Here is a 122,167-nt window from a genome sequence, read left to right on the forward strand (position 1 = left end):
GTTTCACACTTTTGATTTGACTACTTTAAGGAGAGAGCTTTTCAAAAGGACTACCTCATAGACAATACTATAAAATGCAAGAGAATGTTTAGTGTGCTCCTGCATTTATGTGAAGATTTAAAATATGGCATCACTGATGGGATCTAAACATATATGATATCTAAGCATAACCAGCTGAGTGCCAACTAAAGAAAAATTTGCTTGCACCACCACAGTCCTATTTCTACAGTAAAAGATAACAAGATACTTAAGAAATATTTAACTTTAAATTCAAGGCATTAACGATCATTTATGCCATCACTGTGCAGTGATCCACGTTTTAAAATAGTATTATCTGGAATCCCAAGAGAGCAGGTAAAATAATTTTCCCAAAGTATTACCTGAAAATGGTTCAAAATATTTTTACAGTTTTATAAAGAAAAACGGTAACGTGAAAATACAGCATTTGAAGACTGAAAGTTAGTAACACAGCGGAGGAAGGGCTCTCTGCTTCATGAATCCTAGGGTTCCGGATAGGATGATAACCACTCTGTTGTGTGATACAAAGTGTTCTTTTTTTTTTGGCGGGGGAGTGCCATCCCATATATTGAAGCGGTAAGCTTTATAAGAGCGTGTTCTTTGTGAAAAGTTCGTTGTTTTAATTTCAGGTCGGGGTATTTCCATCTGCTGGCTTGGCATCCTAAGATTCAGACTACAGTGTTCAGGTCCTTCTGACGGCACTCATTGGCACCGTTACTGCCCTGCGGCCACTCGAGCACTGCACATCGTGCAAAAGCGCCTGGAGACCACTGTTTTAAACCTACAGGGGAGATCATCACCTTCTCCTCAGTGGCTTCCAGCTACAACCCCACGCTTTAATCACGCGGGGCTGAGGGCAGGCGACGAGCCGGGCTCTGGCCGCGAACCTGCCGCCACCGTGACCCGCGGGCTGCCCCCCCCCCAGCAACGGCTCAGCCAACGGCCGCAACTGCCGCGCGCGCACGTGACCCTCCATTTCGAACAGCCGCCCGCCCGTGACACCGAGCATGCGCCACACTAGCGTGGCGGCCGGGGGAGGGGCGCATACGCGCTGTCGCAGGGCCAGGGGGACGGTGTCCGCCTGGTGTCTCGGCGCGCGGCTCGCAGGCTTCCCGCAGGCACAAAATGGCGGCGGTGGCTGCCTGAGGCTGGGCGGCGGCGTCGGGAAGCCTGGCAGGGGGATGCTGAGCGGGGTCCGGAGCCCGAAAGGCCGCGAGCAGGCGCTGACAGCCACCCGTAGCAGCCTCGGCCCCGTAGTGAGCGTCGCTCCCCGCGAGGGGAGGCGTCCCGGGGGTAAGTGGCGGCACCGTCCCCTGTGTCTGGCCCGCGAGAGAAGGCGCGGGTTTCCCGCAGGGCGGAGGGCAGGATCGGCCTGAAAACGTGCCGCTCCCCCCCCAGCACCCAAACGAGGCCGTTTGGGGTCACAAAGGACGGTGCTGTCGGGCAGCCCCCGGGGCCTCACGGACACGCACAGCGTTGCGAGGGGCGGGCGGCGCCTTGGGGAGGGCAGTACCGGCGGTTGGGGGGAGTGCGAGCTGCCGTTAACGGCTGGGGGAAGGGAGGAAAGGATGGACCTCCCCGGTGCGGCTGCAGGACTCCTGGCGAGGAAGCCAGAGGGACCGCGCGTGCGGCAGGAGGCTGCGCTGAAGTGGAGCAGTGCCTCAGGAAGGGGGAAACCCGGCTCTGCGCCCGCCTGGTCTCGGGGCTTTTGGCACTGCCAGGAGCCCCGGGCGCGTCCTGCCTTGGAGCAGGAGTTAAAAAGTGGCTGCAGTGCACATGGCATCTTCACGTGGCGTGGCTGAGGTCTCCTCAGTGTGGATGACGGACTAATGACTTCTGCTCCCCGGTTTTAGGTCGTGCATTCCAGATTCCAGTAGGGCAGGTTTTTAAGCCTTACAGTAGGTAAACTGTTCTGTGGAATGCAGATGTTAAAATTCAGATTTGTTGTCATAATGTTACATGAAGTAAGATGTAGTAAATAACTTACTAGGTGGGTTGCAGTAGCTCAACAAAACCTCTCTGTTGTGCTTCTACAGTAAAAAGCTGTTTCTCAAAATACTCCCATCTCGACCTGTTCAGAACACTTGGTACAAAAACTTCTTAAAGGTTGTCCTGTATATGTAGAAAACATCAAATAGAGATGGCTTTGTGTTGCTTCTTTCACAGGTTAGAAATGTCTAGAATTCTCTTGCTGCTGTCTTTGTGTATGTTAGGCACTCTTGTCTGCTCGTATTTTCAGTACTGATCTAGAGAAATGTAAACAGAGGTAGGTGTAAAGAACCTGGAGCCTAGGCCAATTTGGTTAGTGCTTTTTCCTTTTAGTTGAGAATGTGCTTTCTGATAAACATAGTGCTTGTAATGCTTTAGTAGCTAGCGTCAAGAGTGGTAATTTGATCTTCTGTGGGGTCTGGTGGAGTAATTCTAGGTTACAGTCTCGCTAGCCTTTGAGCTGTGGCTGCTGCCAAAGAGATGCAATCTTGCCTTCCTCTGATGTGTTTGTATATACTCTTGTGGGAAGCTATATCACAGAACCAATTTAAAAAAAAAAAAAAATATTTTTAGTTTTTTCATTGGCGTAGATTTAAACAGCCAGTCTGCAGAGAATCATGAGTTACATAGTAGGACACCTGCTTTATGTATGGTGTGGGTTATGCCATTTAAAACCATTTATATAAACCAGTCTTTGTCACTGCCCTTATGAAAGATCCTAATAACTTTGCTTGTGAAATTTGTGTGTCAGACCAAAACTCACTGCTTTGACTTATGACCTTTGTAAGACTGCTGTGCAGATTTACTGTTCTGTTTAAAAATATTTAATTGGCTAAGCAAGATGTTCTGTAATCATGTATTGTCATTTTTGGCTCTGAAATTCAACTATTTGTGGATTTATCTTCTGTCCAGGTCTCAGGCATAAACCTAAGATTTTTATATATATATATATATATATATATATATATATATATATATATATTTAGGAATTTTAATTCTTGCACTTACTTAAGACTTGTGTTGCTATAAAACTACATCTTCTGAAAAAAAATAATGTAGATAAAACTACATTCTCTGAAAAGCTTTCATATTAATGTCAGATGATAAAATCATAGTCAAAATAACTTCTTTCCGTATAAAACTTTAGTAATTGTTTGCCAAGTCTTTCAGATAAAATAACATAGCTGGATTCGTTCTTGTGTTTTGAGCACAGCTGATGAATTGTACTTTACTAAAATGGAAGTTGGAAGTTAAAACTACAAGCATTACTTCTCCAGAGTTGCTTTTGCTTTACATTGCAGAGTTACAACTCTGTAAGTAATGCAAGCAACAGTCATCTGCTTACATTAGTTAATCTAAAACCAGTAACACATCTTAGGTGTCTTTTAGAGGAAAAGTCACCTATTCATTTGCAATAGATTTTTTTTTTTCAACATTCTCATTAATGTCCTAGCAACCCTGTTTTTCATAGCAGAATATGTTCATCTTTAACCAAAGTAAGCTGGCTGGCAGTTGCTTCAGTAGGTCCTTACCAGTACTCATTTTAGGTGCTGTCAAGCAACTTTACTCTTGCAAGACTCTTGGTGTTTACCTTGGGTATCCTGAAGGAAGATGGACTGGGATATGGGATCTTTTAGCCAGATCCTTTTTTATGTGTTCAGTGTTTCTTTTTTTTTTTTTTTTCCCAGCCCTTCAGAGTAAGCAGTGACAAGGAATAGGTCATAGGACTGAAAGGATGTTTTTTTAGACAGCTCAGCTGCTAAACAGTTAACCTGTAGTTGAACTGCATGTTTCTATTGTTGCTTAAATTTAATATCAAGTTTGGCTAATAACCACAACTCCAGTTTTTGTTCAGTATTGTCCAGTGCTGTTTATTGTCTTTAAAAACACTCAGTTTTCAACAGTCATTCCAATTTTGACTGATTTCTGCATGAACTCTGATTCTCGTTACTTGCTCTGAATAATGCAAATCAGAGTTGCTTAGAATTTAATTCCTGTGTAGTTGATTCTCTGCATTTCTGATTGTTTTTATATACAGGTGTGGAAAAATGGCAAAGAGAATTGCAGAAAAGGAACTGACTGACAGAAACTGGGATCAGGAAGATGAAGCTGAGGAGGTAAACGATACATTTTGATTTTTATTTTTTTTTCCCCACAGCAGGTAGCAGGATAGTTATTTACGTGTGCTACTCATCTTGTGGGTGAAATCTACAGTGAAATTGGTTGAAAGCGTATTAAAGATTATTTTATATAACTTAGTTATTTTTAATAAAGCTTCCAGTATATGCAGACCATGTGGCAAAGCAGCTTTTAACAGTTAAAACGACATTAGTGGCTTAAAGGAAAGCAACTTCACATTTTTAAAGGGAAACCCAGTCATGTTAGAATGAACCCTCCAGCTGTGTGATGAACATTTATTCAGTTCACAAGAAAAGTGGTTTCTTGAAATTTCTTGAAATAGTTGATTTTAAGTTTCACTGACATAATCCAGTCTGGATATTTTTCTTCATATCTCTACCAGCTGTTTTATAGGTCAGTAGTAGTTAATTTCAGAAGTATGTTAGTTTGGAGTGCTTAGCAGAATGCCCCTACACAGCCAGGGAGCTTAAGTAAACAGTCAAATGAGATGCTTCATCTGGTTTTAAACAGACTTTCATGTTAGTGTCTCGTATTTATTTAAGACCTGTGTTTCATCTCTAAACAAATGATGCTAGCTTCTATGCTACTAAAATATTGAATGTTTAGGCTTATAGAATGTAAGAAAGAAAACTGATAGTACTCTTCCAGAAATATGAATATAAAGAAACTTAATTTCCTCATTTATTTTGGGGGTAGTAATTAATAATGATCTATCTTCACTAATAACTGAACTTCCAAGATTGTGGAATATTGTTAATATATCTCAATGTGCCTCCTCCAAGCTGAGTGTTGTTTGTAACAGTGCAACACTGACAGATTACCTTCAGCAGAGATACTATTTTCTTGTTTAAAAAAGACACACGAAATTTCTTGAATGATTTGTCTTAGAAAAATTGCAGTCTGTATGAAAGGAAATTAGATGTAGAACAGGGAAGACAGAACCGTGACAGTATCAACAGTACTATAATATTTTTATATTTTACTAATCACAGTACTGTAATTTTTTTCATTCCTCAGTTGTTAGTTTTTGAACACATCTGTAACACTTTTCCCTACCTCAGCATCTCAGCCATTTCTTCAGACTATGATACTTTTATGCATTCTGAGAATTTCACTAATGATTTCATAACTTCTCAAAGGTGGGAACCTTCTCAGTGGCTAGTGAGGAAGTCCTGAAGAACAGAGCTATTAAAAAAGCAAAGCGCCGAAATGTTGGATCAGAGGTAATGTAATCACTGAACATGATTGTCATAGTTTGATTCAATTGCAAAATATGTCATAAGTGTTCAAATTTTTTACTTCGGGCCTGTAACAGTACTACATAAAATTATCATTTAAAGGGTATATGCAACTATTCAACTCCCTGCGCTTCCAGTCTTTGCAGAGGTAAAAGCCTGGAAATCAAAAGATACTAGTTAACCATACAGGAGGGCTGGAGGATGTCCAAGGCAGGCATTAAACAAGTAAAAGCCAAATTGTTACGTTGACGTGAGAGTGAAAGAGATGTTTCTTTTAAAGAATGATAATGTTCTTTCCCACTGAAGAGCTTTAGTGCCTCCTACTCTTTGCAATAACAAATAAACACAGAAAGGAAGTTGGACTTTGTTGTGGGTCCTTTCAAAAATCCTCGACAGATGCTTTGTCATATATATTTCTGTGCTCTTTCAAGAGTGCACGTTCCATGTTAGAAACAGGGCAGAAATTTTACCTATCATCCGACTTGCTTTTCAATAGAATCATTAAGGTTGGAACAGACCTTCAAGATCATCTGGTCCAACCATCACCCTACCGCCAACATCACCCACTAAACCATGTCCATAAGCACCACATCCAACCTTTCCTTTAGATAGAACAGGACTAGGCACAGTTACAGGTTAGGTTACTTTCTCTTGTGCTCTTCGCTTTCCTTCTGTTCTAGCCAATATAAATTGTGTCCCATCCCACTTCTGCCTATGGTAGTTTTAGCCACAGAGGTGGTAGAGGACTCTGATATAAGGAAAAAAACAAACAACAAAAACAAAAACCAGAACTTGAACAGGAGAGATTCAGAGACAATAGCAAATGGAAAAACAATTGGTTGAGAAAGGGGACTACATGATTGCAGAAGAAATAGTCAGAAGGCAGGGAGTTAACTGTTACGGATCAGAGCTGAAAGGTAGGATAGGCTAGACAAAGTCTAAAAAGCAGTAGAGACGGCAGAACAGCTGAGTCTGCATGATAAATCTGTGAAACATTTACAAAAACGAACTTGAAATTTACTGAAGTTCCTAAATGAAGCAAGCAGAATGCTACAGAGACTCCTGTTTAACTGGAATGTCCAGAGAGAGAGGTAGGACTGAACAAAGACAGGATAAAAATAGCTAACTAAAAATGAGGAATTGAGGACTTAATTGGAAAAAGTAAAGCACGAAGGGAAGCAGAGCCCAGACCCATAAGGCCAGATACTGGAAATGAACCTAGAGTTGCGAAGTTCTGCTACTTCTAAGTAGCAAAAGCAGATGAAACTTGGAAACGATTCTCCTTTTCCTCTGACTGCTGTCTAAAGACATTGGAAGTAGAGAATTTCTACTCCAGTAATATATATGTGCTCATTACCTCAAAAGATGTTATATGTAGTAGCTAAAAGTAGCAGTACCTGTTTGGTTGCTAATCGTGCTGTATGACCCTATTCTAAAAACACGTAAGAAACTACACCATAAAATATTATGGTCATAAAGATCATGTTCAGAACTAGGTAATGAAAAAGTTGCAGAAAGCATACGTGTTACTTTATCAAGTACAGTCTGTCTTTGCTTTTCCCATCAGTGACATAGGAATATTTTTTGTAAGTCACTTAAATGTTACACAGGTGACTACAAAATACAGTGTTTTGATGAGTGGTTTGAAGTGTTGGACTCTAACTGTGGTTGTATATGTTAAAAGTTCCTGAAAATAAGCCTGAAAATACAATTATATATTGCTAGGTAATTATTTAAAGAAAACAAAATGCTTTGAATCTCTAAATACGTAGTCAGACACATCCACTGCTCTAAACAGCTTCTAGGTATCCACTTCCTATAACTAGTTTATTTTCATTCCAAACATCTGAGTCTTGTAAAAATAGCAGCAGTATGTGTCATAAGGAAGCTATTAACTCTGTTTACGTAGCTGACTTAGAGTAAGGGACATGAAATAAGGCACGAGATGACACACTGAACAAGGGTAAAATAAATGGAATATCAAGTGAGGATAGAAGTATAGAGGTGCATGTAACTGGTTGTCTTTTTCTCTTTTCTCCCCAGCCTGAAGGTGGAGGAGCATTTAAAGGGTTTAAAGGCTTTATGTTGCCTTCTGGAAAAGGAGGCGGTGGCTTCAGTGGGTTTGGTAATGGTGCAGGAATAAAGCCCTTAGAAGGCCTGTCTAATGGAAGCAGTAGTATCTCTAGTACTCCTCCGTTCAGCAGTTTGAAGACAACCTCTGAAATGCAATCTGTGTTTGGTAAGTTTTAAATAACCATGTGTATTCATCAGAAAATTCAGCCATAAATTCTGTAGGGTAAGGTAATGATGGAATTTGATTTTTCACTAGCCCTGTAGTTCTGCTTTAAGGTTTCAAGACTTGATCTTTGTAAAATTTCCTAGAGATTTTTATACTAGTGGAGAGACAAGGTATCAAATACATGCAGTTTTAAGAGGTGGAAACTGAAGTCATTCTTGATGTAATACTGGAGATAAAACCTTTTTAGAGGTAGAGGTGATGGAACACATTTGCTATCGCACACTTTGAAACTGTGCTATCTAGCATACAGTGTCATGATGCAACACACTACACTGTAATAACTGAACAGAACTAATAGATATAATACAGAAGTAATGGAAATATAAGCTTAGGGTTTCATGAGAAATGCAGTTTGTAGGAAAAAAATACAAACACAACTCTAAACCATGCTTTTCTTTTAATAGGATCAACCATATCAAATGGTCCGGCTACTACTGCATTTACTGAAAAGAAGACTGCAAGCCCAAAAGCTAATGGTGGCAGCCAACCATCATCTTCTGGCTATACTCAAAGTAAAGTCTGCAGCTCTAGTGTTTATCACAAACAGTTAGCAGCTTTAAACTGTTCTGTGCGTGACTGGATAGTTAAGCATGTAAACGCAAACCCCTTGTGTGATCTGACACCCATCTTTAGAGACTATGAGAAGTATTTAGCAACTATTGAACAACAACATGGAAGCAGTAGTGATAGTGGATCTGAAAATGAAAGCAGCAAGACGCCTGGCACTCAGTCTATTTCCACATTTGGGAATTCAAAGCTACAGCAAGGATCAACATTTTTGTTTAACAACAAAACTGAGAATACCTTGGACGAAAAACCTGAAGTTACAGCAGAAAGAAGAGGCCCATCATTAGGAGCTACATCAACTGTCTCATTTAATTTTGGCAAGAGTGTCAACAGTTCTGTTTTGGGTTCCCTTGGCTCAGGAACACTTAGTAGTTTCTCATTCTCTCCTGGGAATTCAGGTTTGTTTGGAAAAGACACAAACCCAACAAAGATTCTAACTGCAGCATCCACCAATGTGTTAGAAGCTCAGACAGAAAGTGTGAATAGTGATGATAAAGGTAAAATCTATTTTCAAAAAACATTTTAATGGTAAACGGTGAATGATTGTGACTGTTATTTCATCTGCAAAGATGAAATAACACTAAGTTGAACTAAGTTACTGACTTTGAAAACTGCAAAATTTTACTAGCAATGTGGAATTCTAAGTATTGCATGCTGCTTAAGTAACACTCAAAGTATATGATTACCAAGACCTGTGCATGTCTGTCAAATTTATACTCTCTGTAATAGAATGTTTTTTTTTAGCTGAATATAAGACTTGAAACAATGAAAACTTAAAACAATTGGTATGTTCAGCTTTGAGCCTGTGGGACACTTCATACCTGGTGCCTTTCCCCAGTAGATTAATTAAAAGATTCCTCATGATTTCATACATCTTATTTACCAGACCACAAGAGACAATAAAATTGCATGCTACTTGAAAGTTTTTAGCTAATTTGGGTATAGTCAGCTATAGAAATGCTATAGCAGCTGTAGGGACTGGAAAGGCATAATCATGTCCCTGTTTCTTGGCTGTCACTCCTGCTCCTGATTACCCTTCCCCCAAATTAAACTTAGTCTATGGAAGTATGTATAATTTGTAAAGGCTACTCTTGGAAATTTTACAACTGTTTTTCCCTATCAAGAGGCTTTAACTTAAATTTTATTCATTAAACTTTGTATTTTAATTTGTTTTTTGATTGTTTAATGGTTGGGTATTTTCATTCAGTTTAAATTGAAGGTGAGCATGAAGTTGTTTGAGGCATGCGGCTGAATGAAAATAAGGACTTTTTCTGTAGATAAAGCTTCTTTAGAGCCCACATTGACTTAAAGGTATTTTGGCAATTACTGACAGGCCCTGCATGCTTATGTAACATACAGCATGCATAAACTAGTTCTAATTAACAAGCCAAAACACCTTCCAGATTATATGCTTATAACATTAACATATGGGATGTATTAAAACTTTTTATTTAAAGATGGAGAAGAGAAGGAAGAAGAGCCACCAAAAGTCATTGTTAATGAAATAAAAGAGGATGATGCTTTCTACTCAAAGAAGTAAGTGACGTTACCTTAGAATAGCAAATTGAAAATATAATTCATATCTATGTTTTGCTATTAACCACTGCAGTGTAAAAATTAATGACCTGTTCTTCACTTCCTAGTTAATAAAGCTTCTTAGGAAGCTATGTAGAACAGGAAGTTCCACTTGTAAAAAGGTACTTACAAAGATAAGTAGGATCTTAGTAATACTGTGTCTTGGACACAGCTGTGATCGCCATTTGTGATCATTTTTTTTAAGTGATCGAAAAAAATTCTGCCTTCATCAGCTTTTGTAAGCTTAAATTGTAGGGCATGTACTACAGAAATAACTTACAGTACTTTCAAAACCAGTTGGATGCTTAGTTATTTGTGTAGCCTAAACTACAACTCTTCAGCTGGAAAATACAAACTGTTGTATGGAGGAGTGAATAAGTTGTACTTCTAATGTTAAAGTGAGATTAACTCCACCTCAAACAGTTTTTCAAATCACGTTTAGTAGTCCAAGTAATTGTATGTCTGCTTAACACTTGGCAGAGAATTTTCATGTACAAAAGCGGTTTAGTGCATCTATGAGAACTTGCAAACCAATTAATTAAGAATGGTGTTAGGTTTGTTGTTTTAAGACAAGCTCCAGTGTTTCCAAATCTTATGTAGAGGTCCTATTACAAGTCCAGATAATATAGTAAGTTTGTAGTGTTTTGCAATCACTGTTTTAAAATAGTGCCTAATAGTAATTACAGCTGCTACTCCTTAATTATTCCTGATAGATCCTGAATACAAGTTGCTGTATGTTGTCTTTTTTTCACCTGAAAGTAACATCTTTCATTTCAGGACTGAAAGACTGACCTTTTTCTCAACTGATAAGTACCATTGTACCACATCTTGGGGCACATTAAACACAGCATAGTCAGCTGATCAAAAGAGATGATTCCCCCACTATATATAGTGTTGGTGTGGCCTCATTTTGAATCTTGTGTGCAGTTCAGGGCTTCACAATATAAAAAGGTTGTTAAGGTCCTTTAAAGTGTCCTGGGGACATCAACAAAGCTGGTAGGAAGGCTGACAGGCACGTCCTGTGAGGAGAGGCTTAGGACACTTGGGTTGCCCAGCCTGGCATAAAGGAGCCAAGAGGTGACCTTCCTGCTCTCTGCAGCTCCCTGAGGAGGGGAAATGGAGCTGGTTGCTGCTGACAGGATGGTAGGCTGTGTTATAAAGCTGCACTAGGGTGGGTTCAGACTGGATATTAGGAAAAATCTTTACTGCAAGTGTGGTCAGACACTGGAAAAGGCTTCCTAGAAAGGTGGTTGATACCCCAGGGCTGTCGGTGCTCCAGACACTGGGATGGATAATGCCCTCAGTAACAGGCTTTAACTTTTGGTTAGCTCTGAAGAGGTCAGGCAGTTGGATTGAATCTTTGAAAGTCCCTTCCAACTGAACTGTTCTAGTGCATCTGTTAGACAATGAAACAGTCAAGATCAGGAAGAATAAATGTTTATGCTACTCACAGCATGTTAACTGATTATTATTAAATGGCTTACTGGGAGTCAGGTACATGCATATATATACCTATGTATATATTTGGAGATGTTTGTATTTTATCTCTGCGTATCTACACAAACTAGGTTTGCTTTTTTTGTGCACAGATGCAAACTGTTCTACAAAAAGGATAATGAGTTTAAAGAAAAAGGTGTAGGAACATTACACTTGAAACCAGCAGGAAATGAAAAAACGCAGCTCCTAGTCCGTGCAGATACCAATTTAGGTAAGTAAATTCAATCTACTAATAAATCCTGATATAAAATTCCCTGCAAAGCATTAGATTTTGTTACACAGTGTAACTGACAAGGTTAATGAAAAACTTTTTTCTTCTGAATAATCTCAAGCAATTGTATGCCTCCAACAAGTAGTCTGAAATAACACACTTTAAGCACTGCAAGGAAGAAATAGGTTATGGTTTCTGTTTGGATACTTTTTTCCCCTTTATGTTTTAGAGGCTGTTCTCTATTCCTGATTTGTTTAAAGGCTTTGAAGCTTGGCTTTAAGATGCCACAATCATGTATAAACGTATCAGAGGTTTGAAGAATGAAGATCAACATATTTCCTGCTGAGATGCAAGCAAACTGTCACATGTTTTGATATTAATTGTTGAGAAACTTTATTACCTCTTAGTACCTCGCTTCAGCAAATGTGAATATGGAGTTCACAAGTGCTTCACAACTTCAGCAAAACAGAATAAATTATGCATATAAAAGATGTGAGAACTTAAGCCATGGTGTATCTGTAGGTCACTGGTAAATCTCATCTCAGTTTCACTTTCTATAGTGTTCTGGTAAGCCTATAAAAACCTTCTGCAGACCCATTAGGTGAAGCTTTCAAATGTCTGGTGAGATTGGGATTCCTGTGTCAGTCACTTCTAAATCATTTACTTGTTTTGATGGAGACGAGGTTCCATCAAGGCAGTTCTTCTTAGCAATAAAACTGAAGGCAGATGAATGGCAGAGCTGTCATTGCTCTCAGCATTTCTTTAGGGGTTTGAATGAGTAGAGCAGGTGAAAACTTGTTTTTTCCAACTTGCATGCCCTATAACAGAAGTCGTTGTTTTTACTTAGGTGATGTTAATCTTCATTATGTTGATTTAATTCCCTCTACTTTCATCTGAGGTGATGTATCAGGAAATCCCTTTTAAGCTCATACACTTTTAAGACATCTTAGTTTGGTGTCTTCAAGCATTGGTTTGTACAAGCTGCTACAGTAATAGTGATGCACACTTTCCTTTTTTACTATCTTCACACAGTGCTGTAATCATTTCCTAAAATCTGTGTTTGAAAAACTGAACAGGAGAGGAAGGCAAAGACTGACTTTTTCCTAAATACTACTACCATGTTCTGAACTACTTACCAGGGTTACAGAATGGGTCCATCTTCTGTTGAAGTAGATTTTGAGCTTGTTTGCAATTGTTTTAATACACCAGTAATACTGAGTATCTCATACTCATGACAGAATTTAAGAAGTTGACATAAAGCTGTTATTAGTAACTTGGTGGTATCAACAGCAGTTGTGGTGTATGATTTGAGGATACAAAGTACTTATTCTACAGTGGTTTGTCCATTTTTTTGTCTGTATGTGTGTTAAAGCTAACTTTTTGCTTCTGCTTATGGTCTATGCTTAAGAATGAATAACTTGAGTAAGCATAAACTAAGTACTGTGACTTAATTCCTTATTTGCTGATTCTCCCTTTTTTCATTTCCTCTTCCTCGAGTGGCCCTACTATCATCTGATATTCTTCAGATTCCTCCCTTTAAAAAGGGTGGATATAGTATAGAGATTCCTCATTCCTACTAAGGAAACAAATCAGGAACAGTGGCTATGCACAGATCTTTAGAAAAGAATAAGACAAGTTTATATGGCACTTGTCAATTGCCTTCCTTCAAAACAAACTTAAATCCCTATTTAGTAAGTATACTAACATCCATATTACAGTAAAACATGGAATTTTTTTTAACTTTAATTTTTTCTTCTTGCCTATGCAGGAAACATACTGTTGAATGTTCTAATTCCACCCAAGATGCCATGTACAAGAACTGGAAAAAACAATGTTCTTATAGTTTGTGTTCCTAATCCACCAGTTGATGAGAACAATCCAGCTGTTCCTGTCACTATGTTAATAAGGGTGAAAACAAGTGAGGATGCAGATGAGTTGCACAAAATCTTACTGGAGAAGAAGGAGGCTTAAGTATATTGCAGTCAGTGATTTCAGAAATTATTGCCAAACTGCTGCTGTTCTTTGTTTTTCTTCCATAACTTCACTTGAACACTTAAATCTTACTCTGATGTTAAGAACTGTTATAGAAACTCTGGAAAAATCTGTGAGGAAAATCTCAACTAGCTAATAAAAGCTTTAATAGAACACAAGTGTTGGACTGTGCTCCCTTCTTTCAACATCCAAATACAGGACCTCTTCTGGATAAACCACATTGATTTAAATTAAAGCATGTTCTTAACACTGGCCAACGTGACTGAATGGATTAAAATCAGAATAGAAAATTATGGTACCAGAGATTCTTCATAGACTGTGGTACAATGCAAAACCCTCCTGTTTTGAGAGAATGTTCAAATGTAACTGTTTAAATGGTTTCTGTACTCTGATTTTTAACTTTAACATATTATGTTGAGACTAATTTTTTAAACTGTCACTGATGACAATGTACCCAAACAATAATGATATATATTGTACTGTTTTAACTCTTACAGACTTGTGTGATTTTTGGGGACTTGGAGACTGCATCTCTAGCCATTTAAAACAAAGTTTGCTTGCATAGTCTTGTTGTCAGTAGTGTTTCTTAGAGAAGAACTGTCTGTTCTGTTCTTACTGTAGCAACAAGCTAACACTGTGCAATATTATAAGCAGACAACTGGAAGACTGTTTATCTTGGACCAGAAGCACAGATGGCATTTATCTGACAAGTCTGAGGCAAAGGCTTCTGTCTCCATTATGGTCACTCAGAGGAATTCTTCCCTAATCTGTTGGGCTAAAACTGAAACACAGCAGAGGCAGAGCTGTAAGTGTACGTGTTGTGCTACTTAATTGAAGATAGCTTTTCACAGACAAAATTCAGGATTTTTATAAAACCTTGTCTTGGGCTGCTACTAAGACCGTGTGCACAATTGTATTTCAGTAATCACCCTTCCCCTGTGCTAAAAATACAGTGTGTTACTGTAGTACCCAACACAGAGCAGTAGTTTGCAGCTCTAGAACAAGCTTTCCCTCACAAATAGGGAGCACTTGATAGGTAACTGTTCAGTAGAGTTAAACCATGTGGCAATAATTCACAGATCAGAAAATTGTTCTGTTTGAGTTTCCATCTGGGCTTTAGCAGACCTTGTTTTTGTTTTTTTTATCCTTTTCTTTTCAAACCTTGTCCTAGTTGGCTGAAAACTCCTTCCCTATTAAATATTTTTTTATCTGCTTCATTTCCAGCTCTAGAAAATATCAAAGAGCTAGAGGCTAATGGTTAACTTAAACTACCCTCGTATTTGTCTCAGTGACCAGATTTGGGGTGGTGAAAGAAACATGCCAACCTGCCTCTGGCTAATAGGGCATGGAAACGCAGGTGAAAGCAGCAGCATGAAGCAATTCTCACAGGGACTCTGCAATGCCTAATGGTAGGGAAAAAGCAGCAGTACTTCTTGATGAGATGCAGCACACCTGCTTTCTGCTGCTCTCCATGGGAGAACAAATGGCAGCCTGGATTCCTAATTTACTGCATGCTTCAGGTTAAGGCCTTCCACCCCTTAACTAAAGTAGAAGACCTATAGCCTGCTAGACCAAAGTTAAAAAACAAAGGCCTTTGCTTCCCTTTTAGCTATGCTGAGGTCACAGGAATTGCATTTTCAATATATGCAAGTGCAAAAGGAATGGAGATACCATTTGAAGTATTGCTTGAAAGTGGTGCCTTTTGCCTTTTTTTTTTCATCCAGCTTAGTGTTTAACCATTGAAAATAATTTTTTGGTCTTCCTGATACCTTGATTGGAGGCACAAAAGCTGACAGCTTGCATGTTAATTGTGTATGAATGAAAAACAGAACATTGCCTGAAAGTTTATTATAGGCTCAGATTTAACGTCCAAGGGCTCAGTTAGTAGTGCATTTGTCTTTTGACTGTAGTGTTCTAAACATGCTTCCATGAAGAGGTGTCTTTAGATTAGGTTGCTGGATGGGGTAAGCGGATTTTTTTTTTATGTATTTCACTTTAAGAACAATTCAGTATGGAGTGTTTCAGGGGCCTTAGTTTTGTGTTTGTTTACTTCCTCAATCTGATGGCTATATAGATTTAATATATTTATTGAGGTGTGGACCAATTAACTGAAACCACTTAGAGACAAGCTGAACTTTCTATGTATCCTTAGTGACTTGCCTCCAAATTGAGGCAGACTTGGTGTTTTGCATGCACATCTTTGGCCTGGTTCTAAAACTGGCAAGTGCATCTTTGTTGTATTCAAGGGTGGCCATTCTGAGCATGAGCACAGAATATTAAAGAAAGATAAATAGAATAATAAATGTGTTGGAAAACAACATCCATGTCAGCAAGTACTATTTTCTATTAGCTGTGCAGAAGACTAATTGAGATGAGAAATCAGGATTCTTTAGCAATTTACATATTTATCAGTAAAGCCTAACGGAAAGTCATAGGAATCCTGTGTTAATAAGAATGTCAGATATATGTATAAACATATGGTTTTAAAACTTTTACAGGGGGAAGTTGCCACTAAGAGTAGGAAAGAGTTTTACTGCAAATAAGAGACTGAATCAAAACCATTCATAGTGACTCTGCAATTACCTGGACTATGAAGCAAGAGAAGGAAGTCAGGCTGCACTTGGTCAGGTATAAAGCATAATCCTTCTCTAGGACTGTTTAAAAAAAAAAAAATCACAAATCTTTGATGCTTCAGTTTCTAGTTAAATATTGAAATACATTGTTATTGCAAAAAGCCAGGGATTATTTCATAGGGGGAAAAAAAAGGCCTAAAAGGAGTTAAAAGCAAGTTATTAAAGCACAGAAATCAATTAATGCCTTCATAACAAAGTGGCCATATGCTATACAAGGAAGGAATTTTGATTGGGATTTCAACTCAATGAAGCATTCCTGGTTGGTGCATATTATATTTAACAGCTGGACATCGGATGCCTGATGTTAAAGATGTAAGGGTCCTCCCTAATTTGAGTTAATGCCTTGACTGCTAAAACTGTACGTAGGTGTTGAAGCATCTAATGGATAATATGCATTCTTCCTTTTGCTGTGATTGTGAAATTTCAGCATCTTAGAGATCTTTTCACTCCCACTTTTCTACTCCCCCAGAAAAGTAAATCAAGATTTCAGTTTCTTTTAATTTTCAGTCATCACTACGGGAAATTACTACAGTTGATGTGAATTTTATTTTAAAATACCACATTGCTATATGTATTTTATTTTATTTTTTTTGTAATATACTTAAATGATCGATTTGGGAACACAACAGTGAGTGTCTTCCAATAATCTCTGGCTGATAGACATGAAAGTTCAAGTGAAATTTAAAGTTCCATATGTTGTGGAACATAAAACAATTAAGAGGTAGGCTTTAGTAACAACTCCTGTTCAGCTCCCTTTGCAGCACTGTAACACTTAAAATGTCCTTAAAATCTTTCTAATGCCTTATTTGTATTTGCTAAAACTTTGTAACTGGTGCCTGTAGGCAAGAAATAACTGACATTAAACAATTTAAAGTGGCATGAGCTAGTATAAATTCAATTAAAATGTTGAATGTGACGATCTGGTAGAGTTTAATAGATTTCAAACTGCTCTGAATTTTTCAGTGGATATTTAATTTTCACATAACTTGTCATGTAATAATGTTTTCAGTAGTTCTAACACATTGAGGAAGTGTACAAAAATCCATGGAAAATGTGAATAAACAAATGAGAGAAATGTCTTGTGTGTATTCCTTTCACTTTGACTTTAAACGCTATATGAATAAAATGAATTTTACATTCAGTTGCTTGCAGGTGAACTCCAGCCTTGGAAATCCTGCACATGGCTGTACTGCTGCTGGCACATCAGTAACAGCCAGTTCAACAAAACGCTTTCCTGTTGCAAGGAGAGTGAGCCTAATCAGCTCAGAGGGGAGAGCTTGGGTGACCTTTTACTAGACAGAGAAAAACTGGTTCTTGAACATTAGGAGAATTACTGTGGGGGCTGACAGCTAAAAATCCCTGCAACTTAAACATTAAAAGACTCCAGATTAAAAACACTTTGCCTGTATTTGCCTGACAAAGTATCCAGAACACGAGGTTTTTAGATCTAGCCTAAAAGCACTACCCAAAAGCTAGGCCATAAGGTGGTTCTTCTCTGGTTTTGTAACAGTATGATAAATAGCAAAAATAAATAAAATCAACAACTGTGTCAAGAAGAGTCAAGAGTGGATGATCAGCTTTCCACTGCACTCTGACCTGCTCAGACCACAAGAAAATGGCTGCTGTCTAACTCATGTTAGCCACTATTGTGCTATGTCCACATCTTGGACGTACCTTACTGCCCTCTGCTTAAAAAAGAAAGACAGCACTGCTTCTCCCTAGATTTGGGCAACCATAAAGAAAGGTAATACTAGTTCTCAAGAGCAAAGATGAGGCTCTTACTAGCTTTTATTGCAAATAACAAAGTATAAGTGACACACCGTTAGAACTAATGCTGGGGCATGATTTTCCTAAACCAGCACAGAATTTCATGCTAATTTTTCCAAGTTATCTGATGGTAGTTTTTTAAAAAATTCATAAAATACAATTTCCTATTTCTTTCCTGATCCTCCCACCCCAGATGTTGCTGAGAACTCAAATCAAGATTATATGACACCAACTATAATCACAAATATTGCAACATGCCACAAAGGGAAAAAACAAAACAAAGCCACAAACTTTTTAGATAATTTAGTGATAAGAAAGCAAAAGTAATATAGTATCTGCTCAAGGTGAAATTATTAGGTTTCTACTACTGTTTCGTTTCCAGTTGAAAGTGTGCAATGTTAGAATAAAGTGGTTGCATGAAAATACAAATAGTACATGTAATATTAACACATAATATTCACAAACGTAAGAAATAGAAGATGAAAGATGACAGTATCCTTGCATTTAAAAAAAAAAAAATTGTGGCTGCAGAAACTCTAATCAAACCAAGGATTTTACCACTTGCAAAACAGAAAAAGCAAATGTAATCTTCCAGAAGACAGCAACTCCTGAATGTCCAGACTACAAATGCAGCACGTCAGGAACAGCGCGTATTAATCAAAATCAGTCGCTTTCCTACTCCAGCAGGAAAATGCTGCTCTTCACAGATTAGTTGCAGTAACTGAGACATATAGAAGTCTGATTCATCCAAAAAGCACATTAAGTATAAGCTAAATGCTATGTACATGACCTAGGCTATAAAAACGAGTGAAGATGAGAAGATAACTTTACCACGATCCTAACAATGCATCACCAGATGACTGGCTCTAAATGATCTAGTGCTAAAGATGGAATTGAAGGCCAAGTGAAGAGCAACAGCCAGCCGAGTAGTTTTGCTTAACATAGCCTTCCAGATGACACAAGGTTTGAAGCTGTGTACATGTATGAGTTCAGACTCAAAGTTTAGTAAACTGCTTGCTTTGGTAAAATGCTTACTTCACAGAACTGTCATAACACAGACAGACAAGTAAAGCTCAGGCACAGAAGAGCAACAAACTTCCTTGAATATTCAGTAGCTGCTGACTGGGTTACAAACCTCTGCACTGCTCCACAAGTTATGATACGGAGCTGCATGAAACACAGGAGTGGCACACAAGAACCCACAGAAAGGATGGTGGTGCAACACAAGATGAGTAAAGAGCTATAAGAAAATTAGACTGCTTGATGTAGTCATTGATACACTTTTCCAGGTTCTGGCAGCCTTCTGTTAGGGTAGCACACGGTCATTCTTTAAAGATATACTCATTTAGAAATTCTTATTTGCACCCAAACATCTTGAATATTATTAGTAAGCATTATAATCCAAGTAAGTAGACATTATCACCAGTTTTGAGAGTATTACTGTTAGGAACGTAACAACCTTTACTGAGAGGTAGCGTAGTAATTTGATCATCTCTGGAAATCTGCATAGGCTTCAAAGACATGATTAGAATTTGTCTGCTCAGGCAGTTACCTCTGTGTAGAAGTTTCTAACTTTGGTTTGTTATCTTCTGTCATAAATGACATAATACAGTACAAATTTCTGTCTCAGTTACGGCGAGTGCTAGCTTTGGAGCCCCACCCTAATTGGTAGGCACTCAATGCCTGCAAACAGTAACTCTGTTGACTCCAGTCCCAGGAAAAACTTACAGGGAGTTTCTCCATTGTGAAAAGTAAGTTCCTAACACTGAAGAGAAAACCATAGGTCATATACCAAATTCAACAATATTGACAGTTTATGAAATCAGTGTTTCCTTACCTTTAAAACAAAGTCAGAAATGATCACTGTGAATTACCACCGATGATGACCGTATCTATGAGGCAGGTTAACTATGGGAGTATTTACCGGAAAGCATGTGATTCAGAATTCCTCTTGCTGGGAATGGGGCTTGCATAATAACTCTTCTTGCTCCTTGACACAGCATCTATCACTCAACCATTTTCAAGCATTATCTAATTTGACACTTGCATGGAAAAGCAGGGATGAAAGAGTGGGCTCTGCCAACCTTTTCCTTCAAGAGCAAAGGAATGCCTCTAGAAGTAGTGCAGGCATAAGGCAGTCAGTCCACTTCTAAGTGGCATAAGGTTTTGATGAACACATTGGTTGCATCTGATTTAAAGTGTGCATATGAGATTTTGAAGAATTTGGAGACCAGTAGAACTGCTTGCACTGGACTTCCCCAGTAATACTGCTCCGGCAGAAGAAGCAGAGCCAGACATAAACATCCTTTTATGCTGTAAGGAGATGGAAGGAGAAGAGAATGGATCAAGCAATTGCATATTGTGAAATACTGTCATGAATCACCAGAACCAACTGAATGTTGGCATAAACTGATGACAGGGAAAACATTAAAGCAGCTGGAATTAACACCTCAAGAAAAAGCTCTTTTAAAAGTAGAAGCTCTACCCTGATTTGCATAGGGTAACCTGGTCTTTTTGAAAATTTTACTCCTTTGCTTTCTACAAACTTTTTATTACAAGTTTCAGAAACATTTCTGACAGGAGTAAGTAAGCATGGTAACCATTTGTTAGCAAAGATTTTTCTTATTTTTCATATTTTTCTTCAGTCTGCCATGTGTGATTTTACTTTGTACTTATCTTTGGGTATTATAGGACATCAGCCCTTGATGATAAACTTGCACGCCAAGCAATATTATGGTATTTCTTGGGAGCATTGCTCCAGATGAGGGCAGACAACAGAAACTACATCAGGATGAAAGGAAGCAAGTTAACTTGCCTCTCCAGAGCAGGGACTCTGCTGAACAAGATATACTGGCACGTTGTTAAAACAATCTTCTTCTTTCAGTATTTAGGGAAGTTATTAATGAAAGTCATGAACACTTTTCAAAGATGCATGCATCAGTCTTCTGTCCCTACAGCATTTTGATTAAAAGGAAACAAACAAACAAGGCACACCTTTTCCTTCCACAAACTGATGTTGAAAGGCCTACTAAAACAAACAGGTGAGCTTTCTTACCATGATTTGTAACCTTCCACTGTCTTAGTCTTTTGTACTATTTCACCTAATGCATTCTCTTAGTCTGGCTGCCTTCAAAAGCTTTCAATGTAGAGCATTCAAGGAAAGTCTTTGTTAGTTTTCAAGATGTATTTTAGCATTTTCTAACCAGTTAAGATTCCACTTGCACGTGCACACACAGAATGACACTGCCAACAGTCTACTCAAATGTCTATAGTGAAAACCCTAAAAGAACCTAAATGCCCTGTTCTCTTTCTCCCTAACCTCTATTTTTAATTTTTGCCTCACCTATTGCTGATTACAAAGCTAGCATGCATATCTTAGAAGAGATGTTACACCACACAGTTTGTGAAACAGTCTTGGTCTCTGTTTCTTTGAAATGGAACCATCACCAGGTCCACTTTATAACTGGTGTGTTTGGTATTTCTTTTTCTATATTTTTATATAGAAAAATCCCCTCAAAAAGCCTACTGTGAAATGTTAGTCACATAAATCAAGTGGAGAGGGAAGATGTAGTGCCTTGCAAGTCTTTAAACCAAAACTGATTCAATGTTGATAAGTACAAGTTATGGTAGTATAAACATGGAAGTGCTAAAAAGTAATCAAAATTTAACAATACTATACAAATCCATATTGAAGTTTTTTTCTGAATTTATCATGAAGAAATAATTACAGCCAACAGTCTCAATATTCCACTCTACACAAACCTAAATACTAATGGTTATATAACTTAATTTGAAAGAAAACACACCTGTTTAGAAGGACTTTTTTTTTTTTTTTTTAATGCCAGCATCTAATGGGAACATCAAAAAGCCTTTTAAAACAAATTCAGAAGTACACTGACTTTTACCTTCTTCCCCTATTATATATACAATGTGAAGTTGCCAGAGGCTGTTCATTGAAAGATTCAGCAAGCAGTCAGAAAGTTAAGTTTTGCCCAAGCGGAAAAAAAAAAAGAAAAGAGTAAACAGACTACTTTTTCTCATGAGTGTCTATTTGGCAATGCTTATTATGAGTACCACAGAGTGTTATTCCACTGTTCGTGCTTGCCACCAGTAAAGAATACATTCAAACTCAAATCCCACCAGGCACAGTAGAGAGTAAAAACTGCTAACAAAATTCATGGTCGTTTAAGAGGTCTGTTTATTGGCTGCAGGGTCCAACGCTTTCTTCACTGCTGCCATATGCAAAATCAACTCCATTTTTGGTGCACAAAGGTTCTCCTTGCTCTTTGTTCAAAGGGTTCAGTACAGTGTCAGCATCATTTCCAACCCATCATCGTTTTATCAACACTAATCATCAATGAGGCAAAAAAAACAAACCATGCAACAAGTGTTAGTTTGATGAAATTAGGTTGAAAGTATTTATATATTTACACATTCAACATTGTAACCTGCTTGCAGTCTTGTATTATTTCGATCAAAGGTCCAAACAGCTACATTCTGGTGTAAAATACTGTTTCATTTAAGGTTTGATGTAAAAGCTACTTATTTAACAATGCCTTTTACTGGATTCTGCTGCACCAATTTTTGACACAGAATTTCTATATACCAACACCACACACTTTCAGTCACACCTCAAAAAACAAGATAAGGCATTGGCAGATAACTGACTGCTGTGACCAGAAGAAATCCAATTTCTAGAGCTTTCAGTCATAACCTTTGGGACCATGAGAACCTAACATGAAGTGTGAGTCTGTAGGAGATGGCCAGTTCTTCCAAGAACTATAACTTGTGATTTCTTGACACTGCTACTCACCACACAGAATTTAAGAGTACTAACTTCCTAAATTAAAAAAAAAAAAAAGTTCTTAAACCCCATTGGATTAACAACAGGACCTAGGCACTTTTGAAGACTGTGTCTTATATCTACCTTTAATATGGGGAATCTTTAGACTGCAAAATACAGGACAAGTAATCATCTGGAAAGTGAAAAAAAAAAAACAAACACATGATTGGCAAGCAGCAGTTCAACAATCTTAAAGTGCAGACTATTTATGTGGTCTCCATGTCCAACCTCTGTGACTAGAATGGGATTCTGTGCATGAGGATCTGCCAGAAAAGTGTGTTTGCAGAGCCAAGGACCTGACTATTTAAATTAAAACATGGTAAGATAACATACTTTGCGCAAACCATTTTACTGTGAAAACTCATCCTTGCAAACAACTCTCTTTTTAGGAAACCAACCACACCGACTGTGATGAGAAATGCAAAACCAAGTGATCCACATCCCTAACATGCTCAAGCCTTATAAACAATGAGGACTGGGAGAACAAAAAGAGAAGGAACATGAACCCACAAAAACTGGGATTTTCAGCTGCCTGCATTAGCCAAGACAGCTGAAAGATTTGTTACATTTTTTAAAAAGGCTTCTTTTAAAAGCAGACTTGGAACCCATCCTGCACTGGCTGGCAATAAGAACATGATTTCACATATGCTGTGGTCTCTAAGGCAAAGCAATAATACGCTAATACAAAATAAGTGATTTAAGAGCTTTCTTTAAAAACTGAAGGCTTTCTACTTGCTAAATTGATAACAAAGAAAAACCTGCGTAGGGTGAAAAAATTTACAGTCTTGCATTTGACATCTGTCAACATATATCATCGGTGAAGAGTTGAAGTGATAAGCCCCAGGTCTCCAGAGGGAGCAAATGGGTAGAGCGAGGGAAGAAGTTAACTCGGAATGAGGTATGGTGGGATTCTGTAAATAAATAAAAAGGTTCTGCAAAGCTTCCCGAATCTGTTAACTGTGCTGCTTTCTCATACAGAGCTGATGTCAAGTATCAACATCAATATGAAATGAAATGAAAACCACTGCACTCCCAACAGCCAGGATGTGGACAGCTGCACTTTCCTGCACTCCAGTTCATTCCTCAGCAACGTAAATGGTCAACAGAGGCTCAAATCTAATGGTTTACTGCTTTGGAGCTACAGAATTAAAACCCCCTAGAGGTTAGAGAGGTTTCTATCTAACATTCCCTTTTCTTTTTTTAGTATAGTGCAATAGCAAGTTAAGGAACCAGCCGTGCATCCTTGACCCAGGCAAAACTTGGATCACCTTCTCTGTTAATCTCTCTGTATGAGGACAATAAATTATAAGGGTTTAAAAGCAAAACAAAATATGCATTTTTTCCCTCCTACCTGATAACAAGCTAAGAAAACATGTGCGACACATAGGAACTGCACATCAGTTGTTTAGAGAGGAAATAGTTGAGAATCTTGTACATCTAACTTGTTTCTAAAAAGCACTATTGACATTCAGTAGACTTTTTCATCTCCATTTTCTATGGATGTCCATTTGGGCATACCTGTAGCCCTTTTCTACTAAAAAAGTTGTCTTCAATACAGATATACCATACCTGCTAGCAGGATAAAATAAACCAATTAGCTTTTTTTTAATAGGAATTTTATATTCATCCCTTCAAAAACCAGACATCAGAACTCATCTGTGTACATATAACAAAGCAGACAATATTTCTCATATAATAGACAAGGGATCTGTGCTGTCTTTTCTGTAACATTGCCTTTCTACTACTGTACTACTTTAGAATCTTTCTTCATTTGTCATTTCCTCTGAAATCTTATGTAAGATCTGTTCCAGTCTTTCAGAATGCATGAAATTAAGCTACCTAAATTTAATATACCAATGTCAGAAAAGCATTAAAAATTACTGTCAACTAGGCAGTACTCAGGCACCCATGACTCAGGTTCCGATCTGGATCCGCTTCGTTTCCATGTCTGCTATTTCTCTGTTTGACTAAAAGGTATCAATTGCCACTAGTACGACAAATATTAGATCTCTCTCCCTTCCATCCCTGATGAATATTTGAAGGAAAACAGCACTGCTTTGCCCACCCCAATATGAAAACATAGAAAAAATAAAAACATCTTCAGAGGCTTCAGAGTAGGACTGGTGTTCTAGTTGAAGAGTGGTTTAACTGTTGCCATGGACATTGGGAAGGAGAATCTTTGTGCTGTCTGGCACTAGGCACACTACCCAGGGACCTCAGGTAAGCACCTGGACTGCCTTTGAAGTTCCTAGAGAGAGCTTTTCAGCTGCTCATTTAGGAGTCAGTCTCTCTCCCTGGGATTAGGTAGGAAACCTAGGCACCTGAGTTGCATGCCTCAGGTTAGACAGCGTGAACACCCTCACACACACACAAGCACACACTCCCATGGAACGAGACTCAAAGTCTGCAACATGAGAAGTGGCTGTGCTGGCAATGACCATGTGAACTTTTTTGTAATGCTGTTGCAAAACATATGAAATAAACTAACTACTGGTCAGCTGTCCCTGTTATGCAGTCATGCTGCCAGTATTAGAAATGCCGTCACTCTGGACTATGGTGACTACTTCCAGGGCTAGCCTCAAAAACAAACAAAAAAGACCTCCTTACTATACTGGATTCATCATGTAGGGCTGAATGATAAAGTTAGTCTACCTTTAACACTGAAGTGGAGCTACTCCCATAGAACATGACCTGAGGAAAAAAGGCAGAGTCCTATTTGAGAGGTTAAGTCATCAGAGGCTACTGAGAAAGTAACAAAGTACTTTAGGAAGGCCTGGGTGTGAGGGAGACAAAGGTCCAGGCTCAGAGCACATGTAAGTGTGGCACCAGCATTAGAGAGTTTAGGTGCTCAGACTCTGAATAGTGACAAAAAAAGACACCTTTACTCTTCATAGATTTCTTTGTGCGTGTATCAGTGTCACTTGCCATAAGTGACAAGCTACCCCACCCTTTGCTATGCCTGTTAGGTGGCTGTAAATAATGTGAAGTATGACTAGCTCTCACATCGAAGCAGTGAATCAAACTGCAGTAGTCTCAGTATTTTATCATTTAGATTTCACGTGTCAAGGAGTGCAAACTTTTTCTGTTTTGAGAAAGTGGCATTTTACCTGTAAACATAAGGCTTTTTTTTCCTGAGACCTCCCAAAACACAAATTTAAAACCTCCTACTAATGCTATTTTTAGTCACTTTTCAGAGCAGAATTACATTTAAAACATTTGTCTCAAAAGAAAACTTCTTGTGCTTCAGCACGTAACAGTACAGCAAAACAACAGGAAAAGATGAATCTGGGAAAGCTGCCAAGACATTAATCAGCTCTTATGCCCTCCTTGGCCTTGAACACTATCAGTAAGGACAACTTTACCTACTTTGGTCCAGTGTGTGCAGGAGCGTGTTGGTTATTGGTAAGGTTTTCAGTTTTTGGAGTCCATTTGTGGCCTCCTATTTTTCCATTTCAGCCTCAAACTAAAACTGAATCAACTAACAGAGATAAGCAGCATTAGTAGTGGATATTAACCTCAGCTTTAGTATAGCAGCACATTTTAGCCTTCTTTTCACTGGCTCAGTTTCTTTGCCAGGTCTTGAGGATGAAAATGTTGCTGTTCTTTGGTAGATACAGAAATTTGTCAGCAGAGTTCTCCTGTCCTAACACTGACACATGAACAAATGGGAACATCTTAAGCCTCTTTTTAAGCTCGGACCTATCCGACTGCACATATCCAAATGGCAATATATCTTTATGGTATCATTTTCCTTTTCCTCCTTCAGCAGGAAATTTTCTCATCCCTTCAATCCCAACACGCACAGACGCACTCACACAAATTAAGTCAATCCAACAAGGAGAGTATGGGCGAGAGTCTATGGAACAACGTTCATTAGCACATCATTATGAAATTCTCAAATTGTTTCTCTCAAAGAATATAAAGTTTAACACATTCTGTCCATATTGTTGGTTTCTTAGTTATAAAGTAAACACAGTAATAAACTGTTCATAAAGCATTGACTCCTTTTAAACGCAGCCCCTTCTTGTTTTATCTTGCTGAAAGTCCACTTCCAATCGGAAACACTCAAGTGATGTACTGCAAATGTGCATACGGCGTATGACAGCAGAGGAAGGAAGAAAGAGGCACTTTTGATCGGCTGGTATTCTTTGACTTCCCTTTTTCCAGTGGAGGTTTATGTTCCTGACACTAGATGGTAGTGTTAGCACAGAAAACCACTGTGGTTAGGCACTTGGCAACAAGGCTCCAAGGCTGTGCCCACTCTGCTATATCATCAGAATTGGTTTCTGACGCACTTCCAGGATATCTGGGGAAGGGAAAGAAACAAAAAAGGAACAGCAAATTTAGGAGGTTCCTGAAAGTAGCCACTGCACAAGGAAGTAAGAACTGAAGATTCATTTCTAGACTGCTGCATAGACCCCTGGTTACAACACTGAAGGAATTTAAATTACAAATAGCAATGAGACTTTGCCTATTAATGAAATCTATTCTAATCCCTCCCAAGGTGCATCCTAGTTGAAGGATGGTAAACTGCAAGTATAACCATCATATAGAAATGAGAGCTGATTTAAGTGTCATTAATAGTGGCATGAAACAACATGAGTCAGGCATGGGGATGGTGGCAATCTTCAGAGAAACAAGTGTAAGAAACATTATGCCAAAGGTTTTTTTCCTTCCTGAAAGGAATCATCCCCAAGTCCCTTACACAGGTTTTTGGCTCAGAAGATGTTGGCACAAACAATTCAACAGTTTCATCTATTTTATAGCCTGAAGCCTACATTTCTGCACTCAAAAGGCTGCAATAAGAACATTCGTTTTGTTAGCTCCTCAGCCCCATATTGCCCAAATGTGACAGAATATGAACCTGCAAGATAGCTATCATAATGGGCATCTTTCCAAATGTGCATAATAAAACTAGCGCACTGGCACAGCAGTCTGCAGAAGTATCTGGAAACTGGGCTGCTAGGTCTTTTTCCAGGCTACACAGAGAATAAAGAATGTCGGAAAAGGGAGCATATGCTTAATTAACCAGCAGGTCACACATAGCTGCACACAAAGGGCATGACCTGAGTAAAAATTGATCCACACCTTCAGAGGGTTCTAGACATGCTTGTAAAGAATGAAACATAGCAGAGTGAATCCAGTGAAGGGCCATAAAGATTATTAAAAAGGATTGGACCATCTGACATGCAAGGAAAGGCTTAGACCTGCGTCATTTAGCATGGAGAAAGACAAAACTCAGAGCAGAGGAAGTCTTCTCAATATGTACAAACTCCAGATATTTTTGAATATTTTGATCACTATCCCTAGCATTTTAATTTTGTAGTACAGACTTGCCTAAACTACTCAAAGGAGATGAATGTCTTTCCCACTGCATCCTGCCCCATGTGTAATGCTCCTTTCTGCTGGAAAGCTGCCACTGGCACAAATGCATTAATTACAAAAAGGCACTGGAAATGGGCTCTATCCGAAGCACCAAGCTAAAGCAGACAATGAAAAAACTGCAGATTAAAATTCTGCCTTACAGCCCAGACATTTTATGTCTCTTTTCATTGTGTCTCAATAAATACACTGACTCCTGCAATTGTATGTTAAACAAATTAAGTCTAAGAAAGTGCATTCAAGCTAAAAGCAAATATTTGAGCATGGAGGCATTTATGCTACCCACTTGAGCAAGTATTAAATGCCAGCAGGAACAATGTATCTTTTGTGAACTCAAAAATGCCTGTGGTGAGCTCTAGCTAACCAGCTATAATGGTATCAACGTAATTGTTGTAAGGAGTAATTGTATATTTTGTTGGAACTTTGTTCAAAATCCACCCTTAATTATAGAGGATCAATTCTGACTGGAATTTGTAATTTCTTCTAAACTGAAATCAATTTCTACATAGAGTGAAAGGCCAAATGGTGTAGAAACATCTCTCTGCTAAGTATGTTTTTGCATCTTATCAGCTACAGTTTTCCTTATCTGTAGGGAAGGAGCCAGCCTACTTTTGCAACACGGTCTGAGATCGCAGCCTGCAAAGGAGGACAAGACAGTAGCTATTACTGTTACACTAGCACAGTACAATAATGACATGAAGAACACACCCATGCTATCTTCCTATCTCTTTTAGCAGTAGATTAATCTGTTTAACAACAGATTTCTCAATTCCTGTCCTGTTAGCTACTTTTTGGGAACAATCTGGAAATAACCACTGAGTTCTCTTTTCAGATCCAGACAAGAAAAAGCTGGCGCTGATCAGAAGTCCACAATCCAGACAAAGCTATTCATAAGTCATCTGATCTGGTAGATGAAAAGAAAAAAGATTAAGTTCTTAGGTAAATTAAAAGGATCTTCAAAGGTTAGAGACAGGACTTTTAAAATTGCTCTGCGATCATAACTTTATTCCATGTGATGACAACTTTATTCCAGTATAGAATTTGGAGCTGAGCAACAGCTTTGCCTGAGATACTATCATGCACTTAGACCAAACTTTCTTTGTACCTGAGACAATATGTATTTTCAGAGGGAATGCATTTCAGGACCTCACTTTCCACAGTAACACTAGTAATGGCTATACGAAAGAAACCGCCACTGTATTTAGACAGAGAAGAGAAACCACTACTTCTTTCTCAATTTTCCTAAGTATCTCAGAGTCCCATGAGCTACCTCATACCATGAACTATACCATTGAAAGGCTAGCATTCCTGCTGACGCAGGCATCTGTTCAAACTAGCCCACCTATATTTGCAGGCAGACAAGGGTTACATGGATGTCATATTTGATACTTCAGTACTTGCCTGCTGTAAGATGTAATTTATTGTGATATTGTAGCCCAGCTGAACAAATGCAGAGTTGGCCATCATCAATGTAGTAACTGGCATACCTAGACAACAACATGGGACTGATTGCTCCTGGTGTGACATAACCACTACTTAGCTTGATTAAAGAAATTGGGCACCTGAGAGATTTATAGCTATCAGTGTGAGCACTTTGATCAATCCAAGCAATTCATGTGGATAATAAATCTAGGACTCAAAATTGGCAAAGGAGATCATTCCAAATCCAAAACTGCATAAAAAAAAAAACACATAACCCTCTTCAGTCACAGGTCTCTGCTACAACTATTGCTGTCAGTGGGCAGGCTCACAATGAGTTGCCCTCCACTCAGGAGATGGATGAACTTTATATTCCAGTATTAAAGCCACTAACACTCTTCCAGAAACAAAACCTACCAGCTTGTTTGAACTCTCACCAACCAAAATTAGCCCAAAGCCAGAGAACAGTTAGACATCATTCCACTTGCTCAAACTGATTTGCTACTACAGTCAGCAAATAAGGTTTGAAGTCATGTTTGCTTTCAGAGAAAGGCTCTATCTTAATAGCAAAATCCCACAACATTGAAGGCTGCCTGGGAACCAAATGACTCTGTTTATGGGTAACGGACATTAAAATCCACCTGTTAAAATTCGATGCAATGGCAAAGTGATGTAAGTTAAGTGTGCATAGAGTAGAAAATTTTCATCTGTTCTGTTCAGCTTCAGCCACGAGCCCACCAGAGACCGTCCTGTTCCAGATAAGGACCGTGACCTCAGATTTGTTGCACTGTGTAGATCTGTAAGGGTAAAAGACAGCATGTTTAAAATGACTGTACTTTCTGCATTTTACTGAAAGATTCAACGAAAGCTTCTGAAAATAATATATATATATATAAAACGGAAAGCCATCTATTAATTTTCTAGAGAAAAATTGCACACAGGTCGCTTATTACTACTATTATTTTTTAAATCAGTCAGATCATGCCCAGTACTGAATTCACCATTTACATTGAAACTGATGAGTTATATCAACAACTGGCAGTCGTAGTAAATCAAATCATCATCTACTATCAACCAGCCAGGAAAGGAAATGAAGCACTTGCACAAGCAAAATCTTAACCCAGCCTTCCCTTATATACAAAATAACATCCCTACAATTAAGTAGTTACTCATGCAGAAATGTATAACAGAAGGAAAAATCTATCCTATGAAGAAGATTAATATCTAACAAGACACAGGAAGAGTCAGTATTAATAAGGAAGTTCACTGCAAATCTCCATGCATTCCTCCAACCAAACCTGGGATTATTCTGCCATGTTATTTATTCTTCATGAAATTAGTTTAGAGATCCAAAATGTATTTTAAAACAAAAGGACACTGAATCTTCTCTAAACTAGAGGAGATATTTATAGCTGCAGACATGAATAAGTATGTTACATCTGTTGAGTGTTTCTAGGCTTTCTCTCCATTCCTCTGTAAAACTCAGTCCAGCCTCACAGTGCTTAAAGCAGATGCTGAAGTGAAGATAATTCTGGACCAGAGCAATCCAAGCTCTGGGAGTCATTTGTTTAAAAGTAAGTCCTGAGGAAAAAAGTGGCAGCTACTCTGGTAACATACATACGATATGGAGGGAAAAAAACAAACAAACAAAAAAAAAACAACACTTGTTTTCCCTCCTTTCCTGTAAGTATGTATGGCCAAACAGTCTATTCCCGGTTTCCACACTTCACCACTATGTCAAGAGCACTGCGGTGATCAGGTCAGAAGGACTTGACTCTGGTCGCTGGAATAAGCATAATTCTCCTGCTGTGTCATGCATGTCCACAGCAAAAGCGAGCAAAGCCTAATAGACTGTTCCTGTCCACAACAGCTCTGTCTGCACTGGGGTCAGGTCTGCAGCAGCACTGGCCAGACCAAGGACACTGCCGACCTTCAGACAAGCCAGTTACTCTCCAACCACAAGGCCAATATACACCAGCATTTCCCTACTTCTACAAAAAGCCCATCTTTTTGTCAGCTGAGAAAAAAAAAAAAAAAAGAATTTCATTACTACAGCTCCTGAGCAAATACTGGTAGGACACTCAGATTTCTCTAATTTGCAGTCATATTGAATTTAGATACTTCCCCTTTTAGAAAGCTCATTCTTGAATAAATTAAACTTCCTAGTGTAAGCTATTAATATATATATATTAAAATAATATTATTTTTTAAATAAGGTCCAGGAACAATAAAGTCAAAACATTTATAACCATAAATAAAACCACACTTCTCAGTATTTTATATGTATATTATATTATATGTATGCTATAAAACATTTGGAAAACCTGGAATTTGTTCACTCACATAAATAAAAGAAAATGGAAAATAAAAGGATGTTCTTAATTATGGCTAAGTATGCTAGGATCTGATATTGCAAAACTACTGAGTAGACACTACCACCACCAATGAGGGCTTCTGGATGAATGCTTAGAACTCCATTCTATCCTGCACAGCCTCCAGTAGAAATACATCAAAGACAGAAGATTCCATCTGGGAAAGCAGTTCTTCTCACTACACTGCATAGTAAATGACCCAAGCTCTAGCCTTTTTGTAACTAAACATGGAGGCACGCTGGTCTCCAGCTTTCAGAGGGATGCTTTGAAAAAATAACCCCAGTTTCAGAGTGGCACCAGAGATGGACTGGGTGAGACACACCATCAGAGAAGTTTCTGTGGAGCTAGATTTTTCACACTGTAAACCTTTTGGAAAATCCAGCACTGGATTTTCCCTTTCCACAAATGTGTTCCCGCTCCACTCTGGAAGTCTGCTTAGCTGGTGTTATTTCTCTCACCTCCACCATCATCATCTCTGAAGAACTCCTCACTGTCATTTGCTGAATGGGATTTTTTCATCTCAGCAATTCGATTTCGGGGCACTTTTCTCTTGAGGGATGGGGAGAAAAAGGATGGGCGATTGTTGCGTTCTGGTGTTGGTGGTGTGCTGAAAGAAGTGACCTGAAAGGAAAAATAAAGGAAATGCTAGGGAAAGTTTTGTCTAAGAAGTTCTGTGCTTCTTGTAGGAAATAAACAGTTTCAGATATGCACCATAAGGTTATCACATGTGAAAATCAGAATCACGACTGGTGCCCCGCTGCAAGTTTTATCAGAGTGGTCTGATAAACTGACTGTGTCAACTGCACAGTCATCTCAAGACATTCATCAAGATGAAAGTATTTTGGTGCATCAGAACCCTCAACTATTATGTAAATAATGAAAAGAACTCTAGAGCTGTCATGTGATCACTTTTCAAAGGGATTTATAGTTACAAAGGAATAAAAATGCAGATTAATAATTTATTTAGGCACCAAGAATGTCAGTATTATTTTTATATGTTGAAATTCAGAAGACTTAATAGGCTAAGAATGTACTGTATTGGACACGAAACCGTGCATCTTCATTTCTTTGGTAAAGATTAGGTGGCTGTTTGCCTTGTTAAACAGATGCCACAAGAGATCACTGTGTCTGTGAAGCAGGGTCACAAGACAATAACTCAAGATGCTGATGCAAAAGACAAGTCAATGAGCAACTCTATGTATATTATTTCTCTATAGGACGGACAAAAGCAAGCTGAAAGGCCAGTGATGATTTGGTTACAGCAAGTGATGACAAATATAGGGATACAATTGTCTATGGTGAAATGCAAGTTAGTCACAGAACTACAGAGACACCATTTCTTCAGAGCAGCAGTTGCTGTTGGGTAAACCACAATTATAGTCAGACATACCTACTTCAGAAACAATTTCAATTTCAGTAATTGCTAGTAATATTTTAACCATTTCCTTTCAAATTAAAAAAAAGGATAACTACTAGGCTAACAGAGGTGATCAACTTTTATCTCATTCTTACTTTTTCACACCGTTAATTTAATGATCCCATAATGCTTCCTGAGATGAGATCACTGCTCATATCTGTCCTTACAAATAAGGAGGGAGGTGATGTGTGAGTGAGGATGACAGCCAAGCCAAGCCGATGTTGCACTGCAGAAACCCGCTATGTCATCCCTCTATCATTAACATAAAAAAACCAGAAGCATTCTACCACCCAACTGATCCTCTCTTGAGTGCACTTGATCTCTAACCTATGCTTGTCTCAATTTATTTTTAATTCTGTAGCCATTTCATATCACACCTGCAGGGAAAACCAGACACAGACAAATCACCATTAAAGCCATTAGCAAAGAGCAATGATAATACATTATCAAACAGAGGCACTGGAAGTCTTGGAGTCAAAATCTCAGGAAGTCCCTCCAGGCCTGGTTTCTTCAGGCTGTACCTCTACAGCACAGAGCTTGCACAGAGTTAATGAGCTCTGTGCTGACAGCTCATTTCACCTTTTAGGAAGCCAGAAAGAGAAATCCCATGACTTCCATGGACACCAATGGAAGCAGACATGCTGGCCTTTAAACTCCACAGGTTACTGATGTTACACAGGAAACCAGGCTGGAATCAGTAATCACTCTGCCTGAGTCAGGACACATCTGTATAGGTATTTTAAAGACACACTGCCTAATTCCCATTAACTAGGTAAAATTCTTTAACTGAAATCCATGCTCAAAACTGAAAAAGGGCCAAATCAGGATCTTTGGACAGACTCTTGGTATTTTACTGCACTTGTATTAACATTAAGCATAAGCATAAATATGGTCGTACATCTTGATCCACAGTCTTTGCTTTAATATTATACAGGCTTTGCACTGCTGGTATTCACTCTTCAAAATCTGTGAAGTTTAGTTAGCAACCTACACCACATACAAATTCCCCATTTCTAGGTAAAACCCATCTTGTACAGAAATGGGATCTATTAATTTTCATAAAAATAGGCAGAACCATAATTTTCGTTGGCATCAACATCACCGTTGTTTCAACAAAACACTCCTCCAGAAGTATGAATCATGCTCTCATCTCTGTACTCATTATTTGATCAATGGAAACTGCGACAAAAATCCATCTGCATATATTGAATAGCTCTGAAATCTATACAAGCAAAACCAAGTTCAGAACCATGATGTGGGTGAATGCCAGCTTCAGTGCATCCACTGGAATTAAACAAAACATCCATGCTTAACCTTAAGTCAGTATTTCTGTCTACTACTTACTCTCTCATGCACTGGGGAATCTGGATTTGAGTCCTCTTCTGTACCATATGGTGAAGTGTCACCAGTAGAAACTCTACTCACTGCCATTTCCGCATGTCCTTTCCCTTGTGGCCCTTTCATTCGGACAAACTCCATGTTGTTATATTTATAGAAGCCAAAAGACATTTTTTGAGCCATCTTTGCTGCAACACTCACCTACAATGCACCAAGACGGGAGAGAAATACATAAAATATCACCTTCAAATATAAAACAATGTTCTCTGAAAGCAGTTATCTAAGTATAAGTCAAAAACATAGCAGATAATAGTCATTATCTTGATTCTTAGGAAACTTTAAGCCAAAGTCTGAAGTGATTTCCAAAGGGGAAGCAATTTTACAGATGCAAAAATAGATGCTCAGAGGAGAATCAACTCCTTCAGCTATCCAAAAAGCAAAGTTATCCAATAACAAGCTGAGATAAAACAAAAGCTTTTTTCAGACCCACACAATGTGGCACGCTGAAGCACAGGAAAGCACACACATAACTCAACACAACCCACACAAGGACAATTGTTTGAGCCCAAAAAGTAACAGACACATACAAAAACCAGCAAGGCACACAGCCCAATTCCAGCATTACTGTGTGGCAAGTACAATTCAGACATTTGTGTCACATTGTTAAACCCAAAGCAAAAAGACAGAGCTCCCATGCACAACTAACCTGTATCACATTGCTCACCACAGAACCCTGACATCTTTTGAACCCTCTCAACAGAGAAAAGGGTTCAATTTCCAGTGAACACAACTGAACTGAGAACTGAACTGAGAACTAGAAAAAGGAACAGACCAATATGAAAACAGTCGAGGTTTTGACAAGTGAAATAAGGAGGACTTACGTATAAGCTTAAGTGGTTTATCACAACTTTCAGCAGTTTATCCCATCAAAGGCCCAGGTTTGTTTATAAGGTAACAATTTATATTGCACTAAGAATTAATACAGACAACTGAAATCAAGTAACCTTCAGAAGTACAGAGAGCTTGCTTCTCTTCTCTTAAGAAGAGTGAAAATACAAGCAGATCAGATTTCAAGTTTTGCCTTTGGCTATAATCAAGTGTTCAAACAAACAATTCTATTCCATCTAACTAAACAATATGAAGCAGAATTTTTATATTCCTGTTCTTTGGTAAAACGACTATAAGAGTATAAACTACTCACATGTGAAAAAATGGAGAAGGTAATTATTCAGGCCCTCTATTGAAGAGGGTAGGAACAAAGGGAAATGAAGGAGTTTACAGTCACAGTAGGTAGCGACTGGCATTCTTTTCTTTTTTTAATCCTTCAGCACTGTCTTCACAGTAAATATTTTGTGAAGTTATTGGCTCATGCATAATCTTGACTAAGTACTGAATTTGAAGCTACAAGTGAACGCATTTCATGTTTCTATAGGAAAGCAATGAAAGCTTCCTTCCAATGCAGTGAAACTACAGCGGCCTTTTGGAAATATCCACAAGTTGAGAACACACTAAACACAAACACATTTTACATTTAACAAGATAGTTATCAGAGTTTAAGATCTCCATGTAAAACATGCTTTCACTGAAGTAACTAGAAAAATCCACGAGTTTTCAGAAAAATGAAAGGGTTCCCGGAATTCTGTTACTCAGATCCATTCTGATGTCATACTCTTGCATCTTCATCAGCTTCACTCCTTTTGGCAAACACAAGAGCAACGAAACCTGATCTGAGCAACCTCAGCTGCAACCTCGGTGCACCCAAAAGCACTAACTTTGGAGCAGCTTTCAAAACCAAAAAGGATAGGTCATGATGCAGATATCTAACACGACAAAAAGCCAACAGCCTCACAGTAGCACAGAAACACTGTAGTCAGTATCATTGTTACAAAAGACATTGTCTTTCAGAAGCACCTTACCCTGTTGTCATAGACCTTCTTGAGTGCTTCATAGCGGATGGACCCCTGAAAAATCACTCCTTGGAAGGTGTTGCTTTTGTCACTGGCAACCAGCTCCACACAGACCATTTCTCCTTCTCCTACAGCCATGTCACTGAAAACCTGCAAAGTGGAAGACAAAACACTTCAGGGAAAACTGCAGCTGGTAAAAATCAAAAATACACTGAGATTCCCGTGATTCTCCTCAGGCCCAATGTAGGTTTTAATGTAAAATGGGGAAAAGTAATAGAGATGTAGGCTCTATCACAGCTTTTCCAAAAACCATAGACTCCAGGCAATGTCCACTGCACGTCGTGTTTGGGTAAGCAGCTCTTACAATCAGCTTCTCTTGCTTCAGCCCATCATAAAAACGCGTGCCAAAATCCAGCTCTAAATCCTGATTTAGAATGAGGAATATCAAATAAATCATCATGGACTTGCCCCATAAAACCCCATGGAATATAACCCTCCAAAAACATTTGTTCAAAAGGTGCCAGAAAACAACCACTCTGGACATAAGACAGGGACAAAACCCTGCTGCAGCAAGGAACTCACCTCTTCAAAACTGTCGATCATGAAAAATATGTTGGGATAGCTGATCTTTGACTCCTCTCCTTTGCTGTCCATTGGGTGTTTGCTAGGAGACGCAAACACTTGCTGAGAAAAATATTGAAAAAGAAAATTATATATATATATATAGGTTTTAGATTTTATCATTCCAACAATATTAAACAGTTAAAGAGGGAGAAGAATTCATACTGAGTAGCTTTCTTTGATTCTACCTCCATTTGCAAAGCTTTGAATTAAAGTAACATGATGAATCTCAACACATTCACCATGGGCTAATTTAATTACGTTAGAAAGTAATGTGACTTGTCAATGTTTCAGGCTTGCCTGAAACAAGGACATCTTCCAGGCATCCTTGTTCTTATGCCATCCAACGTAAATCCAGAAAAAACACCCCAAACTCATCTCCAGTCACATACATGAAAGGAAAATACAGTTTGTAGAGATCTTATTGTTGAGCCAACAGAAAATTGATATAGTCTGAAAAATAATGTAGGGGAAAGTTAGCCTGTTTTTACACTGGTTTCATGCCCTAGGTACTCTCCTGGTATGAGCACAGTAGCTCTGTCACAGCTCTGGAGTAGTATAGCATGTCATAATCCTGCACAGGATTTCTCCCTATTCAATATCTGGTTGTGCACAGATAGGGTAATATATGCTTTCTAAAGCAAGAACAGAGTAATAAAGATCTTAAAATGTTGGCTTTTGTTCATTTAAAATGAATGGCCTCAATGGTGCACGTTTCAATGAAATGCCTTAATGCAAATATGCTTTCCACAGTACCTAGAATTGCCTTTTCCCTCTCTTCATATAACAGCTAGAAATGTTATTTGTATGTACTGATAAATTCTAATGTGGGTTTCTCCTAGAAAAGGGGAGACAAATAAAAATTTGTAAGCAGCTTCACAGCATAAGCCTCTAAAAATGAGGAACAAAAAACCTTCTCCTTATTCTGAATACTGCTCACATGCTTCGCACAGGCCTCTTATCCTCATTTTCCTAGTTTTCAAACGGGTGTGCAATATTTAGAGATTTCTTTTTCTAAAAAGAACTGTGCAGAAGTTCTCTGGGTGAAATTTGGACTTTTACACAGCAGAAACAGCAATGAGAAATAAAAGGATTGTTGTCAGCGATCTAACACGGTATCATAACAGAAATGGCAGAAGGGAATAGTGTGCTCAACATACTAATTACAAATAAAATAATCAGCATTGCTGGTTTTCTTTGTAGGCAAAACAACAACTGAGTTCAGTGTGGTAAAACAATATTAAAGGATTAAAAAATATTGGCTTATTTTAGGCAAAGCCACACAAGCAGCTGAGTGACCTAAAGGAATGGAAATGCCTGAGATAAACAGTTTATGCAACAGAAGCCTTTTGAAGTAGAATTTTTGCCAGCTAGGAAAAGTTGTTGCAAGATCTGCTGGAAACTGAAGAACTCTAGCATTTCTTATTTCTACCTATGCTTAATTATTCAGTCTCCTCCACTATGCTAAAACTTGGATTAACTCTATACTGCACACAAATAAGTAATAAAGCCTTCTGTGTAGTGATGGAAGGAAAAAGCAGTTGAAGGGAGAAAACAAGAATCACATAAAACAATAGAAAAAGCAGTAATCAGTAAGTAGTCTATCATTTAATATTCCTACATTACAGATTAACTCTGAAGGTTTCTTGTAACTCATGTCTAGTACAATTTTGGGTTTACCCTCAGGTTATTTTTAACACTTAGACATACTCCCTCCAGCACACTCTCCCCAAATGCAGTAAGCAATGACACAAATCTTGAGAGCACAGAGAGGTCTTTATGGCTTTCTGCGAGGGGCTATAAAGTGCATTTAGCTGACAGGCAGGCTCGAGGTGCTTGACAAGGGTGAATCTATGACAGAACACAGCATGGGAACTGCTGTCCTGGTAGTGATACAGTTTTTAGGATCACGTAATACTGGATGCTCTTACCCACAGTAAACGTAGGCTAGTCTCACCTGAGATTTCTTTTTGTGAATGTGAATGTCTCCTCCATCGGAGCGTGTGCAAACAGCACACGTCACCACATAATCCAGCTAAAACAGCACACCAGATAGACAAATTAAGATTTGGAGTTAGAAAAAATAAAAACCACACATGTGGACGAAGCAGAACACATTCTGCCTTCATTTTTTTTTTCATCTCTAACTAAAAGTAAACTGTTTTGGTATTGCTATTTCCTTCATTCTCATTACTATCCCCAAACTCCTGCAATTCTGTTGATAGTCCACAATATTTTTGTTTATTTACTATATGAGCGGTACTGAAATCTTTTACAAATATACACGAAGGAGTGCACAAGCTATGGGTAAAGAAACTCCTATCAGCATTGTTTACCATTAAGCTTACTGGTCAGCTGTGGAATACGCATGCCACACAGAAGAACACTTTAAGGTAGGAATGGAAAATATATCCTCCCTTCCAAAGAAAGAAATTGAAGCAATAATAAACACAAGCAATACACTAGAGAGATCAGAAACTATTACCGTAGCCTGCCAAACAACTTGAAAAAACTTAAAAGGTGCATGTGTTACAACTCTGGACTGCAATGCCAGCTGTAACATTATTTTCTGAATTCTGACTGTAGCAAACAGATTCTGTTTTAATTCATTATTAAATAAGTGCAGAAACTGCTCTCTACAGAGAAGTAATGAGAATAATGAGAATTTTGGGAGGAAGGGGACAGAATAAAAACAAGTTATTCTCCAGAATGTGTGCAATGAGCCAGCAGTCTCTCATTTTGGAATCATAATCAACAAAACTTTTCAGAGATCTAGAATGACTATAGTATTGTTCACCTTCCCAAAGCACCAATGTAACGTATGTAATAACTGAAGAACACGTAAGTTAATTAAAAAAAATAAATATAACATGCTAGTTTAATCTTCCCATCAACAAAGAGAAAAGGCTTACTAAAGCTCTGATGTCAAGAACAGCAAACTCCCAGTGCAATACATAACACCTTTACTGCATTTTCACTTCACAGTTTCCTCTCTTAGCTGTACTGGTGTTGTGAACTCTAATGAAAACGTTGCTAGTCTAACAGTCTCATTCACTTTCAAACTATTATACTTGGCAAAGCCTTCCATTTTGTAAAACTTTAAGAGAATAAAATTCAGTTCTGCTTCACTGGGTGTACTTAAAGGTTTTGAAGAAAGCTATCAGGACTCTACTAAAAACTACCTCAGGTTTTGTTCAGTTAGACTCTGAAAGGCAAAATAAAAAAACATGTTTTGTTTCTGTTCTCCAGAGGTGTTCAGATCCCCAAAGCTACAGAGGAAATAGGTCAGATCAAAGCCTTCCACAAAATCTCTCGAGCATAAATAGCTCATAAAAATTAAATAAGCATCACTGTTACCTTCTGTAGAATGAGGTTCAAGTAGACGCTCTCTTCCCAATCAATGTCAGGGTCTCCCAGCCCAGGAAGCTTCTTAGAATCTCTCCGGTAAACTTCAACTTCAACCTGCTAAGAAAATATCACATCTTGAAAAATATTATCTGAAGGTACCTATATGCATACATAATATTGACACCAGAAATCGCACATTGTGTAGCTTCCTGATATATTTTTCTGTCAGGATCAGATTTTGCTGACCATGCAAGGCCAACTCTTGTGGAAGACTTTGCACAAAAGTGAAGTTTCATTTATTCCTTATGATGGCTATGTTTTAGCGTAAGTGAAATAAATAAAATTTCCCTTCCACACACACACATTTCTCTTAACATAATCCCGTGGAATCAAACATGTCACCAAACTAACACCATTGTCAGCTGGTAGCTGTTTGAAGAAAAACACAATGCAGAGGGAAATGGGATCCAAAGCCATCTTATCAGCAATAAGAAACCTTCATCCCAAGGAGCCCATAGATGAAGAATCCCCTTTACCCAAAGCCAGCTGAATGTCACCAGGGATAAGATGAAAATGACACAGATCTGCACATTACTGTGGAGGCAGGAGGAAAGAACTGAGCTTGTTCACAAGTGCAGTGGAAGACTGGGATGATGAAGTTCACAGAAATCATTTAGGTAATCCCTCTTCTACAAGTTACACACTGACAGTACTAACTGGACCCAGTTACGGGCCCAGTATGAAATTTTCATTTGTACTAAAAAAGAAGCAAAAACCAAAAGGCCCAAGTAATCTCAGAAAGCAGGAACAACCCCACAAATGCTAATAAATTGAAGCAACTAAGACAATAACTAACACTTAATGTAGTGTGCAGAGTTAAAGAGCAGTTTTAAGATGCTTTAAAGCAGTTAAAGATGCTTTAAAGCAGCTAAAGACGCTTTACAAAAAAATCTGCAGGACAGCTTACCCTCTGAAATAGTGAGTAAAACAAAATAGGGGAATAGGTAGGTAGTACACTTTTTAGATGCCAAAGCTGTGTACTGTCTTGATAAACTTGGAAAAACATTTGTTTCTCTTTGTCAAAAATCTTTTTGGTTAACATTAACATTTCTTAGATATATGTTAAAATATCTGGAATACTGTGACCAGTTAACATAGCTGCAAACAGGGCAATTCCTGAACCTTTTATTTTGTTTTGAATAGGGCGGAAAAAAAATGGTAGAAATAGTTTATTAGAAAACAGATTGTCACAGAAGCCTGAATACATGAATGAAATCAAACAGAGTAGGATTATGTCCTATAGTAAGCACGTATTTATTTCAAGTCCTATGGGAAGGACAAAATTACCAGGCTGAAGTACAGTGAAGATGAACAAAACACCACAACATTTCAGGCTGATACCATCACTGGATAGCATGAAAGCTGAACACATTGTTTGTTATGATTTTTTTTCCCCACTTACAAATATCTTTTAAAAACATTACAGACACATACAGATGTCATTCCTGTATTTCTAAACCTCCTAACCATGAGTTTTTATACTGGCAGCATGATTGCACAAAGCATTGAGAGTTACTGTAAAAAAACGAGACTAAGGTGGGAGCAGCTGAGGGCAATAATCTCATCTAAACTCATCTCCAAATAAACTTCAGGTGATTTTTGCATTTTCGTGTCTAACAGCACAGAAACACGTAGTCACAGGATTCCAGAAATACCTTGTGAGACAGTCAGGATGTCTAGAAATGAAGGATTGGATGGAGGCAAGCCTAACTGAGCAATTAAAGGGTACAACTCCAGGTTTAGCTAATACCAGGGTAAATGAGATGAAGGACACAACAGGGACTACCTCAGTCCTTTTTCACCTAACACACATCCCATCCCGTTACAGATAACAACAAGGAACAGCCTCTCTCTAATCAACTGACATTTTTCCCTAGGTTAGGGAAGTTTCTCCACTAACTTAGGGTCTGATTCCCAGGCAGAACAACACACAGGTCAGGGCACCATGGCTCATAGCAAATCTCTGCCTCAAGTGCCAAGCACTCAAACTCTACTGTAATTCAAAAGGAGATGGATCGTTCTTTTTTTTTTCACAGAATTTCTAGGTTGGAAGAGACCTCAAGATCATCGAGTCCAACCTCTAACCTAACACTAACAGTCCCCACTAAACCATATCCCTAAGCTCTACATCTAAACGTCTTTTGAAGACTTCCAGGCATGGTGACTCCACCACTTCCCTGGGCAGCCTGTTCCAGTGTCTAACAACCCTTTCGGTAAAGAAGTTCTTCCTAACATCCAGCCTAAAACTCCCCTGGCGCAACTTTAGCCCTTTCCCCCTCGTCCTGTCACCAGGCACGTGGGAGAACAGGCCAACCCCCACCTCGCTACAGCCTCCTTTAAGCTATCTGTAGAGAGCGATAAGGTCGCCCCTGAGCCTCCTCTTCTCCAGGCTGAACAAGCCCAGCTCCCTCAGCCGCTCCTCATAGGACTTGCTCTCCAGACCCCTCACCAGCTTCGTCGCCCTTCTTTGGACCCACTCAAGCACCTCGATGTCCTTCTTGTAGCAAGTGGCCCAAAACTGAACACAGTACTCGACGTGCGGCCTCACCAGAGCCGAGTACAGGGGGACAATCACCTCCCTAGCCCTGCTGGCCACACTGTTTCTTATGCAAGCCAGGATGCTGTTGGCCTTCTTGGCCACCTGAGCACACTGCTGGCTCATATTCAGCCGACTATCAACCATCACTCCCAGGTCCTTCTCTGCCTGGCAGCTCTCCAACCACTCATCTCCCAGCCTGTAGCTCTGCTTGGGATTATTGCACCCCAGGTGCAGGACCCAGCACTTGGCCTTGTTGAACTTCATACAGTTGACCTCAGCCCATCGGTGCAGCCTATCCAGATCCTCCTGCAGAGCCTTCCTACCCTCAAGCAGATCGACACACACGCCTAGCTTGGTGTCATCTGCAAACTTACTGAGGGTGCACTCAATGCCCTCGTCCAGATCATTGATGAAGATATGAAAGAGGACTGGCCCCAGCACCAAGCCCTGGGGGACGCCACTAGTGACTGGCCTCCAACTGGACTTGACTCCATTTACCACGACTCTTTGGGCCTGGCTATCCAGCCCAACGAAGTGTGCGCCAGTCCAAGTCAAGAGCAGCCAGTTTCTTGAGGAGAATGCTGTCGGAGACGGTGTCAAAAGCCTTGCTGAAGTCAAGGTAGACCACATCCACAGCCTTTCCCTCATCCACCCAGCGCGTCACTTTGTCATAGAAGGAGATCAGGTTTGCCAAGCAGGATCTGCCTTTCATAAACCCATGCTGACTGGGCCTGATCGCCTGCTTGCCCTGCAAGTGCCGCATGATGACTCTCAAGAGGATCTGCTCCATGAGCTTCCCTGGCACTGAGGTCAAACTGACAGGCCTGTAGTTCCCCGGGTCTGCCCTCCAGCCCTTCTTGTAGATGGGCGTCACATTTGCTAGCCGCCAGTCAACTGGGACCTCCCCCGATAGCCAGGACTGCTGATAAATGATGGATAGGGGCTTGGCCAGCTCCTCTGCCAGCTCTCTCAGTACCCTCAGGTGGATCCCATCCGGCTCCATCGACTTGTGCACATCCAAGTGCCGTAGCAGGTCACCAACCAGTTCTTCACGGATAGTGAGGGCCACATTCTGCTCCCCATCCCCTTCCACCAGCTCAGGGTACTGGGTATCCAGAGAACAACCGGTATTGCCGCTAAAGACTGAGGCAAAGAAGGCATTAAGCACCTCTGCCTTTTCCTCATCTCTTGTAACTAAGTTTTCCCCCGCATCCAGTAAAGGATGGAGATTCTCCTTAGTCCTTTTGCCAGACTACAAACTGCAGGAGGCACAGACCTTAGTTTGACAGGTCACACCAGCCAGGACATGGACGATCTCTTCCCAGAGAGAAAGCTGGCATCAGAAGGCAGAGGCTACAGAAGCAGTGATAATTCAAACAGAGAAATGCAGAAAATGGACTTCTGAATACTCTCCACAATGTGGGCCTGGCTAGCCATCACCTGCGGTGGCAGCCTGTGGTTTCAGGCACCACTGTAGAAGGGATCTGAGGAGCAAAATGCAATGAGCTCGTCCTCATGACAAACAGCACCACCACTTCCCACTGACCAGCTGACGTGCTACATAGTGAAGACACCCAAATTACAAGTCACTTTTGGAAAATCTTATCTGGTATCCTATAACCACAGTATCTGCAACATCTGTCTCATTCATTTCCAAACAATCACCTTCCAGAAATAGCCAAAAGACATCTTAGGATAGAACATGCTAAATCTGGATCAGCCAACCCAAATGGCAGCTTCCAGGGGCTTAGTTTCCTGTGCAAGTGCCATTGCTCCCAAAATAATTTCATCTCCCTCTTCTGCCATGGAGCCATGTGATGGTGGCCTTTTGATATTATAGGAAATAAATCATAAGGCTTGGTTCAACTTGTAGTAAATGATCCCACTGCCACTGGCACACTGTGTAGTTCCAGGCAGGGCCAAAGATGTAAGGAAGACTGGGGCTGACCCCACATGGAGTCTACAATCATTTGCTTAGTGTTAGCTACTAAAGGAGGCATCTAAATCAATCATTCACAAGAAAATGTTCATTTAAAAAATACACAAGGAACTTTAAACACAATTTCTATTCAAAATATCTGTTTCATACATGCTAATTACTACTGTTTAATATCAGCAATCTAAATTCTTTGGCAGGATGACCTAATTTGTTCACTTTCCTGGCAAGCTCATTCAGTATCTGTATGCTTGTTATCCTGGTACTATATAGAAGCAGCATATATGCCAAGAATGTAAAATCAAAACCTGAAGCCCCTATTCCTTTCTCAGGTTACTTATGTGCAAAAGAATAACAGTTAAGAGATCTCAAATATGGTGCATTTAGCTGTCTTTCAACTGGCATCATGGGATTTTCTTAATTTCATGCAAAAATCTGAAAATCAAGGGTAGGTACTAACCTTCTATATTTAAGTACCTGAAGCACTGCTAGAAGACACTTGGGATTGGCAGTACAGAAAACAGAAGACCAACACATTCCCTGTTCTGACCTGTAAGTGTTCAGACACCAACAAATAGGAGAGCTGCCAAAAATCTCAACAGAAACCATTACATGAATTTAGGTAAGCCAATGCTGACAACGCTGAGCACAGTGTTTCCTGACTGAAGAGAAATACCTGAAGAGAAACACAGAAGTGTTGCCCTATATTTACATACATGTAGAAATCATGCAGTAAATCTTTTGTTGTTGTTGTTGTTTGGTTTAACATTATACCTCTATAGAAATAAATAATACATGATATATATGTCATAAATATAACAAAAAATATATTATATTAAACCACTATATAATATATAAACACGTATTTTGTATGCATACAATTTGATTAGGATCTCATGCTTTTCAGTACACAGTTTTGTGATTTTCTGGGCTTTATTCACATTGTCATGTTTGGCTTTCCAGAGTTAAGAAATGATACAGACTGAAGAACACACTGGATTTCAGGGACAGCTGAGTCCTCCCATGAAAACATGCCTGTCTCAGACTGGGTCTTTTTCCAGGTCGGCTGCTGATTCACTTGGTCATATCTCACCTTGACGCCTGTTTATTTGGCTTTAGATTAGAGGCACCTTCCTGCACATGTGAAAAAAAATATTAATAGAAAGAATTGCATAAATACTAATTAATTATTACCAGCAATATCCAAAAGCTAACCTAGATTTCCCCATTCAAGTAGAGATAATGACCGTTCTACAATTTCAGCAAGCTGAAATCCATTATGACACCTTTATACAGTTTTCACAGAGTTAGCAAGCTAAGGCTAGGAAGGAGAATTAAATCAGCCAGGATGACCTCCTACGCATCACAGACATTTTGCACTGACAGACATTTTCTCCATAAAGCCAAGTTAATCACAATTGACTACATAGTGCCTAGGAAAATACCTTGTTTTGAGAACTTGTTCCAATGATTAATCATCCTCTTGGCTAAAAATGTGCAACTTCATTTAATTCAGCTGCTTTCATTTTTCAGCCTCTGATTCTTGCCACGTGTATTTCCACTATATTAGGAAGCTTTTTAATATTCAATGTGTGTGTGTGTGTATATCTATATCTGTGTGTGTGTGCGCTTTTTTTTTTCCATGAAGGAGCGTGCCTACTTTAAATTTGTTTTTCATTAACCTTTCTGATAGGATCATGCAGAATTCTGTTAGGAGGTCTCTGTGCCTCCCACAGCAGGGCAGCTCTGCAGATTGTGCTTTTTTTCTGACTCTCAGTATTTCCCCAGTACTGCAGTTTCCTGGTATGGGCACAGCACTGGCACACATTCCTACTACTCCCCTGTTTACACACCTCAGGATTGCTTCCTTTCTGCACAGAGGATCAATGATCTCATGCTAAATAACTTGTGCATCTTTTCTAGAGCCTGCATGCACTCCTAACACTGACGTGTTGTAACATTAACAAACAGATCCACACTTCTCAGGGATCAGATCACACAGCCCCATGGTGCTGCCCTCCCTGTAATTCATGTGCCACCAATCTGTGTCACCCACACATCTGAATCTGCTGTAATGTTACCGTCCCTGCCACTCGTCCCTGCAGAGGTCCCTTACAAACACCTCCACCTAGTGTCATTTCCCTGACTGCCTGCTCTGTTCTGCCACTTCAGCTAGCCAGGACACCCTCTTCCATCATCCTGCCATTCCTTACCCCATTCTTTTCCATGACTAGCAAATATTCTGGCTACCTTCTTGCACAGCTCTTGTATACTAGGCAAGCTATGGATTGTCTCAAGGATTTCACGTCCTTCTGCACTGCAATGTCTGTGCCTGCACCAGTGTGACACCAGAGGCACTGAAGGGAGCGTGGCAGGGCCAGCATGAGCTTATTGCAGCAGAGAACATATGTTATTACTGGAGCTGTTGTCAGGAGTGATCACCTGCACAGAAGTAACACCCTAAGTGAGAAGGAACAAAGCATCTATTGCAGACAAACACTGATGAGTTTTATTCACAGAAATATGCCTTTCAGAGGGATGTATTACAGGCTGATTATGCTTGCTGAACAACTCCAGTGATAGAAAATCACAGATTTTATACTGGAAACCAATATACTACATTCATTAGTTATATACAGCTGAAACATTTAATCAGAAAAAAAAACTGAGAAAAATCCATCTGAGACTCTAGTCTAGGTTTAAAATATTTGTGATAAAATGATTACTTTTTCACTATCATGACCATTTGCTCCCCAAAGCTTACAAGAACATGACCAATCTTTTAAATTGATATTAATAATATGAACACTAGGATATTAAGCAACCCCTTTGCTTTCACCCCCCCCCCAAAAAAACCCTCCCGCAAGACAGGATTAATCCCATGTAGTTCCCAATACATTAGAGCTATTTGGTGATACCTATGCAAATTGAGAATCACCCTGTTTGCACAGCTTAGCTCATAAGCCCTTGAAAAACTCATCAGAAGAAATCTGTAATCAATACAGGCTGTCAGTTGGGCAGCAGGGAAAGAATGAGATAATAAGAACACAGTTTACAAGAAGCTATTTTGTTGGTATTAAGAAGCCATCAAAAAAGAGTAGATTCTGGTTTTCTTTTAAGAGAAAACCAATAGGATTACAAGCCTAGCTAGTAATAGTACCACTTTTCAGCTTCCTAGACCACATTTACTAAAAAAACAGTTGAAGGGGAGGGAGGCAAGCGTGAAGAGAGGAGGATGAGACAGTAAACAACACCCAAGATTTTTTTTTAATTTTTATATATATATATTTTTTTTTTTTTTTTACAGAACAGCTTACAAGTTCAGCTAGGAAACCCTCATACCATCTTCAGACCCAGCTGCCATACAGAGACTGAAGCTTGATTTATAGGATTTTACACTACAAAACTTTGGGGTTCAAAAGATTGGGAAAAACAGCAAAAGAGAAAAGCTTATTTCAAAAACTGCTCCTCCTTCTACACAGTATTATTCACCAGCCCATTCACTAGAGCAGTTTTAAAAGGTCCATCACATGGTGCATTCGTCTATTGCAAAGCCCAGAGGCTGTCAACATTCAACATCTTTCTCACATTTATCCCTTTACTAGTTTGTCTCTTTACTATTTTTCCCTGTAATAAACAGGTACGATTCCAAAGTGGTTTCTTAAAAATATTAATCAAATTAAATAATTTTCTAAATTCACCAAAGGAACTAATGTCCTCTGCCATGCCTCAGATTCCCTCCTCCCCACCCCACAAACACATTTCTAGTTTGTTCTGTTCCCTCCTTATGCGCTACCTTCCAAGACTGTGATGGATGAATAAATTTTACCAGTGTAAACAAACTACAACAATTTTTTTTCATTCAGGAGAATGAAAGATCTCTTAAAAAAAAAATCAGAGAAAACAAAGTGCAATTAAAAAGTGGTGCCAAATGATAAAATCAAGCAATGCCAAGGAAAAAAAATTACATTAATGTTGCAGTTAGTCCACTTGGTTAACTATAAATTCAGTTATATTTACAAGCTGTGCAGAAAACTCATTTTCCTTCTGGATCCTTTGAACATTTATGTTAAAAGTAACTTGAAACACTTCATGCAGCACCAATAGCGCTACTGTAGTAAAGCAGTTTATGGATGCAAGAGAGACAGAATTTATTATTTACAGTGGCTTTTTATTAGAACCAATTGGTCAGAACAACCTTTGGAGCATAAACAGTCCTCTTTAGCTCCTTCCACCAAAAAATCTATTTTTAATCTATTTTCCCCCAACATACTCAGAGACATCAATTCTCACTCCCACTACTTCAGCGTGTTCTCAAAAACCAATACAGGTTCAGACTTCCACATCACCTCAATGACCAACTCACACAGGGTTATCATAGATATAAATACACTTTGGAGGCAGCACTCAAGCTGTGATGAGGTATTCCAATGCTTAGATGGGTCCAAAAAAGGCATTAAGGACAAAATTCAAGCCCAAGTTCTCTGATAGAAATTCTCTGACTTCATGCAAGAAGGAAAACCCATGGACTTCAATGAGAACATAAAGGGCGTGTACTTTTCTATTTGACTTTCACTGTACCCCTGAAAGACTTCAAATGCCAGTAGACACGGTCCTTACAGTTTTAACAAAACGAACAAAATACGTGCACACATGCTTTAACTTTCAGAATACTATCAAATTTAAAGATGTAACAACCCTAAGTTTTGAATCAGCCTCATAAAAAGTTTCAAGCTCATTTGATATACTGGTGATGGGAAGATAAAGGGGTTATATCGATTTCTGCATCTAAAAAACACAACAGAAGTCAATAAGCTCAAGGACCCTGATTCAATGCAGAACATTGTACAGTGGTCAGAACATACCATGGTATTTTTACCAGTAAGTGTCCAGTGTCAGATTAGCAGATATCAGGAGGTAAATTCAGTCTGAACCAAAGTTACACAGTATCAGAAGAGAGGGTTTGTGTGCTGTGAGTCCAGCTCATCTAGCTCTTGGAAAGGGAGTGGAAGTAATTCACACAGATAAAAACAACATGGGAGGTGAGACTGTTACCTGAAACCCAGTGGCAACACAGATCTGTGTGACAATGCCAAAATCTTGCAGTGGCTCTGGCTTTATCTCTTCCTCATCAGACCCAAGGCTGGCTGCGCAGAAGCCGACCTGCTAAAAATCTTTCAAAGTGTATGCAAACTTTCTCTAGCATCTGGAGATGCCTTTACAGCAGTGTTTGCCTCTTTGGGCAAAAATTCCTCACCTTCAAAGCACGAAGATACAGGTCACTCTTTGGCTTCTTTGCCCATGCACTATAACAAATCAACAACATGGTACAATTTGAAGGGAAATGACAGTAGTAGAATGATGGGAGCTTCTGGGACTCTTTGGCACAGAAATATGGGATTTTTGTAGAACACGAAATCTCCAACTGTGGCAAGGTCTACTCCAACCTCCAAAGACTTTGGCTTCTTATCTATTTACCAGGCAATTAGTTGTAGTAATGCAGACATGTATATGAGGCAGTTTATGTGTTTTGTAACAGGCTGCCAAGCATCGTTGTGGAATATATACCCCAATAAGACAGCATGAACTGATCTGAACTAGTCACTCATGAAAATCCATCTGCTCACTCATCTGCTCGGCACCGACAGACCTGTCTCTGTTAAATGGGAATAAAATCAAAGAAGTCAGGCATTTTCTGGAGCACGCAGAGAAGCCCTGTGGGAATGGTGCATCCCTAGTCCTGTCATATAGAGATGCTGCAGAAGGGACAATGACATTAGTAACAGATTACATTATTAGACTTGCCTAAAATATTCATATTCAAAATAATATTTAAAAGGGGACAAGTGTATTTAACAATGCAATTGTACTAAAAAGAAAAAGATTTTTTTCAGATATAATATAGTCTCTAGGATTATTGGCTACTGTAATTTTCATTGGCATTAACTCCACAGGACAATGGTAAGAAAAAGTCCTCCAACACAAAATTCCAATTCCCTTTTCCCAAATACTATTAATTTTTTACAAATAGTACCTGCTACTCCTGGAACACATTCTGGAGCCCACATAAAAGGCAGCATAGTCCAGAACCTATGACAACTAGACAGGCACCGTGGCTGTAAAGCTGAAACAAAGCCCACTGCAATGAAGGAACTATGAACAGTTTTGTGCAAGAGGCAAAGTTCAGCTACAGACAGAAAAAATCAAATTAAAACTAAACAAAACTTGTTGCAATGTTACTTAGAATTGTCTTGCCATAACCATTTCAGTATAATCAAAAGCCGTATCAATGGCTTCAAGAAAGAACAGTAAACAATCTAAAAAGCTGACTTTACTTGCTACTGTATCTAGATAAATCAGAACAGCAAAAAGGTATTTCAGTCTCCAGTATCTTTCAGAAGTTCCTTCAGATGTCCAAATGGGACAAGTTGCATGCCAACATCAGTTTCTCATCTTTCTGTAATTACCCCAGAGAATCTGTTCATGGCTTTGGACTCTCTCTTCCATTTGTTGGCATGAGAAACACTGAGTGATTAACCTCTCCTACTCACTCATGACCTGCAGGTGAGAAACTTTGCAGCCCACGTCATCTCAAAGGACAAGATTTATGACCTTCCTCTGACAACACTGTGTTGACATTTAGCTTTATCAACTTGGTTGATTTACTTCAAATAAATGCTACCTGAATTCGTAGGCAAGGACATGGAAGGGTGTTTGCAGATGGAATAAGAACCTTAGAGCAGCAGTGGATTGCCCTTCTCTTTCATCACACAAGTTGCAGACTGGCTGATGACAGACAAAAGGTGCTGTTGTCACAGACACCATTCCTACTCCAGCCTGTATGCATCAGGAGCATAGGGTTCAGAGCGGGCTACCAATGTACATGCTTTTAAAATTGGAATGTAAACAATGTTTTGGCACATTTATCTGTAAATGGGAGACCCACTCATGCCAAAGTCACTCAGACTATATTGCAAGAATAGCTCCTGAATTTCCTGTCCTGAAGAAGCTCTGCTGCCTTGAACAAGCAGTTGAACTTCTTGCAGAATGTCCTCTCCCTTTAATTTTCTTGCGTGTATTTAGGACTTCAGGATAACAGCAATCACCTCATGTGAACGTCGGATCACCCGACAGATTCCATCTTAGAGCAAACTAGCTACATGCATAGAAAGGTGTAGGGTTACTGATATAATACTGCATATAATGGGTGGAAAAAATTCAACATTTAGTTTAAGGAGATGGGACTTGCAGAACACAACTTCCTTCCTACTCCCACCCACCTTTCAAATGATTGGCCAACTTCAAACAAATTTGACAGAGGTCTCAAGGATTATCCCATCACAACAATCAGCAGTGAGATAACCCCATGTTTTTACTATTGGTGCAGAAGGGCCAGGGAAACTCAGTCTTTTTCTAACTTTTCGGCAGCCATTTGCTGTGAACCACCAAGAAAAGGTGAAGGCTACCTTTTGCTCTGGTAGCAACAAGAAAAGCATATAGAAAAAGGACATACACAGGTAAGAGGCATGGGACCTTGCTGGTGGGACACTGGGGGCAGAGATCAACTGTACTCTGGAGACTGGAGGGGCCCAGGAAAGGGACAAGAGGAGAAGCAAGTGCAGCTGAGGAGGATTTTTTTGACACCAAATATATGGCGACCCAGCTATATAATTCTGCAGCTCACTGACCAGTTTATTTTAGAACTTTATATTTAATGGGAATGAAATTCTCACCCACTGAAGTTAAAAGCAAAAAAAAAAAAAAAAAAAAAAAGCCAAGGAAAAAAAGGTAAAATTCTCCAGAATTCTCATTAACTTCAGAGGATCTGGGACTTCACCTCAGATTTTTCCAAGTATTTGTAATGTCTATCCACATGCTTCACAGTTTATTTGACACCGGTGTCTCTACACTAGTTTAGATTGTAATGTTTTTAAAAAACAGGCAAGGCACTATAACTAATCAGATTCCAAAGAGGAATAACTACATATAACATTCATAATACAAAGATTCACCACACAGGGTCTTTTCTTTAGGACCAAATTTATTTGCTAGATTTATTGTCCTATTTGCAGTCATGTCACTAAAAGCTGCAAACCTCACAAAATTTATTACCCTTCATATAAAGAATATATAAAGCAACAGCAAGGATTACAAAGAAGGTAGTAAGTGCTGGGGAAGCTAAAAAGAAAACATTTGATTGTATAAGAAGTTTCTGTTTGGTACAAAAATAAAGGTTAGTAAAATATTGCATTGTAAAATGAATTTATATTTTGATGTGACTTAAAGGTTCCACTTGCAATTAGGAAACTGAACAGATACATTTGGGAAATCCTTCCTGGAACACCATGACTATGAACTAGATGGCTTGGGAACCTTTTCTTGGGCTAACCAAGACTTTTTCAGGGAGAAAGCCTCACACAACTGTTATTGCCAGCAAAGCTGAGCTCTGCACCCTACCCCATTGGTCTTTTGACTATAGTGCTGAATAAAGGGAAGTCAGGGTATAAACCTATCGTGGGTTTATCCTAACTTCATTCCTAAGGAGAGGAATGCTTCTTCCGCCTCCCGTTTTGTCCCCTTTGAAATCATCTGAACAACAAGATTTCTAGTATTTCTGTTCAGAATGGTTCCACAAACAAAGCTCTGAGCAAGATATGCTAAAACCTACTCTTGCACCATTTCATTACACAACCCTCTTGTGCCTTCCACTGACTAACCTGCAGTGGCACAGAAAGGCTGAGACTGGAGGATAACAAAAAGGAGACTGTATCTACATGTTGGTTGACTCATCATAGTCACTCTTCACCGAGCAACCTCAGTGCCAGTCCAAGCTTGAAAACAGCAAAGTCAACTTACATGCAGCCTTTATTCCCCTCACATTTCCTTTCTTCTTGATACTCAGTTCTGCAAAGCCGTTCTTACTACTTACACGGGTTTCAGTGCTGCTGTAATTCCCTAGAACCTAATTGTTCTCCCGTCATTTATTAATCTGATTGCAGATGACAGCTTAATGGCACAAGACAGCCCTAAAGTCAACATCTTAGTTTATCTTAAAATGAGAAATGCTCTGATTTGTGGAGTCCTGACCCCTGAAATTCAAGTTTTATTACATTGCTCTTTATTCCAACCCTTTTCAGAAAGTATAATGCACAGTCGTGAACATCACCCCACTTTGACTTGTTGGCATCATCACTTTCCAAGTAACTGCACTCCTGGGGGAGGAACTGAATTTGTTCCATGACTGTTTCCTGACTGTTTCCGAACTGAATGGCAAACCTTAAAGTCAGATCCCACTTATTTCTGATGAGATGAGAGCAAAAAGCACAGAGAAAACTATTTAGTTTTCTAAATATATTCTTGTTTCCTTTTTTGATTCTTACATAACTTTATGTCTCGATAGTAAAGAAAACACCTTAAAATTGGTTATAGCTCTTGTAACAAGTAGTTCTTAATCACAAGGAATTCCTACCAAATGTATTCAATTTTCTTATTTTCCATAAGCACAAGAGATTCTAGATTGGCAAGTCATAATCAGAAAATAAGGACTTAACAAGCCTATACACCTTAGTGTTTCTATTATCTCTATAGTGAATATGAAGAAGCTTAATCTGAAGCAGTAGTAAGAATGAGTAAATTATGAGACTGAAAACAGCTAATGGGACACACACACCTGAAAGTTGACTTCAACCAAGCATGATTCCTGTAAAAAAATCAAAGTCCATTTCTGTCTTTGTGTCGTGGTTTAACCCGGCCGGCAGCTAAACACCACGCAGCCGTTCGCTCACCCTCCCCCCTCCCTCTCTGGGACGGGGGAGAGAAATGGAAAGTGAAGCCCGTGAGTTGAGATAAAGACAGTTTAATAAGATAGGAAAAAAAAAATAATAAAAATAATAATAACAATAATAATAATAATGATACAATGGTGATAATAGGAAAGTAATAATAATATGTACAAACAAGTGATGCACAATGCAATTGCTCACCACTCGCTGACCGATGCCCAGCCTAACCCCAAGCAGTCCGGCCCCCTCCCCCTGGCTAGCCACCCCTATATATTGTTTAGCATGACGTCAGATGGTATGGAATACCCCTTTGGCTAGTTTGGGTCACCTGTCCTGGGTCTGTCCCCTCCCAGCTCTTACTGCAACCCCAGCCTGCCCATTGGCAGGACAGAGCAAAAGGCTGAGATGTCCTTGGCTTAGTATAAGCACTGCTCTGCAACAATTAAAGCATCGGGGTGTTATCAGCACTCTTCTCATCCTAAGCCAAAACACAGCATTCCACCAGCTACTAGGAAGAAAATTAATTCTAACTGAAACCAGGACATCTATCCACCCCTTATTCCATACCATTTATGTCATGCTCAGGTTACACTCTTTTCCATACATTCTAATTAGTCACATATAGTAATCATGGTAGTGATAACATACAGTATAATATACTAATTAACATGGTACAATTCAGTTCATGGACTATTCTCACCCAGTATTAAATCTCCTTGAGGTACACACCGGACCTCTCCGTTCTTTTGCATCACCCACCAAGCGTATCCAGGTCCCTGAGCGAAAACAATTCCACGAATAGGTTTGCCTTTTCCTGAGGCAGGAGTAGCCCAGACTGTTTTACCCAGCATATTTATTACATGCACTACAGGAACTTTATCCCCATCTACAGTACGTAACAGGTTTGATTTGGCAGGTCCAGCTCGGTTGGTAGATCCCCTAGTATTGACTAACCAGGTGGCCTTTGCCAAATGTGTATCCCAGTTTTTGAACGTCCCAGCGCCCATTGCTTTCAAGGTAGTCTTTAACAGGCCATTGTATCGTTCAACTTTCCCGGAGACTAGTGCATGATAGGGGATGTGATACACCCATTCAATACCATGTTCTTTGGCCCAAGTGTCTATAAGGTTGTTTCGGAAGTGAGTCCCATTGTCTGACTCTATTCTTTCTGGGGTGCCATGTCGCCATAGGACTTGCTTTTCAAGGCCCAGGATGGTGTTCCGGGCGGTGGCATGAGGCACAGGATATGTTTCCAGCCATCCGGTGGTTGCTTCCACCATTGTAAGTACGTGGCGCTTGCCATTGCGAGTTTGAGGGAGTGTGATGTAATCAATCTGCCAGGCCTCTCCATATTTATATTTCAGCCATCGTCCTCCATACCAAAGAGGCTTTGACCGTTTGGCTTGCTTGATTGCAGCACATGTTTCACAGTCATGAATAACCTGTGCTATAGCGTCCATGGTCAGGTCCACCCCTCGATCACGAGCCCATCTGTATGTTGCATCTCTACCTTGATGGCCTGAGGTGTCATGGGCCCATCAGGCTATAAATAATTCACCTTTATGCTGCCAATCCAGGTCCACCTGAGCTACTTCAATCTTAGCAGCCTGATCCACCTGCTGGTTGTTTTGATGTTCTTCAGTAGCCCGATTCTTGGGCACATGAGCATCTACGTGGCGTACTTTCACAGCCAGGTTCTCTACCCGAGCAGCAATATCTTGCCACAATGCAGCAGCCCAGATGGGTTTGCCCCTACGCTGCCAGTTGTTTTGCTTCCATTGCTGTAACCATCCCCACAGGGCATTTGCTACCATCCATGAATCGGTGTAGAGATAGAGAACTGGCCATTTTTCTCGTTCAGCAATGTCTAAAGCCAGCTGAATGGCTTTCACTTCTGCAAACTGACTCGATTCACCTTCTCCCTCAGCAGCTTCTGCAACTCGTCGCGTAGGACTCCATACAGCAGCCTTCCATCTCCGATGCTTCCCCACAATACGACAGGACCCATCAGTGAACAGGGCATATTTCTTTTCATTCTCTGGCAACTGGTTGTACAGTGGGGCTTCTTCAGCACGACCCACCTCCTCCTCTGATGATATCCCAAAGTATTTGCCTTCTGGCCAGTCCATGATCACTTCCAATATTCCTGGGCGACTGGGGTTTCCTATTCGAGCCCGCTGAGTAATCAGTGCAACCCACTTGCTCCATGTAGCATCAGTTGCATGATGCGTAGAGGGGACCCTTCCCTTGAACATCCAGCCTAGTACCAGCAATCGGGGTGCTAGGAGGAGCTGCGCTTCAGTACCGACCACCTCCGGAGCAGATCGAACTCCTTCATATGCTGCCAATATCTCCTTTTCAGTTGGAGTATAGCGGGCCTCAGATCCTCTGTATCCCCAACTCCAAAACCCCAGGGGCCGACCTCGAGTTTCCCCAGGTTCTTTCTGCCAGAGGCTCCAGGTGGGGCCGTTCTCCCCGGCTGCAGTGTAGAGCACATTCTATACATCTGGTCCTGTTTGAACTGGCCCAAGGGCTACTGCATGGACTATTTCCTGCTTGATTTGTTCAAAGGCTTGTCGTTGTTCAGGGCCCCATTCAAACTCATTCTTCTTACAGGTTACTTGGTAGAGCAGGTTTACAATCAGACTGTAATTTGGGATGTGCATTCTCCAAAACCCCACAACACCTAGGAAAGTCTGTGTTTCTTTTTTGTTAGTTGGTGGAGACATAGCTGTTATTTTGTTGATCACATCCATTGGGATTTGATGACGTCCATCTTGCCATTTTATTCCTAAAAACTGGATCTCTCGTGCAGGTCCTTTGACTTTATTTTGTTTTATGGCAAAACCGGCTTTCAGAAGGATTTGGACTATTTTCTTCCCTTTCTCGAAAACTTCCTCTGCTGTGTCACCCCACACAATAATGTCATCGATGTACTGCAGATGTTCAGGAGCTTCCCCCTGCTCTAGCGCAGACTGGATCAGTCCATGGCAAATGGTAGGGCTGTGTTTCCACCCCTGGGGCAGCCTATTCCAAGTATATTGGACTCCCCTCCAAGTGAAGGCAAATTGTGGCCTGCACTCTGCTGCTAGAGGGATGGAGAAAAATGCATTAGCGATATCAATTGTGGCGTACCACTTGGCTGCCTTCGATTCAAGTTCGTACTGAAGTTCCAGCATGTCCGGCACTGCAGCACTCAGTGGTGGCGTGACTTCGTTCAGGCCGCGATAGTCCACTGTTAGTCTCCACTCGCCATTAGACTTTCGCACTGGCCATATGGGACTATTGAAAGGTGAATGGGTCTTGCTGATCACTCCTTGGCTCTCCAATTGATGAATTAGCTTATGGATGGGAATCAGGGAGTCTCGGTTAGTGCGATATTGCCGACGGTGCACAGTTGTGGTAGCGATTGCCACTTGCTGTTCTTCGACCCTCAGCAACCCCACAACAGAGGGGTCCTCTGAGAGACCAGGCAAGGTAGATAATTGTTTAATGCCCTCTGTCTCTAAGGCAGCTATACCAAAAGCCCACCGGAACCCTTTTGGGTCCTTGCAATATCCTCTTCTAAGATAGTCTATGCCAAGGATACATGGAGCATCCGGGCCAGTCACAATGCGGTGCTTTTCCCACTCATTCCCAGTCAGACTCACTTCAGCCTCCAACACAGTCAACTGCTGAGATCCCCCTGTCACTCCACAAATATAGATGGGCTCTGGTCCTTTATAGCTCGATGGCATTATAGTACATTGTGCACCGGTGTCTACTAAAGCCTTATACTTCTGTGCGCGTGATGTGCCAGGCCATCGAATCCACACAGTCCAATAAACTCGATTGTCCCTTTCCTCCCCCTGGCTGGAGGCAGGGCCCCTCTAATCCTGGTCAGAATCTTCTTCGTTTCTGTGTCTGAAGGACTGTCTGCTGGAAGTTGGAGCAGCAAACTTTTCGGAGAATCCCTTTTTCCTGATTGTTTTCTTTTGCAACTCACGTACCCGTGCCTCTAGGGTCGCGGTAGATTTTCCATCCCATTTTCTTATGTCCTCTCCATGGTCTCGTAAGTAAAACCACAGGGTGGCACGGGGTGAGTACCCACCATATCGTCTTCCTTGTGTGGGTGAACGCCTACCCCTGACAGCTGAGACACTGCTTTGTACAGGTACGGAGGAGAATAATCTCTCTTCAAGTTGGTGAACCTTTTCAGAAAGTTTCTCCCAAGTGTTCTCTTTCAGTCGTTGGACACTGGTTGGTTCAGGTTGGGGGGAAGATAGATTCTCTTTAAGTTGGTGGAACTCTTCAGAAAGTTTCTCCACAGCTGAGACGCAGGCCTGTAAGGAAGAGGAAAGACTTTCTTCGTACTGCCGGAGTTGTTTAGCCACTTCATCCACTGTGGGTTCCTCATCCTCTTTCCAGGCCATTATTGCCAATGAGCTGGCATATGATGATGGTGCACTCCGTACAAACTTCCGCCACATGGGTCGTGTACGCTTGACTTCATCTGGGTCTCTGGATGTTTGTCTGAGGTCTGGATCCTCATAAATCACTTCCCGTACGGCTAATTCCCTCAGGTACTGGATTCCCTTCTCCATAGTGGTCCACTTGCCTGGTAGACATAAAAGTTCTTCCTTGAAGGGATACCTTTCCCTCACAGCTGAGAGGAGACGCCTCCAGAGGCTGGTGGATTGTACTCCATCTGCAATTGCTTTGTCAATGCCGGCGTCTCGAGCAAGGGATCCCAACCGTCTGGCTTCCCTGCCGTCTAATTCCACACAATTGGCTCCAGAGTCCCAGCACCGGAGCAGCCAGGTGACAAGCTGCTCACCTATACAGCGACCAAAATCTTTTCGCACATCTCGTAGCTAGCGCTCGTTTAGGCTTCGGGTAGTTACTGTTGCTTTTTCGGCATCCTCATCTTCCTCCTCCTGAATCCTTGATGGCCCAGCGTCGTCGTCATCTTCGTCATCTCTATACTTAGCTTTGGCAGAAGCCTTACCTGGATTGGCAGAAGACTCTCTGCGTTCTAAACGACCCGAATCTCTATACCATTTTTTCACCTTCTCTACAGGGGCAGCTTGCACTGCTACTGCTCGTTTCTCTGACTTTGTTACAGGGTCTGCCACAGAGGTTGGAATACCCTCTGCAGGGGCAGCTTGCACTGCCACAGCTCGTTTCTCTGACCCCGTTACAGGGGTTGAAATACCCTCTGCAGGGTCAACTTGCACTGCTACAGCTCGTTTCTCTGACCCCGTTACAGGGGTTGAAATACCCTCTGCAGGGTCAACTTGCACTGCTACAGCTCGTTTCTCTGACATGGCCACAGGAGCTGGAGCGGCTGCAGGAGCTGGAGCGGCTGCAGGAGCTGGAGCGGCTGCAGGAACCGGATCTGGAGCGGCTGCAGAGTCCACCGTAGGGGTCACAGTGGCCGTTGGATCTGTCACAGGGCTTGGAGTGGCCGCAGGGTCTGTCACTAAGTTGATAGCAGTATCAATGGCAGCTCGATAGGCATGAGCCAGGCCCCAGCACGTTACAATGATTTGTGTTACTTTGGAACTGCCAGAATCATGACACCTTTTTTTCAAGCATTCTGCCAGTTTTTGAGGATTTTGCCATTGTTCAGGGGTGAATTTCCAAAACACTGGGGGTGCCAACTGCTCTAGATGCCTGCCCATATCCACCCATACTCCCTGCCACCCACAACTATACTGCCTCCGGGCAGATCTCCGGATGAGCTTCCTAAGTAGTTGTTTAACTTTAAGCAGAATCTGAAGTGCATTCAGGAGGCAGAACAACAAGACTATGGTAGTCTGAGTATCCCAAGAATATTCAATATCTTGGAGAGCTATTGTGACAAGCTCAGGGGATAAAAGGGTGGTGAAGGAGGAAGGCAGAGTGATCCAGGAGGATACAGGGGTGGTGAAGGAGAAAGGGAGAGTAATCAAGTAAGAAAAAATATCTTCCCCTTTCCCCTCCACAGATTGACTCTCTAATCGAGAAAAACAATAGGTATAATTGCTAATAGTTCCCAAGATACTGTTTCCAAAGTACAGAGTCCACGATGTTACTGAGTATAAATACCAAGTTAGAGTCATGACCAGATATCTTATCGTCTCATAAGCCATTGCTATAACACTCAGTACCATAATGATCTGAAACCAGGGCCCGGAGAGGATAAACAACACGACAGAGAGCAAATACGGAAAATAACGTACTATAATACTCAATTTGGAAAACAGGCGCAGCAGAGTTGAGATTAAAGCAACCAGCATCATGACAAGTGACTATTAAGCAGGTCTAATCCTTACACCAATTTTAGTTTAACACACTCTGATCAGATCTGCCGTTATCTCAACCTTTCGAGCCCCACGTTGGGCGCCAAAAAGACTGTCGTGGTTTAACCCGGCCGGCAGCTAAACACCACGCAGCCGTTCGCTCACCCTCCCCCCTCCCTCTCTGGGACAGGGGAGAGAAATGGAAAGTGAAGCCCGTGAGTTGAGATAAAGACAGTTTAATAAGATAGGAAAAAAAAATAATAAAAATAATAATAACAATAATAATAATAATGATACAATGGTGATAATAGGAAAGTAATAATAATATGTACAAACAAGTGATGCACAATGCAATTGCTCACCACTCGCTGACCGATGCCCAGCCTAACCCCAAGCAGTCCGGCCCCCTCCCCCCGGCTAGCCACCCCTATATATTGTTTAGCATGACGTCAGATGGTATGGAATACCCCTTTGGCTAGTTTGGGTCACCTGTCCTGGGTCTGTCCCCTCCCAGCTCTTACTGCAACCCCAGCCTGCCCGTTGGCAGGACAGAGCAAAAGGCTGAGATGTCCTTGGCTTAGTATAAGCACTGCTCTGCAACAATTAAAGCATCGGGGTGTTATCAGCACTCTTCTCATCCTAAGCCAAAACACAGCATTCCACCAGCTACTAGGAAGAAAATTAATTCTAACTGAAACCAGGACACTTTGCAATCCCAGTAATAGCAAAGGCGTTATAAAAATATCTGAAAGAGGTATAGACAGAGCTAAGCATATATGTATATTGTTATATATATTAAAAAAATATATAATAGATCCAAAAATAAAAAACTGGAAGGTGTTCAAATTACCGGAACAGTCTGAATGTTCGATTATGTCTATCAAACAAATGAGGGGAAAACAACAACCTGAAAATTATGAGACACACAGAGTGCAGAAAATGTATTTCCCCTGCATAGCTTAGGCACCAAGAAAGCCATTGCAACTGTTCCTAAGCAAGTCAAGGCTGGAATTTAAAACACACTGACTAGAATCAGAAAGGCAAGAAATCGTTACATTTCAGATAATGACACAATAATCCTAGCTGCTACCTGACATTCAGACTCTGTGAATTGCATCAACTTTCATTCCCAGGCTTGAACATTTTATAAACCTGCTAAATGAACATTCAAGAACTGAAAGACTAGTTTAAGCATGACTATTTAAGCATTATCAACTGTGGCCCCAGACTACGGAGTAACTGATATTTTCAAATACAACAGTTTGCTCATTGCCATCTTATTACTCTATTTGCCAGCCTTTCTGAAGTCCTCTACAGAAAAGCACGAGTGCCTGAAGCAACACATGGTGAGCCAATGCAGAATACAGTCAGCAAAACAAGAGGAGACGTGCTTCATCATTAACTGAAGCAGCAAAGATGCAGGAGAAGGAAGATTACAGAATGTTAATAAATCATTGCATTTCAAACCATCTCAGCTGGATGTGGAAATGTATAAACTGGGTTACTGAAGAGAAAATAGATGAAAAAATGGTAGAGTAGGCATACTAGTCTAATGACTAGTGTTATTAAAGACTCTATTATGATATTCCAGACCTTCGGTTCAATTGCACATTAATACAAGTGTGAACACCAAAAACAGACATTTTCACACCTCTCATGAGCAAGCCAACATGGACTGTGTAACCCACAAACACAGTTAAGTCAAACACACTAAGTGCTCTGCTGAAGAAGTAGCCTGATGAGGCTTTCAGGGAGCTCCAAGCAGACACTTGTACCTTTTTCAGGGTGAGCAGCCCAGTCTAGCAGTGTTCATCTGTCCCTCAGACCCCTGGTGCATCAAGTATGCTGCTTTTGTGACACTCATTACCATATTATCAGTTGGGGAAACTGGGTCTAGGCTTCTGTTCTTCCTGATTAAATTTCTCCTTGTCACACAGAGAGCACCTTTTCAGCCACAAGACTCAGCATTGCCACAATTTCAGTGTAATTCATATTAAATTAACCTCTGATCCTTGCTTTCTTGTCACCCAATTTGCATTGTTATGAAGAGTTCTTCAGATACATGAATCAATGGAAAAGCAATTCACTAGAAATGCCCCTGCAGCCCACACCCCATTTCTGAGTTGGGAGTTAACTGACTGTGATACCAGGAAGGTATTTCTTGCTTTGTCTCAGACACAAATTGACTCAGGAAAAAGGACAAAGTAAAAGCATCTCCAAGCCTAATGCTCATTAGCCTGCCCAATATGTCACATGCATGTCCTAGGTCACAGACAGCTGGATCCAGTTTGCACAGGAAAAATGTCATTACACTCATCGTGATATTATTTTTGTTTTTTGCCAAGCAGCCTGTCATATCACACACAGGATATGGATGGAAATGGTCTTCAAAAAATGTAATATGAGCAGAGACTAGCAAATAGCAACTCCTTTATGTTCGTGTATTTATATAACCAAACATTAGCAAAACACAGGGATTGGGGAGACTTAGTTGTACAAGAAAAGCCAAATCTTTGCATTTCAGACATTGAGTCCCTTACAGAAAATTGTAGTATCAACCCTGTAACACCAGTGTTCCTTTTTCATGTTTCAAAATGAGAGCAGTATGTTTACGTTCTCCTTTTCTGCAGAAGCCACTGTTCCTACTCACTGCAATACCTCCAAGAGCTTAGAAAGGAGCTGAGGCAGAACAGTTGTCTCTCTGTATCGACTTGCACGTCATAATCATTGTTTGTACCTGCATACTATCCATGCACGAGAAGAGAATTTATTGGCAAATAAAATGCAGAATTTGGCCATTTGCTTTCCTGTTTTGTATTCAAATGGTGATGTGGACCAGCCACAAACTGTATCAAGTAGCTCTTCAGGTGACATCCTATTTGCTTACAGCGTTCTCAAAGCACTGGTCTGAAAAGTACAATAGGGACAGGAACAGGAGATTTTTAAAAACCTTTCATTTCTGCTGGGTGCTGAGTTCAGATTGTTGAATCTTCCAGCCAGACAGATGGTTAAAGTGAATTAGAGATGCAGCTAAGAAAAGCTGTGAATTTCAGTGGGAGTCATGTGCCTAAAGCCATTCAGTTTCAGAAACTCATCGGTCTCCCAACACAGCCAGTATTTTTTGTGTCAGAGGTCCAGATGCACACAAACATTTAAACATCGCTCCCGCTCACTTCTGTTTCCGAAGCTGCAGCCACAACATCAGTAGCTTAAGCTCTGTGAAGATTCAGCAGCCTGAATGATTACCACATGCATTTGGCAGCAACTTCACTCCTCCATATTTATAGGATGCTGAAGAAAACAGGATCTACTCCAAAATCCAGGCACACTCAGAACATATACTGACAGTGTCCTGCATACATTTTTTTATAACTTTGCAATGTAATACAGTACCCTTGTCATGTGACAAAGCAAGATGCCAGACTGAAGGCACTACTACAAACTAGCTCTGCTGATGCATCACTCTGGGAAAAACCCCTACTCAGCCGTTGCCTCTGTTAAGAACATACTACGATTTTTCTTAATCCCCATGAGAAAGTAAAGCTTCTTTCTACAGAAAGATCAGAAGTTTGCAACTGTAACACAGCATAACCCTTTATTGCATGAGGAAGAGGCAGAGATATTAAATCTTGATCTAATGCCATTTTAAAATCAGAACCCCAAGTCCAACTGCTTTCATCTCTTAAAGCTGTGGCTTTTAGTAATGTACAGAACCCTTTGTAAGTGAGGATCAGGGCCTGCATTTTCCAGTCAGTCATATCAGCTAGTGTGTGAGGCAGCAGCAAAAAAGATTTTTCTAATTTTTACTTAATAGGCTTTTTATGTGCTATTAACTAAAAACTATGCTCCACATTGCTCTGCCTTCACCAATCCTGACATATAGGGTCTGTGATTTTGCTTAAAGACAGAGAGAAAAATTATCTTCTATACTTGGCAAGAAATACTGCAGGACTGTTACTGGCAAATGCCAAGGAAAAAAAAGGACACTTCTCTGGGATCCAGGAGTCTGTAATGGATGTAACCTAGAATTAGATATGGCATAAACCATATTAAGGGCTTAACTGCTGTTTCACCTAGATATACACAACTTGGAAATTGAAGTGGAAAACAGAAGCAAATGTAAAGACCCTTACACTAAGGAGCCTATGAAACAGGTCATTAAAAAGGCTCTTTAAAATGAAATTTCAGATAATAGGAAAGCTTATCATCATCTACTGATTAGAGTTGTATTACTTCAAGCTGTTGTCACTACTCAAGCTGAATTCAAAGCCCTTCTCATTCAGCCTTAAAATTGAACCAAGCCTCTCACTAATCTTGCTCCTAAGAGTTTTTCTCTGCTTATTCTCTGCTACATTTTAATTCAAATGGTATTGCTGACACTTTCCCGTTCCAATTAGCATAGGGGAAAAAAGCACAAGGACGAATGACTTAAATCATATGGGATGGACATCAAAACTGTCAGGAGTGTAATAAATCAACACTTGTTTCTTGTTGATGTGAATCATCACATCATAGTGTATAATACGAACATGATGTGTGAGCTTATGTCAGAAACCAAACATCACTATTGGTGTTCAAACGGCCCTTCTCTCTGTTTGTTTTCACTGTCATTGTTATCAGTCCTACAGGAGACTACTGTGCTCAAAGCTCTGCAGGTCTTATTTTTATGAATGTAAACTAATACTGAGATATCACAGGACAATGATTCACCTCATGTCTCTCTACCAGCATTCTTCAGTCAAAATCTACAGTAGCCAGGCAAACGAAGAGCAAATACATGTCTACAGAAAAAAATAAAACGAACCTTCTTTACTCTATGCTGAAGCTACATAGACCAAATTCTACAAACACCTAACAGTCAGGCTTCTGTGCAGCCAGTGGAGAAATCATCTCCACTGATGGTGATCACCACTGACAGTTCAACACCATCTCAACACAAGGGGTAGGCCACGGTGTAGCTCTTGTTGTACCTCTTCAAGGTCCCAAGCAACCTCAAACTTCTCCCATTCTCCACTTTGCCAGTCTATCTCTGGGGATGTAAATGAGAGCATACAGTCTGGTGGGTGGCAGGGATACTTGGAAGTTCTTTTTGAGATTCTAAAAAACAATTGTTCTCTGGCTTTTTCCTCCTTTTAATGATATAACTTTGGTGTTTTGATACCCATCTTACAAGAAAGAGCTGACAAAACTACAAAGTGAAATAAAAATCTGTCTAGTTATAATTCAAAAAATAGGGGTAGTCCAGTGTAGTATCTCACTGCACAGAACAGGCACAAAAATCAGATACAAGAGCAGCTGGAGCTGCAGAGCAGTCAGTTAAAATAAAACAGAAGGAGAGCTACACAAATACCAAAGAACCACAGAACTGAAGTTTCACGAACTTCAGATTGAAGTAAAGTACTTCAGAGTCACAGGAAAGGCTCATATCTCAGAAGCTGAGCAAAATGCAAACAGACAAGGGAGATATACAAAACACTATGTGCTATAACGCATGCTCCCCAAGTCAGTTGTTATGGCAAGCAATTCACTAAAGCTGATTCTCTAATAACTACCACTTATGAAAAAATTCACAAATCAAAATTATTTATGAGGCTTAAATAAAGCTCAGAGCAAATGCAAGGGTTATTTCAGTTTCATCTCTCCAAAGGAGGTTCAAACACTTTAAATTGATTAATAAGCTAAACAGAGATTGCTTAAAATTCATTCTTAGACCCCTGATCAATCAGGTTTCCTCTGAGGTTCGCCTTTCTTATTGGGAAGAACAAGAGGTTAAATGATCCATGCTTTTATTAGGCTAAATAATGCCACAATGTTGTTTAATGTGAAACAGGAATTTGTAGTCATTCCTTAGATGGGTTCCTTTGTCATGACATGTCATCCTAAGTCATGACTTAGGATCAAAGTTTCCTGCAAAAGTCTTAAAGGTGCAAGTGTGCTATCCTGAATTTGTAGCTGAGGACTACTAAACTACCAATCTGACAGCAAAAGATCGATATTTTACCATCTTCTTCATACTGGCTGCCATGACCAAACATGGGGAAGTGGGGTAAAGAGAAGATAATCCTGTCTATTTCCCATCTCTCCAACAAAACCTTTGGAAAGTCTTTTAGAATCCTGTTTTCAAGGGAGTTGACAATTACAGTTCCTTGTATGGTCAAATTTTAACCTCAAGAACTTGGGTATACCCAGTTTAAGAAAAAAACAAGTAACTCACACATATATCTGTGACTCAACATCAGTATGCACTATTTACATATGTCAGGAACTTAACCCCAGACTCTTAACTTAACCCCAATTAACTTCCTTCTTTCAATCCTCTACAGTCATCTGCTTTATTCCCAATAAAATTATAAATTTCTCTTGCTTCTGTTTCCCCCAACTAAAGCGAAAACTGCCACAGCGTGCTGAGAAGTTTCTCTAATCTTTAACTGAAAAACACCCATGTATAATACCTGATTACATGCTTTCAGGAAACAGTACTTTTATAGTAGCGCAAATTGTCTTAAATGTAGTTTTACATACGTGATCCTATACTGGCTGCTCTTGACTTGGACTGGCGCACGCTTCGTTGTGTTAGAAACTGGCTGGATGGCCGGGCCCAAAGAGTCGTCGTAAATGGAGTCAAGTCCAGTTGGAGGCCAGTCACTAGTGGCGTCCCCCAGGGCTTGGTGCTGGGGCCAGTCCTCTTTCATATCTTCATCAATGATCTGGACGAGGGCACTGAGTGCACCCTCACTAAGTCTGCAGATGACACCAAGCTATGCGCATGTGTCGATCTGCTCGAGGGTAGGAAGGCTCTGCAGGAGGATCTGGATAGGCTGCACCGATGGGCTGAGGTCAACTGCATGAAGTTCAACAAGGCAAAGTACTGGATTCTGCACCTGGGGCGCAATAACCCCAAGCAGAGCTACAGGCTGGGAGATAAGTGGTTGGAGAGCTGCCAGGCAGAGAAGGACCTGGGAGTGATTGCGGACAGTCAGCTGAATATGAGCCAGCAGTGTGCTCAGGTGGCCAAGAAGGCCAACAGCATCCTGGCTTGTATCAGAAACAGTGTGACCAGCAGGGCTAGGGAGGTGATTGTCCCCCTGTACTTGGCTCTGGTGAGGCCGCACCTCGAGTACTGTGTTCAGTTTTGGGCCACTTGCTACAAGAAGGACATCGAGGTGCTTGAGCGGGTCCAAAGAAGGGCGACGAAGCTGGTGAGGGGCCTGGAGAACAAGTCCTACGAGGAGCGGCTGAAGGAGCTGGGCTTGTTCAGCCTAGAGAAGAGGAGGCTCAGGGGCGACCTTATTGCTTTTTACAGATACCTTAAAGGAGGCTGTAGTGAGGTGGGGGTTGGCCTGTTCTCCCACGTGCCTGGTGACAGGACGAGGGGGAATGGGCTAAAGTTGTGCCAGGGGAGTTTTAGGTTAGATGTTAAGAAGAACTTCTTTACTGAAAGGGTTGTTAGACACTGGAACAGGCTGCCCAGGGAGGTGGTGGAGTCACCATCCCTGGAAGTCTTTAAAAGACGTTTAGATGTAGAGCTTAGGGATATGGCTTAGTGGGGACTGTTAGTGTTAGGTCAGAGGTTGGACTCAATGATCTTGAGGTCTCTTCCAACCTAGAAATTCTGTGATTCTGTGATTCTGTGAAAGTACAGTATTTTCTCCACTGTTTGTCACTGCTGCATCCCAGTTCTAGGAGTCTGCTTCTATTCTGCTACTGAGTACTTAGTAACTGTTTATTTCAAATACTCCAGTATCTTAGGAAGCCTTTTCCTAGAAACACTTTAGTAACTATCTTCCTCCTCCTTTTTCTCCCCCTTTCTATAGATTTAAACTCTTCATTTATAAAGCATTATTAATGAAAAGGGAAACAAAAATCAGTATGGATGCCCTCCTTTTCCTTTTATGATGGAGACCATCATAAAAGCTTCCAAAAATGTGCAAACTCATTTATCTCGCCAAGTCTGTGATAGTGAAGCTCACTTAAACTGCTGCAGACGTTCACAGTGTTAACCACAGTATTTCCCTATGTTTCATGGTGGGCAGATCTGGAGGTTCCTCGTCATCAGTTTGCAATTCTTCAGATGTGGTAGGTACTCCAAAACACCAAACCCCACATTACATTAAATTTCCCAGATTAAAATATTTAATTACTCACTCACCTTTTTCCCCTCTGTACTATCCCCACTGACATAGGCCAGTTTTCGACGGACATAGAAGAGCATATCATCTTGCCGGGGGGCCCATTTCTCCATAAAATATGTTGAAAACATCCAAGTCCAGAACACAATACGGTCATCTTTGAAACACCCTAAGAGGCATAAAAGAAAGGAGAAATAAGAGTCATGGAACTACCATGTCACATTTGACTGTGCCTAATACAACACACAATGTCTTTGCAAGGGTGCAGTCAATCCCAACCACAGGAGAAACATTCTTGTACAGCTCATGGTAAGTAAGATCTTCTAAGTTGTATAGCACAGCCACCATTTGGCATGAATGCAGAACCCATCTTTGGCCACTGTCAACCAAAATTGCCTTCGTCCAACCAATCTGCTCCACTGCATAACAAAAACAGATCAGGGCCAATGAATATATCCTGCTTATGCCTGTGTCACTCAGATTGGATCAATAAATTGAGTCAGAGTTTGTCAGAGATGCATTCAAGGAATGGTCCCAAAGGCATGTTGTGCCAACATATGCTCCAGTTAATGACATGAACCCCTCAGCTGCCAACAGGTTTTGTCGTACACTCCTGGAAGTACTGACAGTCCTTCAGAAACTAGCAGCTGCTACCTCTCTTAAACCAATGCATAGAAACAAGAATGTACCTGTGCAGGAGCTACTGTAACTCACCCTTTGACTAGAAACAAAACCCAGATCTTCCTCAACAAAGTAAAGCATTTTGTAGTCGTGAATCCCAATGAAAGAAGAGAAGGGGAAAAATGAGAAAGGAAGATGCAATTAAGTCTTGCTCAAGGACGGAGACAAAGTACAACAGCATCAGTAATGGCATGGCACTGACCTCTCAGCAGGAAAAGGAAGCACAGTAGAGGCAACATCACATTTTGTGAAACTCTTCAGCATAGTTAACTATAATAAAAACAGAAAAGATGCTGCATGTTTTCCATGCTAAAATGCCAATTCAAGTCCGTAAGTTACGCAGACAAGCAGAGAAGCCAGTACTGCTCCTGGTGACATGGGAGCTGAAATTCTCCAGTGCTCCTCAGTCCTGCTGGAGGCTCCTTCATGGAGTCACTGCATTCCCTCCCCTGGAGCCCTGCTAGCAGATAACTATAGCTGTTAGGTGCTGGCTACCTGTTTTGAAATCTGTGAGGAGAATGACACTAAAAAATCTACATTGCTGAGAAACGGTAAAAACCTGAAATGTGTGAAGGATGGCAGGAATATGTACAAGACAGGCATGTGTGTGTGTACACGTGCAGCTGCCAGCACAGCCTCCAGACCAGATATCCTTTACAGTGGCTTATTTCCCTCAAAGCTATATGCTGGCTGTTAGATTTGTACACGTGTGTCACTCCCCAACCCTCGGCTGCTATTCCCATCTGTTTCCCTCTCAGCAGTACACTGAGCATATTAAGTATTTCTGCAGGGAGACAAGTCTTGAATAAGTGACATTTATTTATGGTGGTATCTGAATTAAGCTTTAGAAGATTTCCCAGTAAATAGCAAAGAAAGTTTACATACCATAGCAATGAATATGATTTTTCTTAGATAATGGTGGCCAACTTCAGGGCTTTATGAACGAAATCAATCGATCTTTTAATCCACAAGTGTAACTCAGCACATTTTCCTACTTCATTATGTGTGCAATATTTGCAAGCCAAATCATTCTTCCAATCTTTAATTACTGTGGTGGGCAGGAGGTTAGACTTTCAAATTTTTTTTAGCAGACAAATGGGCAATTGAAATAAAAATGTTATGTCTTTCCAGCTAAATCCAAAAGCAATACTGAAAACAAAATGAAATTCCACCGATAGAACATACACAGAATAAAAGGATATTATTTGAAAACATGCATATAGTTTACTGTATCTGGAAAAAAAACAGTAATAAAAGGCTGTGAGAGAAGAGGAAGAGGACAAGATTGAGAGTTTCCAGTGCACGTTAATTTCAAGCCAAGCTGCAATCGCTTTATTTGCATAGCTGTGCTGAAGTCTTTGTGATTAGTTAAGCGAGCACAGAACATGATGTGCAATTGTGAATAAAATCTGCACTGTATATAAGTTCTACTTTTACCAGCAGGGAAAGGGAACCAAGCACTGGAGAGATCAGATCCAGGATGCTGTGCTCCTTCTCCGTCTGAAGCCCTCCCTTGGGCACAAGTGAACAGGACTGTATGGCAAAGTTATATTTGGAAGCCTACAGCACAAGAGGAGAATCAAATGTGTTCAGACTCCCAGAAAAAGGCTGAAAAAAGACGAGATTATCATCAGTCAGTATATTCACTGATAAACACCAGGAAGAGAGAAGAGCTACTCAGATTTAAAGATGTACTGCCAACACAGGAATGAATTGGTCTGAAGTACCCACCCACCCATATGCAAGCTAGAAATGAGAAATAGATTCTAAAGCATTCAAGCCATAAGGTTCAGGAACAACCTCCTAAGTAGGAATAGTGAAGGCAAAAATCCCTACAGCTGGAAAAAGAGCTTGACTCATTTAAGAAGGCTGTACTACTGACACCAGAGGACATCATGACCCAGTCCTACCTCTATATTTAGCAAAGAGTAGGAAATAGGGCATGCATTCATCGTGATTCATTAACAGTCTCAAAGAAACTTATTAAATCTCAAGGGTTTCGAGTACCTGAATTCCCAGCCTTATTTAAATTAGGGGGATGGGAGGCAGAGGCAGGGAGATGAGGCGATGGGGAAAGATGTTTGGCCTGAATTCACACGGAGTTTTAAGAAAATCAAAAGAAAAGGAAAGCATCCATGGATTTTAAGAATCATCTCTGAAAAAGTCCTAGTGTTCAGAAGCATACTTTAGTTTTGCTTCAGACACAGACAAGCAAAATATGCCTACGCAAGGCACTCCTAAATTTTTATAGAAAAGTTTTGTGTTTTTTTTTTTGTTTTTTTTTTTATCAGTGGGAAATATTTATTTTTCCCTTAGAGAAGAAAAATCAACAAGTTAACTAAATCCAGGGTTATAAATGAGGGCTGAATCATTTTCAGATTCTGGTTGTACCTGCAAAATTCTGAGAAGCTGTCACACAAGCTGCTAAAATCTTTACACAATAACATACAAGAGTTAATATGTTCTTTCTGAATGATTTATGGGTGCTTATAACAGCCCATTAATATGTGCAGGAGAATGGTGGAACAGAGAAAGATACCAGGACTTTTTACACACTCCTGCCCTTGCTGAAGAACACAGGATAAACTAATTCAATGCATTTATCTATCATTAGTCTAAACAGAAAACCAGGGGATAGTAGTAATGAAGCTACTTCTGCACTGCAGCATAATGCAGGGGAAAAAACTGACAGACCTTACAGCAATGTTGGACAGCCATCGGTTCAAAACCCTACCTGCAACATATCAGAATAAAGTTGTCCTCCAAACTTCAGAGATATTTTCAGAACTACTGTATAATTAAGAACGACGTGAGGATGTTCTTACAGTGTTGACTAGAGGACTTTTCTTGAAGCCAAAAAGAGCCAAACCACATCAGTACAGCTGCTTTTATTAAATTTTAGTAGAAGTAGGAAGGATGGGGAGCAGCATATAAGAAGAATTAGCCTTTACAATATACTATTAAATGGCAATAACTTTGAAAAGGAAGCAAGAAAATTTGTAATTGCAACCCAGACTTCCTAAAGCTTAACTGAGGAAAAAAAACAAAAACAAAACAAGAAATAAATTTCAATTTGAAGCCAGAAACTGGCATATCCAATCGATCCATTCAATCTCGTCTTCAACTATTAGATCTTCAAAGCAAGGCATACCGTTACAGATATTTTGGTAATTTACAGCGTATCACTTGAAGCCTTCCAGCTCTGCCAAGAAGATGCTTAGACACTGCTTTTAAAATTGTTTTGGGTAATGAAGTGGCCAGGCAGGCAAAATTCTCCTTTTCAATACAGAGGAGAAAGCAGAGGCCTTAATTTTTCAGACTTTGTCACAGTATCCTGTTGAGAAGCCTCAACTGGGCTTGAGATGGTAGGGCTCAGAAGGATTCTGGCCACCGTACAGGACATCCACCAAAGTAGTGGGCGTATTCAGCTCTCAGCTGGTTTGCTGGCCTTAACTCTGTTATATCTGATACTACTCCTAAACACTTGGCAAGGACTGAGATCAAAAAGAGTCCAGTTTTAAATAGCCCAGGCAATCCTGTGTTGGCAGTAACTTTCTATCACATCGGTCCATCACTGGTTTGCACAGCTCTCAGCAGATGATGTGCATGTACACGCACACAGGACTGTTAAGCTGACAGGCACTTAATGAAACACCTGACACTTAAAATTCCTGGAGGCTTTGACTTCAGTATTTGGGGAGTCTTTTCAAAACGCTAACAGTTTTATTTTTGCCAGATAATTCAAGCCTTCTGCAACACAAGAAGTAGATAGTATCTGTACAGGATTGAAAATTCCATCTCTAGTTGAGAGCATGTAGCCAGGCGGCCTCTGAAAACACTCCTCCCTCAGTGAATTCTGCTTCTAAATGAATAAAATCGAATTGAGTGAAGAGTATAAATCTCAATACACTAAAAGTTGATTACATAATTATGAGACCTTTGTAATGAATAAATCCTAATTACAACAATTTACTGTAATGATTCATTTACATGGATTTTATCCTCATTAGCAACAAGATTTATGCCAGCTGCTATGAAATAAATAAATCTTTCTTTCTACCTATTAGATTTTTATATTGAGCATTAATTTCAAGGAACTGACTCCAGATCCAGATAATAAGTTAGATTTTTTTTTTAATTAACACTTTCAAAAAAAAACAACAGTGGATTAAAAAGAAGTGTCAGCATATTACTTTGCTTTGAAGAAACTGGAAAAAAAGTCACATTTTGTAGCTAATCTTTTTCATCATGTAGCATTCAAAGATTAGAGAAACAATTATTTCAGCTAGACAGGGTTTCCTACACTTTATTCCTCTCGTCTGCCATGAACTACGCTTATCTGTGAAACATCATGAAACTCATTTCATCCAATTCTGTCACAGTACCATCATCTATAAAATGAGCATCCTTAGATTTTTAAGGGTTAATTAAATGCTTATGACAATCTTTGCAACCCTAGAATAGAAAGCAAATGAGTTCTGAGCAATCCACACTGTATCTAATTCAATTTTGTTCTGAGTTTAGCCAAGTATTCTGCAAGGACAGTATGAGAAGTGCTTCACAGATTAAGTTATGTAGTTAAAGATATTAAAAAGTTGTAATACAACTGCATAAAATTGGAATGGGTGTCTCCTGTCCCATGACAGTTTCCAGCTAGCTAGATCATTACAAAATCAGTTCAGCCTTCTCCCCATGCATACATAAAATGCCAACAGTTAAACCTTTGAGTTTGGCTTTATTTAAACATGGACTTCACCAAACTTGCAGTTCACTAGCACCACCCCACTATTCCCAACCAGGCACTGCAGAGTGCATATTATCAACTGAGAGCTCCCCAGAGCAAATCCTTGCAGCACACTCATATCTCGTAAATACTTGTGCTGTGAAATAAGCACTTCCACTGATGCCAGCTGTAATGACAGAGCACTGTAAGAAGCATGTTTCCGCAAGCACAGAAGTCCTAAATCTGTCAGAAAATACATATATACTTCCTAAGTATACTAAGAAAATACATATATACTTCCTAAGTATACTAAGTATACTAAATCTGTCAGAAAATACATATATACTTCCTAAGTATACTAAGTATACTAAGTTTCTTCTGGCAGAACTCTAGCTAGAAAAAGAAGGCATCATGGTAACAGCAGTGACAGGGATAAGCCAGACACCATAGATTAAACATCTGACTCTGCCACAGACACAGAACTCCTCTTTCCTTATCCTAAAATGGAGATAACTGTTCCCCTACGCCATCATGTCGCATGCATTAAGGTCATACAAAGAAGAGAAGCAGAACACAATTAGAGACAAGAAAAAAGCCATAACAAATAATACACTCCATGCTTCTTTACTAACAGAGAGTAATTTACAAGGAGGATAGACGGAAGCTAGTTCAGAAATGAATGAAGATAGTCTAAATCAAATGGAAACGTTGCTACTCTTCCATTACTTTTTGAGCACTTTTTAAGGAATATATTCTCTTATGCTTTCCAACTCACACACATGTATACATGTATTACAGACTTCTTACATTGAAACTTGTTTCAACTTCGGTTTCATAGTGCATCTATAAAGGAGACAAAAAAAAATTAAACTTCAAGCATTAGGCCATCAAGACTGAAAAGCCATGAAAGAACAGATCAATAATTTTTACAGCTGCTGTGCCATATTTACTTATTTCCCAATAGATGACAGCACATCTCTCTCATTTCTCAACCTTCTTTAAGGACAGGCATCACTATGATCGCCAGAATCAATATGAAGTTCCAGCATACACCTCAAATTCAAAGCTTGCTGTCACCAAATAATTAACTGACAGGCCCGAAATAACATGAGGCAGAAGCTGCTACTTGTATCAAATGCAAACCTGGTCCTTTGAGAGGAGAGGGGAAGAAACACATTGTTATGCTCAGGAGCAGACTACAAAATCTCCAAGAAGGTCTGTGTACAATTCCATGAATAATAGGTCCAAAACACTTGAGATTGAGAGAAACTGTGCTCACTTTTAATTGATAACTTCTATTTCCTAAAGCAGAGAAATGGCTCAGAGCTGACTACATATAAATTACACAGAACAAAAACAACAGTGGGCAAATGCAAATATATTATAAAAATCAAACACCATTTGCCCCTCCCAGCGACAGCTTACTTCCTACACCACAGAGCTTTAGAACTCTGAAGTCAAGCCATGGTTGTAGCAATACAACTTCATGGTCTGTATTGGTGAAATGTCTGCCAATCACATCACATGCCTATCCTATCCTCTACTTGCAAAGTGATGGAATTCACCCTGGAGGAAAAAAAAAAAAAAAAAAGGAAGAAAAACATCAGAATAAAACCCCTTTTTATTCTAAGCATCAAAATACAACCTTAAAGCATATTTGACCTTCAACAGTGATGACCCTTCTCTGTGCCTATGCTCCTCCTGACTGTTTAGAATCAGAACATTCCCATTTGGAAGGGACCCACAAGGATTGTGGAGGCCAACTCCCGGCTCCACATAGGACCTAAAAGCCAGACCCTGTGTCTGAGAGACCTTGTCCAAACACTTCTTGAACTCTGTCAGGCTGGGTGCCGTGACCACTGCCCTGGGGAGCCTGTCCCAGTGCCCAGCCACCCTCTGGGTGCAGAAGCTTTCCCTAATACCCAGCCTGACCCTCCCCTGTCCCAGCTCCATGCCGTTCTCTCAGGTCCTGTTGCTGTCCCCAGAGAGCAGAGCTCAGCGCCTGCCCCTCTGCTCCCCTCGTGAGGGAGCTGGATCTGCCATGAGGCCTCACCTCAGCCTGCTCTGTGCCTCAGCTGCTCCTCACACATCTTGATCTCTTGACTTGCTCTTCCCCTCTTAGATCCCACTGTAACCTAATACAACACTTTCATTCATATAATTAGATGCAGACTTCATCTAGATTCTGAAGCTTTCTCTTCTATCCACAGAAGCTGTACTACAATCAGATTAATGCATCACTGTGTCATGGGACATTTGTTGCAGATTGTTTTTAGGAAGTATAGATTCCCTGCACAATAACCATACCATTACCTAACCTTTGTCTCTTTCACTGGGTGGAGTAGATCCGTGCAATAAATGTTATGATAAAAGGCTTTGGTTTCAACATAACATGATTTCCAAACACCCAAACAGCAGACACTTCACAGACAGTTTATCTTTGTAATCATGATATTGTACCTTCTTCAACACAGCATGCATGTCAACTACAACCAGCTCCATGTCTCCCTAAAAATTTGAAATGGCATATTCACATTGCAGCATCATTGTGATCATCATGAACAAGCTCTTCCTTTCTGCCTAGGAGAGAAAATAATTCACATAAATTAAGCTTTCACAGTATTTCCCTAGGTTATCAGGAGTGCATATCCTTCCCAATTCAAAAGTCATCCATGAATAACTAAAATGTCTCAAAATGTACCTTATCAAAATACCCAGCAGAATCGAGAGAGATGAAACTCAGACTACCTATCTATCACTTGTTAAAAGTTCCTTGTTTTTTCCCTCCTTCTTTAAGCTGATAACACGTGAGCTGATCTTGATGAAGGTACACTAGAAAGAGTGACACTGCTCATTTCAAAAGCTGACTTTGCTGGTTCTGGAAAAACACATTGCAAAAGAGCAAAAATGTTCCTAGAAGTCAAAATTCTCCTTGCAGCTTAAAGGAAACTTGTGCATTGTCACAGAAATGGATTAGCAATACCAGCCCCTGTTTACTGTAGCTAGTGGTAAATATACAATTTCCAGGGCAATGACTGTAGACAAACAAACTTTAGAGTACAGACAAAATATTCTCCAGATGGTTTTGTGACAGACAACTATTTACATATTGACACAAACAAGTACATACTAGACTACTCAAAAGCAACAAAATACACTTATAGGAAATAGTAACTTTTTTTTTGTTTAAACACATCTAACTTAGAAATCCAGATCCAATTTCCAAGCAACTGCAACCACTTGAAGTGCAAGTTTCATGGGAAGCCAAAGGACTTTGGCTTTTAAGTGTCACTTTGTAACATGTATTATCATCATTAATATTATACACATTATTTTCCTCTGCTCCATTCCTTGGCTTTATTTCAGATTCCCCATTTTTTTTCCCCGAGTAAGAAATACAACAGCATAAAATAAGGATATCAAAACAGCTAACTATGAGTCTAAGTGGAAAGGACCATTTGAACTCTGAACACATTTATGCATGAAATAAGAAAACACTTTCTTCCTCTTCCAAAGCCCTGAATTTCTCCATTAAACATAATTTATTTTAAAGATTTTTCCACAAAAAAGAAATGAACATTTTTTTTTGTTTTTGTCTTAAATGCAAACATAACCATCTGGAAAGAAAAAGAAAGACTAAATCATGATAAGGTTACTGGAAATGCTAACAGATCTACTGAGCCAAAACAGAGCCACAGATGACAAAACATTTTGTAAGCTGCCATCACTACCTGACTTGGTCTACACTTTAGTCCCATTCCAATAGATAGGGATTTATAATAAATGTCACTTAAGAACACATTATAGTAGCAGACTATTAACAATGTGCAAAAAATAACCCTTTGAATGCATTATATATCTCATGTATTTCCTCCATCTACAAAACAGGAATTTCAAATGGACTGCAATTTGTCATAAACACAGAGCAAATACCTATGTCACAAGGTCAAACTAGTGTTGAGAAGTCTTGAATATTTTATAAGATGCAATGCAAAAAAAAATAAAATTATGAAATAACTCCTACAGCAAACATGTTCTTCTTTTAAAAATAATCGTAGATAGCAAGCAGTAAAAATGAGGAGATGCAAAACAATCCTCTTCTGCCAGGGTGTTTATGAATCCTTACATTCACATACTACAGGGAAAAAAAAAAAAAAGGCTAGTTTTAAAGCAAAGAGCTAACTGAAGGTAGCAACTATAGCTTTGCTCTCTGATGCTAATGAAAGCCCACACCAATCTAGTTTCAGGTGGGAGACTTCAACTTCCCAGACATATCCTGGGAATACAATACAGCTCAGGGGAAGCATTCTAGGAAGTTTCTGGAGAGCATGGAAGACAGTTTCCTGATGCAGCTGGTTAGTGAGCCTACCAGGGGAGGTGCTCCAGTAGACCTTCACAATGACCCTCTGTTCACAGATGTGTGGGAGATGTAGTTGGGAGCTGTCTTGGGCAGAAATGGTAGAGTTCTCTGTACTTGGTGAAGTCAGGAGGGGGACCACTCTTGGACTTCTGTAGAGCTGACTTTGAGCTGTTCAGGACACTGGTTGGTAGAGTCCCTTGGGAGGTGGTTCTGAAGAGCAGAGGAGTCCAGGAAGGCTGGGCGCTCCTCAAGAGGGAAATCTTAAAGGCTCAGGAGCGGTCTGTCCCACTTGCCCAAAGATGAGCCGGCAGGGAAGAAGACTGGCCTGGCTGAACAGAGACTTGTGGCTTGAGCTTGGGAGAAAAAAGAGGGTTTATGACCTTTGGAAAAGAGGGCGGGCCACTAGGGAGGACTATAAGGATGTTGCGAGGCTGTGCAGGGACAAAATTAGAAAGGCCAAAGCTCATCTGGAGCTCAACCTGGCTACTGCTGTTAAAGATAATAGAAAATGTTTTTATAAATACATTAACACAAAAAGGAGGACTAAGGAGAATCTCCATCCTTTACTGGATGCAGGGGGAAACATATTGACAAGAGATGAGGAAAACGCTGAGGCGCTTAATGCCTTCTTTGCCTCAGTCTTTAGCGGCAAGACCAGTCGTCCTCTGGATACCCAGTACCCCGAGCTGCCAGAAGGAGAGCAGAATGTGGCCCTCACTACCCACGAGGAAATGGTTGGCGACCTGCTACAACACTTGGATGTATGCAAGTCAATGGGGCTGTATGGAATCTACCCAAGGGTACTGAGAGAACTGGTGGAGGAGCTGGCCAAGCCCCTATCCATCATTTATCAGCAGTCCTGGCTATCGGGGGAGGTCCCAGTTGACTGGCGGCTAGCAAATGTGACGCCCATCTACAAGAAGGGCCAGAGGGCAGACCCCGGGGAACTATAGGCCTGTCAGTTTCACCTCAGTGCCAGGGAAGCTCATAGAGCAGATCCTCTTGAGTGTCATCACGCGGCACTTGCAGGGCAACCAGGTGATCGGGCCCAGTCAACATGGGTTTATGAAAGGCAGGTCCTGCTTGACGAATCTGATCTCCTTCTGTGACAAAGTGACGCGCTGGGTGGATGAGGGAAAGGCTGTGGATGTGGTCTACCTTGACTTCAGTAAGACTTTTGACACAGTTTCACACAACATTCTGCTCAAGACACTGGCTGCTCTTGGCTTGGACTGGCGCACGCTTCGTTGGGTTAGAAACTGGCTGGGTAGCCGGGCCCAAAGAGTTGTGGTGAATGGAGTCAAACCCAGTTAGAGGCCAGTCACTAGTAGCGTTCCCCATGGCTCGGTACTGGGGCCAGTCTTCTTTAATATCTTTAAAGATGATCTGGATGAGGGGATTGAGTGCACCCTCAGTAAGTTTGCAGATGACACCAAGTTAGGTGCATGTGTCAATCTGCTTGAGGGTAGGAAGGCTCTGCAGGAGGATCTGGATAGGCTGCACCGACGGGCTGAGGCCAACTGCATGAAGTTCAACAAGGTTAAGTGCCAGGTCCTGCACCTGGGGTGCAATAACCCCAAGCAGCACTACAGGCTGGGAAATGAGTGGTTGGAAAGCTGCCTGGCAGAGAAGAACCTGGGAGTATTGGTTGATAGTCGCTGAATAGAGCAAGCAGTGTGCTCAGGTGGCCAAGAAGGCCAACAGCATCCTGGCTTGCATAAGAAACAGTGTGACCAGCAGGGCTAGGGAAGTGATTGTCACTCTGTACTCAGCTCTGGTGAGGCTGCACCTTGAGTATTGTGCTCAGTTTTGGGCCCCTCACTACAAGAAGGACATGGAGGTGCTTGAGCGAGTCCAGAGAAGGGCAATAAAGCTGGTGAGGAGTCTGGAGAACAAGTCTTATGAGCAGCAGCTGAGGGAGCTGGGATTGTTCAGCTTGGAGAAGAGGAGGCTCAGGGGCGACCTTATCTCTCTCTAGAGGTACCTTAAAGGAGGCTGTAGCGAGGTGGGGGTTGGTCTATTCTCCCACATGCCCAGTGACAGGACAAGAGGGAACAGGCTCAAGTTGCACCAGAGGAGGTTTCGGTTGGATGTTAGGAAGAACTTCTTTACTGAGAGGGTTGTCAGGCATTGGAATGGGCTGCCCAGAGAAGTGGTTGAGCCACCAATCCTGGAAGTCCTTAGAAGACATTTAGGTGTAGCACTTAGCGCTATGGCTTAGTGGAGGACTTGTTGGTGTTAGGTCAGAGGTAGGATTAGTTCATCTTAGAGGTCTCTTCCAACCTAGATGATTCTGTGATTCATATGCTAGCACTCAAATCTTACTCAAATTCAAAAACCAACCATGCAGAAAGAAAGAAGCAGCAGCACTTCAAAGCACCACATGGCACAGAGCAGGGCTAACATCACAGAAAAGGCTACATTGCCCACTGGTGCTTTGCTTTTGGTTATGGGCTACTCTAGCTACCCCAGGAAGCCGCCCTGTTTGCTGACACGGAAACAAGATAAGGGGCACTTTATCATTTGGCATGCACTGTTCATTTAAGTTGCAGAAACATATCCAGCCATTGTTGTTGTTCTTTTGTATTGTTTTTCCCTTTTCAAGGCTTTGTACTTCTCTGTTGGTTTCTGAAACCTCCACTATTACAACAACACATACAATGGAAGCTACATTGACTGAAAAAAACAAGACAGAACTGAAATGCATGCCGTCCCTACGCTCATCTCATTCTGTAGGTGTTAAGATACTATTTATAGGCTTTATTCAGCCCTCACTATTTGACACTTGTCTATATGTCAGTAACTGAGTAATGTGCCAAGTAACGGCTTGTGTAACATGGGAATGCTTGCATGTTCTGCCACTGGTTGCTGGGGCACACTAAATGCTGTTTCCCATCCACAGCATAAGTGACACCAGAATTACATGTCAGAATTACACTACACAGCCTATGTAAAATTCCTTACACACAGGCTGCAAAAGATATGAAAGGATATCCTTCCTGTTTTTTTTTTTTTTTTTTAATATATACTTTCTTTTTTTCTTTTTAGCTTTCTGGCTGTGGGACTGGACGAGAAACAAGTTTCCTTTACAGACTTAATCTGTAAATGCTCCAAAACCTAAACCCAACTGAGTTTTTATTGAACACTGCTTGAATGTTACCTGGGCACACTTCAACTCTGAAAAGACAAAGCAGAATACAATTTAAACACAAACTGTGACGACACTGTCCTCAACCAGGGAACTGTCATGGGAGAGCTCTCAACTAGGCTGTTTGCCTAGTAGCCAAATTGCAGATTACATAGCGCACAACAACATCGAATTGTTGGTAAACTGTATTACAGCAACTGTAACTCACCCTCAGGGAAAGAAGTAGGATAGGGTACAACAGAAACAATAAAAAGGGCAACAAGATTTATCTCATACTTTCTAACCTCTTTTTGTTAGCTTTCTCACCAGAAAGCCCAGATTTACAGCTCCATCTCAAAGTGAAAACTGAAACAAAGTGAAAACTGAAACATTTACCCTCCATGCATATTAGCATCCAGTTTCATCTGAAACCATGGATGTTCCTGTTTGGTTTTGGAAGAACATGGAATCTATCATCAGGCTTCAAACCCTATTCTGACACAGATGCTTCTGGCTACATGCAACAAATCAATTTCTTGAGTCAACCATTCTTAGCCAAGATTCAGAACACTGCAAAGACCAGAACACGAAAAATAATTTAGGGAGGGTGGAATCTACCATTAAGTGCCATAAATACATGTAACAATTGCTCTATAGCATTTTGGCATACGATCAGCAGACAAGAAAAATAAAGTACTTCTATTTTTACCAACAAGGAACCTAACCTTTCCAGCTTCTAGTGAAAGAAGAACTTCAATGGAAAATACACATGAGCAGATGTAACTAAGTAAGTGGCTGGTGTTTTGCGCACGTAGGGCAATTGGAAGAAAGACAAGGAGTATGACAGAGTAGGGATAAACACTTCCCCTCCTTAAAGGGGGAAGTGGAAAAAGAGGTACTGCTGAGACCCAACACTTGTGCTTCTTAAACTAAAAACCAAAATTCATATTTGCTCTCCCAGTCAGCTTTCTTTTGTATAGCAAATCTGACATCTCAATACCTTTGACACATGCATCTTTTTCTGCAGGAAAAAAGCTGAGCTTTCTTCATAGAGTATCAGTTGTCAAGATGCCTAACATTCACATCACTGCCACATCACTGCTGTTGTTCTGTTTAAGCACTGAAAGCATTTGTCAGACATTTTCTGTAAAATTAAAATATGGGAAAGAAAATAGGAGAAATCATTATGAACGAGGATTCCCTGCTAGAGAAACAAAGTAAAGTGAAATTATCTCTCCTATAAGTATTATTAAGAATAATTTTAATACCTGGAATAAAGACAAAATTATTCATAAACCTGAAGCATCAGAATGATAAATTTCAATAAGGAAGACACTTCCATTTGAGAGACAATTGTACAGCTAGGTTAATCTCTTGACTAAAACATATAATGAAGAAAACTTGGGGGAGCTTCCCTCTAGTACAACACCTACAGAAAATACCCTAGTGCAGTATCTGGATCACAAATTTTCTTCTGAACTGGTTCAATTCCTAAGCACCAGTGCAGATAATCTTGGGATTGGAAGGAACACATACAGGTATCACCTTTTCACCATGGGTGCACAAAAGGGTGACTCCAATACACTTAGATGCTTGCTGTTGGAGAAAAAAAAAAAAAGAGGTTGTCATCTGTGGCTGATAGTTCCTTTTTCTACCATAAATGACTGTCCTTGCAGAAAGGAACACAGAACAAGTGTTGGATTTGCACCAAAACAGCTGTAGACTTGAAGTATTGATGTGAACTGACATTGGTTTCTTTCTGTAAGTCTGCCATGCTGTAAGCAACTGAGGAACAGACCCAGTGACCATGCTGCAACCTGTGCTGTGTAGGCAATCACCTCCAGCAAACAATGGGGTGGACACAGCTGGGGATGGCAGCCTCTCAAATCCTCTCAGCATGAGTCTGCTAATCACCTACCATGTCTTTCCACATTTATTCAAAATATCCCTAACAGCCTGAACCTATAATCACATAGATTAGTAGTACTTACAGGCAAAAACTGTGTTCTAGAGCTCACAAGAAAGACAACCAATTAAAGGCACTAAATTAGTAAATTAGACTAGTAAATTTTTTCCCAGCAAGCACACCATCTCCAGCTTAATGCTCATCCAGAAACAGAGACAAGACACCCATTAAAAAGTACGCAAAATCTAAATGCAGCCAAGCAAGTGTTGATTTCAAGGCAATCCATGCCTAGAGACCATGCTACTAGCCTGTGGAGTTAAAATTCAGGAAGTCCTCTCGCACTGCCAGTCCCCTTTAACCAAGTCTGTGGCTTGATACCAACCAAACTATTGAGTTAATTTGAATGGAAACAGGCTGAAAGAGTACAAATTGCCTAATAAAACAGATCATTTGTCTTTTCTTCAGCGAACAGGTAATTTTCAACATGTCCTCCCCATCTCCAACCAATGGAGATCAAATTCCATCATTCACCCCCTAGGCATTTGTCATGGTTTTGGCTGGGATAGAGCTAATTCTCTTTGCAGAGGCCTCTGTGATGCTGTGCTTTGGATTTTTGATGAAAATACTGGTGATAAAAACCTGCTGTTTTAGTGCTTACAAAGAGCCAAAGACTTTTCTACTTCTTGTGCTGCCCAGCCAGTGAGGAGGCAGGGGGTGCACCAGGAGCTGGGAAGGGGCACAGGCAGGACAGCTGACCCAGCCTGACTAAAGGAACATCCATACCATAAGGTGTCATGCTCAGCAATTAAAGCTGGGGTAAACAAGGAGGAAGGGGAGAACATTCAGAGGGGTGGTATTGGTCTACTCAAGAAACTGTTCCACCAGATAAGCCCTCCTTTCTGGAAGTGGCTGAAGTCCTGTCTGCTGATGGGAAGCAAAGAATTAATTCCTTATTTTGCTTTGCTTCACGTGCAGCTTTTGCTTTACCTATTAAACTCCTCTCATCTCAACCCATGAGTTCTCGCACTTCTGCCTTTCCAATTCTCTCCCATCCTACCTGGGGTGAGTAAGCAAGCAGTTGTGTGGTGCTTAGCTGGGATAACACCACAACAGCATTGCATCAGAAGCCCTGACACTCCCTCCAACCTCCTGAACATCCTCAAATAACAGCCATAGACTGACACATTTCAGCACATACGGTCTTCTCAGATCTATGCATTCGCCTCTCACAGGAGATTACCTAGACCTCTGCCTCACCAGACAGGAATCGTACAGTGCCTTATGATCCCTTAGACATCTTATCCTGCTCAGGATGCCAAATCCTCTTGATCATAGGCACTTTGGGTCTTAAACATAATCAACAAATTCATTCAAAACCTGAGATAAGTTGCACTCAAAGCCTTCCAAAATAAACGAAGTCACTGTAGAAACCACAAGTAACAGAACAAGGAGATAAGTTCTCTCAAAGTTTAAGGTAAATTTACCATCACTGCCTGTCCAGAAGAAAATAGTTAAAAAAAAAAAAAAAAAAGTTCTCTCCTTTGCTGGCCAATTCCCACTGACAAATTTATTGCTGGGAAAGCGAAATATAAGGCTATGGTGGTTTTACTTGGGTGGGCAGCCAAGCCCAACCTCAGTCACTCTCCCACTTCCCCTCCTCAAAGGGAAAGGGGTAGAAAATATGATGAAAAGTGCTCAAGGGTTGAGATAAGGACATAGAAATCACTCAACAATTATCGTGACAGGCAAAACAGACTCAGCATAGGGAGACAGTAAGATTTATTGCCTATTACTAAAAAACTAGAGAAGTGAAAAAGAAAGGAAAGAAACCATTCCCCCCCATCCACCCTCTTCCACTTCATCTACCCCAAGTGGCACAGGGGAACGGGGAAAGGGAAGTTGAGGTCAATCTATAGACCTTCATCTCCACCGCTCCTTCTCAGTGGCTCTCTGCCCCTGCTCCAAAGTGGGGTCTCTCCTATGGGATGCCATCCTCCCCGAACTGATCCTGCGTGGTCTTCCCACAGGCATCAGCTCTTCAAAAACTGCTCCAGATATGGGTCCGTACCACAGAGTCCATCCATCAGGAGCACGCTACTCCAACACGGATCCCTCACTAGCAGCAGCTCCTGCCAGGTCACCTGCTCAGGCTCTTCTCCACGGGCTGCAGCTCCAGCATGGGGCCTGCTCTGGTGGGGGTCCTCCACAGGCCGCAGCCTCCATCAATGCAGGTCCACCTGCTCCACTGGGGGCTCCTCCACAGGCTGCAGCAGGGAACCCTGCTCCACCGTGGTACTCCATGGGCTGCAGGGGGACAGCCTGCTTCACCATGGTCCTCACCACAGGCCACAGGAGACTTCTGCTCTGGTGCCTGGAGCACCTCTCCCCCTCCATCTTCACTGACCTTGATGCCTGCAAGACTGTTTCTCACTCCTCTCTCTCTCCCAGCTGCTGTGCAGCAGCATGTTTTTGTTTGTTTGTTTTCCTTTCTTAAATATGCTCTCACAGAGGCACAAACAACATCACTTAATGAATCGGTTCTGGTCAGCCACAGGGCCCTTACCTAACATGGGGCACCTTCTAGATTATTCACACAGAAGCTACCCCTATGACCCTACACTACCAAAACCTTGCCACGTAAACCAACTACAGAGGCTCAGCACCATGGACAGGAACCCAGCTTCAGGGCTGCAGCATGCCACTGGTGCAATAAAGGGCAGCTTTTCAATTTGGGGTTTGGGGGTTGGAAGGACAGGAGCTGCCCTCTCACTGGGCATGAACTTGCATCATAGCACTGTGCTACATGGCCATAGCGATAATTTGCCTTGTGGAAAGGTGCTGTGAGGAAAACCAAACAAACAAATACTATGGAAAAGCTGAAAATAAAACAAAAACGCAGCCAGGAATCTTCCAGCTTCACTTTGCCCAGGAACACAACTTCAGCTTCTCAAGCTCAACTGCTTCACCTCAGGAAGCCCTCCTGAGCATGTTGTGGATGGGTGAGGTGCAGTGTGAAGGCTTGTGCACAATTTGGACACAAGTACTTTGCACAGTAGTTGTGATGGGGGTTACAGAGCCACCACAACACATCACCAGAGACACAGCTGACATTTGTTCACAAACTAAGAAGCCTATCTATCTTTTCCTAAACATCTGCAGGTTCCACCCTAAGGAGAAGAATCCCACACCACATGAGGGTTTGGGGTTAACCTTGGCCATGCAGGGTCATCCTTGGCAGTATACAAGCCATGCCTTATCACATAGGTGGCATCCTTGGCCGTACGCAAGCCACCCTACCTCATGTAGGGGTCTTCCTCCACCACAGAAATCTTCTGGATGGCCAGACATCCTTGGTGCTCCTCAAGCCCCGTTGGGGCTCCTCCACCCTGGTGGGCAGGGATGCTTGGCCACAGCCTCCCTCCACTCCCACTCGCGTTCCTCCTGCCAGTCCCTGGTGGGCAGCACGATCCGCACACACTTGGCATGGCCACTCCTCTTCCCTTCCCTGTGCAGCATGGCCACTGGGCTGCTCACCACCATGCACTCAAGGAGTGTGCAAAGCCTGGACGTGCTTCTGCCACTCACAGTCTGCAGCCACAGAGCTGTCCCTCCTGTCACCTCTGTGGTTGTCACAGGAGTGTGGGTCATGGCCTGTGCCTCCCAGCCCCCACCACTGTGATACAGCATCCCCACAGCAACATGCTGGGGAGCAGTACTTACTGGGACGCACCATGGGGACACAGCCCCAGTCCGCTTCCCAGCGCTGCACAGCTTGTCCTGACACATACCCCTGGCTGATCTGCATGTGATGACGGCCAAAAACAGAGGCAGAAACACAAGAGGAAAGATGAAACAAACCTCCCTAAGGCTTCGGAGATGAGTGTTGTCTTTGCTCTCCAGAAGCTGTCACATTTAGTTGTGTTTTCCCAACTTCTGCCATGGCCCTTGAACAAGTACCTTCTACAATTTCATACACCATTTCTACTCTTGAAACAAACCTTTGGAAGACACCTGGGGTTTCACTGGGGGATCAGCGCAGCTGGTCTGGGCACCCACTCCCACAAGAGATTCAGCAGGCTCTGGAGGGTGTGGGTAGTTAGGGTTTGGCGGCCAGAAGATGTGGCGCTCTGTGGAAAGGTGGAGCCCCTCCCTTGATAGACAGTAGCATGTGGCCTGTGCTGTAAGCAAGCGGAAGTGACGCTATGGGCCTCGGCTATATAACCCCATGTGACTCGACAATAAACACCATTTGCCATCCACCACATTGGTGTCTGTGAGCCGATGGACCGAGTGGCCTGGGGTTGGTCGCCGTGCCGTTCTGAACCAGGTCGCCACTGCCCCCTGAAGGCAACAGGAGGGGAGCTGTCAATGCCTTATTTCCCGAGAAAGAAAGAACCCCGCAGTGCTCATTATCCCCATCTCCTTCCTCAAACAGTCTCAGGCCACAAAGAGGAACACTGATCTTGGGCTGCCTCCCAGTATTAGATATCATTACGGCACTGTTTTCATTATGACTCGTTTGTGTAACACTGAACTGTTTAACAAGGAGTTTGGCTGCGGAACTGAATTACCAGAACCTCATGATTAAAGACGAGGAGAGCCAGCGCTAATCTAACACGTACACACAGAGTTCCTGATAGATGCCTGTGCTAGGTCTGGCTGGGATGGAGTTAACTTCCCCCACAGCATCCCATACAGCAGTCACTTGCAGCTCAAACAGCCCCGATATTGCACCAGCGTTTTGTCTATCACTCAGCTGTGCCCCACAGCACCGAGACTCCCTCCAAACCCAAAGCCAGAAGGCTAGGGATGGGCCAGAGGGGCGGGGAGGGGATATCACCAAAACTGACCAAAGGGATATCCCATACTGCGTGGTGTCACGCTCAGCAATAAAAGCTGAGGAAGGGGAACGAGGCTCATTATCAAAATGTCTGTCTTCCCCAACAACCCCTATGTGTACTGAGCCCCTGCTTTGGTTTGCTCTTAATGTTGTTCTGTGATCCTGTTCGATGTGACCTGTGCCATGTTCTATCTTTTGCTATGTACCACATCGGAGAGCTTGTTGAAGGCTGTTTGTTTCCTTCAGTTCACTGTGCTGTAAAGTACTGGCCCTTAGCCTTGTCCAGTGTTGATGCCCAGCATTGCTACCATCTCCATATTTTGGGAACCATCTCCTGGAGAGAATGAACAGCTACACTCTTTTTTCCCTCCTTTAGGAATCAAGTGGTGAAGGATATGAGGAATGGTACCTCCTCCTTTCTCTCTGGGCTAATTACAGCAGCTTTTCAGCACTTTGAACATCCTTAGGTAACCAACATAGTCCCATTGCTAGGCCTCCGGAATGTTTTGTTGTTGTTTTTTTTTTTTTTGTTTTTCTTCTTCCCCTAAGGATAAGAATAAGATTACCACCAGGATTCTGCCCCAAGGCAGCATGGTGGTGAGTGGAAAGGTGTCAGGGAGGGTATGGTCAGGTACCTGTTACAGTGGTCTCCTTGGATGGCTTTGAACTTCATCCCTGAACAAGTGTGGAACCCTGAAAACCTGACAATGTTGGAAAGATGTATGGCCTGACCCTGGCAATGCCACAGAGTTACACCATGCTGCGCTGTGCTGGAACCTGGCTTGCACCTATCAAATGCTGGTTAACACAATTCAGCACCCTCAAAGGGAAGAGGTCTCTGACAAGCATAACACAGTAGCTAAACCAGAGGGCTGACCGTATAGGTATCAGCAGGCCGGAGATGGGCAAGGGGTGGGGAGGGGACATCACTATGGCAGATGACCTAAGCTGACCAAAGGGATATCTCATGCCGTGTGGTGTCACATTCAGCAATAAAAGCTGGGGAAGGGGATGAAGGCTCATTATCAAAATGGCTGTCTTGCCAACAACCCCTACATGTACTGAGCCCCTGCTTCACAAGATGCAGCTGGACATTGCTCACTGAAGGGAAGTAGAGAATAATTGTTCTCTCTTCACATCTGCAGAGCCTTTGCTTCATTTTACTTTCTTTTCCCTAAATTAAATTTAATTTCCCTAATTAAATTATCCTTACCTCAAACTGTGAGCCTTTTTCTTTTTGATCATATTCCCCCACACACACCTTTGAGGAGGGAGAGTGAGAGCGCAGAACCAAGGATGCAGATAAAAGTCCAGTGCGAGCAGTCCACATGGCAGATGGTTTAAGGAACACTGCAGGCTGGCAGCGAAGAACTGGAGCGATGGAGTGGAACCAACACTGGATTTTATGACTAGCCAGCTTCAGCAATATGAAGAAAAGCTCTCTCTCCCTCAATGGGTCTGTTTCTCAGCTGGGGAGAAACTGTCACAACAAGTCCAACAGCTTGAAGAACACATCTTCCTCCTTACTCATACAGACCAATACCTCAGTTATTAAGAGTAAGCATTTTTCTACTCAAGGGAGAGAGGACCATGGATGCACAGCACACAGTACCCTGTGGTTTTATCTACGTGACCACGGAGAGGACACAAGGAATTGGGATGGCAAACCTATGTCAACCCTAGCTGCTCAGGTACATGACATGCAGGGAAAACTAGCAGCCTGAAGTTGTTCTCCTAGGAAAACTACTGCTCCAGTTTCTGTTGGGCAGTCCCCCAGAGGCATTAGAAGGGCTTATTCCTGACCCTAACAAAGGGACTTCTTCTTTGCTTTTGGAAGAACTGAGTGATGGATACTGTGATCAGGACTAGACGGCCTTGCCTCTGACCAGGCAGAGGAAAGGAACAATTGGATTTACGGGACTGCGTGGATCCGATGGCCTGGCACATCAGACCCACAGAAGTCTCTAGTGGACACTGGTGCACCCTAACGTCAATACGCTATGAAAGGGCAGAACCCATCTGTGTTTCTGGAGCAACAGGGGGATCCCAACAGCTCACTGTATTGAAGGCCTAAGTGAGCCTAATTGGGAACAAGTGGCAAAACTACCAATTAGGACTGGCCTTCTTTAACAGAGGCAACCATAATTCCACTGGAAGCAATCAATCACTTCAAACCTGGTGGAAGAGGGACAACTGGTTACATACTTCCTACCACTGCTTTCCAGGACCTGCCAGCAGCAGTCTCAAGCTTCCTAAGAAGTCTCTGAAGACCACCAGGTAACTTACAAAGCATGCTGGCACTACTGACTGCAGGAACCTGTCTGGAACAGGACAAGCACATCCTACATACATACATAGAGCATTTTTGTTCTAAGCCATATCATTCATGCCTGTCAAAGTCTGACAGTACTGTAATTTATGGCATCTAATGTTTCCATTTTCATAATCAATATTCCTGCACTATCTAAGAGACTATTGTGGTAGAGGAGGTAATACCAGGAAATCAAGTTTCAGAAGAACTCCAGTCTTCTAAAACTACCTAGTATGTTTGTTTCTTATGTTTTCAAGTACTTGCCTTCCCTAACATCTTCTCCCTACAGCATGCTTCTAGTTAACATCACACTATCAAGGCAGAAGGAAAGAATTACTACAACAGCAGTTTGTAAGAAAATAGAAATTTCCTACACCTGCCCACAATCATGATAACACACAAAACCCGGTATTATCCAAATTCAGTTTGGTTTTAAGTAGAAACATTGGCAGCAGCTTTCTGAGTAAGCACTTGGTAATTTCATCCCAAAAGCTGTAATTCTCACTTGCTTTCCCAACCACAAGCCTGCTCACTTCAAGAAGCTGATGACCAACGCTTCACCCAATCCTGGGGCCAAGATTTCAAAAACCTCTTTGACACTGGATCTGTCAACTGGGTGGTCAACTTGGCACACATATGTAGGAAAACTAGTTTACAGAAGCAGGAAACTTGATATTTCTGGGGGAGGAAAAAGGGCAAATAACCATACCCAAGAGCAAAACAGTGGGGAAAAAAATATTTTTTAAAAAAAATCAAGCCTCCTTAGGGTGGCTTTCCTAAAGTCTTCATAATAAAGCAAAGTGGTATTGAATGTTATGCCCAACAAATTGAATGCCTTTGCTAATGCCTAGATATTTTAGTTCACTTGGCAGATCTGCCTTTAGCCTTCCTATTATTATTGACACAGACTTCTCAGATAACGCTTTTACCTATTCAACTAAAAATAAAAATGAAGGGTCTCTGCCACTTACACCCCCTAGGAAGCCTCCTCTGACTGCAGAGGTAGGCCCCTCTTTAAGCACACCACATCCATACAAAGAAGGAAAAGGTTTCCTTCACCAGCGTATCACTTCACTGTAAGATTGCCCAAAAGGGAAAAAAATCAGCCTCTTGGTGGCCTGTCAGCACTGGCAGAAGAGCAGATGTGTGAACCATCAATCCCCTTGACAGCACACCAGCCTGTTGTGCTACAGCTAACTTGTGAGCATGAAGAAAAGTATTGCTCCTTGAAAGCCCTGAGTACAGCACCCTACAACCTCAGATAAACAGCAGCTACTATGAAGCTGCTACTAGGTATGGATTTTTTTTTCATAGCTGCTACTGTGAATGGAATTTTAACCTACCATTCACAAGTTAGCTGCAGAAAACATGCCATCTCTTTCCATTGCTAACCAGCATCACCATTCTAATTTCTCTTCCAGGCCTTTGCACAACTACAAATTCCTGTGGAACTGGCAGGCCTGCACGAGTGTACAAAACTGGAGTCCAGGGAATATGATACTGGACTAAACAGTTAAGAGACTTTCTAGCCTTTTCTCTGACCCATAACATGACTGTGGTTAGACACTTCTGCTCTGTTTCTTCTGCCTTTTCTCCCACCCTGGGTCTCTCTCCCAGCCATCACATCTGCTTAGCACCCACACAGCCACTCTCGCTGGATTTAAAAATAGTTAAGAAACACAGTTTATAAAACCAAGAGCAGTTGCAATGTTTATCTGTTGAGAAATCACTACCTCCATCTCATGACAGTTACAAGGTCTCAAGTAGGAGTACATGAGTTCTTTCTTTCTAGAAAGGTCTTATTTAGAAAATTCCTGAGCAAAAGCACAAGAGGGCAGTATCTTTTTCTGCTTTCCCCTACCACCAGCCAATAGCTACCTTACAAACACACTGCCATGGGATTTTGATCAGAGTTCACTGCCCTTCTATATTGTCACAACAGTTCTCTAGTAAAGATTATATACCTTAATACTCTTCCACTCAATCATAGCACTGCAGCATAGACCTTACATTTGAAGAGATGCATAAAGGCTTCAGGCAGTCACTGAAATCCAGACTCCACCCCCAAGCCCTTGTGTGTTTTGTAAGCTTTAGAAAATACCCTAAACCTCAGGCTTAAGAGACAGTGACAACCAAGTACAAGGTCAGTGTTACATTTTTAATTGCTGCGTTTCTCACAGCATTTTGCTGCAGAATCATTTGTGATTCATTTTAAAGTTTCTGGCCGAGAAACTAGGAAGAGGAACATGCCTATGCTTCCCTTTTGCCTGATTCAAAATACCTCAAGACAAAAGTTTGAACCCGTAGTTTTCTTCACCTCAGGCATGTACATATAGGAATACAGAATAATTCAGGTCAGAGAGCTCACAACTCAAGTTTTGAAAACACCCCCACCCAATAACAACAAAACAAGACACCAACAGCCTCATGTTTGCAGGTTTTGTTAATAAAGCAAAATTAAGTGTTATTTACAGGCATTGTTCTTGCTCAGACAGGAAATAAAGCCTTTAAATCCCTGAATGCTGCAGTATACAACCTGTTAGCCCTCTGCTTTCTGCCACACCAGGCAGCTGCAGAGGACCATCCATGCCGGACAAACAGCATACTCCACCACTATTCCCCTCCTCCAGGGCGCTGCTGATGGAGGGGGCTCTCAGATCCCAGCCACGCTTTGAACCTAAGACTCTGGAAGAGCTGTCAACCACAGGAGAGTTTTCCCTCTGAGGCAATGACTTATCACCCCGTAACAGATGGGGAACACAAGTACAAAGAGTTCCCAAAAATTACACGCAAAATCCACAGAAGCATGGAAACTAAACCCGTATCTCTGAAGCTCTGTGTTAATTTTTGGTGCAGCCTCATTCTTTACAGGGTTACAGACCTCGAGTAGGTTCTAGAGAATGGCTCACTCCTCCCCCTCTTTAGGTAGGGTCAGAAACATCCAGTAAAAACAAAGATAATGATAAAACCTCAGGTTGCTTGAGGACTCAGAGTCCCAAGCAAACATCAGGTAGATGACAGCCCGTAGTGACACTGGAAAAACATTTCTGGCTGTAAAATATTGCTGGCTGAAAACGATGCTCCTGGCAGGGTGGCACAGAGCACACCACAGCTCCCAGAGAAGGGACACATGCTTGCTCTGGGTGCCATACCTACCTTCCAGTATCACTGACAGAGCCAAACCAGGAGGTCTCAGTGCAGAACACGGTAAGCCACCAGTCAGGATTCCAAGCAACACCAAAGCTTTCAATAGCTTCATATTGGACCCACCTAGTATTGTTAATTTTTAAATAAATGCAAACCCACAAAATTTAAGAAACAGCAAAGAATGTACTTTGGGTCTCACTTTTTTTTTTTTCTTCAAGTATTAGGATCAACTGCTTTTTCAATGACTTCTAGGAGCAGCCAGGAGCAAGGAAACACAGAACAGGTAGTAAATCCATCCTTCTGCAATTTGTTTTTTTAAATCTTGTCATAGGAACAACGTGTAGAATTATACATATGTATACACATACATCTCAACAAATGAACTGGCCTGACAGTTGTGAAATATTTTACTTCTATTCAACAACAGTTATTCTGATCCTGGAACATTTTAAAGACACCTTCATTCACAAGCACCTCTCCATCTATTACATTTTTCATCGAAAGCAAAAAAAAAAAAAAAAAAAAAAGCTGCCTATGAGCAATTCCCATATGAATATCTAACTAGTTAGACCAAAGAACGCAGCACAATGTAATCTGTACTTATAGGATCAAAAGATAAAGAGGATGAAATTAGTTCCCCTTTATTCATGTAAAACATGCCCTGTTAACAATTAACATGGTACTTTGACTACAGAGTTTAGTTACCCTTGTTATGAAAACACAGGTCATATATTCAGATCTTCATTATTTACACAGAATTAAGCTTCCCACTAAAACCAAGCAAAAAAGAATTTAAGCATTTCTATGAAGTGTATAGGGCTTTGTATTACGATTATTTAGAAAGCCACATGGGTTTACATAGAGCTTTTATCTCAACGACATGCCACAATGAGCTTGCTGCTTTGTTAAGACATGGAAGTTGCTAAGTGTTTGCTGTTGCCAGGCAAGGTTGTTAACCAATGAATAGTGAGTGGGAAAGTACTGCTGTAGAGCTAGTGGTATAAGAAGGGAGCCTGTCCTCAATAAGGAGCTGAAGTTATGTCCTCAATGATAGAAGTTGAAGTTATTGCCATCAATAAAGTAAGTTCAAGTCATTGATGTTAAAAGAACCCTGGTGTCCATGTTGTCATTATGCCACATCCCAACACTTTTCCTCTTTTCACCATACTTGGTAGTTAGATATACAGAGACCGGAGCTAAAACTACCTGTATTATTTCCAAATATGGATAATTGGCAGTAATGCACCCTCCACATCCATCTTATCAAGAGAAGCACCACCCAAGCATACAAAAGCTTAGCACTTTCATCTTTCTACAGAAGACCTGACTCCATAGCCACAACAGAGTGATAAAGCTTCAGCAATGCTTAACGCAAGCCTCCTGAAACTGAGAATCCAGCCGTGGAGGAGGCCTGGCAGTTATCGATATAGGGCCTCTCTCCTCCCTGTGGTAGCTCTTGAAAAGCTAGGTCATGATTGAGCTGTAAAGATTTTCATCATCCAAAAATTGACATCAAAGCCAGGGGCAGTCTCAGTAAGGCTGAGTGAGCATGTTATGGTTAAAGGGGAAAGACAGAGTCCAATGATGCAATTTCCCACGAAGGATACCAGACGGTACAATAGATTGGGTGGCCTCAAACATAGTTCTGGAACACCTGGAAAGTTACAGTTCTCCTACCCTTGTTTAACTTCATGTTTGAAAAGGAAAATAGAAAGGAAAAGGAAAAAGATCCATCCTGAACTGTAATGGCAAACTGTACTTTAATCCCAAAACCAGACCTCCCATCCATTTTAAAGGTCAAAACAGAACCCAGACTTCAAAATAGATTTGCAACTAGTAGTCCCTTTCAAGATTAATGCAGTACACTGCTAGAACAACAAAACTGAGGAGTTATTAACTAGAACTACATCCATACAGATTGGGATTTTAAAACTACTCCAGCATGCCTTGTTTTAAGAACTAAACTGCCTATTTAATTGGGGGTAACAGAGATCTAAAGGATATTTTGGTTTTAGCTGTTGATTTCTTTTGTTGTTGTTTCAATCTGCCCTCCTTACTGCAACATCTCCAGGCTGACTCTTATAAATTGAACATTTATATTCTTGAGCAGGACACGGAAATCCCTAAACCATCTCCATTAAAACAAAAATAAACTAATAACCTAGCTGGTCAAAAACATGTAAAAGCTGTAATAGAAAGACCACACTACATTATTGATCTGAGATGATGTCTGCCAAGCTCCTGCCAGACACTAGCTTTCATAGCCAAGTTACAAATCCCTTGAAAACACCGGTATGTAATGGAAAGCCTGACAGGCTATTAGCTCCAACAGTGTGAGCAGGGTTCTAATAAACCAGCAAAAGAGAAATTTTAATGAATAACTAAATAATAATTTTCTTTTTTTTTTTTTTTTTTTTAAAAAAAAAAAAAAACTCTGGGGGGCTGCAGCCCTGGGATTGTACCCCAGACTGCCACTCTCCACAGCACAGTAGTCAGTAGGAAACAGGTGCAATCAGCTTCCTGAGAGTCCAGAAGCTGTCTTATATGGCTGCCATGAGGTGATATTTTAAAAAGTAGATGAGAAGGAAGCAGACATTACAGGCTTGATCCTAAGTTAATATTCTTAAATATCCTGTCCTTCAATGAAAGTAAGCTTCCCTGCACCTGCCTTTCCCCACTTTGTCCTCACTGATGCATTACAGCAAGAGATGCTACCTTAAAGACCAGTGCTACACCCTGGTTTATAAGATTACTCACTCCAGCCCTGAAGCAAGCACACAGAGCTATCCTCCACCAGATTTTCGCATGCCTGATGTACTGGAAGTATAAACAGAACTCCTTGCACAGATGCTGGTTGCTGAGGTCTGTTGCAGATGAGCACTGCAGGCTCCTCTTACGTGGCTGGCCCTGCTCCTCGCTGCAATACAGAGCAAGGGGATCCCTCACAGGATCTAGGGAGTACATCCTCATTGGTCCTGCACACAGGGCTGCTGGACAAACAGACACCCCTTCCCACCCCAGCACCAACACGATGGGGTCTCAGAAGGGGTTCCAGCATTGTCTACAGCTTCTCCACCAGCATCCATGTCCAAGCAGTACTACAGGTCAGGTCACATGTACACAGACACGCCTGACTTCAGAATTTTCTCCTAGCTAGATTTCCCACATGAGAAAAAAAAAAAAAGGCAGCTTTAAACTTATCTTCCCCTTCTGCCTTAAAAAAATTGTATATGTTGTCTCATTGAAATATGCTTGCTGTTTGCTCAAATTTCTCCAGTGGATCTGAGGTTCAATACCCTGGGTAAGCTGGTTACATCACTGACTTCAAAACATACTTACTTAACTCAGATCCAAATAATCTGTTTTATCTTGCATTGGATTCATACTTCCTAGAACATTTCCTAGAAGGAAAAACATTCTTCCTGGCTGGAACACTGCGATATTTTTATTCATTAGGAAGCTACTTCATGCACTTCTTTATTTTTTTTTTATTTTACTATTTTTAAGTTACTTACAGTAACATACGTTTGCAGAATTTGAATATTCATCCTTATTGAACATTTCCCATTCTTAGCTGCAAAAGGTTTTGTCAACAGGACAAAAGCACTTGTACAAATATTAAGGTACAATTAATAAAAGAATATTTTAAACTGAAAAAACCTTCTAAATGTGTTGAATAAAAGGAAAGTTTAGCAATACATAGGTATAATAAATTAACCCATTACAGTGGAACTTATCTATAAGTTAGTGAATTTGACTGTTTGCAAGCTTTCAGAAGAACAGAAGCAATTTTCATACCTTCTTGTTATTCACACATCAAAAGAAAAAGCTTCTCAGCTTTTGTAGTCTCTCAGCTCTGAGGGGACAAGTCACCCAACTAGCCCCAGTTACAAATATGAATGAAGAATGTATTTTCTTTCTGCATCCAAGTTACTCCTGTCAAACTAGTTCTGTAGTGCAGCAAATCCTCAGAAGATATTTCCACCTACTCAGCAGTTACACTTTCTTCAGTTGCAAAAACAAATGCATCCTTTTTGAATATTATAATTTAATTAAAATAGTTACCACACTATGGTGAAGTTAAGGCCTGAATTTAGTACTTCCAAGTCTGAATTATTTGTAATTCTTTTTAATTATTGTTTTAACCCAGTTGGCTTTCCAAACACTTATTTTGCTATGCTTCATCCTTCTGCCTACATTTTCCCACTGAGGTCTTCACATTCCTGTCATATTTTCACAAGGCTCATGTGCATGAGCACTTAACATATGCCCCCGTCCTTTCCTTCTCTCTGGAAGGCCAGCAACCTATGTATTTCCAGGATTTACTCATTAAGATCATTTGGCACATGAATCATCCCACTGCCTTTACTCACATGACAAGCTCTGAGGAGCAATGCTGCACAAACAAGTCCATGCAATCCTCAGGCTTTAAGGATAAAGGTTCCTCTTTCTGCTGTCCCTCTGCCAACAACACATCCCTCTGCCCTCCCCTTATCAACAGTGGGTCAGAGACACAAAGCATCTCCTCTACTGACAGGAAGCCAAAGGGAAGCACTTCATTACAGATAGGACTATCAGGCTTTCTGTGGGGTCTGGCCTCTTGACTTGCACCTGTAAACACTAGAATTGCAGATCCCCAGTGCCTACAGACAGCAGTTTTTGACAGCTCACCTATTCCTGAACCAGCTGCCTCCCAGGAGCCTCACTACAGCTCCATTAACAATCAGCCACAGTTCAAGACATTATTCAGACCTACCTACTGCTTTTTTCCTCCTTTTTAATTATAAATTCCAGTATGTAGCAAGTCACACCTCCATCCAAGCACATTATGCCATGCTGAAGACAGGGCAATTCATCCCTGGAGGGCAGAAGGACACAAAGAAATTAAGCATCTTAGAACACTACACAGCCATTTCAGGCATAAACAAACCCCTCCCAGTTCAGGGCTTTGGCCAAAATACCCTCAGAGCTTTATGTTCAACAAAGTTGAGGAGAGCAAATATAGCACGGGAAGGGATTCCAGACAGAAAATCAGCAGCTGGGAAGTCCACAGTTAACATTATTTATGTTCTTATCAAGCAGGTCCTAAAAGGAAAGGTGCAGTACTCACAGACAGCCAATGAACCTGTCAGCATCTACAACTTTATGATAAAAGACAAAGCAAGCCCATAACTCCCCCTGAACGAGAACAACTTTAAATGCTGTACCAAACTGCATTTCAGAGCCAGCTTTGACTGCAATGCTGGCGTAATGCTCCACACAACTGGATGAAACTGATGCACAGCCCAGACCTCTCTCAGTGGCATCATCCTTCCCTCTAAGCAGTTTGGTACAGAGTCATGTATGAGTCATTATTCTGAAGCATGATGTCAGGGGATTTGCTGTATTTTCTACACTGCACAAACAGCAAAACACAGAAAATCCCATATGAGGGGATTTACACAGCTTTGGACAACATTTTTCTAACCACTCACATGATATTCTTGAGAAAAAGCAATTCTCACCAAAACCCACCATCAGCAAAAATAAGTTTTCTCCCTAAAGTGGGGAAATGGATCACTTAAAGGAAACACATAAAAAGGAAGAGGCTTCACATATTTGACCCCTGAGTCCCTGTTTACTGTAAAGGGGTTAACAACACTCAGGAAAATCCAGATTTTTTTTTTTTAAGGGATCAAGGCCTTTGCCAGCTGATTTCAAGAGCAAGTAGAACTCCCAACAGATTTGGCCTAACGTGATTCTGGACACAGCTGAAAAGGATTTGGCCCCTATAAGAAGACAAACCACCCACATAAAATCAGCCACAGCTGTGCTGGTCCTGCAGCCCAGCATGTGACCTGGCCCAGGTAAGCATACAGCCATCAGGGCTGTTTTGGACAATAGCATGCAGAAGAAAGCTTCTGCGTCAGCTGTGTGAACCCACAGGGGACCACAACCAGTTGCAAGAGCACTGAGCTCAAGGGAAAGCTTGTGCCTTTATGCCTGCAGTGTTACCAAGGCCAAATGTAGCCAGCTTATGGCTACTTTGGCTCCCTTTCATGCTTTGCACTTGCTATTGCGGTCCAGACGTGTGAATTTCAGCCATGTGGTTTCACCTGATGGCCTTTCCATTTGCAGTGTCTGCTGAGCCCAACTCCAAAAGCTCAGTATTTTTACCTAAGAGAAGTACTTAAACCATTGTCCTAGTAACAAACCACAGAGTAAGGAAAAAGGACAAATTCACAGGGAGTGACAACGTTATGTACCAATGTGCAACACACTATGAAATGGAACTCTTGGAAAACCCTTTGATATACAAGTGTGGCAATTCATAGCACTAAGAGCTTTACCTGCTAGGCCTTACCAAAACTTTCCAATACATCCCTCCCAAACCATAACGAATAGTTGGTACAAATTAAAAAAGAAAAAAACTGGTCAGATGTTGCGACAACGTAAGTGTTCACATGACAATCTGAGCCTGCATTTCTGATCCCAAGAGAGGTCCCACTCCGTATCAACAGCGCTTCTCTGCCTGCAGGACACCACAATGGTGGGAAATGCACAACAGCTACAGCCCGTCAAGCAGCTGTGGTGCCTGCAGGTGGAAGTTCAGCTCCATTCCCTGGATGTAAAAACTGAACGCCCAAGACGCTCCTGTGGTGATGTATAACCTATGCTCACACAGCACGGGCACAGGAGAGATCCTGCACAGCTGAGATAAGGCTCTCAGCACGCCAAGCTGAGCAGTTCTCCAGGGTTTTTCCTTACAAGTCTCCCGCTGGCAGGACAGAAGTGCAGTACTGTCCCACAGCTTGCACGGCCATCCCGAAGCAACACAGTAGGGCTTCTCAGGATAAGTAGCTGTGGATACATGTTCAAACACAAGCGGTGAGGAAGCACTTCTGTGTTCTTACCAGCTGATTCCAGTAAAAGAAACCAGTGGCAGAATTTCTATTCCAGTGAGCTTTTATTCTTATTCAAATTTGGTATGGCCAAACATGAGCTGACAACATCTTTTCAACAAATGTGATCTCACAGTCATTTTCACCCCCTTTTGCTTACAGGGTCTTTGCCACAACACTTTATTTGGCCCTATAACATTTTTATACCCCAATATAATCTGGGGATGCAATTCTTCTAGGAAAAGTGTAAAGAAACAAGAAAGACTCATCATTTCACTCTATTTGCACAAGCTTTCACAACATGCAAGAAAAAAATAAAGAGGGGAGAGCCCATTCCTCCCTATGGGGCCCCAGGAGAACCAGCAGGATTTCCCATGCCAACCCACATTACAGAGACCGAAGAAAGACTTGGAAACAGACATTTGGGAAAAGCAAGCTGACGAAGGCTGAGTAATTAACAGAGGCCACATGGAAAAAAATAACAGCTTGGTTTCACAGACGCGCTACTGAGAGCCCTGCCTCTTCAAACACTCTCGGGCATCCAACCCTCACAGCACAGGATACACAAGAGTCCCGAATAAGGCAGAAAGCTGTCCTCACGTCAGTGTCTCTTGTCTCCCAGAGTTACAATCTCCACCGTTGCATGTAATAGCGAGCCATTTCCAAGCATTACCTGGCCTGTGAGAGTTTCCCTTAGCGAAGGACCTGGGTTAAGGCAGCTGTTGTACGTACCATGCGCCGAAGGCCAACCAAACCTCTGCTTCGAGCTCCCATTTCATAACTCTGTTTTCACCCTCAGCTAAACGGGGGCGTGTTAGGCTACAACACGGGCTGAGCCGTACGCAACCGGGCTGGAAGCCTCCACACCCCGACCACAGCGAGCAGCCACCCACTCACCCGGGGGACTCCCGGGTGGGGAAGAAATTCACAAGGAACCAGGCTAGCAGAACAACAAAACACTCGTATTGAAAAAAAATATACTTTTCGCTGAAAAAAAAAAAAAAAAAAAAAAAAAAGTATTTATATATATATAGTTGTTACGCGATGCCTGCTGGCCGCAAGGGCAGCGCACACAATGGAGCCGCCCAGGGCTGCACCCGCCGGCACCCCCGGAGCCCTCAGGCCGGGCTTGCGCTTCCACCGCCGCCGGGCCGTGCTGGGCCGAGCCGTGCCGTGCCACCACTCACCGAGGCCGCTGATCTCCTGGCGGAGCCCGGCGCGGCTGCGCTCCTCCGCTATCGCCCGCAGCATGTGCTGCAGGGAGCGGCCCGGCTCGCCGCCCGCCCGCTCGTCCTGCGGCCCGCTGCCGGCAGAAGCCATGGTGCCGCCGGCCACGCTCTCATGTCAGCCTCAGCCGCCGCCGGGCGGAGCCGAGGCCGCCCCGTGGCGGCGCTGAGGGAGCGGAGAGCCCAGCCCAGCCCGGCTCGGCTCGGCTCGGCTCGGCTCGGCTCGGCTCGGCCCGGCCCGGCCCGGCCCACCGCAGCTCCCGGGCTCCCCCTGCGGAGCCACTCGGCCCCGCAGCCCCAGCGCTAGCCCCAGCCCTTCCGCCTCCGGCCGCCCGACCCTACGGGGGCTGCGGCCCTCGAGAAGAAGCGCCCGGGGGGTGGGTTCCGGGGCGCTTTGGTCACCAGCCTGCCCCACAGGCAGCTTAGCACCCGCACGTCCTGCTCCCTAGCTGTAGCCAGGCCCTCCTCAGTTTGTGGCTGCAGCTGGAGAGCAACACAGTCGCCTTTCTTTTGCAAACCAGTCACTGAACGGTATTGTTTTATTCCCTCCTCACTTCCTAAAAACATAACGAGGCTTGTGCAACATTCCGTCCCCTCCCCCCTTTACAAAGTCCCATTTGAAACTTAGTCCTGAAGGTGATAATTCGGAGGAGAAAAGAGGTCAGAGAACTTAAGCTAGACATCACCTTAGAGCTTGGCTTTCTGCTAGAGCTTAATAAGGAAAAAAAAAAAAAAAAAAAAAAAAAAAAGCTTCCAAATGATGAATGATTGCTCTCCAAAATAGCAGACATTTATGCCGCATTGCTAGTTTCAATTTCAAGCCAGCTTCTGACACAAATAAGTTATCAATGCTATCAATGATAGCTTTTTACAACTATATACTGATTTCCTATTACAGGGGCATAGACAAGAACGCTTTCTGTGGAAGGCCCACATGCTGAAATGGACACGAGAGAAATTTGCAGTCACTGCATTTTTTTCAGCAAAATATTTAGTTTTTACAATGCAATGGGCAGCGTGGACATACAATTAAGGGACTTAAAGACCTCTGCTATTGTTGTATCTGGTCGTTCCGTTTCTCAGCTTTTCAAGAACAAAGGTTTACAGTCCCATGCTGGCTCCACAAATGCACGCTTTAGAGTTATTTATCCCCTGGGTTTACAAAGGGGAGAAGAGCAGAAGACTATCCTGTGCTCTTAGATTCCAGGTTGCTCCTGACGTGGCCAAGATGAGACCCTTCCGACAGGAAAACGAAATCTCTCTGCTGCCAGAGGAATTTACAGTATCCTTTACCTCATGCCATGGTGTTTTTATATATGGAGTGGTAATCGTGTCGAGAAAATGGTTGATATTAATAAAGAAGGGGGAGATGTGGGAGTATGGCCATGGGGGTCAGAAAGCCCCGTGGTTGAAGATAACATTAGACTCTTAACGATGAGGCCATCAGGAATGTAAAAGAGTTTAGAGGGAACAAGGAAGGGTGATTCAGGAGACTCCATGCAGTCTGGGGTTTCTTGTTCTCCAGCTGTTAAGGCATGAAAGCTTCTGGGTGTTTGCTGTTGTTGTTATTTGCAAAGTTGTTTGACCAATGAAAAGTTGTTTTTGAAAACGACTGCTGTGGGGAGAAGAAGGGAGCCTGTCCTCAAGATAATAAAAGGCAACACGATATAATGAAGTTATGTCATCAATAAAGAAGCAGAAAGAAGGAATGAAAAGGAACTGGCTGGCAGAACGGAGACCAGGACGGGAACAGGCACATTGATTGTCTCGTGAAGATAGGTTTGGCCAGACTCAGCAAACTTCTCAGAGAAGCTTGTACTGAAAGTCGCTGGAAATTGCACACTGGAGCTGGAAAGAAGCTCAAGCTGAGAGAAGCAGACCTGCGCACACAACTGCCCCTCGCTGGTAAGCAGTTGTGCATTATGGGGAATCATATGTCCTTAGGAACAAAGACCGTCCTGGTAACCTTACTTCTTATTCTCCTTATTAACAATCAGACACTTTATGATCCTGAAATATGGGACCAAATTGAGGTCAAGGTGTGGGACTCTGCAACTAAAAACGTCAAGGTTGCAGTGGGATTGCTCGGCACCTGGCGAGCAGTCTCTGAGGCCTTAAAGAGCCCTGTGGGACCACAGTCAGAAACGTGTGGTTTGCCAGACAGTGAGGGAGCTGCGGGCTCGTTTACTGACCCTTCTGCTACACCATCGGCCCCCCACCGCTATTGCCATCGCAGGCCTTTGCTGTTCCGCCCCCTGCTGATCTGGACGTGCCTTTTGACCCAGGCCCTATTGGCTTTGAAAAGGAAATGGATATGCTTTTCTTCGATCTGGGAAGATTAGGATACATAAGGCCCGAAGACCGAGTTGCTTGGTGGAGACTTGTTTGTAGTCAAGAAAAGGAATGGAAAATGGAGACTATTAAGTCATGGAATTTAAAGGATTCTTTGTTATCTTTCCTGATTGTACGTATGTATAGGCATACTCGGGTTTAGTATCTAAAAGCATTGTTGTAAGGCTTTTGACACCGTCTCCCACAGCATTCTCCTCAAGAAACTGGCTGCTCTTGGCTTGGACTGGCGCACGCTTCGTTGGGTTAGAAACTGGCTGGATAGCCGGGCCCAAAGAGTTGTGGTAAATGGAGTCAAGTCCAGTTGGAGGCCAGTCACTAGTGGCGTCCCCCAGGGCTCGGTGCTGGGGCCGGTCCTCTTTAACATCTTCATCAATGATCTGGATGACGGCATTGAGTGCACCCTCAGTAAGTTCGCAGATGACACCAAGTTAGGTGCGCGGGTCGATCTGCTCGAGGGTAGGAAGGCTCTGCAGGAGGATCTGGATAGGCTGCACCGATGGGCTGAGGTCAACTGCATGAAGTTTAACAAGGCCAAGTGCCAGGTCCTGCACCTGGGGCGCAATAACCCCAAGCAGAGCTACAGGCTGGGAGATGAGTGGTTGGAGAGCTGCCAGGCAGAGAAGGACCTGGGAGTGATGGTGGACAGTCGGCTGAATATGAGCCAGCAGTGTGCTCAGGTGGCCAAGAAGGCCAACAGCATCCTGGCTTGCATAAGAAACACTGTGACCAGCAGGGCTAGGGAGGTGATCGTCCCCCTGTACTCGGCTCTGGTGAGTCCGCACCTCGAGTACTGTGTTCAGTTTTGGGCCCCTCGCTACAAGAAGGACATCGAGGTGCTTGAGCGGGTCCAAAGAAGGGCGACGAAGCTGGTGAGGGGCCTGGAGAGCAAGTCCTATGAGGAGCGGCTGAAGGAGCTGGGCTTGTTCAGCCTGGAGAAGAGGAGACTCAGGGGCGACCTTATTGCTTTTTACAGATACCTTAAAGGAGGCTGTAGCGAGGTGGGGGTTGGCCTGTTCTCCCACGTGCCTGGTGACAGGACGAGGGGGAATGGGCTAAAGTTGCGCCAGGGGAGTTTTAGGTTAGATGTTAGGAAGAATTTCTTTACTGAAAGGGTTGTTAGGCACTGGAACGGGCTGCCCAGGGAGGTGGTGGAGTCACCATGCCTGGAAGTCTTCAAAAGACGTTTAGATGTAGAGCTTAGGGATATGGTTTAGTGGGGACTGTTAGTGTTAGGTTAGAGGTTGGACTCGATGATCTTGAGGTCTCTTCCAACCTAGAAATTCTGTGATTCTGTGATTCTGTGATATATTTAGAATGTTTGATGATATATTGATGATATATTTAGAATGTTTGATGTTTGTGTGTGCATGTTGGTGGAGCGTAGACTCCCTGCACACCCAGTGCTGTTTACTTGCCTTTTATACCTTTTATAAATATTTATTTTATAAATATTACTAAATTCAGATTGAGTTGAGACTTCATTTATAACAGGATCTAAGGATCTAGGATCAGGATCTACCTGATACCTAAGGATCAGGTATTTCCCCTCAGTAAATTACTGCTTGATTCCGGTACCAATATCACATTAGAGATGCATGGAAATACTTTTCAGTTGTTGTATCACCAGCCAGCAGACAACTTTTCTGCTGTTCCTGTGGTCCCTTAAGCCCCTCTGCTGAGCCTTTACCATTTACCCTATGGTTCCAGCAACCCAGTTTAACAACAGCAATTAAGTGAACCTGTTGCTCCCTCACCTAGGCATTCTGTATAAAGAAATGGTGTTCATGTCTCTAAACAGTTCATATCCCTACCTTCAACTTTTCTTGGCTTCTGTCAAAACAGGCCCACGGACAAAATCCTCAGTTGTGAAAAAAAAAAGTTATTTTTAAACAGTCTCCCATTGAGAACACTTATACACACAACAAAAAGTTGTATATCCTACAACAGGATACTAAGACCCGAGGAGCACTAATAAACAGGCCTTGATGGCCCTGACCAGACTGACCTGCAGCCTCCACCCGTGGGCCGGGGGCTCTGACTTATAATCGAGGAGTTTTGGGCTATGGCTGCTGCTGCTGGTCTAGGCTGATTTCTCAGCTTAGCTGTAGACCTCCCCCATCACTATGGAAGTACCTAATGAACTGGACTCTGTCCTTCTGTGTTCCCTGCACTATGTCTCAATAATGGGTTCTTGTGGTTAATGGTGTTGTAATGTACTTTGTGCCCTGATGTAAAAACTGTGTACTGCTCAACAACACGGGTAGGCTGGATGCATGGCTTGGATTTAAGATATATGTGTTACACAGTAGAAGTATAAAACAATAGGCAAGTTTGCTGTAAGTAATCAGCTGTTTTAACGTGAGTTATGTCTTTTGAATTAGTCAACAGTCAAGCTTTGCTGCATTTTCATAAATAATTTGTTCCAGTTCTGTGCACAGCTATGCTTTTCTTACTGCATTTACTTTACTAGCAACTAATAGTGATAGTCAGCAGCTAATAGTGATAGTCTATGCTATATGTTAATAAGCTTGCAAGGTGTGTGAGTTTAAAAAACAAACAAACAAACAAAAAACAATTAAAATGGCCTTGGCAGTTAGTAGATATGGGCTTATCTAATAACACTTAGATGTACGTGTATTTCTAGTGGGTGAGTCAATGCTATATATGCCTTGCAGTGCTGACTGTATCAAGACTTGTGTACCTACTTGCAGCCTGTCAAAAATCTGAGTTCCTCATGTACTTCAAGCTAAGTATGTGCAAGCACTTTTGCAGGAAAATAATGTTCCCTTGAAACTCTGAAGTTTTGAAAGTACTACTTAACCTGTTATGAACATGCAAAGTGCCTTCATTTTACTATCTTTCTGGACTGGTTATTATTGGTAATAGACTATGAAGAAATTAAATAACTTGCTTGAAAATCCTGATATCTTAATCATATATAGCAATATCCTTATCCTTAACATTTTGCTGTCTTCTGCTGGAGGCATGCACATGATTCAGTGGGCCGTTAGGTGAGTTTATATGTAAGCATGAATTCTGCAGCTTTTACTTGCCTCCCTAACTGCATCAAGGCATATACACTCAGGAAACAGCAGTATGGGGACTGGCACAATGAAATGTGTTAAGTTGGGTGGCTTGCAAGATGCTTCAAAATTACTTTTGGAACTTTCCAATGTTAAGTGCAAGATTAATTCTGTTCCCAAGATCAAGCCTACAATTAAAGCTTCTGGGAGAAAAAACAAAAACAAAAAACACAAAACAAAACACTATAGAATGTTACAAAACTTCCAGCTTAAAATTATACTCTAGATAGTCCCCTGAATGTACACCAGAGCATTAAGGCCATTTTATTTCTGAAGTTAGAAGGGTTCGACCTGTTCAGCTTTCTTGTGACCTTTTGTGTCCTCTTTGTACTATTCTTGTCATACCTGTCTCTATTTTCACTAGTTAACTGCCCTGGGATATGCTGAATAGAAGCCAGAGGTGTTCAGCCTTGCAGTATAGGAGTGGAAACTTCTCTAAACTCATATGAATATTTTCAAACAAGTTTGAACCATCTATTCTTTATCCAAAACCGAGTCTTCTGTGCCTGAGCCTTTTATCCTAGGTAGCTCCTGTGCTGTTCCTGAGAGTGCAATTATCTTAATTGGATTGAGGTGTGAACCATAGACTTTGTGGTAATAGGTTTCTGGGTTTTATAAGCCACTTGCACAGTATCCCTGTTTCATTGTTCTCCCTGACCTGTATTTGCATTGTATCTAGGAATACCTCACTACTTACAAACCCTCTCTAACCTTCCCTTGGTTCAGAAAATTTGAAGTCCCAGTAGGAAATGATTAAATTTTGTGGTTATATAGTAATTTCTGGGGTTACATAGCTTCCTATCTCCTGGGAGGAAATGGGCAGTCCCTTAGTGAAGGTAATTCCTGCCAGTCTGAATATGGCTTTGTGGTCAGACTACAGGGCTTTGCTGAAAGAGTTGAACTAGCTGGGAAGTTGCTTTAGACAGCAGAGATACCTGACCTGTGCAAGCTCCATGTTATCTGCTTAGAAGTCTGTCCAAAGCAGTGATAAACTTAGCATTGCTTAGCACTGAAGTGTTAATTGATGTTAATGTACTGTCAAGCTCCTTGAAGTGTTTAAATTGTCTGTCTTGTTTCAATGAATCTGTGTTCTTTTAGCCTATATTACTATATTGTAGACTCTGATCACAAGGTCAGCAATAGATAAGGAATTGTCCAGCTTGTAGAGATAATACAGTGGTGCTGGATTTCTGAATTGTATTGCTTATGTCCTGTGTGATGACAAGTCTGGTTAGACAGAACTGGATGGTAAGTCTGTAGTAGTTTGAGAAGATAAGTCAGAGCTGTGAACTGACCCCATGTGTAACACTGGACTGCACCTATCCGGTTACTGCTACTGGGATCTTGTGCTTGCTGTTGGCATTTAATGATGTTTAAGACCTGTGAAATCTGTTCATAACAACCGAACAAGTTTCAGCCTGCTTTAAGAAGAAAGCTAAATCCTAGCAGACAGTAATAGAGGGTGTAAAAGAAATTACTTACTTACAAATCATGGACAGTTTATAAAGGATATAATGGTTAAGTTCTCTTGGGAAATGTTGCAATAAGCTTCTAAACTGAGCTTTCAGCAGTATTTCAGCAGTAAATTCCAAAATATATAGGAATTTGGAAATGTGGTTTTGAAGTATACACACAGATATTCAAGACTTCTAGAAATGTAGGAGCAAAATGGATAATAATTGTATGAATACATCTAGTAATGGTTAAATACTTAATTTTATTTTTAAAATTCCATTGCAGGATATCTTAAGCAAAACTCTTTTGTAACGTCTTTTTATTTTTATTACAATGAGTTATATTAAATATGCTATATTGTGTAGTTATATTAGTATTTCAGTATTTAATAACATTAGTTAATATTTAAAATAGGTAAAATGTGTGAGTGGAGAGCAAAATATAATCTGCAAAAGACTTTTATAGGCTGGACTGCTCTAACAAACGGCATAAATGGCATCTGTAGATAAAGAACTCATTACAGTGAGTTTCCTTTGGATTCATATTTAAGTAACCATTCAGATTAATTCAACTACATTCAAGAAAATTCAGTTAATTTTCTCTAATTTTTACCTCTAGGGCAAAAGTTTTCCCTAGATTGCATGGCTGAACTCTGCTCAGATTCTCTTTCAATGACATCTAATCAGGATATTTCTTCACGTTTGTGAAATATGCCGGTACTCAGACAAATATGTATAATCTAAAATTTATATACTTCATGGATAATGGCAATCATGCTTCAAGTTTAGAGGAATTCTCTCCTTAGAAGAGAACTTCAAAGTCAGGAGACTGTATGTGACTAGGTGATCTTGGGTGAAACTTGGCCTTACTGACTCAAGTTCGTAGCAGAAAGGTGCCAGTGAGGTCAGGACTTAATCTCATGATACTGAAAATTATTCAGTACTTTACTATCAAAGTTCTGCAGAGTCATAGAGAAATTAATGTCTTTTATGAAGATGAAGTCACTTATATATGAAGAGCTTAATCTAATTTTCTATTTCTATTAAAGCAAAACAAACTGGAGGCTCACTTTAGTTGAGCATAAACATGCTTAGAGGAAAGCATTTGAAATATTTGAGAGGAAAGGCAACAATCTCTTTTGGTCAAGAGGGTGAGGGAGGGAAAGAAACCTATTAAACATTAGGAACTTTATGAAGACAGGGCATCAACTGTTATGCTGGGTTGATGCTTTTGAGCATTGTATTCATGATGGTATGCATTTTGTCTACACTTAAAGCTTAGATGTTAAGGTATAAGGCCCACACAGTTGGCTACATGAGACTTTGTTGATACCAGCAGTAAACTGAAGATGTGATTAGCTAATGTAGCTATAGATATAAGCTGTAAAAATGACATCAATTGTTATTCAGTGGCTTGTTCAGTGTGTAGTGCCAAGTGACTTCTGAGAGCTCTTAGCAGTACTCTTTTTAATAAGTTTTTATAAGACATGGAATTAGCTATTCTTGGAGAAACTTGCCACTTCAGAAATACAGGTATAATTTCCTAACTGGGATTCTTCTAGTGAGCTCAGTAACAATGTATGATAATTTCAAAACAACTTTTGTTCAACCAGTTTGTTTATGAACAATTGCTCCATAAGCTTCAGACAATATTTTATGGCAGTTTTACTGCATAATACAAAAGAAGCATAATATTTTATGTGCAGCCATCAGTGACTGGAAAATGTTTATTTAAATTTTATCTCCATGAAAATGAACATCTATAAAATAAAGTAATTTCATCCCCGGTAAGTGAAATATAAGCTGGATGAAAAATGTAACAGCTGGATGATTCAAGAAGCCTGGGACCTTATTTGCTCAAGCAGAGGACTCACCAGCAAAAAATTAGTCCTTGCTATGCAATCCTTAATGAGGCAAAGGGAAGGACAGTGACCTTGAGGTAGGGAAAAGTCAAGAACCAAGAAATCTCTGCCAGGCTAGGACCTCGCTTCCGAGACAAGTACCTTTGTCAGATGTACTAATATCATGCCCTAGTTCTTAAATTCTTACCTGGACAAGTCTCTAGCTGGTGTAATTCCTTTTTTTTTTTTTTTTTTAACAAGGACACAGGCATTGAAACGTCACTTGCACTCTTTAATCTGGATTGCTTTAGACCAATATTTTACTTCAGTGGTTGGCACCAAATCCTTCAGGTGGATATGCAAGAAGCATTGTATCAATGGCACAAAGCATGGTATCAATGGCACAAAATGCCTATCAGTTTAGCTTGCTGTGACACATATCACTTATTTTGCTGGAATAAAATAATCTGAAGTTCTAGTAATGACTATAAAAAAATAGAATAAAGTCGGTAGCCTTCATTAAGACCATCTGCATACAATGAAAGGAATCTGGAATTACACATCTGTAATCTGTGACAGCAAAGGACGTGTTTTTAGAGAGCTAGAAAACAGAACTGGTGGGCAAACAAAGCATAAACTCTTCTACATTTTGACACTGATAGACTATGTCTTTATAAATCATAATAACAAGGGTATTTGGTGCTGCCTGCCTTTTGGGGAGCTCTGGGTTCCTTATCCATGTAAAAGTATGTGGTATCATTACTAATCAAGTACTTCATTACTGGTTGCTGATATTTTCAAATTCTCAGCAGAAGCAGGCTATTGAGGAAGGAAACATTTCAAACACTTTTAAAAAATGTTTCTGTATTTCCCAGAAGCACAGTCAATATGAACTGAACTAGATTTTCATGACCTGTTCTCACCTGTAACTTTTCCCTTTACCCAGCCTATTGATATGAACAGAGCTAAGCTAAGTTCTTAGTGTTTCCTGTCGGCCTTGTATTTCAGTTGGGGATGATAATATCTGATTTATTTATTTATTTATTTATTTTTTCTGGACCAGTTTAGTGTATGCTGCACTTCTTGGGAAAGCTGGAGAAAGTGGAACTAGTCTTATTACAAAACCTGCTTTTCAACATTTTCATTCAGTAAATATCTACATTAAGACTTCTTAATTGTTACTGTAAATTGTGCAAACAAGTAATCAAATTAATGGCTGCTTTGTCTTGCCACCTGTCTACTGATGTTTCTTGGGGAACCTATAGGAGAGTACTTTTAAATATTAAAATAATATATTTGGTTTAATTTCTTCCTCTCACTTCCTATGCTTCTCAAGCCCTCTTTGAAACAATCTTCTGATCAACATTTTACCCCTTTTGCCCTGTCACTTTTACTCTTTATGTCCATACGGCTCCCTCTTTTGAATGACAGTTGCTTCCAACTCCTGAAAACCCACGTCCTCTAGCAAGGAATTGTTGCTTTCCAAGTCACTGTTCTTTTCTCACTCCCCCTTCCTGGACTTGATTGTCTTGAGTCATTTTGCCCTAGACCCATGTTCTGCATACACTTGCCCAGGTGTTCAACTTTAATCACCAAATATTAAACAGTGACCAGGTTTAAGTGGACCAATCTTTTGTATCAGCTTATTTCATCTACTTAGGATGAACATCGACATGCTCATTTCATTGAACATGTTTACGATAAGGATTCTTTGAAGGATAAAGGCTAACACTAGAAATATATACAACTGGCATCTGCTGATCAAGCAGTTTGCTCTTTTATTTGTTCACCTTGCTGTTCTGTAGTCACAGGTTTAATGATATATAGAAGTTTAGGAGAAAACAGGCCAATAATTCATGTTTAATTGTCTATATATTTTGAGCCATTACACTTCATGCAGTTTCAAATAACTCCAAATTACTTGAAATACAGTAGATCTTTATGTGGTTGAACACTGTGACTTCATTTCTGAAGGGTGTATATGGTTTGTCTTGTTGTTTAGACAGTCTCCTGGTAAAATTAAATAACACGTTAATCTTAACTGGGCTTGTAGCTTCTTTTCCAAAGGCTATTCTAGGGAAATAAGCTTTTCTTTTACATAGACAAGATTTCCCTCTGTAAGGAAACTGGGTCACATCAGCAGGTTGTTTTCCATCCAGTTGCACGCCCTCCCACACACCAGGGAATGCTGAGCTTGGATGAGTTATCCTAGCCTGTGAATTGCATGTTAAGGTTTTTCTTGCCAGGATTAATAGTAAAAGCAAAATAAGTACAGGTTAAATAACTGAGTTGAGGTAACCTGCTTTGTCACAGCTGTGACTACTTGCCCATCTCTGCCTACTGTGGGTACTGAGGAGTGAGGCTGATGTAAGGCTGAAGGAGTCAGAAGGGGAAGAGATGGCTTAGAGTCTAAGGCATAGTTTCTGGGGCTTCCCCCAAGCAAAGAACTCCATACAGTATTGTTCTTCCTTAGCCAAATGTTTTAGACAAAAGTGCTCTTTGAATCAGTTTAAATGCAGTGACATCTGTTAGGTTTAGGGAGCTTATGTGCTTATCTTGGACAGAAGGCTATGGGATTTCTTTTTCCTGATGCACTGTAACAGAAAAAACAGGAAGTGAGATGCCTTTCTACACTGGAGGAAATAATGCTTTTCATAGCACCAACACAAGCTGAAGAAAAAAAAAATGCATTTCACAGTCCTAATTATTCATAGAACGTGGAGTGATTACTTGAAGTCATGAAGTTAGGCAGAAGCTTTTTGCTCTTGAAAAGTAAATTTGTCTCTTAAAGCCAAAAGGAAGTGTGTTATGGATGTCTTTCCAATCCATCCAACAAATACTGTAGTTATCAACTTATCTCCTGGGAAATCCTTGATCTAATCAGTGCTACAGGTCAGGAATGCCAAGGGGTGCTGCTATGGCTGCTGAGTGGAAGATTTTGCTGTGCATTGCCCATTCTTACATAGACTCCTAGCTACTTATAGCGACTGAAGTTTTGTGAACATCAGATACCAAACGTGCAGAAGTATTTCCTGCATCTTCCTAACTCTTTGTGGAAACATTGAGAGAAAAGTAATTTCCCATCAGGAAGAGCTAATGTCTCTAAATGCAAGCGTTAAGTCCCTGCAGAATGGTGACTTTGCATGCTGAATCTACTTGCCAAACTCAATCAAGTAGATGGAAAGACTTGGTAGGCAATTAGCTCATGCTTCATTGTCTGTTCATGGATGCCTGCTTATATATTAGTTTAGATAAATGTTTTCATTCAGCAGTAATTGATAACTGCCAGAGTTTCTCTTGATGATGTGGTCTGATGTCAGTTGCTGTATTGGTAGCTTGCCTGCACCTTTGTAGACAAGCTCAGGTAAAGACTTCCACTGTATGGCTGATATGTTCAGAAATGTAAGTGCATCTGTAGAAGTTTGCAATAGGTGAAGAGGCTATTTCACTCTGGAAGACCATATTCTTTTGTTAGGCTCTATGGAAAAAGTACTTTTTTTTTTCTCCAAATTAAACTAAAGGAAAAACACCATGTATATAGCTTTGAATGTTTCAGTCTTGCATGCAATACCTGCAGTCTCTAAATGATGCTGGGGTCTATTTATTATGCATACACAAGAGTTCCTGTCCTGGGGAGATTAAACAGTAATATCTTATGCATAAAGCTTTGGAAATAGATGTCAGATGTCTTTTGAAGGTTTTCAAAGACTAGGCTTGACAGAAATCAGAAAGATATTGTTATAATGAAAGTGTCTTTGGGATGCTCTGCTGTAACTTGGATGTGACCTGACATTTCATCCACCAAAGTCTGCCTTCCCTACAGCTGGCTACAGGCCTCATTTCCATTTTATTTTTGCCTTTTTGTCCATTCTCCAACTTGTTTCTCAAACCTAGCTGAATCCTGCAGCCCAGGAGAGAAGAAACCCCTTTATGGCTCTGTCTAATCACTTTTGGGATGTTTCATTACCTCTGTACCAGCAAACAAACCAAACACAAGGTTGGTCCTGAAATGTGGCCCACAACTCTTCTGTGCTGGTGGTGCTTTACTCCAGGGAAATAATTCCCAGCTGTGGTCCAGGTAATTGCATGGGCTGGTGATTTGTCATAGAGGATAAAGGAGTTTAGCTGCCTGGATGTCAGCTCTGCCAGTTTGTATTGAGGACAGCAGGATGTCTGTCCTGTTTGATACATTAGCATGTCTGAAGCTGCAGAGAGTTTGGAAAGAATTTGGGGTAAATAGTTCAATGGGGGAAGTTCGAAGTTGTGAGCAGTAAGACTTACTGAATATGTCTACCAACAGAACCAGTGACAGGAGAACACTGAAATTTAATCAAGAAAATATCATGGAATCACTTATAGACTGGGGAACTCGCTGAAGTTGGATTCAAGCACTGTGTATCACAGCAAACAGTAAAAAATCAAAAATGTAAACAGACATAAGACCACAAGGGACCAAAGTATCTCTTGTCAGAGAGCTGACATGGCATAGAAGTATTGAAAAGCTTCAACAGAGCTCTTGGGACCTAGGAGTTTTTGGTGCCTGAGCTTAAAGCTAATGTAGGTGGTAGTCTTGAAAGAAAAGGATGGAAGCAGCCTCAGGAGATGCTCCTCTGAACATCTCCTCTAAGTAGCCTTAGCAAGGGCTGTCCCTTGTTTTTTTGGTGTGAGCTTCTTTTAAGCTGAGACTGTTGCAGTTAGTAGTCTGTGCTCTGTTGCAACCCTGTGGCAGCTGTGCTTGACCACATACCCTACTGATCAGGGCCCAGGCATGCAGTCTTGACTTCCTAGCCTGTCACCACAAATCTACTCGAAACCCTGTGTTGGTGTTGGCCCAGGGCGCCCCCCGACGTGTTCTGCTCACTGTTTGGGGTTGGTGGGACAGGCTCTGGCTGGTGAGGACCCAGCCTTGACAGCCCCATGGAGTTTCCCCATGGCTCATGGCTCTCCTCTTGCACCCACCCACAGGAGCTACTTGTGGGAGTCTTTCAATAGCATGTGGCCCTGGAGATGTTTTCAGTCATGAAGAACACCAGCCAATGTAAATTTCTGATGCAATGCTGGAGTGTCCCCTTAGAGCCCTAAGGAGCACACAGGCCTGATGTCATTGCAACATGTCATGATCTTGCATCATAAGAGCTATTATTGCAAGTGGTGGTTATATGTAACAGTCTAATACTGCCGGATGGATAATGACACGGGGTTGCACAGTAAATGTTTTTTTTCTAACACTAAAATACATCAGCCTAAAAGTGTCATACTTTAGTTTGGAACTAACAGTGTGGTATAGAGGTGTAGGAGTCTGATTCTCAAATGGTCCAGCACTGAGACAGTGCTGTGACTATGTGGCCTACTTGAAATATTTGTTACTAATTCATCAGAAAGTTTTGGTTTGAAATTAATATATTTCTTTTTAGTTACCAAGAGATGTTGATTTTAAATATGGCTGCAGTGGACTATTCTGGACAGCTGACACTTTCACAGAAAATCCCTTATCACTCTCCACTCTTCATAATGAGAATCAACTTTGTCACGGAACCATTCAACACTTTCTGCCATGGTGGTGGCTTCATAACATGGTATTTGATACACCCTGAAAGTGTCCAGGGGTTAAGGAGTGCTCTGAAAATGTGCTGTCATCTCACAGATTGAGATACTTCTTGAAATAATTGGATGAGAGTGCCTAAGGTCTTTTATAAGCAACTAAAGATGGTGCATATGTAATGAAAATGACATGGTGAAGAAATGGAAAAAGAACAAAAAGATGGTTTTGAGAGATACCAGGTAATTCCCTGGCTGTAATGGAGGGGGAGGGGGGGATTGTTACCATTAATGGTGATTATTCACAGAAATGTTCTTTGCCAGGTATTGTACAAATAGAACAGCAATGCAATGTCTTCCTCAAAGAATCACAGAATCATCTAGGTTGGAAGAGACCTCCAAGATCATCTAGTCCTACCTCTGACCTAACACTAACACGTCCTCCACTAAACCATATCGCTAAGCTCTAAATCTCAATGTCTTTTAAAGACCTCCAGGGATGGTGACTCAACCACTTCTCTGGGCAGCCCATTCCAATGCCTAACAACCCTATCAGTAAAGAAGTTCTTCCTAACATCCAACCGAAACCTCCCCTGGCACAACTTTAGCCTGTTCCCCCTCATCCTGTCACCAGGCACATGGGAGAATAGACCAACCCCCACCTCACTACAGCCTCCTTTAAGGTAACTGTAGAGAGCGATAAGGTCACCCCTGAGCCTCCTCTTCTCCAGGCTGAACAATCCCAGCTTCCTCAGCCGCTGCTCATAAAACTTGTTCTCCAGACCCCTCACCAGCTTCGTTGCCCTTCTCTGGACTCGCTCAAGCACCTCCATGTCCTTCTTGTAGTGAGGGGCCCAAAACTGAGCACAATACTCAAGGTGCAGCCTCACCAGAGCTGAGTACAGGGTGACAATCACTTCCCTAGTCCTGCTGGCCACACTGCTTCTTACATAAGCCAGGACGCTGTTGGCCTTCTTGGCCACCTAAGCACACTGAATGTGCAATCTAGTCATAACATGAAAAAATGAACACGCGCAAAACAATTGCGTGGCCATTCCAAAACACTTGCAATCCATCCACAAGTGTCTACACAAGAACTTGAAGTTGCTATTAGGTAACCTAATATCCTGGTTATTAGCATAGGCTGAACAAACATTCAGGGCAGATCCATTCACAGATCTAATGACGAACAGAAATTTCACCTTCTATGCAAATGTACCTGGTGTTGGTGCTTGTTGCAGCAATAGAGAACTTTCTAGTCTTCACGAGGTATTACTGGCTACCTAGCAGCATTTGCTGTTCTGCTGGGCATGTAATGATTTTTGCGTTATAGCAACTAATGAGGCTCAACACTCTGTATGTGGCAAAGATCAGAAGATACCGTCTCAAGCTAGGAATGCAGAAATTCTAGACTCCACTACTGGCTGTGCAGCTGACCTGTTGGGCAATCTTACATGAGTCAGTTCACACCCATGTGCCTCTGCTTTCAGCTCCTTCCACTGCCGGAAAGAGCATGATCTGAAACTGTACCATCTAAACCATATAGAAAGTAGTCCTGCCTTATATTTGGCCTTTATGAAGTGATCAAAATGACATTTGATATTAGTGAAGCAACTTCATCCATATGTCTTGTGTGTTTGGAGTCAAGAATGCCTCACATCATAATGATGTTTTCTGCTTGGTTTTGAAACACCCAAACAGTTGACAGGAAGTGCCATTCTGAGCTTGAAGACCTTAGAGTTTAGAAAAGAAACTTTAGAAACAGAAGAAATGAGCACAGCATTTCTGGTGATAGCTACTGAATGATAGGGACAGGTATGCAAGGGCAATCCATTGTGCTTGACTATTCAGTTTTCCCATGTTGGCCTGCTACCTAATACAACTAATTTTAGAGCAGAGAAAGTATTGGAAATTCTGGCATGGTAAAATTCAGAAATCATAGCAATAATGAAATTAATTTGTCCTAGCAGGCTTATGAAGATGCTGCATCTTTATCCCACAGTATTTACTGTATTTAAGGAAGTCAGTCAGTTATAGGATTTCTTTAAAGGTGAGATTAAACAACTGAGAACTTCATATGGATCTTGAGTAGGTTTTCCCTTTATGAAGTTCTGTAGATAGAACTGGTCCCCAGACGTTACCTTGCTCTTATTGATTAGCTTTGGTGGAATGGTGCTAGATAAGACCTTTTGATGGTGACACTGTAGTGTTTTCCATGACATGTTCAATGGACAGGGTCAGGCTAAGAGCAGGAGAGCTCACTGGCTCTATGAATATGAAAACAAAAACTGAGTGGCTTGAATACATGACTAGGAAGACAGGAATTGTTTGGAGAAAATGACAAACTCAATGCTGAGCAGCCACTTACTTCCTCCCCTACGGGAACAGGCATATGATACCTTTTTAAGCAAATCATCATTCGATATTTAATATTGTTATATACTTTATTACCAGGGTGCATGTAGCGGGCTATCTACAACACCAACTCCACACACCATCATATAACTAAACCATTTTTTAGTGAACAGCAAAGGCTAGATCTCACCTTGCCATAACCAAAGAAAAGCAAAGCAGAGCTTTCATCTTCTGTAGATCCAACCTGCAGTAAGTGACAGAATCTGAATAAAGCCACTAATGAGCAAATGCACAATTACCATTAAGACACCTGTGAATTTATCCATATTCATACACGTGGCTTTCTTGTGAAAATGGACAGAATATATGCAATGCCATAATATAACAGTTGAAAATTAGCAAAAATCCCAGGTGGTTCCGATGTCTAATACTTGTGTTGTATCAGGAAAAACAGACATACATGTAATACTTGTCTATGTTCAAGAGTATTTTGTGAAGTTCTGAATTTGTCTGTATTTCCTTCCTAAAGTTATTTGATCTATGTAGTATCAAAAAAGATTGCCTGAAGCTACTTAGGTATGGGGAAAAAAACAAATGTGATGGGTCAAGATGGTTTAACAGCTGAGACACCCCAGATTTAGAACCTAGGCTCTGACAATTTTGAGTTTTTTTCATAAGCCAAGTTCTATGGATTTGAAGGGCTTACTGGTTACATCCGTACTGGCAAAGAATATGGGCCAGGGACTACTTTTTGGATTAGAGGGTCATTATGTCATGGCCTGCACTAATAAAGCTAAACAATTGTCTTTCAAATATGGACACTTCTAAATTCCCTTACTAGTAATGGTCTGAGCTGTGTTGACTTGCTTGTGATGTCTGAGAGAATGCTGCTGCCTTGCACTGGAAGTGTGTATTTGACTGCACTAACAGTTTAATTTAGGGACAATTGTGTGCCAGTACTCAGGGCTATGTCCTCACCATGTATTCTCATTGTACCTACAAACACTATTTTTGTTCCAGTTAGTCTGGGTTATGGATTTCTGTGCCTGTCCAGTATATTTCAGTAGAAATATAAGGCATGGAAGAAGGAAAAATCAAGTAAGAAAGACAAACAACATCCTAAACCCGGAAAGAAATCAAATTTGACTTGCTGTGACTAGTGCGCTAAGTTAACATCAGTACAGAGACCCAGCACACTGCTTAAACCATTGTTTGGCTAGGACATTCAAAGTAACTGCCCACAGCTAAGCTGAGTTTTTATATATATATATATATATATATATATATATGGAATATATATACACTAATTTCATCTGGAAAAAGCAGTGGCAAGCATGTTACTTGTCACTGAACTCTGAAAAGCTTAAGAAGTTGCTGGTGTTGGTCAGCTAAAGCTCTGATTCTCAGCCTTTTTAAAAATCTAGTTGAATTTTGAAGGGCTTATGTGCTCTTATGCTTTTATTGGTTTGTAGACATAACAAGAAACTTTCCACAGAAGTAAATATCCTGTGTGCAAAAATATGGAATAATGCATTTTTGGTTCTTAAATGTTACAGTAGATATATGCATTTCTTTAATCTGATGTAATACATTCATGTATTTCTTTACTGTAATGAAATAAATCATATAATAAATTAGATGCTGATAGCTGCTGTCAGATAAATCTGAGGCAAATGTTATAGCAAACCTGATCAAAATAAATGGATACACTGAGACAGAAGAAAAATTTCCCTCCCCATGGTAGAGAATTGCAAACCCTGAAATGTCTGCTGAAGATAGTTCTGTGTTTTGTGGATTGTAGTTAAAGTTAACATATTTTATAGCACAGTGTATGTGAAAGATGCTATGAAAATCAAAAGAAAGCTGCGTGAAACATGGAGAAACACCTTTGTTCTTCCTGCTCAAAGAAATCGTTAAGTCTAATATCCCTTTACAGACTTTGAGATTGTGCATAAACAAGATTCCTCAAATATACATTCCTTATGACATCAATACTTGATTCACATAGAAATAAACCTGGAACTCTGAATTTTGTCTCTTTGTGAAACATTAATTTTCTATATGCTGAGAAAGAAATGCATGATGGTTTCTGGTTCACATACAGCTGAAAAAAAAAAAAAAAAAAAAAAAGGATTTATCAGCTCTGTGCACAATTTTTCATTATGAAAGTTTGACAAATAGCAACAAATCAAAATGTCTGTTATTTAACCAATGTAGAATAAATGTATGAAAGCAGTGCTGAATCTGGCTTAGCTCCAAGATTTTTATGATTTATCTTCAATGTATAATGGTGCACATATACCACAAGTAGCCTGAAATAAGCTAGTCCAGACTTTGCTGCATTGGCAGGAAACTCTGCCTGAGCAAGTTCACCCAAACTTTATGCTAGGTTGGAAATTGCTCTGCCACGCATTTCTCTGAAAAACGTAGCCAGACCTATACAACGAAGAGCAGTCCAGACTCAGCATTTAGTTTATTAAAGAGGATGATAGCTCTGCATGTTTTCTCTTATTAGCTGCTTATAAAATTACAACTTGAAATGTGATGAGATCAACAACAAGTGAGATCAGGTCTTGACCGAGTATTGTCTAAATAAATACATTTGAAAGGGATAATGTCCATCTTTTCATACTGTTTCAAAGAAAACTGAAATTTAATGTGCTCTTCTGGTGCTGAGGTTGAAGTGAGAACTCCTCCCCTGTCATCTGTATCCAGATTCAAGCCATGGCTGCCTTCCAGTGATGGTTCAGCACTTCTCTTGCATCTGAACAGGATATTGTAATGTAAGCCTAACCTGTGGGCAGTGCAGGAAGTGCTCTCTTCCTGCTCTGATATCACTGGTATGATAAGCAGCCCAGAGCGGTATATAATTGCCTAATAGCATCCATGCTGCATTCTAGGCATGGCTTTAAAGGAATTACAGTACATAGCTCTGAAGCAGGTCAGCTAGCCTGTTATGATTAAGGCAGAAAATTAGTTGTTGTTTTTTTTTTCTTTGCAACAGAATGAACCTTAGAAAAAAAAAGCCAGAGCTTTTCATCTTAGAATTAAAATTGTTCAG

At 41.2% G+C, this 122,167-nt stretch overlaps 2 protein-coding genes across 4 annotated transcripts; one reads left to right on the plus strand and one right to left on the minus strand.

Annotated features, from left to right (window-relative positions):
* Positions 1–1,042: 1,042 nt before the first annotated feature.
* NUP50 (nucleoporin 50) lies at positions 1,043–14,019 on the plus strand. The gene is made up of 8 exons (XM_068657738.1): positions 1,043–1,311; positions 4,046–4,124; positions 5,286–5,369; positions 7,428–7,623; positions 8,088–8,747; positions 9,708–9,786; positions 11,415–11,533; positions 13,302–14,019. The coding sequence occupies exons 2-8, from the start codon at positions 4,056–4,058 to the stop codon at positions 13,502–13,504; spliced, it is 1,410 nt and encodes a 469-aa protein (XP_068513839.1). The 5' UTR covers positions 1,043–1,311; positions 4,046–4,055; the 3' UTR covers positions 13,505–14,019.
* Positions 14,020–22,105: 8,086 nt separating this feature from the next.
* Positions 22,106–102,722, minus strand: KIAA0930 (KIAA0930 ortholog). Of its 3 annotated transcripts, XM_068657768.1 has the most exons (11): positions 102,445–102,563; positions 71,400–71,522; positions 69,302–69,450; positions 40,582–40,689; positions 39,182–39,259; positions 37,186–37,287; positions 36,613–36,753; positions 34,703–34,897; positions 32,400–32,562; positions 30,211–30,366; positions 22,106–27,074 (listed from the first exon to the last, which is right to left on the minus strand). In XM_068657768.1, the coding sequence occupies exons 3-11, from the start codon at positions 69,410–69,412 to the stop codon at positions 27,034–27,036; spliced, it is 1,095 nt and encodes a 364-aa protein (XP_068513869.1). In that variant the 5' UTR covers positions 69,413–69,450; positions 71,400–71,522; positions 102,445–102,563; the 3' UTR covers positions 22,106–27,033. The 3 variants fall into 3 exon arrangements, with proteins under 3 accessions (XP_068513869.1, XP_068513861.1, XP_068513851.1); XM_068657760.1 differs by lacking the exon at positions 71,400–71,522 and having other exon boundaries at positions 40,582–40,686; positions 102,445–102,722; XM_068657750.1 differs by lacking the exon at positions 71,400–71,522 and having other exon boundaries at positions 102,445–102,722.
* Between the last annotated feature and the right edge of the window lie 19,445 nt (positions 102,723–122,167).

The sequence above is a fragment of the Anas acuta genome, chromosome 1 (genome assembly GCF_963932015.1).
Source record: "Anas acuta chromosome 1, bAnaAcu1.1, whole genome shotgun sequence".
In the NCBI taxonomy this organism is placed as follows: Eukaryota; Metazoa; Chordata; class Aves; order Anseriformes; family Anatidae; genus Anas; species Anas acuta.

Coding starts and splice junctions, on each gene's coding strand:
- KIAA0930 (XM_068657750.1), bottom strand. CDS start 102,577: ATGGCTTCTGCCGGCAGCGGGCCGCAGGACGAGCGGGCGGGCGGCGAG. Junction 69,451..102,444: donor CCAGGAGATCAGCGGCCTCG/GTGAGTGGTGGC, acceptor TATGCCTCTTAG/GGTGTTTCAAAGATGACCGT. Junction 39,260..40,581: donor TGAACCTCATTCTACAGAAG/GTAACAGTGATG, acceptor GTGCTGTTTTAG/CTGGATTATGTGGTGACGTG.
- NUP50 (XM_068657738.1), top strand. CDS start 4,056: ATGGCAAAGAGAATTGCAGAAAAGGAACTGACTGACAGAAACTGGGAT. Junction 4,125..5,285: donor AGGAAGATGAAGCTGAGGAG/GTAAACGATACA, acceptor AACTTCTCAAAG/GTGGGAACCTTCTCAGTGGC. Junction 8,748..9,707: donor TGTGAATAGTGATGATAAAG/GTAAAATCTATT, acceptor TTTTATTTAAAG/ATGGAGAAGAGAAGGAAGAA.